The sequence below is a fragment of the Chiloscyllium punctatum genome, chromosome 22, assembly GCF_047496795.1.
Source record: "Chiloscyllium punctatum isolate Juve2018m chromosome 22, sChiPun1.3, whole genome shotgun sequence".
NCBI lineage: Eukaryota > Metazoa > Chordata > Chondrichthyes > Orectolobiformes > Hemiscylliidae > Chiloscyllium > Chiloscyllium punctatum.
This window is the reverse complement of record NC_092760.1, coordinates 59,609,374-59,753,552: the sequence shown is the minus strand read 5'-3', so window position 1 is coordinate 59,753,552 and position 144,179 is coordinate 59,609,374. Positions and strand designations below refer to the sequence as shown.

At 42.6% G+C, this 144,179-nt stretch overlaps 2 protein-coding genes across 3 annotated transcripts; one reads left to right on the top strand and one right to left on the bottom strand.

Moving 5' to 3' along the window:
• The first annotated feature begins 28,888 nt into the window (after nucleotides 1-28,888).
• Nucleotides 28,889-71,655, top strand: LOC140493692 (D(4) dopamine receptor-like). 2 transcript variants are annotated; one of them, XM_072592427.1, is made up of 4 exons: nucleotides 28,889-29,436; nucleotides 46,321-46,433; nucleotides 49,474-50,048; nucleotides 50,885-54,331. In XM_072592427.1, the coding sequence occupies exons 1-4, from the start codon at nucleotides 29,152-29,154 to the stop codon at nucleotides 50,917-50,919; spliced, it is 1,008 nt and encodes a 335-aa protein (XP_072448528.1). In that variant the 5' UTR covers nucleotides 28,889-29,151; the 3' UTR covers nucleotides 50,920-54,331. The 2 variants fall into 2 exon arrangements, with proteins under 2 accessions (XP_072448528.1, XP_072448527.1); XM_072592426.1 differs by lacking the exon at nucleotides 50,885-54,331 and adding an exon at nucleotides 70,194-71,655 and having other exon boundaries at nucleotides 28,891-29,436.
• Nucleotides 71,656-73,742: 2,087 nt separating this feature from the next.
• On the bottom strand, nucleotides 73,743-140,728 carry LOC140493691 (deformed epidermal autoregulatory factor 1 homolog). The gene is made up of 14 exons (XM_072592425.1): nucleotides 140,212-140,728; nucleotides 135,962-136,056; nucleotides 119,494-119,623; nucleotides 108,447-108,593; nucleotides 106,397-106,536; nucleotides 103,930-103,995; nucleotides 102,133-102,259; nucleotides 100,636-100,764; nucleotides 86,306-86,458; nucleotides 85,981-86,127; nucleotides 85,465-85,718; nucleotides 83,307-83,384; nucleotides 76,935-77,024; nucleotides 73,743-75,603 (listed from the first exon to the last, which is right to left on the bottom strand). The coding sequence occupies exons 1-14, from the start codon at nucleotides 140,327-140,329 to the stop codon at nucleotides 75,499-75,501; spliced, it is 1,779 nt and encodes a 592-aa protein (XP_072448526.1). The 5' UTR covers nucleotides 140,330-140,728; the 3' UTR covers nucleotides 73,743-75,498.
• Nucleotides 140,729-144,179: the final 3,451 nt, after the last annotated feature.

Below are 144,179 nucleotides of genomic sequence, written 5' to 3'. Positions count from 1 at the left end.
TCTTCTTGTTTCAGATCTCCAGCATTGCAGCTCTTTTTTTAGGTTCTAAAACAAAGGTTTGTTTGGCTCCCTGTTCAAGCAGATGTGGATAACACTGCATGAAAATAAAAGCAATGCAGATGTACGCAGTGGAAAATCAAACCCCAAAACATACAGTCTCTGTTTCTCAATGAATGTTGGACTGTCACTTGATTACAACAGTCATAGAACATACAGTCAGTGCAAGATGCTGACACACTTTAAGCAGCTTTACTTGAATGACTGCAAACCTGAAGGACACATGGACAGTGAGCAGCTGTGCTTTCTCTTCAGTTGCTCATGTCTAACAAAGCTACAGCTCAATTTACTAATCTCCTATTCTCAGACAGTGACATATGGAATGACATTTCCACTGATAATCACACAAATGCTGAGGTGGAGCCCTCAGTAAGACAGTAAATGAAAAAAAAACAAAAGTTATCCATTTTTGTAATGACTTTCACAACCTCTGGCTATCCCAAAAATAGCCAATAAGCTACTATTGAAGTATATACTGTCAAAGTGCAGGAAATACAACACCCAATTGTATGTTTGCACAGCAAGCTCCCACAAACAGCAATGTGGTAATTGCCAGAACACTTGTTTTACTGATAATAGCTAAAGCATAAATTTTGGCAAGTACACAAAGATGGACGATCTTACTCTTTTTCAAAATAAGGCCATAGAATCTTTAGCAACCACCTGAGAGGCAGAAGGACATTTAATGTTTCATCCTATTGGTGGTACCTCTGATATTGAGGCTCTCTCTTAGCATTCACTACCTGACAGCACAATGCTCCCTCAGTAAGGTCCCTCTACTGGTACAATACAATATAATACTCCTTCAGTACTGCCCCTGAATGTACAATACTTCCTCAGTACTGCCCCTCTGACAGTACAGTACTGCCTCAGTACTTCCCCTCTGACAGTACAATATTCCCTCAATACTGCCCCTCTGACAGTACAGTATTCACTTTAACTGCCCCTCTGACAGTACAGTATTCACTCAGTACTGCCCCTCTGACAGTACAATACTCCCCCAGTACTTCCCCTCTAACAGTACAGTACTCCCTCTGTACTGCCCCTCCGGCAGTACAGAATTCCTGATGAAGGGCTTTTGCCCAAAACGTCAATTTTTCTGCTCCCTAGCTGCTGCCTGACCTGCTGTGCTTTTCCAGCACCACTCTACTCTAGACTCTGATCTCCAGCATCTGCAGTCCCCATTTTTGCCCAGTACTATCTCTGTACTACCCCTCTGAAAGTACAACACTCCCTCAGTACTGCCCCTCTGACACTACAGTATTACTCAGTACTGCCCCTCTTACAGTATAGTACTCCCTCAGTATCGTCCATCTGACAGTACAATACTCCCTCAGTACTCCCTCAGTACCGCCCCTCTGACAGTACAATACTCCCTCAGTACTGTCCCCTGACAGTACAGTATTACTCAGTATTGCCCCCTAACAGTATAGTACTCCCTCAGTCCTGCCCCTCTGACAGTACAATACCCCCACAGTACTGCCCCTTGACAGTACAGTATTTACTCAGTACTGCCCTCTGACAGTACAGTACTGCCTCTTACTGCCCCTCTGACAGTATAGTGTTCACTCAGTACTGCCCCCTGACAGTACAGTACTCTCTCAGTACCACCCCTCTGACAGTACAATACCTCTCAGTACTGCCCTCTGACAGTACAATACTCCCTCAGTAGTGCCCCTCTGACAGTACAATACTCCCTCAGTGCAGTCCCCTGACAGTTCAGTATTCACTCAGTACTGCCCTCTGACAGTTCAGTACTCCCTCTGTACTGCCCCTCTGACAGTACAGTACTCTCTCAGTACCACCCCTTTAACAGTACAATACTCCTTTAGTACTGCCCCCTAACAGTGCAATACTCCCTCAGAACTACCCCCTGACAGTACAATACTCCGTGAGAACTGCCTCCTGATTGTACAGTATTCTCACAGTCCTGCCCCTGACAGTACAGTACTCCCTCTGACAGTACAATACTCCCTCAGTGCAGCCCCCTGACAGTATAGTATTCACTCAGTCCTGCCCCTTGACAGTACAGTACTCCCTCAGTACTGTCCCTCTAACAGTACAGTACTCTTTCAGTACCACCCCTCTGACAGTACTATACCCCCTTAGTACTGCGTTCTGATTGTACAGTACTCTCTCAATACTGCCTCCTGACAGTACAGTATTCTCTCAGTCCTGCCCCTGATAGTTCAGTACTCCCTCTCTACTGCCCCTCTGACAGTACAATACTCCCTCAGTACTGCGCCTCTGACAGTACAGTACTCCCTCTGTACTGCCCCTCTGACAGTATAGTATTCACTCAGACCCCCTGACAGTACAGTACTCTCTCACTACCACCCCTCCGACAGTACAATACCCCCTCAGTACTGCCCTCTGACAGTACAATACTCCCTCAGAATTACTTCCTGACAGTACAATACTCCCTCAGTAGTGCCCCTCTGACAGTGCAATACTCCCTCAGTGCAGCCCCCTGACAGTTCAGTATTCATTCAGTACTGCCCTCTGACAGTTCAGTACTCCCTCTGTACTGCCCCTCTGACAGTACAATACTCCATCAGTACTGCCCCTCTGACAGTACAATACTCCCTCAGTACTGCCCCTCTGTCAGTACAATACTCCCTCAATACTGCCTCCTGACAATACAATACTCCCTCAGTACTGCCTCCTGACAGTACAATACTCCCTCAGCACTGCCCATCTGACAGTTCAATACTCCCTCAGTACTGCCCCCTGACCATACAGTATTCTCTCAGTCCTGCCCCTCTGACAGTACAGTTTCCCTCACTACTGCCCCCCAACAATACAATACTCCTTCAGTGCTGCCCATTTCAAAGAACAAGAGTTCTCCAATACTGCCCCTTTGTGAGTTCAGACATCCTTAGTCAGGGATTGGTTAGCTCAGTTGGTTGGTTGGCAGAGTGATGCCAGCATGGATTCAGTTTCTGCACTTGTTGAGGTTACCATGAAGGATGCTCTCTCTGAATCTCTCAACTCACCTGAGATGTGGTGACCCCCAGGTTAGACCGCCATCAGTCATCTCTCTCCAATGAATGAGGAGTTCTATCTTTTGCTTCTTCAGTATTGTCTCTCTGACAAACAACACTTTCTCAGTTCTGATAGTGTAATACTCCCTCAGTACTGTCCCTCGGACAGTGCAATACTCCCTCAGTACTGTCCAAGTGACAGCACAATACTCCCTCAGTACTGTCCCCGTGACAGCACAATACTCCCTCAGTACTATCCCTCTAACAGGATAATATTCCCTCAGTACTGTCCCTGGGAAAGTGCAATACTCCTTCAGTACTGTCCAAGTGACAGCGCAATACTCCCTCAGTACTGTCCTCTGACTATGCAATACTTCCTCAGTACTTACCAATGGTGAAGCAATTGCAATTGAGAATGCCCAAGTGTGAGAATTAGAATGCACAGTTTGGTATTGGATGTAGGTTTGCTCACTGAGCTGAAAGGTTCATTTCCAGACATTTCGTCACCTTACTAGGTAACACCTTCAGTGGACCTCATGCAATGCAATGCTGAAAATTCCTGCTTTCTATTTAAGTGTTTAGTTTTCTTTGGGTTGGTGATGTCATTTCCTGTGGTAATGTTATTTCCTGTGGTGAATTCACTTCCTGTTCCTTTTCTCAGGGGGTGGTAGATGGGGTCTTACTTGATGTGTTGGTATCTTGGAGGAAATGGGCAGAGTTTTGCAAATTATGACGTTTATAGAAGGATGGAGTTGAGAGGTTGGCCAGAATAACATTGGAGTGGCAGAGTAGATGTTAAAAAGGAATGGAAGGGAAGAGGATCTGTAAGGGACGTACGTGATAGGGTGGGAGATGCTGTTGCATGAAGTGAAGCCAGAATGTGGAAGTCAACAGGGTAATCACCAAGCAGCTATAGATTGTGTGTGTGTACAGATCTAGGATTAGTCTAATAACCTGGTTTACATATCAGAAATGGACACCATTAGCAAGTGAAATTTCAAATCATCAGTTCTGAGGAAAAGTCATTGAACTTGAAATGTTAACTCTGATTTCTTTTCACATCAGTTGCATGTTTCCAACAATTTCTGCTTTTGGCTCAAATCATTTGAATTTGATTTGCCTGGGATATAAGATATGGTGAAGGTGGTTATGTCATGAGTTTTTAATAGCTCCGAGAAACATGCGCAGAATCTACAGCTAACCATAATCTCCACCTGAAGCTCTTTTAATCTCTTCCAATGAAGATTAATGATTGCATTGTAAGCACATTTAAACTAAAAGGAAACTTGCTTTTAATGCTAATGGGATCTAACAGCTAAAATCGTAGTTAATATGTCTTCACAGTTAATATATCTTCTCAGTTAAAGATACCACCTTTGCCTTACATTTACCTTCACACAAGGATGTGAAGCAGTTTCCTGATTTAATAAAGTTCATAGGAACTCTCACTCAACATTATTTATTTTTATCATTCTATAAAAACATATACCAGATTAAATTAATCCAACATTACTTTGGTCACAATTTTAAAGACATATATCCCAGCTATCCAGACCTCTGAGTTTGGAAAGGTGGGGAAACCTTTTAAATTACTGTCAATCAAATAATGTTGGAAACATGATAACCATTTTGTAGACAGCAAGACCTAACAGACAGCAATGCATGTTGACCAGATAATCTGTTTTCAGATTTTGGTTGAGAGATAAGTATAGGTCCAGCAGAAAACAGCATGTTCTTCTTCAAACATAGAGCATGAGATCTAGTTATGTCCAGTTGAGAAAGAACCTCAGTTCAGTGTTTCATCAGTGCAGAAAGAAGGTGATAATAATCAAGGAACGTAGTCCCAATACAGAATCCAACTATCCCTGGAAATATTCCTAAACAAAAATATCAAACTGCATTATGAATGAATCGAATCTGTTTACCTTCACACCTGCAGATTATTCCAGGGACAGTTTGCAAGCCCATTTCTACAGATTGAACTCGACAAAGAACAAAGAATAACACAGCCCTTTGGCCCACCAAGCCTGTGTTACCACATTTCCATGCTAAAACTGTCTTCAATTACAGGACCCATATCCCTATAATCCTTCCCTATTCCTGTATTCATCCATGTGCATCTTGACTGCTGCTATTCTGTCTGCTCCCACCACCTCCTCTGGCAGGACGTCCAGGCACTCACCATCCTTTGTGTGAACAACTTGCCTCGTACATCTCTTTTAAACATCCACCCCCCCATACTGCATCTTGAACCCGTGTCCCCTTGTAACATGACTCCTCCTCCCTGAGGAAAAAGCCTCATACTTCCCACTCTATCCACACCATTCATAATCTTATAAACTTCTCTCAGGTCACCCTTCAACCTGTTGCATTCCGGTGTAAAATATCTGACCCTTCTTCACAGCTAAAATCCCCCATACCAGGCAACACCCCGGTAAACCTTTTCGGTCCCTTCTCCAAAGCATTCACATCCTTCTGGTAGTGAGGTGACTAGAATTGTACACAATATTCCATGTGTAGCCTAACTAAAGTTTTATAAATCGACAGCATATCTTGTCTTTAAGCAAATGCTAAAAATAGATGTTCTGAATCAAATGCCCCTAATCAGTCAGTTAGCCAGCCCCAGTCAACATTCGCCCATTTGAATATTGTTGAGAACAACTTTTAAAACAGCTTTGATTTTCAGATTTACTGCATGCTAATTGATGCAATGAAACTAACACAATGAACAGATTGAAATAGAACCTTTCACTCAAACATGGATGCTCTGATGACCAACATGGTGAGAGGCTCTGCTAACTACAATTCCTGTATTCCTTGAAGCAATTCCCAGAAGCCTGATAATTACTTCCCACCACATTGCCTCATTCAGAACTTTAATTCTAAAAGTAACTCAGCGAGTTAAAATAAAATCTATTTTTCTGATTAATCCACTTACGAAGTTTCACACCTGTTGGCTAAAGAATAATCAATCCTATGGATTACTGAATCTCTCTGAGTAACTGATTTTCATTCAAAACTACCAAGAGATCTGTGAGCTCCTTTAAACAGCGATAAGATGGTTGCACCATGAGTAAGTGAACAATTCAGGCCTCCTCTGTACAGTAATTCTATACTGTCTCTCCATTCTCTACACACCACTTAGCGGAGTGTAGATTGGGATGAACCTGTTCTCATTGTAGTATTGGTCTCAGGCTCTACGAGTCATGTTATATTCCAGAGAAAATGAAACTCAACCTTCCAGTAGCTTGGCATAAATGTAAATCCCATCATGGCAGCATGGAGGACGAGCAGGGGGTTCTCCCCACTCTATTAGCCAATATCAAATCCTTATTGAACATCACAAAACAAGACAGGTTATCTGGTTAGTATCACATTCATTATGTAAGAGACGGTGCAAAATACAGTCTGTGATACTGATGCAGCCAAAGGAGACATAGATGAAAATAAGTAATTTAAATTTGGTTAGTCAAATGAATCTGGGATTAAAAAGCTAGTCTCAGAAATAACAATCATGAAACTGATGTAAAACCTATCTGATTCACTCAATGTCCTTTGGATAAGGAAACCTGGCAATGTTACCACACTTAAAAGCTCTGCGGGCCTATACAAAGAAATGATTGAACATATTAGATAGAGTCAGAAGTCACATGACACCAGGTTATTATGTCACCGGACTTCACCTGACAAAGGGGCAGTGCTCAAAAAGCTTGTGACTTCAAGTTAACCTTTTGGACTATAACTTGGTATTGTGTGACTTCTGGCTTTGTCCACCTCAATCCAACACTGGCACCTCCATATTTCACTAGATAGGGATAATGGGCTGTCAAGACCATATCTTCTTATTTTCTCTGTATTTTTGTTTGTGGACTGACATGAGAAAAGCTCTGTTTTAAAGGATTGGAGGAAAGGAAAGGATTGGAAATGAAGTGGAAAGGATTGCTGTACGTATTAAAGCAAGTTACCTGTTACTCAATGTAATTGCTGCTTAGACAGCTGCTTTTCAAGCAGTGAGGAAGTCTAGTTGTAGATAAGCTGGAACCAGGCGATGTGCATGAATGGAACTTCAGCTGTCAACAAGAGCAGCAACCAGGGAGCAGGAAAATCGACATTTCGGGCAAAAGCCCTTCATCAGGAAGAGCTGATTCCTGATGAAGGGCTTTTGCCCAAAACGTCAATTTTCCTGCTCCTCGGATGCTGCCTGACCTGCTGTGCTTTTCCAGAACCACTCTAATCTTGACTCTAATCTCCAGCATCTAAAGTACCCATTTTCACCAAGTAGCTGATTGGTCTGTGGAAAGGTGACTAGTTGTCAATGACGATGGCCTTCTGCCACTGATAAAGATGTGATTGGCTCCCAGGCCTTGAAAAGCTTGTGGGTGGTGAATGCTTGGTCAGAAGCCATTGGATTTCCAGAAAGGAAGGAGCTGTCTTTCTCTATGCGGTATTAAAACACCTCAGACTTGGAAAACAAAAGCCAGTTTATTTGACCTCACTAGTTGCTGTAAGCCTTGGCTCTTTACGAATATGTCAGAGACTTTACAAGTGTTACCCAGGCACTCTGTAGGTCATGCAAAGAATTGGAAGTACCTAGAGAAGGTAGATTGAGAAGCTCAAGTCCTGAGAAGCTGAAAGCATCATCTCAGCAAACCCTGTTGATGGCCTTCCCAATCTATCTCTCTATCCAGGGTTTTGTGTCTGTCTGTATGTGTGCAGGAGGAGTTATTTAAAAGGGTTAAATATAAACTAATAGACTTATACGTCCAGTGTTCATAATTGCCTACCTATAGCTAGAAATTATTTATTTGTAATAAGTGTAATTTTTCTTAAGTACAGAAATTTGGTCTGTGCATTCGTCAACCTAGGTCTAAAAAAGCAGATAAATTGGTACATTTTGCATTCTTTTATGAAATTTTTAATTTTGTGATGGTCCCAGGAATAGTAGGGCTGGACTTTAGCACATAACCCCAGTGAGGAAGGCCGCAAGTGAAAACATCAGCCTGAACACTTGTGCTCCAGAACCCCAAGCCAAGAAGCTCAAGCACATGTACAACTTTGGCATCAATTTGGCAATGTGAAAGTTTGCCCAGAAATGACCTAACCACCGAAAGCAGGACAAATCTAATTTTCTTAATCATCAGCAAGATGCTGGGAGGTGTTGTTGACAATGCCATCAAACAGCATTTACTCAGCAATAACCTGCTCAATGGTGCTCAAACTTATGTTCTGCCATTTGGCTCCTGACCTCATTCTCGCCTTGGTCCAAACATGGTCAAAAGATCTAAATTTCAGATTTACATCAAGGCAGTGTTTCAAACTGGATACCAAAGAGCCTTGCCAAAATTGAAGTTCAATGGGAATTGGAAGGAAGGTTTTTAAAAGTCAGAGCCAAACCTGACATAAAGAAAGATGGCTGTGGTTATTGAACTTCAATTATCTCAGCCCCAGGACATCACTGCAGGAGCTCCTTAGTGTCCTACAATCAACCATCTTCATCCACTTCATCAGGTGCCCTTCTCTACATTATGAGATTACATATAAGGATGTCATTTCTAATTGATCAACATAGGCACGGTGGCACAGTGGTTAGCACTGCTGCCTCACAGCGCCAGAGACCCGGGTTCAATTCCCGCCTCAGGCGACTGACTGTGTGGAGTTTGCACATTCTCCCCGTGCCTGCGTGGGTTTCCTCCGGGTGCTCCGGTTTCCTCCCACAGTCCAAAGATGTGCAGGTCAGGTGAATTGGCCGTGCTAAATTGCCCGTAGTGTTAGGTAAGGGGTAGATGTAGATGTAGATGTAGGGGTATGGGTGGGTTACGCTTCGGCGGGGCGGTGTGGACTTGTTGGGCCGAAGGGCCTGTTTCCACACTGTAAGTAATCTAATCAAAGGTAAAGTTACCATGCTCTCGCCCAACCATAAGGCTGCTCTCTCATTGGACAAAAACAACTGTGGAACTTTAACCTGAGGGTCACCACACCACAGGAGAGTCCACCATGGTTACTTCAACCAGTGCAGGAATTGAACCCACACTATTGCTGTCCCTCATCCACTGTAAACCAGCCATCCAGCTAATTAATCTAACTAACCCCTGACTAACTGCTATGCCCCAGCCACACACCTACACCCAGTGAGTCAGAAAATTTAACATTCAAGCCTTGGGCTTTAGACTTATTAATCATATGAGGCATTGTGGCTCAGTGGTTAACACTGCTGCCTCACAGTGCCAGGGACCTCAATTCTACCCTCAAGTGGACTGTCTGTGTGGAGTTTGCACATTCTTTCTGTGTCTGCTAGCTGCTCCAGTTTCCTCCCACAGTCCAAAGGTGTGCAAGTTAGGTAGATTAGGCTGTAGTGTTCAGGGATGTGCAACCCAGGTGGATTAGATTAGATTCCCTACAGTGCAGAAACAGGCCCTTCAGCCCAACAAGTTCACACAGACCCTCCGAAGAGTAAACCACCCAGTCCCATTTCCCTCTGACTAATGCACCTAACACTATGGGCAATTTAGCATGGTCAATTCACCTAACCTACACACCTTTGGACTGTGGGAGGAAACCGGAGCACCCGGAGGAATCCCACCCAGACACGGGGAGAATGTGCAAACTCCACACAGACAGTCACCCGAGGCTAGAATTGAACCTGGGACCCTGGTGCTGTGAGGCAGCAGTGCTAACCACTGAGCCACTGTGCTACCGGCTGTGAGAAATGCAGGATTTCGAGGAGGAGGGTCGTCTGAATGGGATGCTCTAAGGGGGAGTTCTGTGTGAATGGGCCAAATGGCCTTATTCCACACTGTAGGGATTCTATATGATTCAAGAGTTAAACTGTAATCAAATGTCAATTACAGAGCAAACCACATTTCTTCATTTATTAAACAATTTCTGAAATGAATCAATGAAACTTGAACAGACATTATTGATTTCCCAGAAGCAAATATCTCAGAGGCTGGTTAATTTTATTCATTGACACTTTCCTTCATGTACTTGTTAAAGATTAACAAAAGGCACAAGAGGAAGCTGTGACAGTAGCACGTCTATAATTAGTCCCATGGTGAAGAAACAATGCTCAGATTGGAACTAGCCTCTCTGACAAGAAGAATGCTGACCAGGTATCCCGAATACTCCATTCTCCTATGTACCTTCCCCTATACCACACACTTACCTGCACTTTTCCTTTCCTATCTACCTGCTCCTATTCCCTATACCTGCCCTATGGTATAAGAGATCTCCTATTCAAAAGTGAGACAATGAGGCAATTTATTTTCTCTTAGAGGTCACTAGTCTGTGGAACTCTCTTCCCCAGAGAGCCATGGAGACAGGTCTATTGAATATTTGAAAGAGTGAGTTAGGTAGGTTCTTGATATCAAAGCTGCAAAAAGGGGTCAGTGTATACAGGTAGCATGATGGCTCAGTGGTTAGCACTGCTGCCTCACCTCATTCGGGATTTGTAGACTGGATCCCTAGTCAGCATTCTTCTTGTCCAAAGAGGTTAGTTCCAATCTGGACATTGTTTCTTTACCAAGCACATAAAGGAACCCAGGCATCTGGGTTTGATTCCACCCTCAGGCGACTCCATGTAGAGTTTGCATGTTCTCCCCATGTCTGTGTGGAACCCACTGGGTGCCCCGGTTTCCTCCCATGGTCCAAAGATGTGCATGTTAGGCTGATTGGCAATGCTAAATTGCCCAGTGTTCATGGATATACAGGTTAGCCATGGGAAATGCAGGATTACAGGGATAGGGGAATGGGTCTGGGTGAGATGATCTTTGAAGTGTCTTTGAAAACTAGGGATTCTCTGAACAGGAAATAGATTTGAGACTACAATCAGATCAACTGTGATCTTACCAAAAGGAGGAGGAGGCTCAAAGGGCTGAATGGCCTATTGTTGCTCCTCATTATATGCTTAAATATATATACTTCTCTCTCATTTAGCTGTCCCATGAACCTGCCCTATATGTTTCCAACATGAAGCTTTCCTCTGACTATGTCTTAGCCTCAAGTCTCACCATAGAATTCCCCTTGAACTCAAAGAACCGTGCTGTCCCTTGCCCTGCCTGTAGCCAACCTCTTACACTGGCTCTGAGGCTACTGTACCAGTAAAGGTGCAATACTGAGGGATGGCTGTCAGAGTAGGCATCTTTTAGATGTAGTAATTAGCCATGGTCTTTGTTTAAAAATCGCATGATACCAAGTTACAGAAGAACCTGGAGAGTTACCCAAATGTCATTGGTCTTTCCTCAACATAGAGCTGCAAAAGCAAATTTTTGTGGGATCTTGCTGTGGCTGAATGGCTGCCAGATATCTGCTCATATTAACAGAGTCTGCACTGAGAGGGCCAATATAAAGGATATTATTCAGAGAATCCCTTTCACCTTCTCAAAACTGTTTTGCCATTCAATTAGATCATAGCCAACCTAAACTCTGTTTACCAAATAGTTTAATGCTTCTGACTGTTGCTAATCTTTAAGCATCCCTTCTTCTGTTCACTTGTTACATCTCATTTGCCCATCCAGTGGCTACTTTCTTCTTCCTTTTGGTCTGAGAGTTTGGACAAATCTAGAGCAAGCCCTTTTTCTTTCTTAATCCATCCATGCTGCAATACAATAAGTCTCCTCTTAACTAAGAAGATTAGATACTGCAGCAATAGCCATGCAGACAGAGAAAGACACATAGAAATAATGAGGGAATAAAACAAAGTAAGAGCTGAAACTATTTAAAATCATGAAGAGGTGACCTAATTGAGACCTTTAAGCTTATTTGTAACCAGGTGAGGAGAGGTGAATCAGTTCTCTTCTTTCCAACATCATTGCCACAACAATGATTTATGTTCATTGTAGTACACAGTACAAATAAGGTAACAGGATCCATTGTAGCAGTAAAAAACAATTACAAGTTGTGAAACAAAAAGCAATTTTATTACTTGACATCAAACACATAGAACCGTACAGTACAGAAGAGACCCTTTGGTCCATTGAACCAAACAAAAATATTCTACATCTACATGAGTCACACTTTCCAGGACTTAGCCCATAGCCTTAACTCATGCGACATTTCAAATGCTCATTCAAATACTGTTTAAAAGTGTGACGTTTTCCCTCCTAGGCAGAGCATTCCAGATTCCCATACTTTGGGTGAAAGACCTTTTCCTCAAATCCACTCTAATGCTTTGACCTTAAAATTATGCCCCTTGGGAGACCCACAATTACATACAAAGTTAAAAATCGATAAAGTCATGAATGTGGTGCTGGAAAAGCATAGAAAGTCAAGCAGCATCCAAGGAGCAAGAAAATTGACGTTTCAGGCAAAAGCTTTTCATCAGGAATGAAGGGCTTTTGCCTGAAATGTCAATTCTCCTGCTCCTTGGATGTTGCCTGGCCTGCTTTGCTTTTCCAGCGCCACACTCTCGAGTCTAATTTCCAGCATCTGCAGTGCTCACTTTCATATAAAAATCGATAGAGTCCAGTACCAAAGGAAACTTATAGGAACATAGGGTTAAAGTCCTTTGGATGACCTTGAGGGGGTAAGGCTTTAGAACCTCAACCTCTTGAGGGGTCGTGATTTCGACACGGTTGTTTAGTTGTTGTCTTGGTTCATCAGCCGTAGTGAATGTTTCAGTTATTTTTTGAGTACTTAGAGCTCTAATGTTTCTTTTCCTTCTGTATTATCAGCAGGTACTTTTTCTTGAGAGACAATGGAACACTTTTTCCAGCTGGTTTCAGTTCTGCAGTCTTTGTTTCATCTCTGTCTCCCCGACAAAAACAGCTTCTTCAAAGACATACATGCTTGTGTATTTCTGTGTCTGACTCCACTGTCTCTAAGCTTGATAATTGCAGGTGTTGTTTTCATTTCCACCCTGCAAACCTTCTGATTAAGGTATCAAACGCAAATAGAAGGTGGGAGTCTTTTCAGATCTCCCATGGGTGGGAGAATGGTGGGGTTGGATTAGGGGTTAACTAACTTCCTTGCCATTTCCATAAAAGGAAGCCAGATAAACATGAGAGAGAGAAAAGTTGAGAAAATTAATATGATTGGGTGAGATGAAGGAGGGTGGGAGGAGGTTCATATGAGGAATAAGCAATGCCATGGCCCAGTTGGGCTTAATAGTCTGGTTGGAAATGCGGCATAATTCTATGTAAATCTCATTGCCCCATCTATATTCTGAGCTTGTTAGTTCATTAATTTATGTGGAATTTCAAGGCATTGACAGGACTTTTCTTTCAATCTTCTTTCACACAAACGGAAAAAATCAAGATCTAAGCAACAATTTGGCACCTCCCTTTAGGGTCAATGCAATGCAATTAAAACAAGTTTTTTAATAGTTTGGAAATGAAAAATTGATTGAAGGAATAATCCAACATCAGTCAGCCGACTAAATACCTGAACTGAGGAAGAGATGAACTGCGAAAGACTCAAACCTAAAGATTCTGCCTCTTGTTCGAGACTGTTAGGTGGATTAGCCGTGGTAAATGCAGGTTACAGGGTTAGATTAGATTTCCTACAATGTGGAAACAGACCGTTCAGTCCAACAAGTCCACACTGACTCTCCAAAGAGTAGCCCACTCAGAGTCATTTCCCTACATTTACTCCTGACTAATGAACCTAACACGATAGGCAATTTAGCATGATCAATTCACATCCTTTGGAACGTGGGAGGAAACCCACTCAGACATGGGGAGAATGTGCAAACTCCATACAGTCACCCTAGGCTGGAATCGAACCCAGGTCCCTGGTGCTGTGAGGCAGCGAAGCACTGAGTCACCGTGCCATCCCCAATAGCATGAGGGATTGGGTCTGGATAGGATGCTCTTTGGAGGGGCAGTGCAGACTCGATGGGTCAAATGGCCTCCTTCCACCCCGAAGGGTTTCTTTGATTCTATGATTTTAGATGTGAATATAATATTAGAGATTGGTCTCAGAGGAATAACCGGGTCAATCTGTAATATTCCAGATGTGTATAGCACTCAAGATGTGAATGAAATATACCAGATGGGGTCTCGCTAATGTTTTGCAAAATGAAGAAAAACAGCATCAGCAACGACAGTAGATGTTAGCAATGATGCAGCATTCTCCATTACCTGGAGGGCTCTGTGCTAGTCTGTATGTTCTGACTTTCATTCAATGAATGAGGGTAAGACTCAATAATCCAAATGCCCTGTTCTTTCAGTTACTAGTGACTGGAATTCAATGATACAGATTAACGTGTGAACTGTATTCAGTTATTTTATTCCAATATGCTTTGTTGTCCAGTCAAAAATGACAAAGAAAAATTAGAAGATTATTAAGAAGAGAAATATCAAAGTATGAGAGAAAGTTAGCTAAGAATGTAAAGACAAATAGTATGATTTTACAAAGATATCTCAAAACTAAAAGTTTATTTTCAATAACGTGTCTTTTGGTCCTATAGAAAATGAGTCTGGGGAATTGCTAATGGAAAATAAGGAGATTGCATTGAATTGGATTGAATTGAATTTAATTTATTGTCATGTGTACCAAGGCACAGTGAAAAGCTTTGTACTGCGAGCAATACAAGCAGATCACAGAGTTAAGTAGCACAGATAAATAATAATAGGTAAACAGTGGCAAAAACAGAAATACAGGGACAGGCAAATGTTAAGAGTTTGCGAGTCCATTCAGTATTCTCTCAACAGTAGGGTAGAAACTGTTTCAAAACTGGCTGGTGCATGTGTTCAGGCTTCTGTAACTTCTCCCTGATGGTCAAGGTTGTAGAAAAACATTGCCAGGGTGGGATGGATCTTTGAGAATGCTAGTGGCCTTTCCTGGACAGTGGGGCTGGCAGATGGATTCTATAGATGGGAGGTTGGCCTTTGTGATTGTCCGGGCCGATGTCAGATAAGTGCTTTCCATCCGTCTTCACTATAGAGGATACAGGTCAAATCTCAGAAATAGCTGAAATTGGGAAGTGGAAAGGAAAGAGGAAATCAAGAAAATTTCAGTGATTGGGGAAGTAGTATTGAACAAATTGTAGGCTGAGAAGTCTGTGGCTCCTGATGAACTTCATTTTAGGATCTCAAAAAAGTGGCTAGTGAAGTAGTTGATGCATTGGCTTGAATTTTTTTGCTTAGCTTTGAGAAATATGCTGTTTAGTTGGAAAATAGTAAGTGTAACTTTTTTATTCAACAAGAGACAGAGGCAGAAAGAAGCAGCTACAATTCAGTTAGTTCAATTCCTGTCAGAGTTAGTTTAATATCTATCAGAGTTTGTTTAATATATGTCAGTGTTAGTTTAATACCTGTCAGAGTTAGTTTAATATCTATCAGAGTTAGTTTAATATATGTCAGTGTTAGTTTAATACCTGTCAGAGTTAGTTAATATCTGTCACAGTTAATTTAATAACTATCAGAGTTAGTTCAATACCTGTCAGAGTTAGTTTAATATTAGTCAGAGTTAGTTAATATCTGTCAGAGTAAGTTTCATACCTATCAAAGCTTGTTTAATACCTGTCAGAGTTAGTTTATTGTCTGTCAGAATTGGTTTAATACCTGTCAGAATTAGTTTAATACCTGTCAGAGTTAATTTAATATCTATCAGAGTTAGTTTAATACCTGTCAGAGTTAGTTTAATATTAGTCAGAGTTAGTTAATATCTGTCAGAGATAGTTTAATATATGTCAGTGTTAGTTTAATACTTGTCAGAGTTAGTTTAATACTTGTCAGAGGTAGCTTAATATCTGTCAGAGTGAGTTTAATATCGTCAGAGGTAATTTCATATCTGTCAGAATTAGTTTAATATCTGTCAGAGTTAGTTTAATACCTAACAGAGCTAGTTTAATACCTGTCAGAGTTAGTTTGATACCTGTCAGAGGTAGTTTAATATCTGTCAGAATTAGTTTAATACCTGTCAGTGTTAGTTTAATACTTGTCAGAGTTAGTTTAATATCTGTTAGAGTTAGTTTAGTACCTGTCAGAGTTGGTTTAATATCTGTCAGAGTTAGTTTAATATCTATTAAAGTTAGTATAAAATCATCAGAGTTAGTTTAATATCTATCAGAGTTAATTTAATATCTGTCAGAGTTAATGTAATATCTGTCAAAGTTAGTTTAATACCTCACTCCCAGCTCCACACCCACATCAGATCCTAGCTCCCAGCCCTGCTGAGTTTTCACCATCCCCTCAGACCTCTCCCTCACAGAGGATGAATGATCAGTCCTCAGCGAAGGCCTTACTTTCATCCTCCTCTGTCCACGCATCAATGAATTCAATACACGTCGTGACATTGAACACTTCTTCCGCCTCCGCCTCGGAGCTTACTTTTTCAATCAGGACTCCTGGCCTATTACCCGCCCTCGATCTCTTTCCAACTGCTGCCGAGACATTAACCACCTCAACCTGTCTACCTCCCCTTCCCACTCCATCCTGTCACCCTCACAACGCGCAGCCTTCACTCCCTCTGCTCCAAACACAACCTCACCATCAAACCAGTGGATAAAGGGGATGCAGTGGTAGTTTGGTGCACTGACCTCTACACCACCGAAGCCAGACGCTAACTCGAAGACACCTCCTCCTACCATCCCCTCGACCATGACCCCAACCCCCATCACCAAACCATCATCTCCCAAGCCATACACAACGTCACCACCTCAGGAGATCTCCCACCCACAGCTTCCAACCTCAGTCCGGGAACCCCACACCACCCAATTCTACCTCCTTTCCAAGATCCACAAGCCTGACCTCCCTGGCTGACCCATTGTCTCAGCCTGCACCTGGCCTACAGAATTCATTTCCACCTACCTCAATACTGTCCTATTCCCCCGGTCCAGGAACTCCCCACATATGTTCGAGACACCACCCACGCCCTTCACCTCCTCCAATACTTCTGTTTTCCCGGCCCCCAATGCCTCATCTTCACCATGGACATTCAATCCCTCTACACCTCCATCCAACTCCACACTGACATTTTTTTACAAATCCACCGACTCTCACAGCCACTTGGATTACACCTCTTCCCATCCTACCTCCTGCAAAAATGCTATCCCATATTCCCAATTCCTCCGCCTCCGCCGTATCTGCTCCCAGGAGGACCAGTTCCACCACAGAACACACCAGATGGCCTCCTTCTTTAAAGACCATAATTTTCCCTTCCACATAGTTGAAGTTGCCCTTCAACGCATCTCACCCATGTCCTGCACCTCCACCCTCAAACCCCACCCCTCCAACTGCAACAAGGACAGAAACCCCCAGGTCCTCACTTCCACCCCACCAACCTCTGCATAAACCGCATCATCCGCCACCTACAAATGAACCCGACCACTAGGGATATATTTCCCTCCCCATCCCTATCCGCTTTCCGCAATGACCATTCTCTCTATGATTACCTGGTCAGGTCCATGCCCCCCCCCAACAACCCACCCTCTCCTCCTGGCACCTTTCCCTGCCATCGCAGGAATTGCAAAACCTGTACCCACACCTTCCCCCTCACCTCCATCCAAGGCCCCAAAGGAGCCTTCCACACCCATCAAAGTTTCACCTGTACATCCACAAATGGCATTTATTGTATCCGTTGCTCCCGATGTGGGCTCCTTTACATTGGGGAGACTGGACACCTTCTCGCAGATTGCTTTATGGAACATCTCCGGGACACCTGAACCAATCAACCCCACCACTCCGTGGCCGAACATTTCAACTCCCCCTCCCACCTGGCCAAGGACATGCATGTCCTGGGCCTCCTCCACTGCCACTCCCTCACCACCCAACACCTATAGGAGGAATGCCTCACCTTCTGCCTCAGAACACTTCAACCCCAGGATGTGGATTTCACCAATTTCCACATTTCCCCTCCCCCCACCTTACCCCAGTTCCAACCTGCCAGCTCAGCACCATCCTCATGACCTGTCCTATCTGCCAATCTTCCTTCCCACCTATCCGCTCCAGCCTCCTCTCTGACCTATCACCTTCATCCCACCCCCATCCACCTATAGCACTCTTAGCTATCTTCTCCCCACCCCCACCCCTCTCCCATTTATCTCTCCACCCCGGAGGCTCCCTGCATTATTCCTGATGAAGGGCTTCTGACTGAAACGTCGATTTTCCTGCTCCTCGGATGCTGCCTGACCTGCTGTGCTTTTCCAGCGCCACTCTAATCTTGACTCTGCTCTCTACCATCTGCAGTCCTCACTTTCACTTGGTTTAATACCCATCAGAGTCAGTTTAATATCCATCAGAGCTAGTTTAATATCTGTCAGAGTTAGTTTAATATCTGTCAGAGTTAGTTTAATATCATCAGAGTTAGTTTAATACCTTTCAGAGTTAGTTTAACACCTGTCAGAGTTAGTTTAATATCTATCAGAGCTAGTTTAATATCATCAGAGTTAGTTTAGTACCTGTCAGAGTTAGTTTAATGTCTATCAGAGTTAGTTTAATACCTGTCAGAGTTAGTTTAATATTTATCAGAGCTAGTTTAATATCATCAGAGTTAGTTTAGTACCTGTCAGAGTTGGTTTAATACCTGTCAGAGCTAGTTTAATATCTGTCAGAGGAAAAATGTCAGAAACTGTTATTGATGATATTATAGCAATTAACTTATAATCAAACAGAATTGACTCAGTTTTGTGAAAGAGAAATCATGTTTAACCAATGTATTAGAGTTATTTGAAGACCTAACAGGTCCTGTGGAAAAAGGTTTACTTAGGAAATGGAAGTCGTTTACTTAGGTTTCCTAAATGCATTTTATAAACTGTTGCATCAAAATAAGAAAATAAAAGTACATTGAATAGTGGTAACATGCTAGAAAGAAAAGATCTATTAAATAACAGGAAAAGAGATAAGGCATAAATGAGTCATTCCCTGATTGGCAAGATGTAATAAGTGAGTTGCCACTTAACTTCTGAGACTTCAATATTTTACAGTTTCTATAAATGACTTGGACAAAGTAACTGAAGGTATGATAGCTAAATTTGCTGATGACACAAAGATAGATAGAAATATAAGCTGTGAAGAGGACATCAGGAGGCTGAAAAAAGATATAGATATATTGAGTGAGGTAAAAACAATGACTGCAGATGCTGAAAACCAGATTCTGGATTAGTGGTGCTGGAAGAGCACAGCAGTTCAGGCAGCATCCAAGTAGCTTCGAAATCGACGTTTCGGGCAAAAGCATGTTACCACTATTCAATGTACTTTTATTTTCTTATTTTGATGCAACAGTTTATAAAATGCATTTAGGAAACCTAGTATTCCTGATGAAGGGCTTTTGCCCGAAACGTCGATTTCGAAGCTACTTGGATGCTGCCGGAACTGCTGTGCTCTTCCAGCACCACTAATCCAGAATATCGAGTGAGGTGTCAAAGATCCAGAAAATGGAATATAATGTGGAAAAATGAAATTTTCCATTTTGACAATAAGAATAACAAGGAAGCATAACATCACAATGGTGATGGATTACAAAGCTGTGAAATGCAGGACAATCTAGAATCTCAGCTTTTTTTTTGAGAGTTCAGTGAGAAAAATCAGTAAGTTAGTCTGTGACTGTGTGTCTCAGGGAGAGACAGTAACAGACAGAACCACATTTGGTGAATGTGCAGAAAGTTCCTAAAAGGAAATGTTTACCCTTTGTCAACTGAGTAAGAAATTATAAAGTGAAGATATGAGTGATACTTCACTCGGGTTGAGTATTTTCAAAGGATATTGCTGGGAGAGATATGGAATCTTTTGTTTTATTGTTTGAAGTAAGAGCTTTCAAAATTGTCTTAGTATTTCTTTTCATTTGGTGTTAAAAACTTGTTTTCTTTTGTTAAAGGTACATTGGCAGCCTCTTGTAATTATATTTAGTGACTGGCCACCATTGTAACCAAATTTCAAAAATAAAATTAATGGGTTATCAGGATAGCTTTCTATCTCAGATATGACCTTAACAATTGTCTACATGATATCATAAAATATCATAAATCTGTTTCTTAACTTATTAGTGGAAATGGAACATTGTAAAGTCCTTCATGTGTAGAATCATCACAGATGCCTGGTTTGTGATGTAGAATGGTGTCAACAACATGGGTTCAATTCCCACATTAGTTTAGATTACTGTGAAGGACTCTCCTTCTAAATCTCTCCCCTCACCTGAGGAGTGGTCATCCTCAGGTTAAACTACCACCAGTCATCTCTCTCTAATGAGAGAGCAAGCCTATTGTTCATTAGGACGATGCCACTTTACCTTTATATGGAATAAGGTCACAAATCACATTGAATGGTGGAAGAGCCTTGAGGAGCCAAATGGCCTCCTACTATTCCAGTGTAATGGTCCCTTCTTGATGAATAAATAACACATCAAAATAACCAAGTCTCAGGTAGATAGGGTAGTGAAGAAGGCATTTGGTATGCATTTCTTTATCGGTCAGAGCATTGAGTATAGGAGTTGGGAGGCCATGTTGTGGTTGTATAGGACATTGGTTAGGTCACTTTTAGAATATTGTGTGCAAATCTGGTCTCCTTCCTATCGGAAGGACGTTATGAATCTTGAACAGGTTCAGAAAAGTGGTGGAGATTGGTACAATTACAACATTTAAAAGGTATCTGGATGGGTATATGAATAGAAAGGGTTTAGATGGATATAGGCCAAGTACTGGCAAATGGGATTAGGTTAGGTTAGGATATCTGGTCGGCATGGACAAGTTGGACTGAAAGGTCTGTTTCTATGCTATACATCTCTATGACTCTAAGATCTGTAAGAATTAGCAGCTTATGATCAGTGAGTGTTAATAACTACAATTTGGAACAGCCACATGAAATCTGCACACTGCACTACCAAGCCTAGAAACATTTGTATATCTTCTTCTTGGTCAGCCTTACTTTGATAGTTCATTGATCCATTCCAGTAACACTGGACAAAGAACCATTGTCAATTGATAACCCATCTTGTGGTGTGTGAGACAGTATATTAATTCACTATTGCTCTTTCAAACTAATGTTGGAATATTATTTCATCACTATTCATTCCAAATCTTTCTTATTGATCGGACAGTCTAGATCTGCTCATCTAGCAGTTGTGTTATATTCATTATGAAATTCTTCAGTAGGAGTACTATATTTCTGAGGACCAGGTTCCAGTGGAAAATGCACACAGATCACCTGAAGTTACTGGTGAACTGCTTTCCTCGTTTTCAAAAAACGCAAATGCTGGATATATAAAATTAAAATTAAAAACATTTGAGATACTTATCACAGAGGAGGCTTCCAGTTTGATTTTCTTAGATCAGCATGTCCATCATCAGTATTAACATATTCATTTGCATTGTACTATATTTCCCTTTCCACAGATGCTGAATATTTCCACTATTTTGTATTTTTAATTCATATTTATAGCACCCACTATGTTGTCCTTTAATTTTGGTATTTCTCACAAGTTTATCACAACTTCCTTGCTTTTGAACTCTGTGCTGCTATTTATAGAGTCCAAGGTCCTGCAAGCTGCTTTTTGGACTTGCTGCCTCCAATGTTTTCTCTAGATATACAGCTCGGATTTTCCATCGTTGCTCTTTTTAGAATTATTCCTTTCTACACTCTGTTCTTCCTACCGAAGGGAATCAGTTCATGCGTTCTGATGAAGAGTCATATTTGACTTGAAATGTTAACTTTGTTTTTTTCTCTCTGTAGTGGCCCCTAAATCTGATTTGTTCCTCTAGCACTTTCTGTTTTTATTTTGAATCACTTCATTTTTCCTTGCAGTAAATTCCATCTGGTCACTTGTTTGCCCATTTCTTTTGATGTTTACTCTCCATGTTACAGTTCTCAATATTTTCAATTATGGAGTTAGCCACAACTTTTGATTTGGTGCCCTGCGATCTAATACATATCAGAGAAAACACAGGTAACATCAAAACCTTGGCAAAGACTACAATAAACATGCCACCAGTCCAAAAAAGAACCATTCACCATCGTTTAGATCATTTTTCACCAGTGTTTTCATCACTGTCCCTTTTATTCCGTGAACACTAACTCGACTCACAAGATTGCCGTGTAGCATTTTATCATATGTCTTTTGCGAGCCCATGTACATTACATAAGCATTATTGGCCTCATCCCGTTACCTCGTCAGAAGCTCAAGCAAGTTGATTAAATATAGTTTGTTTGTATTAAATCATTCTGACTTTCATTAATTAACTCTTGCTTGCCTGGTTGACTGTCGTCCCTGATTATAATTTATAAAGGCTTCCCCACCACAAAGGTGGTCACTATTTGCGGCTTGTCCTTATTTCTGTTTTGAACAAGTGTAACATTGTAATTCTAGAAATCTCTGGCACCACCCCAGAATCGAAGGAACATTGGACAATTGTGGCCAGGGACTCTGCAATTTTTTTGCCATATTTCCCTCAGTATTCTTAGATACGTCTTACCTGGTTCTCATGACTTATCTTCATGGTGGCTCAGTGATTAGCATTCCTGCCTCACAGCACCAGGGACCCAAGTTTGATTCTAGCCTTGGGCGACTGTTTGTGTGGAGTTTGCACATTCTCCCTGTGTCTCTCTCTGTGGGTTTCCTCCCACAGTCCAAAGATATACAGGTTAGGTGAATTGGCCATGCTAAATTGCTCATAGTGTTAGGTGCATTAGTCAGGGGTAAATGCAGGGTAGGGGAGTGGATCTGGGCAGATTACTCTTCGGAAGGTCGGTGTGGGCTTGTTGGGCCAAAAGGCCTGTTTCCACACTGTAGAAAATCTAATCTTCATTTAGTACATCCATCCTAACTATTACTCTTTCTTTCAACGTTTATTCCAACAAGTGTCTCAATTAATTATAAAGAGGTCATTGACCTGAAACAATAATGTTGTTTCTCTCCACACATCTGATGAGTTTTTCGAGTGTCCTTAATTCAGATTCCAATAACCACAGTACTTTCCGCTTGCTACCTCCTGTTTCACTATGACTGGGGCAGCTTCTTCTCTGGTAAAGACAGGTGCAAAATATTTTATGCCTTACTTCAGCCAAGTCCCTGCCAATTTGCACAGAGCTCCTTTTAGGTTCCTATTAGCTCCATCCCTTCTTTTGTTATTATTTTACCGTTTATAAGTATACAATAGATGCTCAAATTCCCTTTTACGGCAGTTGTTTGTCTGTTCTAATGCTTTTTGTGCTTCTCTTGTTTGTTTTATGAATTTCCTTCTGAACCTTCTTTATTGATCCTGATTCCCAATTGTATTATTCACCTGTATCTGTCAGGTGCACCCATTTTCTGCTTCAACTTGCTCTTTAACCTCTTTATCATCCACAATTCCATGGTAGTACCAAAGTGTCTCCTCTTTAAAGGTAGCCCAGTACTCACTTACAGTTTTCCTACCAATCTTCATTTCCCTTTATGGGCTGCCACATCTTTCTCACTGCCATTCTCCACTTAAATAATTTTGGATTGTGCTTCATATTTTCCACAACCAACCTAAGTCTTCAGAAACGATGATTAACAATGCCTCTACTGACACTCGATCTATGTTACTCTCAAGGATGAGGGCCAGCATTGCTTCCTTTCTCATAACATAATGACTTTTTGAAAATTCCTTTGAACATTCGAGGACTTTGTTGTCTCTGCCATTTACATTGTTGCCAACCTCTTCTTTATCATTCTTTTACATCTCTGTAATTACCCTGCATACTTGTTCCTCTTCAACTTTCTCTCCAGTCGGTGGCCTATAAAATATGCTCAGTAATGCAGTGATTCCTTTATGGTTTCTGAGGGCCAGCCAAATAGATTATGTTCTTGACTCCTCTGTCTCTCTCTAACATCTGCAATATTCTCTTTTATTGATACTGCCACCTCCCCACATTTCCTATTTACCCTGAATATTGAATACCCCTTTTTGAGCCAGCTGTCTAGTATTATTGCAACATTAAGTTCACCTTTGGCTATTTGTGCCTGCAGCTCACCAACCTTATTTACCACACTTCACATATTTGCATTCTTGCACAGTAAATCTCATTCATGAATTAAAACAGAAAGTGCTGGAAAAATCAGCATCCGTCAAGACAGAAACAAATGACTCTATGAACGATGGTAGATTACTTTTAAAAGTATTCAGGAGGAAGAAGAACAAAAAGGGGGTTACGGTAAAAGTGTTGGATACATTAAATGACAAAGCTGACTTGGAACAAAAATCAAAAGAGAGTGGTGATGGTTCCAGTGAAAAGCAAACAGTTTTCCAGCTAAAGAACAGAGAGTGCTGGAGAAACTCATTGAGTCTGTGGAATCCAGGGAAAATAAAACAGAGATTCTTCAAGTCCAGCATGACATGCCTTTCAGATTTATAGCATCTGCAATATTTTGCTTTTATTTGAGCATTTGTCCAGAATAAGTGCAAATGGCAGAGTGATAAGCAGCACTAGCCATAGACACATAGATTCATACAGCCTGGAAACAAACTTTTCAGTCCAACTCATCTGTGCCAATCAAGTTTCCCCAACTGAACTGGTCCCATTTGCCTGCATTTGCCAAAAGCAAGAGAAACAAGATTAAGACTGGTGCATTCCAAAAAATAAATGAGGTCAGGATCCATGGTTGAAATTGTTCAACTAAGTGTTGAATCCAGAAGGCTGTAAAGTAACGAATTTAGGCTTTGTCCTCGAATCTGACCCTGCCTATTACCAATTTCCTACTCTGGCGTTACATGCATTTCAAGATTCCCTTTTTCCTGATTTTTCAACCAATCAGTTTCCACATTCAAAGGAGAACCTTCTGCGATTTTCACCAGCCCCAGCAGGAAGCATCATCCTTTCCACCACTTTCAGCATTCCGCAAGACCATTCCCTCCGGGATACCCTTGGGTCCACTTCTCCATCATTCCTAATGCTTCCATACCTGTATGGCACTGACAGTGCAATCACTAAAGGTTTAACATTTGTCCATTCACCTCTTCTCATCTTCACTGTTGAAGGCCCAAAACACTCTTGCCGGGTGAAGAATTGTTTTAGTTATGCTTCTTTCAATCTAGTCTACCTCATTTGCTGCTCACAACGCTCCTTTGCTTTGGTGAGACTGCATAGGCAGACTGGGTGACCACTTTGCAGAGCAGTTCTGCTTTGTCAGTAGGAATTACCCCTGACCTTCTAGTTGCTTAGCGCCTTACTCCCTTGCAAACATTTCTGTTGTGCAACAGTTTTCCAATGAAATGCAACTCCATTTGGAAAAAAGAACAACTCATTTTCTATTTAAAAACTGAAAGAACTGCAGGTGCTGTAAATCAGAAACAAAAACAGAAATTGCTGGAAAAGCTCCACTGGTCTGGCAGTGTCTGTGAAGAGAAATCAGAATTAATGTTTTGGGTCAAGTAACCCTTCTTTAGCACTAACATTTTATATTTAGGTGTTTACAGCATCTAAATCTTAATATTGAATTCCTCAACATCAGAGCATGACACCCCTGCCCACTGCACCCTAACCACCCACTCCCCTCCCCACCCTGAAGTCCACAATGATATTTTTTTGTATCTGTTGACTTTGATCTCTGTAGTATCTTCTTTTCACGCCTCCATTTACATCTCTCTCTCTCTCCTTCACTACCATTAGCGATGCTTTTATTTTTTGCTCTGCTCACCTTCTAATCCAGTCACTCCTCCTCTTCCTCTATCAATAGCACACAAACCACATTTTCCAACCCCTTTCAGTTCTGAAGATGAGTTAAATTGGACTTGAAACATTAACTCTATCTTTCTCTACAGGAATTGCCAGACCTGCTGAGTTTCTCCAGCAGGTTTTCCATAAACATAAAACAATTCAGCACAGGAAAGGGCCTTTCGGCCCATGATGTTGTGCTGAACATGACGCCAAATTGAACTAATCCCTTCTGCCTGCCCTTGATCCATTTCCCTCCATTCATTGGATGTTCATGACCTTACCTAAAAGTGTCCTAAACATCTCTATCGTATCTGCCTCCACTACCACCCTGGCAGTGTAGTCCACACACTCCTACTACTCACTGGGTTAAAAACCTGCCCCTCATATCTCCTTTTAACTTTCCCCTCTCACCTTAAATGCACGCCCTCTAGTATTAGACATTTTAACTCTGAGAAAAAGATGCTGACCGTCAATCCCATCTAGGCATCTCATTATTTTATCAACTTCCATCCAGTCTCCCCTCAGCCTCAGTGAAAACAACCCAAGTTTTTCTCGCCTCTCCTCATATCTTATACTCTCTAATCTAGGCAGCATCCTGGTAAACCTCCTCTGCGGTCTCTCCAAAGCCTCCACATCCTTCCTGTAATGTGGTGACCAGAATTGATGGCAATACTCTAAGTGTGGCCTAACCAAAGTCTTATAAAGCTACAACCTGACATTTTGACTCTTGTACTCAGTTCTCTGACCAATAAAGACAAGCATGCCATATGCCTTCTTAACCACCCTAACTACTCACATGGCCACTTTCAGGGAGCTATGGATTGAATCCCAAGATCCCTCTGTACATCAATGCTGTTCAGGTTCCTGCCATTAACTGTCGTGTGTGCATTGTGGTGCCATTGTCTTACCAGACCATAGGGGCTGCTCTCTTATTAGAGAGAAGTGACTGGCAGTGATTTAACCTGAGGGCCACCAGACCTCAGGCCAGGGAAGAGGTTGAGAAGGAGAGTCCTTCATTATAATCTCAATACTTTACATTAACATTTGATTTCCCAAATGCAGCACCTCACACTCTCCCAGATTAAACTTCATCGCCATTTCGCTACCCATGTCTGTGATTGATCTGCATCCTTTGAAAACCTTCTACACTATCCACAACTTTACTGATCTTTCCAGCTTTATTTCAGATTTCCAGCGTCCACAGCTGCCTACTTCCCCTTATATGAATCCCACAATGGTTTGTGCACCTGGGTTGTCTTTTATAATATTACCGGTACCTTCTGGTTCCCAATACTGGGCTAATTCATTTTAACCCTCCTCCCCAGTGCCACTAATACATTGCTGCTCTGTCCAGGTACAATCTGTCCAGCTTGCAATGGGTCCCAACTCTTAATCATTAAATCATACAGATGTACAGCATGGAAACAGATCCTTCAGTCCAACCTGTCCATGCCAATCAGATATCCCAACCCAATCTAGTCCCACCTGCCAGCACCTGACCCATATCCCTCCAAACCCTGCCTATTCATATACCCATCCAAATGCCTTTTAAATGTTGTAATTGTACCAACCTCCACCACTTCCTCTGGCAGCTCATTCCATACACATACCACTCTGCGTGATTTTGCAGAATTTATTGTACAAAGGAGGCCATTCAGCCTATTGTGCCCTGCTAGCTCTTTGATCATGCAACTTTGTTTAGTCTCGTAACCTTGGCTTTACGTTGGATTTACACAAGTCCCTCATCAGCAAGATCACAGCATTCTCAATATTGCTAGTCATTGCTCTAATGAATGCCAAACCACTGTAGACCCAGTACCTCAGCTATCCATCATGTACTGCAGGTGAACAGTCTCACGAACATCTGCAGTTGGATACCCCCTCATAAACCTTTAAGACTATCTCTACCTTAAGAAGAACAACTTGCATTTTTCTGTGGGGATTCCCCAACTGCTGACTGCCTTAAAGTCAGTTAAATAGATTATAATGCAAGAAACACCAATCAATTTTCAAAGTTAAAAATCACACACCAGGTTATAGTTCAACAGGTTTATTTGGAAGCACGAGCTTTCAGAGCGCTGCTCCTTCATCCATAATCACCGGATGAAGGGCTTTTGTCGGAAACGTCGATTCTCCTGCTCCTCCGATGCTGCCTGACATGCTGTGCTTTTCCAGCACCACTCTCTAATCTGCAGTCCTCACTTTCGCCTGATTTTTAACTTTGTCCACCCCAGTTCAACACCGGCCCCACCTCCAAGTCAATCAATTTTCACGCAGCAAGATGCCATTAGCAGAAATGTGATAAAAGTCAGATGTTGATCGGGGAATAAATATTGTCCAAAAAAAAGCTTTTCTTCCAAGTAGTAACTCTGGGCCGTTCCCGCTCCCTGAGAGGATATTGCACATAGGCACACCTGGAGATTATCGGTATATTTACAGAGTGAGCTGCTTGAGTGTGTTTCTGTTCAGGTTTTGTCTGCTGGAAGCCGGAGCAGGATTTCGAGCACTCTCTCCAGTCTCGAAGCATTAACGGAGTCAGACGGAGCGCTGTGACCCATCAGTCAGTATTACCCAGCCCGAGGAAAGGAACCGAACCGATACCGACAGCGAGCAGAACGGCTTCCCGTTCCTAGCTCCCGGAAAACTTCTCCCAGCGACCAGCCAGCTCCTGGTACCGGGCAGAGGATTGCGATGGAGATGCTTCTAAACCTCGGGGAAGGTTTTGAGTCTCTGCTCTCGGGGTCGGAGTTGTAGTTCGGAGAGAGGGCTGTCTCTGGGGTTTGGGGGGTATATTTGGAGTCATTTGGGGGTCACTGGGCTGAGACCGTGTCCTCTTCCTCAGTTGCGGAGGTCCCAGTCTCTGCACTGGTTTTGGAAAGTCTCTGGTGTATGGAGATTTATTTAGTGTCTTTTTCTGGATTTGGGGGTGAAATGGGGTAATTTGGGGTTAAACCGGGTCGAGTTTGTTTTGTGGCCCTCTGCCCAGGTTTAGTGTCTCAGTGACGTGTTTGCGGGGTCTGTGCCTTAAGGGACAAGGTTTGAGTTTCTAGGGTTCGCTTTGGGCGCCCCTCCGTTTAAGGAGTAGGTTTAGGGAGGGGGGGGGGGGTCTCTGGGCAGGACTTTGGTGGGGGGGTTGTCCCTGAGCTGTGTTTGGGGGGGAGGGGGGTTGTCCGGGCTGCGTTTTGGGGGTTCCCGGGCTTTATTTGGGGAGGGGGAGTTCCTGAGCTGTGTTTGGGAGGGGGGGATGTCTCCGGGCAGTGTTTAGGGAGGGGGTTGTCCCTGAGCTGTTTGGGAGGGGGGGTGTGTCTCCGGGCAGTGTTTAGGGAGGGGGTTGTCCCTGAGCTGTTTGGGGGGGGGAGAGTTCTCCGGCCTGTGTTTTGGGGGTCCCTGGGCTATATTTGGGGAGGGGGAGTTCCTGAGTTGTGTTTGGGGAGGGGCTGTCTCTGGGCAGGATTTGGGGATCCCTGCGCTAGGTTTTGTGTCTCAGGGTCGGAACGGGTCTCTGGTGTCCGGGAGGCGGTGAGATGTGAGGGGGTTTTGGGAGGGGACCCCGGGCCAGGGAGATGCCGGCACTGCCCTCACTCTCTGGGATCCCGGGAGTTGCAGAGATGAACAATGTGAGTAGCAATGAGACCGAGCCGGGCTCGCAGTCTCAGGGACATGATTTAGCCGCACTGATCCTCGGCACTTTCCTGATCCTCCTGATCACCGCCGGGAACTTACTGGTCTGTCTCAGCGTTTGGACCGAGAAGCCGCTCCGAACAACCACCAACTTCTTCATCGTCAGCCTGGCGGTGTCTGACCTCCTGCTCGCTGTGCTCGTCCTCCCGCTCTATGTGTACTCACAGGTAACAGGGAGAGGGGGCAGAGTCCCACAGCAACCCCCTACAGCTCACACACTCACAGCAACCCCCCCCCCCAACACACACACTCACCCCCCACATACACCCCCCCAACACACACACTCACAGCAGCCCCCCCCCACCACCACCAACACACCTTCTCACACACACACACACACACCCCACATACACCCCCCCAACACGCACACACTCACCCCCCACATACACCCCCCCAACACACACACACACACACTCACCCACACACACACCACATACACCCCCCCAACACACACACTCACCCACACACACACACACACACACACACACACTCCACATACACCCCCCCAACACACACACTCACCCACACACACACACACCACATACACCCCCCCAACACACACTCACCCACACACACACACACCACATACACCCCCCCAACACACACACTTACCCACACGCACACCACATACACCCCCCCAACACACACACACACCCACACACACACCACATACACCCCCCCAACACACACACACTCACCCACACACACACACACACACACACACACTCCACATACACCCCCCCAACACACACACTCACCCACACACACACACCCCACATACACCCCCCCAACACACACACACTCACCCACACACACACCACATACACCCCCCCAACACACACACTCACCCACACACCACCACCCCCACATACATCCCGCCGCCCCCACACACACACTCACCCACATGCATCGTCACACCCCACATACACCCCCCAACACACACACTCACCCACATACCACCACCCCACACATACATCCCGCCCCCCACACACACACACACTCACCCACGTGCATCATCACACCCCACATACACCCTGCCCCCCCACACACACCCCCCACATACACCCCCCCCCACACACTCACCCACACACACCATCACCCCCCACATACACACACCCCAACACACACTCATCCACGCACACCCTCACCCCCCACATAAACCCCCCGTCAAACACACCCACACACACACCCTCACCCCTCACATACACCCACCCACACAGACACACACTCACCCCCCACATACACCCCCTCACACACACTCACACATACCCTCACCCCGCACATACACATCCCCCCCACACACTCACCCACACACCCCCTCACCCCCCACTTACAAGCTCACCAACACACACACTCACCCCCCACATACACACCCCCACACACACACCTACATACACGCCCTCATCTCCCACATACACCCCCCCACACACCCTCAACCCCCACATACACCCCCCCACACACACACAGACACACACACACCCACGCACACCATTAACCCCGCATACACACCCACACACACACCCACACACACCCTCAACCCCCACATATACCCCCCCACACACATCCTCAACCCCACATACACACCCCCACACACAGCCTCAACCCCCACACACACTCATACACACCCACACACACCCTCACCCCCCCCACATACAGCCCCCCACACACAAACCCACACCCACCCTCACCCCCCACCTACACACCACCCCACACACACCCCCACACACCCTCAACATCCACGTACATACCCCACACACACACTCACACGCGCACACCGTCACCCCCCACATATACCTCCCCACACGCAAACCCACACACACCCTCACCCCCCCACATACACACACCCCCACCCTCACCCTTCCACACATACCTTCACCTCCTACATTCCCACACCCCCACATTCCCACACCCCCACATTCCCACACCCCCACATTCACCCCCACAGACACACCCACACACTCCCCACACCCACACACACTGCCCCACACACACACTGCCCCACACAGACACCCTAAACCCCATATACATAGCCCCTCGCGCACACCACACCCCCACACACACCCTCTCCCCCCACACCCACACACTCCCCCACACACTTCCCCTCTCACACCCTCACCCCCCACATACACAATCCCCCACATACATACCCACACACTTCCCCCACACATACTGTCCCCCGTCCCACACACACCCTCACTCCCCACATACACACACCCCCCACACACACCCTCATCCCCACATACACTCCCCCCCCACACACACCCACATACCCCGACACTCCCACACCCCCCCACACACACACACCTTCACCCCCACATACACACACCCCCACACACCCTCTTCCCCCCCACATACACACTCCCCCCACACACCCCCTCTTTTCCCACATACACAACCCCCACACACACCCCACACACATCCTCACCCCCCCACATACACCCCCCCGCACACACACCCACACACCCCCTCACCCCCACATACACAACGCCCCCTACATACACACCCTCACCCCCCACATACACACACCCCCACACACACATTCCCCCCCACACGCACACCACCCATACACCACCCCACACGCACTCCCCACACACACACCCCACGCCCCAACAGACACCCCCCCGACACACAACCCCCCCAAACGCACCCCCCTACGCACCCCCCCACACGAACCCCCCACACACTCCCCAATCACACTCCCCACACCCACACCCCTGCACACACACACACACACCCAGAGCCACCCACAACCCCCCACACCTGCACCCCCCACACCCCACACGTTCCCCCCACACCGCCACACACCCTCACACCACCCCACCCCACACCCCCCACCCTCCCCTCCTCACCCCCCACACAGCCCCCCCCCACACACATACACCCACACACCCCCCCCACCCCCCACACACACCCCCGACACACTCCCCGCACCCACACACTGCCTCACACACACACTCCCCCGCACACCCACACCCACACACCCCCACACCGCCCACACACACACCTATACACACCCTAACCCTCCACATACACCTCCCCACATACACACCCACACACCCCCCATGCACACCCCTCACACACCCCACATGCACCACCCCACATGCACCACCCCACATGCACCACCCCACATGCACCTCCCCCCCAAACACTCCCCCACACCCCCCCCACACACCACACCCCCCATCCCCCACACCCCCATCCCCCACACCCCCCCCCACACCCCCCCCCCACACCCCCCCCCCCACACCCCCCCCACACCCCCCCCCCACACCCCCCCCCCCCCACACCCCCCCCCCACACCCCCCCCCCACACCCCCCCGACACACACACCCCAACCCTCCCCCACCCCCCCCACACTCACCCCCCCCCCGCACACCCCCCCCGCATACCCCCCCCGCATACCCCCCCCCCACACCCCCCCCCCACACCCCCCCCCCACACCCCCCCCCCACACCCCCCCCCACCCCCCCCCACACACCCCCCCCCACACACCCCCCCCCCCACACACCCCCCCCCACACACCCCCCCCCACACACCCCCCCCCACACACCCCCCCCCCACACACCCCCCCCCACACACCCCCCCCCCCCACACACCCCCCCCACACACCCCCCCCACACACCCCCCCACACACCCCCCCCCACACACCCCCCCCACACACCCCCCCCCCCACACACCCCCCCCACACACCCCCCCCCACACACCCCCCCCCACACACCCCCCCCCACACCCCCCCCCACACACCCCCCCCCACACACCCCCCCCCACACACCCCCCCCCCACACACCCCCCCCCACACACCCCCCCCCACACACCCCCCCCCACACACCCCCCCCCACACACCCCCCCCCCCCACACACCCCCCCCACACACCCCCCCCACACACCCCCCCCACACACCCCCCCCCCACACACCCCCCCACACACCCCCCCCCCACACACCCCCCCCCACACACCCCCCCCCACACACCCCCCCCCACACACCCCCCCCCCACACACCCCCCCCCACACACCCCCCCCCCACACACCCCCCCCCCACACACCCCCCCCCCCACACACCCCCCCCCCACACCCCCCCCCCCCACACCCCCCCCCCCCACACCCCCCCCCCACACCCCCCCCCCACACCCCCCCCCCACACCCCCCCCCCACACCCCCCCCCCACACACCCCCCCCCACACACCCCCCCCCCACACACCCCCCCCCACACACCCCCCCCCACACACCCCCCCCACACACCCCCCCCCACACACCCCCCCCCACACACCCCCCCCACACACCCCCCCCCCACACACCCCCCCCCACACACCCCCCCCCACACACCCCCCCCCACACACCCCCCCCCACACACCCCCCCCCCACACACCCCCCCCCCACACACCCCCCCCCACACACCCCCCCCCACACACCCCCCCCACACACCCCCCCCCACACCCCCCCCCACACCCCCCCCCCACACACCCCCCCCCCACACACCCCCCCCCACACACCCCCCCCACACACCCCCCCCCACACACCCCCCCCACACACCCCCCCCCCACACACCCCCCCCCACACACCCCCCCCCACACACCCCCCCCCCACACACCCCCCCCCACACACCCCCCCCCACACACCCCCCCCCACACACCCCCCCCCACACACCCCCCCCCCCACACACCCCCCCCCACACACACCCCCCCCCACACACACCCCCCCCCACACACACCCCCCCCACACACACCCCCCCCACACACACCCGCCCCCACACACACCCCCCCCACACCCCCCAACCCCTCACTCACACATCCCTCACCCACGCACACACTCACCCACGCACACCTTCACCCCCACACACCTTCACCCCCACATCCATCCCCAACACACACGCACACTCCCCACCCACACATACACACACCCTCATTTCCCCCACACACACACCCTCACCCCAAGACACACCCTCACTCCCTGCCTCCCCACACAATCCCTTAACCCCCCCCACTCCCACCCTCAATGTCCCCCACACACACCACCCTCACCCCCTCACCCCCCATACATACATCACCCCCTCACCCCCCCATATACACATCAGCCTCTTATCCCCCTCCACACATAACCCCCTCACCCCCCACACGCCTTAGCCCCACACACCTCACCCCCATCATCCCCCACACACCCACCCCAAACCCCACACGCTCCCCTCCCACACGCTCCCCTCCCACACGCTCCCCTCCCACACGCTCCCCACCCACAGACACCCCCCCACGCACCCCCACCACGCACCTCTCACGCACCCCCACCACGCACCACCCCCCACGCACCACCCCCACGCGCCCAACACACCTCCCACACATAAACCACGCGCACCCCCCCCACGCGCACCCCCCCCACGCGCACCCCCCCCACCCCTCACTCACACACCCCTTCACCCCCACATACACCCCCAACACACACACACACTCCCCACCCACACATACACACACCCTCACTTCTCCCCACACACACCCACACACCCTCACCCCAACACACACACACCCTCACTCCCTGCCCCCCACACAATCCCTCACCCCCCACATCCACCCTCAACCTCACCCCCCATTCACACATCACTCCCTCACCCTCCATACACACATCACCCCCTCACCCCCCACACGCCTCAACCCCACACATCTCACCCCCCCACCCCCATTACCCCCAACCACCTCATACACATCACCCCCAGCTCTTCCACACAACACCCCAAATCCCCACAACATCTCCCACCCTCCACAACCCCTATCCATATACTACACCCCCCACATAATACCCACCCATACACAATGCACTCCACTCCCCCCACACAACACCCACACCCCCAACAACACCCTCACCCCCATAGAATACTCCCCCACCTCCTCCCACACAACACCTCCCACTCCCCCACAAAACATCTCTCCCACACAACACTGCCCACACACAACACAACCCCACACAACTCACCCGGAACAACACCCCAACACAACCACCCCCAACCCACCCAAGGAGGACACCATCCCACAGCACCCCACATCCCCACAACACACAACCACATAACCCCCATTCCCCCTACAACACATCAACCACCCTGGGGCATGGAGGGATTCTCTATACCAAAGCGAGTCCCAACCCCCCCCCCCCAGGGGTGATTGTCCCAGAACGTGGGGGTAGGGGCAGGGTAGAAGGGGCACAAACCCCAGGGTGTTGAGGGTGAGGGACACTGATCCCTCAGGTGGAGGGAACCGGGTTCTGGGATGTAGAAAGCACGAGGAAGAAGTGGAAAGTAATGGAGCTCCTTTAAGAGCCCAGACCACTGACAGGTTTCAACACTTTATTTTTTAATTGTCTCAACCGTGTTTATACAACCTTTAGGTGGAAGCCTGAGCTGATAGAGATATTATTGTCGCATTAGCTAATCCTGAGGTAAATTAGCTTATATTACACTTTTTTAAAGGACACAAGAGGGTTATGGTGGAGGGTTGTTTTTCAGACCAGAGGCCTGTGACCAGCGCTGCACCACAGGGATTGGGGCTGCATCCACTTTTGTATTTATATAAATGATTTGGATGAGAATATAGAAGGCATGGTTAGTAAATTTGCAGAAGACACCTAATTTGGCAGGATAACTGACAATGAGAAGGATATCTAAAATTACAAAGAAATCTTGATTAATAGGCTGAAGAGTGGCATTGGAATTAATTCGAATAAATGTGAGGTATCACATGTTGATAAAACAAACAGGGGCAGGACTTCTACAATTAATTGTCAGGCTTTGGGTAGGGTTGTAGAACTGAAAGACCTAGGGGTTCAGGTACATAGATCTTTGTGTTACAGGTAGACGGGCTGGTTAAGAAGGCATTTGCCTTCATTGCTCAATCCTTTGAGTATAGAAGTTGAGATGTCAGGTTGATGCTGTACAGGGAATTGGTGAATTCTCTTCTGGAGTACTGTGTCCTGTTCTGGTTGCTCTGTTATAGGAGACGGTTCAGAAGAGGTTTACCAGCATGTTGCTGGAAATGAAAGGTTTGAGTAATAAGGATAGGCCAGGACATTTTTCACTGAACATAGGATCAAGGGCTCTGACTCCCTCGGTTATAGGATCGGGGGCTCTGACTCCCTCGGTTATAGGATCGGGGGATCTGGTACCCTCTCGGTTATAGGATCGGGGGATCTGGTACCCTCTCGGTTATAGGATCGGGGGATCTGTGACCCCTTCAGTCCCAAGAGTGTAGTGCTAAAAAGCACAGCAGGTCAGGCAGCATCGGAGGAGCAGGAGAATCTAGGTTTCGGGCATAAGCCCTTCACCAGGAATGAGGCTTGTGAGTTGGGTCTGAGAGATAAATGGGAGGGGGTGGGATTGTGGGGAAGTAACTGGGAAAGCAAAAGGTGGATGAAGGTAAGGGAGAAGTTGTTAGGTCAGGGGGGCAGTGATGGACAGGTCTGCAGGGCGGTACCGAATTGCAGACTTGGGACTGTGGTAATATGGAGGCAGGGGAAATGAGGTAGCTGTTAAATTCCACATTTATCCTGTGTGGTTGCAGGGTCCAAGGTGGAATATGAGGGGTTTCTCCTCTGGAATCGGGTGGTAATGGTTTGGCAGTGGGCTGGTGTGTGTAGACCTGATGAGGGAGTAGCGGAGGGAATAGTCTTTTTGGAAAGCTGTTAGGGGTGGGGAGGGAAATATATCTCTGGTGGTGGGGTCCATTTGGAGATGGCGGAAGTGACGGAGGGTGATATGTTGTATGCGGAGGTTGGTGGGGTGAAAGGTGAGGACCGGAGGTGTTCTATCCTTGTTGCATTGGGAGGAGTGGGATTCAAGGGTGGTCATGCATGAAGTGGAGGAGATATGCTGGAGGGCATTGTCAACCACGTGGGAAGGGAAGTTGCAACCGTGGAACAAGGAGGCCATGATCCAGCGCATCTCCTCCACTTCCCACACCACTGCCCTTGAACCCCGCTCCTCCCAACCCAACAAGGACAGAACTTCTCACCTTCTATCCCATCAGCCTCCGCATACAATGCATCATCCTCTGCCACCATCAGAGATATATTTCCCTCCCTCAGTGTTCCGAAAGGACCATTCCGTCCGCAACGCTCTCATCAGGTCCAAACCCCCCACCAGCCCACACCTCACTCCTGGCACCTTTCCCTGCCACCACAGGAAGTGCAAAACCTGTGCCCACACCAGTTCCCTCACCTCCATCCAAGGCCCCAAAAGATTCTTCCACATCCATCAGAAATTTACCTGTACCTACCAATGTCATCTACTGCATCCATTGCACCCTGTGTGGTCTCCTCTACATTGGGGAGACAGGACGTCTTCTTGTGGATTGTTTTAGCGAATATCTCTGGGACACCCACACCCACCAACCCCAATGCGCCATGGCTGAACACTTCAACTCCCCCTCCCACTCCATCAAGGACATGTAGGTCCTGGGCCTCCTCCACCGCCAAACCGTTACTACCTGATGCCTGGAGGAGGAACGCCTCATATTCCATGTTGGGACCTTGCAACCATACGCGATAAATGTGGATTTCAACAGCTTCCTCATTTTCCCTCCCACCACATTACCCCAGTCCCAAGCCTCCGACTCGACACTGCCCTCCGGTCCATTACTCCTCCTCTGACCCATCTCCTCCTCCCTCACCTTCATCCACCTATCGCTTTCTCAACAACCTTCCCTCCAAACCCATCCCCCCTCCCATTTATCTCTCAGCCCCGACCCTCAAGCCTCATTCCTGATAAAGGGCTTATGCTCAAAACATCGATTCTCCTGCTCCTCAGATGCTGCATGACCTGCTGTGCTTTTCCAGCACCACACTCTCGACTCTGAGCTCCAGCATCTGCAATCCTCACTTTCTCCTTCTGACTCCCTCAGTTATAGGATCTCAGGTCTGAGTTCCTCACTTGTAGGAACTGGGATCTAACACACTCAGTGACAGGACAATATGACCCACACAGCTGCTATTCTCATCTTCCTTGGTGGGGTATGTCATGGGTTTGGATAATAACTTTGAAGGAGCCTTCTTGAGTCAGTGCTGTGCATCTTATAGATGGTCCACTACTGGCATTGCGTTGGAGAGTGTGAATGTTGAAGGTGGTAGATGGGGATCTAGCAAACTATGATGGTGTCAAATTTCTTGAGTATTGTTGAAACTGGACCATCCAGTCAAGTGGACAGTATTCAATCATACTCTTGACTTGTGCCTTTGAGATAATGAATAGGCACTGAGGAGGCAGGAGGTCAGTTACCAATGACTTATCAGTCTCTGCCTTAGTAACCAACTTATTTGTGCATTACATAAAAATATTTCTCTCCCTTTTTTGTTTCTTTTGCCTTTTAGCATAAATCTAAACCATTGGTTTATTGACCCTCTGCCAATGGAAAGTGTTTCTTCCTATTTACTCAGTGAAAAAGCTTTATGATTTTTGAATGCCTCTGCTAAATCTCCTCTTCGCCTTCTCTGCTGGAAAGAGCTTTCCATTCTTTCCATGTAATTGAAGTCCCGTATTACTGGGACAACTGTGTTAAATCTCCTCTGTATCTTCTGTAAGATGTTGATGTTATTCCTGAGGTGTGTCTGGAATTGAATAACATATTCCAGCTAATACGATCTCCAACAAAGGACCATCCTCAGTCATTTCTAACACCTTCAATATGATATCACAACCCAAATATATCTTCCCTCCCCTCTCAGCATTCCCTAAGGGCAATTCCTTATGTGATGTCCAGATCCAATGCTCCATCACCCCCAGCACTTCATTCCCACTCTTGCCACGTTCTCACAAAATCATTTAATGTGTAACATGTGCCTGTTTACCTTCTTCATCCTTCAGGTGGAGCAGTGATTGGTTTGTACTTCTTTCAGTCTAGTCTACTATATTCATCACTCAAAATACGGTTCTCCGCCCGCGCCCCACCCCACCCCCCACCCCCCATTGCTCCGCTCAATCCATAAGCATGATGACAACCTTACGATTGCTCTGGTTGTGCTCTTGTGCTCACATTTCTGTCCTCGGTCTGCTGCTGTGTTCCAGCGAAGCCCAATAGAAGTCCAGTGAGGAACAGCTCCTCAATTTCTGTTGAGGCACTTTATAGCCTTCTAAATTTAACACTGAATTCAACAACTCTGAACTCCATTTGATATTCCACCAACACTGTCCCACCTCAATACCATTTGAGGTTGTCTTGCATTATTTTGCTTTCAGTCAGAGCATGTCTTGTTCCATCCTTATTGCCTGCTGTGTATCTGTACCTTGTCTTCTGTACAGCCATTATCACTTTCTTTGTCTTTTGTTTCATGACAGAGTCATGCAGCACAGAAACAGACCCTTTGGTCCAACTAATCTATGCTAAATAACTGAACTAGTCCCATTGCCTGTGTTTGGCCAATATCCTTCTAAACCTTTCCTGTTCATGTACTTATCCATATGTTGTAACTGCATTTGCATCTACCACTTCCTCTGCCAGTTCATTGCACATAAAAATCACCCTTGTATGAAAACTTTGCCCCTCAGGACCCTTTCAAATCTTTCTCGTTTCATCTTAAACATATACCTCCTAGTTTTGAACTCCCTTACCCTAAGGGAAGGACCGTAGCTGTTCACCAGAGTCTAGAGCTAAGGGGCACAGTTTTTAAAAGTAAGGGATCTCCCACTGAGACAGACAGGATGAGAGAAGTTTTCATTCTCAAAGCATCATAAGGCCTTGGAATTCTCTTCTTCAGAGCGTGCTGGAGAGTGAATCTTTGAATACTTTTCAGATTGAGATAGTTAGATAGATTCTTGGTTAAAAAGGAACTCAAAAGGTATAGGAGGTAGTTAGGAAAGTAGGTATTAGGCTATAATCAAAATGCCCATGATCCTATTAGATACAACGAACTGCAGATGCTAGAAACTTGAAGTAAAAACAGAAATTGCTGGAGAAAATCTACAGGCCAGGCAACATCTATGGACAGAAATTAGAGTTACTGTCTCAAATCCAGTGGAGACAATCCTGAAGGACAGGAAAGGCAAGGTCTGATTGGGGATAGTCAACATGGCTTTGTGCGTGGGAAATCATGTCTCACAAACTTGATTGAGTTTTTTGATGAAGTAACAAAGAGGATTGATGAGGGCAGAGTGGTGGATGTGATCTATGTGGACTTCAGTTAGGCGTTTGACAAGGTTCCTCATGATAGACTGGTTAGCAAGGTTAGATCTCATGGAATACAGGGAGAACTAGCCAATTAGATACAGAACTCGTGGTGGAAGATTGCTTTTCGGACTGGAGGCCTATGACCAGTGGTGTGCCACAAGGATTGGTGCTGGGTCCACTGCTTTTCATCATTTATATTAATGATTTGGATGTCAACATAGGAGGTATAGTTAAGAAGTTTGCAGATAACACCAAAATTGGAGGTGTAGTGGATAGCGAAGAAGGCTACATCAGTGTACAACAGGTATTTGATCAGATGGGCCAATGAGCTGAGGAGTGACACATGGAGTTCAATTTAGATAAATGTGAGGAGGTACATTTTGGAAAAGCAAGTCAGAGAAGGACTTATATACTTAATGGTAAGGTCCTAGGGAGTGCAGGTTCACAGTTCCTTGCAAGTGGAGTCACAAGTGGATAGGATAGCGAAGAAGGCATTTAGTATGCTTTCCTTTATTGGACAGAGCATTGAGTATAGGAATTAGGAGGTCATGTTGCGGCTGTACAGGACATTGGTTAGGCCGCTTTTAGAATATTGTGTGCAATTCTGGTCTCCCTCCTATTGAAAGGGTGTTGTGAAACTTGAAAGGGTTCAGAAAAGATTGACAAGGATGTTGCCAGGGATGGAGAGCTTGAGCAAGAAGAAGAGGCTGAATAGGCTGGGGCTGTTTTCCCTGGAGCTTCGGAGGCTGAGGGGTGACCTTATAGAGGTTTATAAAATCATGAGGGATACGCGTAGGATAAATAAACAAGGTCTTTTCCCTGGGGTGGGGAGTCCAGAAGTAGAGGGCATAGATTTAGGGTGAGAGGGAAAGATATAAAAGGGATCTAAGGGACCTATCACACGCACAACCCTTTTTCATGCAGAGGGTGGTACGTGTATGGAATGAGCTGCAAGAGGAAGTGGTGGAGGCTGGTACAATTACAACATTTAAAAGGTATCTGGATGTGTACATAAATAGGATGGATTTAGAGATATAAGGGCCAAGTGCTGGCAAATGGGACTAGGTTAGGTTGGGATATCTGGTTGGCATGGACAAGTTGGACCAAAGGGTATGTTTCTATGCTGTACATCTCTATGACTCTTCATCAGAACTGGTCTTATAAAATGGTGGAGCAGACTTGTAGGGCAGAATGGTGTCCTCCTGCTCCTATTTCATATGTTTGTATGGACCAAGCTTTTATCCTGTAAAGATCTTTGATTTCCAGTCTCCCTGTTCTTCTACGCTATGTGCCCTCCCCCCACCCGCCCACCCCTCCTTCTTCCTTGCATCAATTCCATCACAATTACATCGCTTCAAGTCTGACGAAGAGTCATATTGAACTCTGCTTTCTCTCCACAGGTGGTGCCTGACCTGCTGAGTTTCTCCAGCACTCACTGTTTATATTTTAAATATCTAACATCCTTACTCTTGAAACTAATTGCTCTATTTAACTTTTGAACTTAATTTCTCAATTAATAAAGCTGTCTTTTTAAAAAATTTCCGAACTAGTTCTGTCACCTTCAAAGGTTTGTGCAATACAACGAAATGTTCTTGCACCCTCCTTTACATTTCTACCATGTACTTTATGCTGTCACTCCTCATCTTCCGACTGAAATGAATCACTTCACACTTCTCTGTTTTAAATTTCATCTGCCATCTGTGTCCCATTTCTCCTGTCTGTCTATATTCCCCTGAAGTCTGTTACTATCTAAATCATTAATATACATCAAGAAAAACAGTGGTCCCAATAGAAGCTCCCCGCCAACTTCTGGTGGACATCTTAGTACATTTCCTTCCAGTCTGAAAAAAATGATCATTCATGACTTCTGCTTGTTTCTGTTCCACAGCCAATTTTTGTATTCATGCTGCCACCAAACCTTTTTTAATCCCGTGACTGTTAATTGGTCTCTGTGACAGTGCCCATCCCTCCAGATGGCATCACTTACATTTTTGTTGATGCCTGGATCCCAGAGACTAATCCAAGACATGCATCATATCACAAGCAAGCCTTAATGTACTGTTCCCGTGACACAGTACGCAACACATCCCCTGACTTAAATCAAATATTCAAGTGAATGTAAGCTCCAAAATTAACCCTAAGTTGATTGATTAAAAGCTGAGAATGTGGAAACTGCTGACAACAAATGCTAAGCTGATATATTAACTGATGACTTTTCTCACAAGTCTTGTGGAATGTCAAAAAACTTTAGAGATTTTCCCATTTTTGACCTGCCCAAGATTATTCCCTTTACTTAGTTAAAGTGCCTATGGATTTGGAAACTCCTCTGTTTGAAACTAATGTCTTAAACTTAAAGGCAATGACAAAGGCATGAAGACAGCCTTGGCCAAAGTAATCTTGGAAAATAGATAAAAAAGTAAGGCAGAGAATGTGACGAACATTGAAGGAAATGGTTCATAATTCTCAGCAAAGATATCTTTTGTTGAGAAAGAAGTAGTTGACAAGAAGGAATGAATCATCCATGGCTAACAAAGGAAGTTTCCAATGGGATCAATATTTATTGCCCTCCACTGATAGGTTTGAAAGGAGAGGAATGTAAAATAAAGCCTGCCCCCTGTCTGCTGACTTACTCTTGATCTGTGTCCCATCTACGGGATGGGTGGAAGTGTAGCAGACAAGGCAATAAGCGCAGATATGGTAGAATAAGCATAGAGTCAGAGTCCTACAGCTTGGAACCAGACCCTTTGATCCAACTCACCCATGCCGACCAAATTTCCCAAACTAAACTAATCCCACTTGCCTGTATTTGGCCCATATTCCTCTAAACCTTTCCTATTCATGTACCGATCCAAAAGTCTTTTTAAATGTTGTCACTGTATCTTCCACTTCCTCTGGCAGTTCATTCCACATACGAACCACCCTTTGTGTGAAAAGGTTGCTCCTCAGGTCACTTTTAAATCTTTTTCCCCCTCACTTTAAAAGTATGCCCGTTAGTTTTGAACTCCTCTATCCTAGGGAAAAGACCTTTGCTATTCACCTTATCCATGTCCCTCATGATTCTATAAACCTCTGTAAGATCACTTCTCAACCTCCTTCACTCCAGTGGAAAAAGTCCCAGCCTTTCCAATGTTTCCTTATAACTCAAACCCTCCAGTCCTGGCAACATCCTGGTAAATATTTTCTAAACCCTCTCCCATTTAATAATATCCATCCTGTAGAAGGGTGACCACAAACTGTACACAGTACTAAAAGTGACATAACCAACATTCTGTACATCCTTAGCATGATGTCTCAACTCCTATATCATTGGTCTGAACAATGAAGGCAAGTGTTCTAAACGCCTTGTCTACCTGGGATGCAAATTTCAAAAAAACTAGTTCTCTGTTTGACAACACAACCCTGGGCCCTACTATTAACTGTATAAGTCCTGCTTTTACTCATTTTACCAAAATGCAATACCTCGCATTTATCCAGATTAAACACCATCTGCCATACCTCAGTCCATTGGCCCAAATGATTACGATTCCTTTGTAATTGTAGATAATCTTCTTCACTGTCAACGATAACCATCATCCACAATCTTACCAATCATGCCTCCTAAATTCTCATCCAAATCATTTATATACACGACAAACAACAGTGGACCCAGCACCGATCCCTGTGGAACACCACTTGTCACAGACATCCAGTCCAAAAAACAGCCCCCCTCCACCCTCCTCTGTCTCCTACTGTCAAACCAATTTTGTATCCAATTGGCAAACTCTCCCTGGATCCCATGTGGTCTAACTTCACTAATCAGTCCACCATGCGGAACTGCATCAAAGGCTTCTTCTGGAGGGTCCCCTGAGCTCACAAGGAGGGGGGCATTCCTCACCTTTGGAATGTTATCTCCTTGCCTTGGATTGGGTGTAACTCATGTCCGGATGATATTTTTAGTTCTGCAGATGTAGTTCTAGCAGTGGCCACTACTTCCTTTTAGCCAGACGTAGCTCCCTAGGGCAGGATTCTCTGACTCTGAGGGGCCAGCGTCTCACTAATGGAGACCACCGCTGGTATATTATTGCTGCAGGAAAACCTGATTTCATGTTGGGGAGATGCCATCTAGTTTTTAGGTCATGAGGGTGGGTACTTCATCAGCCCATAAAATCCAGCCCATCTGTACTGAATTGAAAATGAGGGTGTTCAATGCTGTGAGGAATAGCGCTTGGCTAAAAGATTGTGAAAATCTCAGAGGATAACTAAATTAAAACAAAGGAGAATAAATTTGAATTTAAAAATTACCAACCTGTTGCAAAAAATACAAAAACAGATCGGAAGAGCGTGAAAAAGGATTCAAGCATACTTCCCATTGACAGAAGTTAGACTAACCTTTCTCCATGCTTCCCTCCTTCTCTTGATTACCAGCCGTTATAATTTTGGTACTTTCCGAACATTTGGGACCTTTCCAGAACCAGGAAAATTTTGGAAGATTATAACTGATGAAATCAGTTATCACTGCAGCCACTTTGATCTTTGCAAGAAAGACAACAGTTTCATGGGATTTAATTTAGTCCCACGCAGACAACAATAATTATCAGAGAAGCCCATGTATTAACCTACAGCAAATCTTATTCTCTTATCACCCCTTAGTAAGTTACAATGGCTCCTGGTTAGGTATATTAACATTAGAATTCTCATTCAAATTCCTTGGTATCTTTGCCCCTCACTATTTCTGGCTTATCTTCCAGATCTCAATCCTCAAAGATAGAAACATAGAAATGAAGAATAGGAGTAGGCCACTCTGCCTTTTGAGCCTTCTCTGCCATTCAATACAATCATGTCTGATCCTCTGCCTCAGTACCATCCCCTGCTTTCTCTCCATACACTTGATTACTTTAATGTCTAAGAAGTATCTCCCTTTTTTTTTCTTGAATATATTGAATGACTTGGCCTCCACAGCTTTCGGTGGTAAAGAATTCCACAGTTTCATTACTTTTTGAGTGAATACACATCTTCATCTCCGTCTTAAATGGCCTACTCTGTATCCTGAAACTGTGACCCTTGTTCCCAACCTGGGGAAAACATCCTCCCTGCATCTGTCGAGCTCTGTTTGAATTTTTATACATTCCAATCAGATTTCCCCCCATTCTTCTAATCTCTGGCCAGTACATGCTCAGTCAAACTAACTGCTCCTCAATGTCAGTCCTACCTTCTCTGATATCAGCCTCTGATGCACTTCCTTTATGGCAAGTGTAACCTTTCTTAGGTTGGAAGACCAAAACTGCATGCAGTGCTCCAGGTGTACTCTCACCAAGGTCCTGTATAACTGAAGTAAGTCATCTTTACTTCTGAACTCAAATCCTCTTGCAATGCTGGGCCACATAACATTTACCTTCTAACTGCTTGCTGCACCTGCCTGTCTATTTTCATTATCCTAATCTATCTCCATTTAAATAATACTCTGCCTTTCTGTTTGTCACACTGAAGTGTATAACCTCACATTTAACCATGTTCTACTGCATCTGCCATGTATTGCCCATTCACTCTTCTTGTCTAAATCACTATGAAGGCCCCTTGCATACTCCCATTGGTCTCGGTGCTCCTTTAATTCAGACCACTTGTGCACTCCTAATTCGAATTGCTCCGTGATTGTGACCATGTCTTTAGTAGTCTGAGGCTCAGGCTCTAAAATTCTCTCCCTGCGCCTCTCCATTTCTCTACTTTGCTTCCCTCCTTTAAAACACTAGCAAAATCTCATAAGCAGTTGCTCGTCATACCTACTATCTTCTTGTCTGTCGCAGTGTCATGTCTGTTCCTGTGAAATACTTGGGACATTGCATATTGTTAAATGTGCTGTATAAAGTATAGCTCATTAATGTTATTTACATTGGTTGAATATGATTGTATCAATGGTACAGTTGTGAGGAAGTTTTGTTTTCAGTTTCAGGGTGGAGTCTGGACACTTGGCCCAGGTCTTTGTGATTATCTAATGACTGTGGATGTGATGCTGTGCACAGCCTCCATTTTCAATCTGTGTTCCATCAGTGTGGACAGGTAAGTACTTTCCAAATTTTAAATCATTGTATCCTAAGATGGACTTTGAACTAGAAAAAAGCAATGGCTTGCCTCACAAAAATATTCAGATCTGACAGAGATCAGACGAGATATTGACAGAAGAATCACACTGAAGGATAAATAACTTCTTGGAGGTTCCAAAGTTGTCACCTCTCCAGGAGTGCCCTGATGTCTCGGAATCAAAGATTTAGCTTCAGGACAATGTTGTTGTCAAATCTCAGGAGGACAAAATACTTATTCAGAATTAAAAGAAAAATTATTTCATTTCATGCTCTTTAAAATATATTCACTATAAAAATATTGGAGATTGGCCAGTAACCTGTTAGACCAGGTTAGATGGTTAAAAATGGGAAGCTAAGTGCTGAAACGTCCAGCAATATGTCCAGTCAAAGTTGGCAACTAACCTGCCGAACATAACAATTTGTCAGGGATGGGCTCACACCACTCTTCTGCCCTTAGGTCATTAGTGCTGAATTGTAAATCATAGAGTCCTACAGGATGGAAACAGGCCATTTGGCCCAACAAGTCCACACAGACCCTCCAAAGAGTAACCCACCCAGACCCATTCCCCGACCCTACTACTCTACATTTCCCCTAATGAATGCACCTAGCCTACACATCTCTGAACACTGTGGGCAATTTAGCATGGCTGATTCACCTAACCTGCACATCTTTGGACTGTGGGAAGAAACTGGAGCACCCGGAGGAAATCCTCGCAGACACAGGGAGAATGAATGTGCAAACTCCACACAGACAGTTGCCTGAGGCTAGAATCAACCCTGGGTCCCTGCCACTGTGAGGCAGCAGTGCGAACCACTGAGCCACTGTGAAATGTCTGGCTCTGACACGATTGAAATTAAAAATATTCAGAAGCATTTCGCACTCTTCAGATACTAAAGCAGTCCATGCAATAGTATCTGGGCAACACTCAGGCTGTGGAGTAAAGAATCAAGTGAACCTTTACACTAATATTAGCACTGAGTATAGAATCATAGAATCCCTATCATGCAGATGGAGGCCATTCAGCCCATTGAGTCTGCACCAACCTTCCAAAGAGCATTCCCTCCATCCCCACCCTTCCCCACATTACCATTGCTATCCCACCTAGCTTGCACAACACGGGCAATTTAGCATGGCCAATCCACCCAACCTGCACATCTTTGGATTTTGGGGAACCCTAAGCACAAAAAAACCCCCAAGCAGACATAGGGAGAATACGCAAACACCACACAGTCACCCAAGGCTGGAATCAAATCTGGCTCCCAGGTGCCGTGAGGCAGCTGAGTCACCACCACATAATGAGTAATGCCATAACATCAGATAACATGGGTCTGCAACTTGGGTGTATAGGGTTCTAGTGATATCCTCTCCTACCATTCTTTTGTATACACTGTAGATACTTAAAAGGTTGCTGATGTTCACTAACATGGGTGTGGCCCACCTTCAATCAATAACCCAGCCATGATGGTGAGTGTTCATCAGATCTAGAGAAACAGTGGCCAGCATCAAGGGAACAGCTGATGAGAAGCCCAGTAGCAGTGAAGTGCCACAGATGAAGGATGAGGCTAACCTACCAATCTGACTGCAGAAGATGCAGAAAGCTGGAAGGGAGTCCCATCCACAAGAGGGAGCAGTGGGTGAAGAACTTTGAGACCAATCCTGTCACTGGACTTCAGCATGGACACCTCTAGTAATACTGAAGAATCACAGAAAAGCCCACAGCTGAGAATACAGCATGCTGAAAAGTCTATTGGCTGAATTGTATTATAGTCTTCGGTGGACGAGAAGACTGTATAGAGTTAGGAAACGAAAAGAGATATAGAAAGTCCACCATCAGGAGGAACAGAGCATAACTCCATAAGTTACAAGAATAGAAGTAGGCCATTCTGTATGCTCCATCATTTAATGAGATCATTGCTAATCTGATAAGCCTCAATTCCCCATTCCTGCCTTTTCCCAAAGCCCTTGATTCCCTTATTAAATAGAAATCGGTCTATCTCAGCCTTGAATATACTCAATGACCCAGCCTCTATAACACTGTCTGATAAAGAGTTCCACAGATTCACTACCCTCTGAGAGAACAAATTCCTCCTTATCTCTGTTGTTTTTGAGATGATACTCTCTTTCTCCAGTTATGGTTGTATTTATTTCCTATACCCTTTTTGCCCAGTGATTATTCAATAATTTTGGAATGCTATTCATGTTTTTACTTTGAAAATTGATCCAAAGTATTTATTCAATACCTCTTCCATTTCCTGGTTCCCTAATATTATTTCCCTAGCCACATTCTGTGAGATGCCTATGTTTATTTGACCTTTCTTTTTCCTTTATATGTATTCAAAGAAATTATCAGTCTTGATGTTACTTGCAAGTTTATCCTCAAAGTTTGCTTGTTCTCTCTTTTTTTTCTTTTGGTCATCTTTTGTTAGTTTTTCCCTAGCTATCTTACCACTAATCTTTGCCCATTGTATACATTTTTCTTTCACTTCATTGATTAGTTATGGTTGGCTTATCCCCTTCCTAGAATCTTTCTCTTCACTGAAATGCATTTTTGCTGTGAACAATGAACTATTTCGTTGACTACCTGCTGTTGTTCCTCGACAGACTTTGCTGGTAAACTCCTTGCCCTGTCCATTCCAGAAAACTCTGACCTCATTCCTTTGTAATTATCATGACAAAGCCCAAGTTATTCTCTCTCAATTTGAGTGCTAAATTCTACCATCTTTCCTGGGGGATCTTTTACTCTGAGATTATTTATTAAACCTGCCTCATAACACATTACCAGACCTAAACTGTTTGGATACAGTTTGAGGAAATTGTCCCATATACAATCCATAAATTCTTCTTTATAGTTTCCTCTGGCAATCTGACGTTTGCAATCTAAATGAAGATTGAAGTCAGCTGTGATTAATGTACTGCCTTTTTCTCATGTCCTCATTATCTCATGCTGTATTTATGCGGACCCTGTTTAGCGCCAGCTTTACTAAACAGGACTATTTCTGTTTCTCCTCTCTCTCAGGTTTATTGCTGTGTTGATCCCACTGAATTACAACAGGAAACATGTGGATCTCCGGCAGATCATCTTGATCTCCATGACCTGGATCTTGGCATTTGCCGTTGCCTCACCAATTGTCTTTGGCCTGAACAATGTTCCTGACCGAGATCAGACCGTCTGTCAATTGGAGGATAATAATTATATAATTTACTCTTCTGTCTGCTCCTTCTTTCTCCCCTGCCCAATTATGCTGCTTTTGTATTGTGGTATGTTCCGGGGCCTCAGGCGGTGGGAGGAAGCACGGAAACGCAAGCTAAGGCATAGCTTGCATGGTTTCAGGAAAATTAATGGAGACCCCACTGAGCCGCAGAGTCCTCCTCCGCTCATAGACCGAAGTCCGACACATGTCAAACGTGAAGAATTGCATCTCTTTCCAAAGTCAGACTGTGACTTATCAAGACAGTTTGTGGACCGGTCCATTCAGACTGTAACATTTTCAGAAGTCAAGTACGTTCGCTCGCGCCCAGTGAACAGGAGGAAGCGTGCAAAGATTAATGGAAGAGAGCGCAAAGCAATGAAAGTGTTACCCATTGTTGTAGGTGAGTGTCAGGCACTGTGTACGTTGTATCTGGTTCTGTCACCAATTCATGAATGTAAGTTTGCTTGCTGAGCTGAAAGGTTCATTTTCAGTTATTTTGTCACCATACTAGATAACTAGGAATGGGAAATGATATCACAAACACAGGAAATGACATCACCAACCCAAGGAAACCTAAACACATAAATAGAAAGCGCGACATAACACCAGTGCTTCACCAGAGGATCACTGATGGTGTTACCTCGGATGGTGATATGGTGATGAAACATCTGAAAACAAGCCTTCTAGCTCAGCAAGCAAACTTACATCCAGAACCTCAACCTGAGCTACAAACCTTCTCGACTCGCTGTCACCAATTCATGTTTTGTTCCATTGATTCTGTTTAAATTCAGCCCTGCTTCAAAACAAATGGAAGTTCCAGTCGGTTCCAATGAAGCTTTAAATTAAGAATCTCACCTGCATAGAAGCAGACCATTCAACCCATCATACCCATGCTGACTCTTCGGTGAAGTTATCCAGTCAGTCCAACTTGCAACCCCTCCAATTCTACCTCCATAACCCTGCAGAATTTACCCTTGATTATTTCTTCAAGTTCCTTTTGGAAGTTAATGTGGAACCAACCTTTCAGGCAATGCAATCTAGATCACAAGAAGCTACTGCCTGAATAATATTCCCTTTATTTCCCCTTGGTTCTTTTGACTATAATTTTAAATGTGTACCCTTAAGTTACTGACCCTCCTGCCTTTGGTCTCAGTTTATCCTTATTTAATCTATCAAAGCCCTGCATGATTTTGAACAGCTTTGTTAATTTTCTCTTTCACTCCCTCTGCTTTGAAGAGAACAACACCGTCTTCTCGCGTCGTTCAGAATAACTGAAGTCCCTCATCCACAGAAGCATTTCAGTAAATCTCCTCTACAGCCTTTCAAAGGCCACTTCATGTGTAAAGTGTTGTGCCCAGAGCTGGACATAATACTTCTGCTACAATTTAGCCATTAATTTATTAAACCTATTGTAATAGTTCTAGTATATCAATATTTGTATCATTTGAATTTAATATTGCCATCTGATTTCTCTCATTTAGGAAGCTGCTGAAAGTTAGAATCTCATTGGCAGATTTTTCATGTACAGTAACATTTATGTTTAACTGAACTGAAGGTGATAACTGGACATGTTACTTGGTCACTCAGTTTCCTGATAAACCCTACTTATACATTATGTATGTACATATCAATTAGGAGCCAGAGTAGGCCACTCTGTCTTCCAGCCATGTTCTCATCAACCCCTGAACACCTTCTGTTCTTGCTTATTCAAGAATCTATCTACCTTTACTCTGAAAGAATCAAAGTTTCTACCACCTTTTGAGGCACACAGTTCCAAAGATTCATGCCTCTCAGTGAGATAAAAAAACATTGTCCTTCTTTCTGTCTTCTGTGAACTTGAAGGAAGTAAGTGCTTTAACATATTAATTCCTGCTTCAGTGTTTAGTTAATATTTTACCAATATAGCAACTTAACTTGGTGTAGACAAACCGGTCCGTCCCTCAGTGAGGGGTGAGCTTAATATTTTATTTCTATTACTGAATAGCTTAAGGCGATGAGGTGACATGTCAGGTTTAATCCGGAGTGAACAGAGTCCACACGTCGTAGATAGTCAGTGACGTGAGTGTTTGAGCATCCAGACTAATCTTGTATCTGATGCAATAATCCCAGCAGACACAATACATGCTTATTCAGCAGCAGCATGTTGAGGGCATTAGGACTAGCCGTTAGCAGTTTTGGATGTAAGTCCAGAGAAACCAGTCTTCGTACTGAGTGCTGATTACAATGAGACATATTTTCTCAGGACCGTCAATCCAAACCCTATGAGGTAGTTTATGACTGTTGTGCCCATATGTTGGTCAGGCAGGTTGCGAAGCTTTAACTCACAAGTTTATGTCCTATGACAGCGCTGCATAATGGGCATGCATTTCCCTCCCCCTCCCAGCTGGAATTTTGGGAGAATCCTGCCCACCATCCCAATGGCTGCAATGTTGCACTGGGAGCAGCATAGATTGCTTCAAGGCGAGACTTGTGCGCCAACTTAGTAGCAGTCCTACCTCAAAGCACCGGGCCAATCAGATGGCCAGCACTCTGTAGTTCCACAGTGCCACCAGGAGGGCTGGTCACAAGTGGGACCACAGATAGTCCCCAGTGCTTGGGAGCCCAGATTTACCTGGAATCAGATGTCTCAGTGAGGAAACGCTGAGGGGCTAGATTCAAGAAGCCAAAGAGGGAGATTAAAAAAGGATGACTCCAATGGGCTTAGCGGCTCCACAAAGGAGGTTGGTATGTCCTGTCTGACGTCAGCATGCGTAGCAAAAACTGTCAGGCTTCTCGCAAGGTGTGGGCCATTCCCCCACTGCCAATAAAATATTGGCAGTGGCGTTTAACGTATTAGACACTTAATGATTTGAATCAGCCCAAGGTTGTCTGACACGTCTCCTGTAAATCCTCACCCCACAGCCCAACGTAGAGTTTTGTAGCGGTCATGGATGGGAAAGTAGGCAACAGGATGTTCACCCAATGGATTTTACATTCAAACAGCAGAGTAAAATTCACCCATCAAATCCACTGTGAAAATGTAGTATTGAGGGAGCATAACAAGAAGGTGCGAGGGAAACTAATAAGGCTGAAATTTGCTGGGGATGCATCCTAAGATATTTAGGAGATAGTGGATACACTGCAGTTTTTTAAAAAAATTTAGATTAGTTTACTTACAGTGTGGAAACAGGCCCTTCGGCCCAACAAGTCCACACCGACCCGCCGAAGCATAACCCACCCATTCCCCTACATTTACCACTTTATCTAACACTATGGGCAATTTAGCATGGCTAATTCACCTAACCTGCACATCTTTGGATTGTGGGAGGAAACCCACGCAGACACGGGGAGAATGTGCAAACTCCACACAGGCAGACACCTGAGTCGGGAATTGAACCCGGGTCTCTGGTGCTGTGAGGCAGCAGTGCAAACCACTGTGCCACCGTGACGCCCATAAATCTTGCAAGAATCCTTAGATTCTGCAAAAGTGTCAAGTGCCAACATAATATCTTTACTTAAAAAGGGACAGAGACAAAAATAGGTAATTGCAGACCAGTTGGCTTAACATTACTAATAGCAGAGTATTTACAAATACCAGAAGAGCTTTTGCCCGAGGCATCGATTTTCCTGCTCCTCGGATGCTGCTGTGCTTTTCCAGTACCACACTCTCACCTGATATGATCAAGTTGAGTTAGCATCGCTTCATTAAAGGGAAATCATGCCTGACAAATTTACTAGAATTCTTTGAGATAACAAGCAGGTGAGATAAAGGGACAGCATTGAATGCAATATATTTGGATTTTCAGAAGGTGTTTGAGAAGGTACCATACATAAGTCAATTAATAAGAGAAGAGTCTATGTGTTAGAGGTTGTATATTAGCTTGGATAGAGGATTTGCTATTGAACAGAAGGCAGAGATTTGGGATGAAGGGCATTTTGAGAATGGCAACCAGTAACTAGTGGAGTGCACATGTACTAGTGCAGGGACCACAATTATTTACAATATGTATGAGTGACTTGGATGAGGAAAGTAAATGTATTATAGCCAAGTTTGCAAATGATGCAAAAATAGGTGGAAAGTTAAGTGGTGAGGATGAGACAAAGAGTCTGCAGAGGGCCATAGACAGTTAAGCAAGTAGACAAAAACTTGGCTGTTGGAATATAATGTGAGTATTTGTTTTGTCAGAAAGAATAAAGGAGCTAGAATATTATTTAAATGGAGAAAGACTGCAGAAAGCTATAGAACAAAGGAATCAGAAATAAAAGCTGTTGGTGAATCCTCAGCAGATCTGGAAGTTCTCCTTTTGTTTCAGATTTCCAGAATCTGCAGTCCTTTGTTTTGTTTTATTTTATAGAACAGAGAGATTTGGAAGCCCTCAACCAAGAATCACAAAAAGCTGGCATCCAAGTTCAATGGGCAATAGGGAAAGCAAATGGAATATTGGCCTTTCTTTCAAAGAAATTGGAGAATATAAATCAGGAGATTCTGCTTAGTTAGACCACTCCACTCCGAGATCACAACTGGAAAACTGTGAACAGTTTTGGGCTCTAATATAAAGAAATATACACTGGCATTGGAAGCAGGTCCATAGAATGTTCACTAGGCTAATACCGGGTGTCAAGGGACTGTCTATGAGGAGAATTTAAATAAGTTTGGCCTGTACTCATTAGAATTTAGAAAAATGAGGGGCAACCTTATTGAAACATGCAAGATTCTTAGGTTAAAACTCACACAACACCAGGTTATAGTCCAACAGGTTTATTTGGAAGCACCAGCTTTCAAAGCGCTGCTCCTTCAGCCCTTAAGGTCGAATGATCTCATACTCCACAACCACCTGATGAAGGAGCAGCGCTCTGAAAGCTGGTGTTTCCAAATAAACCTGTTGGACTATAACCTGGTGTTGTGTGAGTTTTAACTTTGTACACCCCCAGGCCAAGACTAGCTCCTCCAATCAAAATTGTTAGGGGACTTGACAGGGTAGATTCAAGGAGGTTGTTTCCCCTTGTCGAAGAGTCTCGGACCAGAGAGTAAAATCTCAGAGTAAGTGGCTGAACGTGTAAAATAGAGATGAAGATGAATTTATTCAGAGGTAGATAATCTATGGAATTCTTTACTGCAGAGGAAGGTTCATTCAGTATCAGTACATAGAAGAACCAACTGGAGAATAGGCCACTCTAGCCTGGGTGTTGCATGATCAGAAAGGTATAATTGATGATTTAGTTGTGCAAGGCCCATTGGGGATGAGCGACCATAATATTCCAGAATCTTGAATCAAGTTGGAGAGTCACATAGTTGATTTGGAGACTAGGGTCCTGAAACTAAATAGAGCAAACTATGATAGTATGAGAAACAAGTTGGCTATGATAGATTAAGAAACATTGCTTAAAGGGATGGCAGTGAAAAGATAAGGGCAAACATTCAAAGAGCACATTGGTAAACTGCAACAATTGTTTAATTCCTGTCTAGTGTAAAAGTAAAACCAGAAGGTAGCCAAACTACGTCTTATAAGGGAAATTATAGATAGCATTAAATTCAAGAAAGAGGCATGCAAATCAGTCAGAAAAAAACCCTGATCTGAGGACTGGAAGCAGTTTAGAATTCAGCATAGGAGGACAAAGAGATTGACGAAGAACAGGAGAACATGAGTAAGCTTGTGGGAAACATAAAAACTGATTGCAAAAATTTCTGTTGGTATGTGAAGAGAAAAGGATTGGTGAAGATAAATGTAGGTCCCTTGCAATCAGAAATGGGGGAATTTATAACAGAGGTCAAAGAAGTGGTTGACCAACTAAATACACAGTTTGGTTCTGAGTTCACAAAGGAGAATACAAATAACAGACCAGAAATGTTAGGAAACGCAGAGTTTAATGTGACAGAGGAACTGAAAGAAATTAACATTGTTCAGGAAATGGTGTGGGAAAATCGATGGAATTGAAAGCTAATAAATCTCCACGTCCTGGTAATTTATTTTCCACAGTATGTAAGGAAGTGTCCCTAGAAACGTGGTTACACTGGTGAGCATCTTCCTAGATTCTATAGGAGCAGTCACAGTCATAGAGTCACAGAGATGTACAGCATGGAAACAGACCCTTCGGTCCAACCCGTCAATGCCGACCAGATATCCCAACCCAATCTAGTCCCACCTGCCAGCACCCGGCCCATATCCCTCCAAACCCTTCCTATTCATATATCCATCCAAATGCCTCTTAAATGTTGCAATTGTACCAGCCTCCACCACATCCTCTGGCAGCTCATTCCATACACGTACCACCCTCTGTGTGAAAGAGTTGCCCCTTAGGTCTCTTTTATATCTTTCCGCTCTCACCCTAAACCTATGCCCTCTAGTTCTGGACTCCCCGACCCCAGGGAAAAGACTTTGTCTATTTATCCTATCCATGCCCCTCACAATTTTGTAAACATCTATAAAGTCATCCCTCAGCCTCCGACGCTCCAGGGAAAACAGCCCCAGCCTGGTCAGCTTCTCCCTGTAGCTCAGATCCTCCAATCCTGGCAACGTCCTTGTAAGTCTTTTCTGAACCCTTTCAGGTTTCACAACATCTTTCTGATAGGAAGGAAACCAGAATTGCACGCAATATTCCAACAGTTCTTATAGACTGGTGGGTAGCTAATGTAATCCTTCTATTTAAAAGGGGAGATGGAGAGAAAGCTGAGAATTATAGACCAGTCATCCTGATACCACTAGTGAGAAAAATGCTAGAGTCCATTTTAAAAGATTTAATAACACTTAGAAACAGTGGCAAAGTCAGACAGGGTCGTCATGGATTTATAAAAGAGAAATCATGCTTGGCAAACCTGCTGGAATTCTTCAAGAATGTAATTAGTAGAGTTGAGGAGGGGGAGTAAGTGGATGTGGTTTACTTGGACTTCCAGGAGGCTTTCAACAAAATCCCTTATAAGAGATAAGTATGTAAAATGAAATCACCTGGGATTGAGATGGATGGAAAACTGGTTGACAGGCAGGAAACAAAAGTGGTAGCCAAAACAGAAATGCAGATGATTATTTGAATGGCTATAATTGGAGAGAAGGGTATGTACAATGAGATCTAGGTGTCTTTGTACACCAGTCACTGAAGGTAAGCATGCAGGTGCAGCAGACAGCAAATGTTATGTGGGTCTTCATTGCAAGAGGATTCAAGTACAGGAACACAGATGTCATGCTCAAATTTTACAGGCCTTTGTTGAGACCATCTGGAATACTGTGTGCAGCTTTGGTGTCCTCATCTGAGGAAGAATGTTCCTGCTATGGAGGGTATGCGGTGAGTGTTTACCAGGCTGTTTCCTGGGTTGGCAGGACTGTGGTGTGAGGAGAGTTTGAATCATTTGGAATTATATTTGCTGGAGCTTAGAAGAATGTAGGGGTGGGGATCTCATAGATACCTATAAAACTCCAACATAATGAAACAGGGGGTAGATGCAGGAAGGATGTTACTGATGTTGGGGCAGTCTACAAACAGGGGTCACAGTCTAAACCATTTAGGACTGAGATGAGAATTTTCTTCACCCAGAGAGCGGTGAGCCTGTGGGCTTTGCTACCCCAGAAAGCAATCAAGGCCAAAACATTGTATAATTTCAAGAAGGATTGAATATAACACTTGGGCTAAAGGGATCAAAGGATATGGGGGAAAAGCAAGAACAGGCTATTGAGTTGGATTATCAGCCATCATCATAATGAATGCTGAGCAATCTTAAAAGGCTTTACAGAATATTGAGAGGTCTACAGACAGTGGACATGGGGAAGGTGTTGCAACTAATAAGAGAGATGAGGTCACAGCTCCAGAGTAAAGAGAACTGAGGTTGGGAGGAATTTCTTCAGCCAAAGGTAGGTAATCTGGGGAATGTATTGCTGCAGAAGGCTGTGGAGGCCAAGTCATTGAGTATATTTAAGACAGAGATATGTTGGTTCTTGATTAGTAAGGGAATCCAGGGTTACGGGGAGAAGGCAGAAGAATGAGGTTGAGAAACATATCAGACCCGAGCTGAATGGCTGAATTCAGCTCCTAAATCTTACAGTCTTATGGAAAGAACCACTTCTGCTCCTGTTTTTCTATGTTTCTATGTTATCTATGAGTGCTGCAGTGTTAGAACATCATTGCCCATGAAGCATTGAATGGTATTTGCTTCCCTGGACTGCACTTACTCCCAACCCTGCTGACCAGGTGAAATTCCCAATTGTGAACATGCTGGAGGAGGAACTCCAAAGGATATAGCTGACAGCCAGCGTCAGATTCCCCATCCTGTAGAAAAATAGCAAGAACAGATCACACCAACCACTGGCATTGTCATAGTGCCTTTAATACACTAAACCATTTCTCGGAATTTTGCCCGAGTGTCATCGACAAAAATTATCACCAAGGAAGGAGATATTAGTGAAAAACTTCATCAAATCAAGAAGAGTCTTAAAGAAGGACAGAGTGACAGAGAGAGAGTAGGAATTCCGGAACTTAGAATCCAGGCAGCTGGAGGCAAGTCTGCAAATGATAGAGCTAATAAAATTGGGAATGGGCATGAGGCAACCCGGAAAAGGACACAGGTGCTGGGCCTAGGAAGATTACAGAGATAGGGAGGTGTGAGACTGTGGAAGGATTAAAAACATGCATGAAAATTTTGAAATTAAGATGTTGTCAATGTAGTTCAGTAAGCAGGTAATGGGTAAATGAAGGTCGGTGTGAATTCGAGCACAGAGCTTTGGATGACTGAGAGTTAGGTGAACTAAGAGTTTCAGCAACAAATTTGCTGAGTCAGGTGGTTTCAGAGGTGGAATTAGGCAGTCTTCGTTACAAACAGGAAAGTGATTTGAAAATCATTGGGGAGGGTCACATTTGTATATTAAAAATCGAAAGAACTATGGATGCTGTCAATCAGCGACAAAAATAGAGATTGCTGGAAAAGCGCAGTAGGTCTGGCAGCATCTGTGGCAAGAAATGAAAGTTAACTCTGGATTTATCCTCACAGATGCTGCCAGACCTGTTGAGCTTTTCCAGCAATCTCTTTTTGTTTGTTTTACATTTGGATATTGTTATTTCTATACTTAGCTCCTTGATAAGAAAGTTGAAACAAACCATTCCACCCAGCCAATAAATTCGCCCATTCCTCCCACAGAACATGTTGAACCAACAAACATTGATGCATTCTGGCTGTGATTGAGGTTGCTGGTTTCATCTGTAGCTCAGGTATTAGCAGATATTGCAGAACAACTGGGGAATGGTTCTTTATAGCAAACTGGGGAAATCTGCTTCATTGTCATGGAACAAGCTGGCTGAGTCCAGCAGCGTAATGGAATGAGAAGATAAGGACTGACCCCCTGGTGTGCTGTTCAAATTAAATCAATGAGACCAGGAGTTTACCAAAAATAAATCACATGACTGTTTGTCACTCTGTCACGAGGTGATCTTTCTCAAGATACCAGGCAGCATTAGCTTGAGCTGGGTTAATCTCATTAACCAGTTTTCTAAACACAAAACTACAGGGTATTAATGATTGAAAGTTGTAAAACAGAATGTTAGCTTGTTTGTCATTCTGGAGGGCATTTAAATTTGTAACATAAACGAATGGTTCTGTGATAAAGTATAGCATTTTATGTGGCTCATGAGTGTAGAATTCCTGAACATCACACATTATTCCATATTTAGCTTCCAAAGGACAATGCAGCAGCTTATCTCCGCCATCATAATGCTAAATTAAGATCAAATCCTTGCTAACCCCCTTTAACAATTCAGTTTTTGTAATGGTATGAACTATGAACAATTACATTATTTATTACATGTTTGTCGCACTGAGTCTGTCAGAGACCGATCTCCAGAGACCAACTGTGAAAAGGCAAGTAGGTGTAAGAGCAGTTTGGATTCTTGTCTGTGCATGAGTGGCACAGTGACTCAGTGGTTAGCACTGCTGCCTCACAAAGCCAGGGACCTGGATTCAGTTCCACTTTTAGGCGACTGTCTGTGCGGAGTTTGCATATTCTCCCCATTCGGGTTTCCTCCAGGTGCTCTGGTTTCCTCCAACTGTCCAAAGATGTGCAGACTAGGTGGATTAGCCAAAGGAAATACAAGGTTACAGGGGTGGTGTGGGTCTGGTGGGATGCTCTTTGAAAACCTGGTGTGGACTTGATCAGCTGAATGGCCTGCTTCTATGATTCATGGCAAATTGTCAGGTAGAAGTAAAATGTTGATTAGATTTGGGTTGTGACACCAAATGCACAATTAGGGTGAATTGTCTCAAGGGCGCTCTCACTTTGACATGTAGATTAAATTCTCTACAGTGTGGAACAGGCCCTTCAGCCCAACAAATTCACACCGATCCTCCGAAGAGTAACCCACCCAGACCCTTTTCTCACTGACTAATGCACCTAACACTATAGGTAATTTAGCCTGGCTAATTCACCTGATCTGCATATCTTTGGACTATGGGACGAAACTGGAGCAAACCCAGACAGATACGGGAAGAATGTGCAAACTCCACACAGACAGTCGCCTGAGGCTGGAATCAAACCTAAGTCCCTAGTGCTGTGAGGCAGCAGTGCTAACCACTGAGCCACTGTGCTGCCCTGTAAACAGCTTTCTGAAAAGATTACAATAAGATCTAGCAGTGGAACAGCGGTCGTATCAAGGAAATGCACAGAGTAAGATGTTCAATTAAAACAACACTTTTTTAACAATTGTTTTTTTGGATGAGATGTCAACCAGATCACTGTCTAGGTATCAGTGATAGAAATCTACCTCTGAGAGTTTAATAAGCTATCAAAACTACTGGTATATAGTGAGTATCATATTACTGACTCTAATTTCCACTCCAGATTGCACACCATCCTAATTTGGAACAATATCGTCGCTCCTTCACGATTGTTGGACCTCCCTTCCTAGTCACGTACCTAAATGTCATGGGTGCAATAGTTCAAAAAGGCAGCTCACCACCGCTATAGGAGAAGTGAGTCTTGAGAAAATTTGTAGCTCAGGCTGAAGTTCTGGATGTAGGTTTTCTCGCTGAGCTGGAAAGTTCATATTCAGACATTTCGTCACCATACGAGGTAACATCTTCAGTGAGCCTCTGGGTGAAGCGCTGGTGATGTAGCCCACTTTCTATTTATATGTTGGGTTTCCTTGGGCTGGTTATGTCATTTCCTATGGTGACATCATTTCCTCTGGTGATTTCCTGTTCTTTTTCTCAGGGGGTGATAAATGGGATCCTAGTTGATGTTCATGTAGTTTCTGCCTGTTTGTCCAATGTAGTATTTGCAAGGTATTTTGTAAATTACATTAGTTTTGCTGTTGTCTGTATGCTTTTGCTTGTTGTTAACTAGCCACAAAAAAAGACCCACTCTCACTAGTATCCTTACATACGGATGAGGAAGGACACTACTTCGACTGGGACAACACATCCATCCTCGGACAAGCCAAACAGAGACACGCACGAGAATTCCTAGAAGCATGGCATTCTAACCGGAACTCTATCAACAAACACATTGACTTGGATCCTATTTACCCCCCCCTCCCCCGAGAAAAAGAACAGGAAATGACATCACCATAGGAAATGATGTCACAATGGGAAATGACATCACCAATCAAAGGAAACCCAACATATCAATAGAAAGCAGGATCTAACACTAGGGCTTCATCTGGAGGCTCACTGAAGATGTTACCTAGTATGGTGACAAAACATCTGAAAATCAACTTTCTGGCTCAGCGAGCAAACCTACATCCAGAAATTTAGGAGAAATTAGGAGAATGCCTTAAATACTGGTCCAGCCAGCAATGCCCACATCACAGAGAGAAGTTATGAAGGAGAAAAATGGCACGTTAACAAAAATTGCATCCACGTTGTCACTCTCTGATTGTTACACGGGAGCATAATCAGGTCCAGGTCCAAGTAGGCAGGTAAGATCCCCCCTTTCCCCCCAAGCATTTACAGACTATGGGTATCAGTAAAACCAGAAATTATTGTTCATTTGTATTTACTCTTGGAGAGGTGATGGTGAGCCACCTTTCTGAATACAACTGAGTGGTTTCCTAGACCAGATCAAACTACAATTAAGTGTCAACCGCATTGTTGAGTATCTGGAGTCACGTGTAGGCCAGACCAGGTTAAGGTTGACATAATTCCTTCTGTAAAGAACTCTCATGAACCAGTCGAGTTTTTTTTAATAAAATGCAATATTTCCACAGTCACCATCACTGATACTAGCTTTTTATTGAAATGACTTATTTTAATTTCCCTAGTTACCTGTTTCAGGACACAGTTGAAGGTACGATGATATTGTTCCAGTAACTTTATTTTCTGAGGGAATGTTAAAAAGGGTTTCATTGTAGGTTGTTATTAGAAAGAGAAATTCACTGAAGAGGGACAGGGGTGACAGGGAACTTAATTAATCAACAATGTGGGCTATTAAATGCTAGAGGACATGGGAATGTAGTAAGAGACTGGATGGGATGTTAAAGGACTTGGAAATTAGGAGGAGAGTGGGATTAGATTGAATAGGCTATCAAAGGGAGCGAGGATATCTTTTTGCTTATAAATTGTATTTCAGACATGGTTAGTTTGTTCAGATACTACACTTGAACTCTATTGATCTCCCCTTTTAACATTAGTATATTTGTCTGAAAATATTTTGTACTGTTTTATCTCCTTTCATTGCTTTGCTGTTCCCACAGAGTTGGCTGTTTTCCCTAATCCATTAGCTTGGTCATTGTATTATCTGTAATTCTGAATCATTAACTCAAACTGTGTTATATTGTGATCACGTCTCCCACATTCACTTCTCAGCTTTGTTTTGGTTCACTTACCTGTGAAATTCTGCAGCAACATGAATTGTTTTAGAAATTAGGTATTTAGTCAGTCGATCAATCCAGCAACACTGGAAAAGGAGAAGGCTGTTCAATTTTCCAGGATTGTCCTTACATTTTTATAAAATTGGATTTGATTGATTATTGTCAAGTACCAAGATACAGTGAAAAGTATTGTTTTGTGTGTTATCCAGACAAATCTTACATATGTATATCAGGGTAATGGAACAGAATGCAGAATATAGCGTTACAGCTGCAGAGAAAGATCAATTTTAATAAATGAGAGGGCCACTCAAAAGTCTGATGACAGCAGAGAAGAAGCTGTTCTTGAATCTGTTAGTATGCATTTTCAAACTTTTATATCTTCTGCCCAATGGAAGAAGGTGGAAGAGAGTGTGTAACCGGGGTGGGACGGATCTTTGATTATGTTGGCAGCTTCCCCAAAGCAGCAAGAAGTACAGATGGAGTCGATGGAAGGAAGGCTGGCTTTCATGATGGACTGGGCTGCGTTCATAACTCTCTATAATTTTCTTGCATTCTTGGGCACAGCAGTTGCAATATCAAGTTGTAACACATCCAGATAGGATGCTTTCTACGGTGCAAATATAAAAATTAGTCATAGTCATTGTAAACATGCCCAATTGTCTCAGCCTTCCGAGGAAGTAGAGGAGTTGATGTGCTTTTTGACTGTATCATCAACGTGACTGGACCAGGACAGATTGTTGGTGATATTTACTCCTAGGAACATGAAGCTCTTGATTATCTCTACATCAGCACCACTGATACAGACAGCGGTGTGTCCTCCACACAGCTTCCTGCAATCGATGACCAGTTCCTTCATTCTGCTGACATTGAGGGAGAGATTGTTGTCTCTACATCATACCATTAAGTTGTGAATCTCTTTCCTGAACTCTATCTCGTCTTTGTTTAAGATTCGATCCACTACAGTGGTGTCATCAGCAAATTTGTAAGTGGAGTTCGAGTAGAATTTGGTCACACAGTCGTGAGTGTATAAAGTGTATAGTAAGAGGCTGAGTAATTAGAAACACCAATGTTGAGGAGGAGGTGTTGTCACCGGTCCTTACTGATTGCAGTCTGTGAGTCAGGAAGTTGAGGATCCAGTTGTAGAGGGGGGGAGAGTGGAGTCCTAGGTCTTGGAGTTGGAATTATGCTGTTGAAGGCAGAGCTAAAGTCAATAAGTAGGAACCTGATGTAGGTGTCCTTGTTATTTAGATGTTCCAGGGATCCTGTTGCGATAGGAGATGAATAGTAATGGACGAAGGCAATCTGGAAGGCTGGAGCTGATGTGTGTTATTACTAACATCCGGGAAGGATCTGAGTGCATGGTCAGGGACTCCCTTCAAGCCAGTCTCTCTCCGTGGGTTCACTCACAAAAAAGCCGATCTGACGTCTGCAGCAGTGACAGTGGGTCCAGGTAGACTCAAGGGTTTCAGGGCAGGTAATATAATTTCACTGACTTTCTGTCCAAAATGAGCATAAACTGCAATAAGCTCACAGGGGAGGGATGCATTGCTGTCAGCAAATCTACTCTGCTTCACTTTATAGACCATTACGTTGTGTAAACCTTGCCTGAGTCAACGTGTGTTTGTGTGCTTCATCTGGGACTCCAGTCTGAGATCAGTCTGTACCTGATCTGCAACCTAAATCTCAAAATCCACATTTGCCTCAATATCTTTTAATACCTTTTGAATCGCAAAAATCAATCAATCTTAGTATTAAATTTAACATTGAACTAGCATCATGTGTCGTTCACGTAAGAGTCCCAAACTTCAACCACTGTGTCTGCAGAATTGTTTCTAATTTTAGATGATTTTTAGGCGATGTTTCTGAAACTTGCTGCCCACAGAATTGTTGGAGGCAATCAACAATTTCCAATGAAAATTGTATAGATACCTGAGAGAAATAAATTAGCAGGCTTCAGGGATAGCATGGAATGGGGCTCAAGTAGTGCAGTGGTACTGTCCCTATCTCTAGACCAGGAGGCTTGGGTTCACGTCCCATTTGCTCCAGTCATGTAATAACATCTTTGAACTCATTGATTAGATAATATTTAGGAATAGACTGGGGCATTGGATTGTGCTCACATGTTCTCAGTGGACCAAATAGCCTTCTCTGTAGCATAGTGAGTCCATAACTCCACGTTTATAGTCTTTGACACTCCAATCAGTGGAAACAGTCCCTTGATTTATCTATTGTATCAGAGCCCCTCAATATCTTGAAAATAATGAAAACCTTGATTACATCAGCCATTAAATTTCTAAAATCTGGGGAATATTTACCTATTTGTATAATCTCTTCTCAATTTATTTATTGGAGTGCAGCTGGTGCTCTGATAAATCTACATTGCATTCCATCCAAGGTTAATGTAGTCCTGAGTGTGATGCCCAGAATTGTTCACAGTAATCCAAATGGATTCTAACCAGGGCTTTGTATAACTGTAGTATAACCCGTATTCCTGATTTTCTTGTCCTCTAGATATAAAGGCCAGCATTTTGATATAATGTACCTGGACTCCAGAGTCTCTTCGGAACTACTCTGTTTCTAGCTTTTCACTATTTAGCAAGTAGCCTGCTTTGTCCTTCTTGAAATCTAAGGTGAATGAACTCACATTTGCCTATATTAAAATCCATTTCTCCATTCACTTTATCAATATCTCTTTGGAATTTTACACTTCCATCTCCATTGCTTGCATATGTGGCTCTCTATTCCATTATCTAGATGAATATTTAAATCACCAGCACAGATCTTTGCAGAACACCCACAGTCACATCCTGCCAATTGGACTACCTGCTCTCTGCCTTGTGTCACACAGTCAAGTTTCTTAACCAAGCCAATAATTCGCCTTCACTTCCTCGAGCAACAAACTTAACTAACTCAGTTTTAGGAGGAATATTATCAAATACATTCTGGAAGTTGATATAAATAATATACATAGATATTTCCCTGTCTGTTAGTTTTGTAATCTCTTCAAAAATTCAATCAGGTTCTTCTCCTTCTCTTTACAAATCTGAGCTGAGCTACTGGAAGTCAAAGGAATAATATTGTCTTTCCCACACTCAGTGGCTGACACTGGGATTCCAACACAGAAAATGTTGGAGCTAGAAATGTACTCCATGATACTTTGTATATTTAATATTTAGTAGGAATTTTTTTTATATAAATAGAGGCTAGAGTGACTTAATATCCCTTACATTGCATTAAGTTTTCTATTTGTACCATTTAGTTTATAAATGGCATTTAAAACCTCTCATGTAGTATTATTTGTTCAGTAATCCCTACAATTTTGTATCAATCCCTCTTCATACATTGTAATAGCTTCTAATCTATGGACATCAAACTTAAAATAAATCATTCCATTAATATTGGTTTACAAAAATGCCATGACATTTTGGTAAATCCCAACATTTGCAAAGATGACGATCGCCAATATTAGGTAAAATCTTAGGATAGATTTGTTCCTCATTCATTTTATCACGATTAGAATAAGTCTGCATCACCACTCAAGAAGATTTTGGCTGATTTTCCCTAACTTTGCTTCCCCATCCTCTCATTTATGAGTTAATCTAGTACTCCAGATTCATGTTGACAATGGTAGGAAGAGCAGGGTTATTTTAGAATATTATGTTCCCTATTGAAGTACTGATTAGGAGTTAAAGATTACAGGATTAATAGATGATAGTCAGTAATGAAAAGTCATGCCTGATTGACTTGATTGAACCTTTTGATAACATAAAGGGACAGTACATGAGGATAGTGTAGTTGGGTTCTGAAGGATGGTCACTGGATCCAAATGTCAACTTTGCTTTCTCTCCACAGATGCTGTTAGACTTGCTGAGTTTTGCAAGCAATTTTTATTTTTGTTTCAGATTTCTAGTATCCACACTTCTTTGAGTTTTTTTGTTTAGTGTGTGTAATGTTCTGCATATGGATTTTCAAAAGGTGTTTGACAAAATACAATATAATAGATGTGTTAACAAAGTTAAGATCTTTGGGATTGAAGAGACACTGGTAATGTGGATACAAAATTGTCTGAGACAGAAAGAAGAAAATAGTGGTGAACAATCGTAGTTCAGACTTAAAGGAAATATACAGTGGCATTTGACAGGGATTAGTATTTGAACACTATTGTTTGATTATAGAATGATAACCTGAACTTGGGTAAACAGACCATAAGTTCAAAGTTTGAACTCAGAAGCCAGAAATGTCCAAAACAGAGGAAGATATTTAGAGGCTTCAGTGGGTTAGGTCGATTGGTGAAACTGTTAGATATATCTCAGGTGAAATAGAGATGTTTGAAGTGACACCTTTTGGAAAGAAGGATGAGGAGGTGGAATATAAATTAATGGCAACATGTTAAAGTGGGCGGAGGAACAGAGAAGCTTGGGGTGAATGTACATACTTTTATAAAAAGCTGTTGAACTTGTTGACTTTCTAAGCCTACGCATTGAGTACAAAAGTAAGGAAGCCTCAGTTGGAGTATTGTGTTCAATTCTAACGTTACACTTTAGGAAGGATATCAATGGCTTTGGAATGGATCTTGGAAGGGTGGACTTGATTTATGCGGAGAATTTAGGATTGTTTTCTTGATAACAGGAAAGATTAATGGGAGATTTAAAGGACGTCTTCAAAATAAGGAAGGACTTTGATAAAATAAAGAAGGAAAAATTGTTCCCAGTAGCAGGAGGATCAATAACTAGAATATATAAATACAAAATGATTGACAAAGTATCTGGAGGAACATAAAGAAACATTTTCACATAACAATTTGTTACAATCTGAAATGTGCTGCCTGAAAGAGCAATAGAGGAAAAATTAACATGAACTTGTTGGACTGTGGGGTAAAGTACATGCAAGCAGGGCTCAATGAATAGCTCCTACAAAGAGTCAATACAGGCACAGTAGACCAAATAGCGTCCTTGCTGTGCTATGCAATTTCAAATTTGTAATTCAGAGATGTCGTATTGAAACATTCTGATTTTAGAATTGAACCCAATATTATCCCCTGAAAAATGAATTGTAAAATTAGTTTATATTTAATAAATCTAGATTGATTGGAAATAATTTTACTCCCTCAAAAAGGGTCATTTGGATCCTGTGGGACCTTAATTTCAGTTTAATTACAAGTAGAAGGGGGAAGGAATAGACAACAAACCTATGCAGGAGGTAGATTGTTCTTATAAATATGTTAACGAGGCTTCATGTTCAATGTTCGTATTTCATCTCTGTTTTAAACTGAATCTGAGGGAGTTGGTTTTTCCAGGTCTCAGGAACCCTAGCAGCTGAAAGGAGATGAGAGATTTCCAATCCCATTTCCCTTCACTCCACTTTCCTTCTTGCCTATGACCACCATACAAACTGAATGAGTGGTAATGGGGCAAGACAAGAAACGAAGAATGCGTGATGCTTGTATGGAGGTATGACAGGCCAGATAGTCACTGATTGAATACAAAGTAAGGAGATTAAGAAGTAGAATAAAGTGAACCATCAAAAGAACACAAAATTAAATTATGGTCTAAAATTGTTGAATTCAGTATTCAGTCCAATAGGCCAGAAGGTGCTCCCTCAAAAGATACTCTACCTTGATATTAATGTCTTCTTTTCACTTTCTCAGCTCTAATTGATGTGATTCTCACTATATCTCTTTAAAACCTTTTCGTTTAAAGGATGAGAAGCAGAAACTGGACCAGAGTTTCCCCTGAATCTGCTATTTGTTCATTTCATCAACTGTATCAGGATTGATCCCTATTCAATGACAAATAAAACCAGCCTGGATTTGGTAAACTGAATTTACCGATGGAAATGTACTGAGCAGACATACTGTTGCAACCTGTCTGAAATTGAGAAGGTGCGAATGTCTGACAGTTTGATCATGAATCACACGTTCTCCAAATGTTAGCAACTAACACTTGGTAGGTGATGAGGAAAGTTTTCCTGTTGTGATCCTGAATGCTACTGCATAGAAGGATGCTGAAGATTCAATATAACTTTCAAAAAGGAATAGGACAAATTCTTGCAAGGGAAACATCCTGGTTTACAGGGAAAGAACTGTAGTTTAATGCAATTAACTGGATATCTGTGAGATATTCGGCACAACCACAATGGACTGAATAGCTTCTTTCTGCAATTCAAGGTTCTATGTTTGTGCGTGTTGAGGTCATGTCAATACACTCTGTCAATTTTTCAGAATGAAAAATTAAAATTATGAATTTTTGGAGTGTCCTCAGAAAACATTTTGATATTAAATGTGTTTTCCTGCAAATTCGTTTGATTACACAAGGTCACAAATCTTGGAATATCAAACACCTAAAAATAGCAGGGAACTGCTCAAGATCCCTGGCTGCAGGATTTTCACACAGCTGTGGTGCTTGATAATTGGAGCATGTTGCTTTAAAAGGGGAGAGTAATGATAGAGGTATGATTAGAGACCAATCAGCCTAACCCCATTGTCAGGCAAATTAGTTGAAAAAATTCTGAGTGTATAAATTGTCATTTAGAGGGTTTGGGTTAATCCAGAATAATCAGTGTAGATTTGTTATGGTAACTTTGAATCTAACTGTCACTGAATTTTTTTTTTGAGGAATTAACTTTTCAAGGAATGTTGAGGGCAATGATATTTGATGCAGTCAACACAGATTTTAAGCTGAGTTTTTGGTAATAAGGTTCGATGTGACAGATTAATCAGAAAGTTCAAAATTGATGTAATCCAAGAACCAATGGTGGACTACAGCAGTTCAAGGCAGCAGCTCACCACCATCTTCTCAAGGGCAACTAGGGACAGGCAAGAAATATTGGCCAGCCAGTGACACCCACATTCCACAAATGACTTTTTAAAAAAAACGTTAAATTGGATCCAAAACTCTTGTGACAGCAAGGAAAGTAGAATGATTTAGGGGTGATTTTGTGATTTTGTTAGCATGTTCTACAGGGCTCAATTGTTTCTCTTCCCTTTCTTGATATGTATTTATACTTAGATGTAGAAAACATAATTCTGTGAATGTTGCAGAATTACACAACTCTGAACTTGAACCCAGGACTCAAGAGCCCAGAGGTAGGGACATGACCATTATTCCATTAGGGCCCTCTACTCTACTGCATAATCGTCCAGATTTATTTTCTTGAGGTGCCTATCCAATTTACTTATGAAATCATTAATCTTCTCCACTTGCATCATACTCACAGATAGCGAATTCCAATAAAATCACCCACTGATTCAAACAAGATTGACAAGTCTGTGAAATGTGAGGATCAGAATGGAGTTCCACAAATTCCTTTAGAGACTTCACCCTTAACCTGAGTTGTTCTAACTTTCAACCTATTCATGAATATAACAGGAAACATTTACAATTTAGTATAATAACAGAGACAATACGCAGCACAAACATCTATTGATTGATCCCTAATCCAGTGTTTCCCAAACTTTTTCCCACTACAATCACATTGTGAGGCCCAAATTGTTGTGACCCCTCAGTGTGTGGTGAGAGCAGAAGGAAAAGACCTGTGAGCATGATACGGGAACAGTCATTCCTACCTCAGAATTCACAAACCCCAAATATTAGCTTGCAACCTCAACTGCGGTCCCAACACCTACATTGGGAAGACTTATCCTAATCAGATATTGCTGTCTTTGCAAATCATATGCTTAATTTACTGTTAGCAATGACAAGGGCGATTTTCCCACACTCCAAAAAGACAATTCCAACAGACACGTTTCTTTCCTTGTCTTCAGTGATTCTCCTTCTCATTTCAGGTGCTTTTCTCTTTTGTTGGACTCCGTTTTTTGTGGTCCATATAACAAGAGCAACTTGTGAGACCTGCCACATTTCACCTCATCTTCTCAACTTCGTAACGTGGCTCGGATATGTCAACAGTGCTGTTAATCCAATCATTTACACTATCTTCAACATGGAATTCAGGAACTTCTTCAGAAAGGTTCTGCACCCCTGTTGCTGACATGAAATTCTACTATTGAAGTGATTTATATATAAAATAGTGTTGGTAGCTTGTTTTATATAGATGATTAAAATTGTTTCCTGCTGTGACATTCAATCTTCTACTAACCATAACTGTCAGGAATCTCCACATTTGGAGATTAACAGAAGGAAAACAAATCAGTCCCAACAGGCACAATGACCAACACTTGCATGCAATCCATGCAGGAAACTAAGTGGAATTCAAGGTCTTTTTAAAATGTGCTAATTTGCAAGAAGTTGTATTTATGTAGCACCTTTTATAATCTCAGGATGCCCGAAAGCTGTTCATAACCAAGTGCTTTTGAAAAGTCTTCGCTGTTCAAATGTAGGACATGTGGCATTCTCTGAGCACACAGCAAGCGCCTACAAACAGTACTGTTATTATCACAAGATAATCTGTTTTGAAGCTGGTAGTTGTGGAAGAAGTATTGACTCTTCAACAGTAGCCATGGGATCTTTTGCGTCCACCTGAAAGCACTGACAGAAACTCAGTTTGTTGTCTCACCTGAAAGACAGCACCGCTGGCAGGGCAGTACTCCATAGTACTGCCATCTCTGAAATACAACCCTCCCTCAACACTGTCTCCAACAGTGTAGCACTCCTCAGTACAACCTTGGGAGTTCCTGGATTATGGGACCCAAGTCTTTGGACTGACTTGAAACCACAACCTTCTGAATGAGAGGCAAGATGCCCATTCACGGAGATACAGCTCACCTAAAAGGTTTGATGGTTTTCATAGTATTCAGACAAAAGGATGAACAAGTGTTTATAATACTCACCCAATGAAATCAAGGTGTTGCTGCCAGTGTTTGGGTTTTAGTTCAGCCGGATTTTCTAGGCCATTTGGAACTTAACAGATGTTGCAAAAAAACTTTTCACATAATGGGTTTGCCACTGCATTACTGTATGACATGATAGGTCATCCTTACTGTATTTGACATGAGTGATCATCCTTCACTACAGTGTAATATGACCTATTGTCCCTCAGAATAGTGTGATATGATTGATTGTCCCTCATGATAATGTGATATGTATCACAATCCATCACATCAAAAATATATGACTGACTATCCCTCACTACAATGTGATATGACTGATGGGCCTGACAAGTGTTGTTGACACAGATGGTCACGTTAACATTACACACTCCAATTGAAATATTAGAGTTCAATTTTGCTTTGTTAACCACATGTAAAGTAATTCACTTTGTAAATTTAAATAAACGCCGTATAAAATACAGTGAAAGCTATGAAATGGCTATGTTGATTGACAGTCTCAAATTTGACTTTTAATTTTTGGACGGACTCTAAGTTTCTTGATAATCATCAAGCATCTGTGATCACTGACAGCTCCTACACAATCTGTGTTTCATTTGTCCAGAGCTACTATCAAGTTGTAAATGAAATCTTTTGCTGTAGCTACAATGAGGATTGAAGGTTGTGTTGCTGCCCAGGTAGGCAAGGAAGATTAGACATGTAGTGTGTCAGGCCTGGTGAGGTTATTGAACTTTATCTGGCAGTACTATGCAATACAGGAGTAAGGCAGTCGGACTTCCATTCAGGTACCACAATTTACATTTATTGGTGCTTTGAGCAGCACACACATGCAAGGATCTATACGCCTTACCTTCAATCTCCAAGAAGGATTAGCAATCTAAATCATGGTGTGGAGGTGCCAGTGTTGGACTGGGGTGGACAAAATTAAAAATCACACAACACCAGGTTATAGTCCAACAGGTTTATTTGGAGTCACTAGTTTTCGGAATACTGATTCTTTATCAGGTGGTTGTGAGGTTCTACATTGCAGGGCGTAAAGTCCTGCTGCCCTCTGAGTGCAGATAATGTATGATTAATAATAATAATTCTGTAAAGGTTGTGTCAATAAACATTTCTGTACTGTGTGTAGTGGAATTATTGAAAAATGAAACGATGCTGAGTCAGCTATGCAGACAGCAAGTTCATCTCTCTGCATTTCTGAGCAATTCAGATACTTACACCAAATTTACCTGTTTTAAACCAATAAAAACTGAGCAGACCCAGGAAAACTTGGTGGATCTCCCTAAATAAGAGATAGTTGTCTTTTTTCAAAATAAAATATACAATAGACTTAACTCATTTTGAAGAAATTTGATAACATGATGTTGACCTGGTATTTTTAGTTCCGCCACAGGTAACTTGGTCCAAATGGCCCATCCCAATATTTATGCTCTTCATAAGGTGATAAGAAGAAAGATGGGATGGGACTTATCAGCATAACCTTCTGTTCCTTTCTTCATGTGTTTATCCAGCTTCCCTTAAATGCATCTTGGGTATTCATCCAAACTACTCCCTGCAATACTGAATTCCACGTTCTCTAGGGAAAGACGTTTCTCCTGATTTCCCCACTAGATTTACAAGTGACCACGTTATATTTAAGACCCTTAATTTTGGTTTTGCCAACAAATGGAAAAAATCCACTCCATCAAATCTCTTCATAATTTTAGAGAATTTGATCAAAGATTTCACACGTGGAAACTGGAAGAAACCTTTTAATTCAGTCCACAGTCCAAATATGTGCAGGTTAGGTGATTCGGCCATGCCAAATTGCCCATAGTGTTAGGTGATGGGGTAAATGTAGGGGAATTGGTCTGGGTGGGTTGCTCTTCGGAGGGTCAGTGTGGACTTGTTGGGCTGAAGGGCCTGCTTCCACACTGTAAATAATCTAATCCAATCCTGTCAGATTTGTATTTCAACTCCATCCCCTGACCTTGGTTCAGTAAGCCTTAATGCACATCCAACAAAAATCTATCAGTCTGAGCTTTGAAATTTTCAACTGACCCCACAAACTAAGTTTATCAAGAAGAGAATTGCAGAGTTTTACCATCCATTGTGGGAAAGAATGCTGCCTAATATCATGCAAATAACCTGTCTCTAGTTTTAAGGTTTTGCCCTGTTCAGAACTCCAGCCAGAGAAAGCAGTTTCTTTGTTTTACCCAATTAGTATCTCAAATGCCTCAGTTAGATCACTCTTTAATTTTGCATACACTGGGGACTCTTAACCCTGGTCAAATCATTGTGTGATCATTATTTTAGTGTTTTATGCTCTTGGTTTTAATTTTAATTATCCTATGTTAGTGAGACAGGGCCCAGGCTTCCAGAACAAGTTATTTGGGATTGTTCTGTGACCTGGAATTCATAGGGAAAGTACTTTGGGTACAAAATTCATGAATTCTAATTCAGTAAGCATAGTTATTTCACACAATTCACCGCCTCCTCTCCAGACACAGCACCAGACACCAGAAGCAACTCCTAGATAATCAGGGAAGAAAATATTTGTCACTAAGGAAGTTTCTATAAAATACTATCATTGTTTATTGAACACGTATACAAGCATGCTTTGTCAAAATTAAAAATACACAAAACTTACAAAATACAAGAATAACTTGATAATGGCAATGCTGGAAATTGCATAAAGTACATCAAATATGCCCCTTTTATCAAAATTAACACTTGGTGGGAAGGGCATCATTACAATCACCCCCATTTTTCCCCAGATGTGCAAACCCCTCACAGCAATTTACACCTTTATTTACAAGTATTCATTTCCAATGGCAAAAAAGGTTCACTCTCCCAGAAAGGAGAAATTCTGCTTTAATCTCTTGGAGACATTCCATTCATTACGAATTTTGCCGCTCCTCACAAGAAGCAATCCAGAAACACAGTTTCCAAGTTTAAGAAAAACGATAATGCAGTTAATGCCTGGACTACCAAGAATAATCCACACATGTAAACAAGCATTTTTGTAAGTGTTCCAAGTGCAACATTGTAGATACAGCAATCATTTAATCAACAATGATTAAGCTTCCAAGAAAACTGCTCCTGATTTCATTAAACCTTCTCAGAACTCCCATCTGATCATAGTTTGTGCCTAGTTATGATACAATTTTGTGTCGCTAACTTACAATATTTCTTTATTACTTGATTTACTCTGCCATTATTAGCAATACTGGATTAATAATATAGCTTACTGCAAAATTCAAATTGTTCTATTAACACAAAAGTAATATCGAAATGTTGCTATATTGTATTTGACATACAATCTGTCATCTCTCCAATCCAAGATCACAGTGATGGTGTAAACCCATTAACAACTAGGCTATTACAAAACCATGGTCCACCTGGTTACACATACTGATGATTTCCATTCATTTAAGTTGTCTGAATACTGCCTCATGTACAAGGAGACACTGCTTGCTCAAAGCCAGAAGTTCTTCATCAATCACTGCATCAAGGACATGCCTTTTCCCTGCCATGAAACCTTCTAGAAGCAATCTATCAGATTGGGATACATATAGTCAATCTTTAGGTTAAAGGTCAGAAAGTGACAACAGGAGGATGCAGCCCTCATTGGTTGAGACAACAGTATGAACTAGAGTTCATCAGGTATATCCTTGATAGCAACTTTCCTCAGCAGTGAAATTAATTTTTAAAAAAATGCGGAACCAGAGGCCTACCCCTCCTCTCAATCCCAAAATCAGCCTTCATCTGAATAAGGTTGCTCCCCTTCTCCTGGCTACTTCACTTCAACCAGATGACAGCGTGTGGGAGGGTATTAAGAACTGGGAAGGCATGAGGATGCCTAAGAAGGTGTGCAAGGGAATAAGTGTGTGAAGGAAGGGTTTCTGAGAGCATAAGTGAATGAAGATGTGTGCCTCTGTCTGTGTGTCTGATAGACATATATAAAAAGACCAGTACCTCAGACTCCGTGTAAGGCTAAACAGAGAAAACAAATCAAGGACAGGCAACGATGGCTGAGTAACAAGTCAAAGACCTAATTGTGGCACATTTTGCAATATTTCCACAGGGCTTTTACTGCAGTTTGATGAAAAGTGGGTCTGTGTAATATTTAAGTAACCCTTAACCTGCCTCTCAAGGTACTCGTCCCTAGCTCATGAGCAGGTATCAACCCTTTCTTGGAATGCAATGTACTCAAACAATAAAAAGTCAGGCCTCCAAAATAAGAACATTATGTTCTTGAAGCCTGGATCTATGTTTTCACTATCTCAGTCACTCGAGTCAATATGCTGAATTCTTTTTAGGACTCTCAAACTTTGACTTTCTCCACATCGACCTCTGTCACCTGTACCTCCTCTGCCTGTACAGTGAGTGCTGTTGGTTGCCCACACACATGCTGATGGTCCTTCCAGTCCTAGAAAAACAAGATGGCAAAAAAAGTCATTTTTATGCACAGATGAATGGGCACAATCAGTAGTCTGACAGATCTGACCTGAAGCTCATATTACTTATTTATTGCTTTTCCTGCACTGAATTATGCAAAGCCACATAGTCCATTATTAGAAAAATTATAAGTGCTGGAATCTGATTACTTGGGTCAGACACTGATCATTCACCTCCTCCATCCTCCGAAGCCAAAATTATACAACTGAGAATTTCAGCACAGTTTCTACCAGCCTACAATGCAGATCTCTCTTCAGTTCAGAACTAATTGTCAATCATCAGTTGTCAAACAGAGCAGAGCTGTCATAACAAATAGGAAAATGGTCATCCTAGATAGAAGTTGGTCTCCTGAGTTAGGTCCGCGGTACATTAACAGGACAGTATAGAAGGGAGCTTTATTCTATACCCAAGCCTAAACTGTAACTTGTGTAGGAGCGTTTGATGGGGCAGACTCTCAATGTAGCCCAACACTGTGTTGAGTAATTAATGCTGATATTGAGTAATTAATGCTGATATTGTTCCAACGGGTATTAGACTAAACAAAAAAAGCTATATAACAAAGTAACTATCAGAGCTCAATGCATATCATTCTCCCCTGCATCAGAACAACACTATTCAAGTCTCACTCCAAAGACCTGAACACATAATCCAGGATAAAGCCTACAATTAAATACTGAAGGAGCACCGAACTGCAATAGGGCAAAACTGAAGAACAATACTGAGAGTGCGCTGGACCATCAGAGGGGCAGTCCTGAGGGAGTGCTACACTGTAGGATGGCAGTACTGACCAAATGCTAAACAGTTCGAGGCTCAGTATTTAAAGAGTGATGCACTGCTGGTGTGTCAATATTATTGGAGAGCTGGTGCCGAGGGAGTGCTGCATTATCAGATGATCAGTGCCGAGGAGATACTATACTGATGGAAGGGCACTACGGAAGGAATGCAACACTAGCAGAAGACACTGCTGCATGATCTGAGGTGTTGTCTTTTAGATAAGATATTAAACTAAGCCTCTGCCTGCCATCTTAAATAGATTTATAGGACACCATAGCACGATTGAAAAAAGACTAATTGAATTGTCTTCACTTTTGAGGCAAGTATTTATCCCTCAATCAATATCACTAAAAGTCGATTATTCACTCATTAGCATTTGTGGGAGCCTGCTGTGTGTTGTTTAGCCTCTGACATTCCTACATTACAACATTGACTCCAATTCAAAAGTATTTAATTGGAAACAAAATACATTGGGACCTCCTGAAAATGTAAAATGTGCTTTAGAAATACAAGTTCTTTATTTCTCACCTTTCGCTGACAAAATGTTGAACAGTAATGAATCTTGTGACATCCAGTGCATTCATTCATTGCCTCCCGCCCACAGTTCACACAGGTTTGCTATAAAGAATTATGGTTAGGAAAAAGGTGAGTAACGGTTGTTCCTTGGAATCTTTGTATTCCATGCTTGGCTCCAAACCATTATTTGAGTTTTGATAAACTTTAAAATATAAAAAAAGGGAACAGTAATTCAATATTCAAGAGATACAAACTATGAATATCAAGCCAGCATCTTCAGAAAATTATCCGTAAACATCATCTGTTATTTATACACCAGCAAATGTTTGCGAGTGAACAGAACAGTATGAAGCATCAGTCAGAACAAGCCCACAGATTCATTCACTGAACTCTCAAAAGTTGCTTTGATTTGAATTCTTGGGATGACAAATTTGCAGAAGCCTATTTTGCTAAAACCTCCACAACAACAAAGTGGATTTCACACAGCATCACACAGAATTTACAGCACAGGAACAGAATGTCTGAGTCAAGTGAGCCAGTGTTTATGTTCCAGGAGAGCCTAAAAAAAACTTCCACTCCCTTGAACCATAAACTTACCCTTCTATTTCTTCTTCTCAGAGACATGACCCTAGCTTCCTCTTACGGTTTGAACACTGAATGAAACATTGAAAGAGTGATTTAAAGATGACTGTAAGGGCTGTAGATATTTGAACAAGTTAGGATAAAGCTAATATCCTGTGAACCATTTACACTGCAAGAGTAATTCGACACTGGCTGACGCCTACTTTTGGATTTGTTTCTTCTCAGTTCTCAGTCCTCTTCTGCTGACAGTATGGACAAACTCAGAACAACAATTGCTGCCCCTAAGGGAAGAGCACTGAAGGACTGCAAGACTGTTGGAATTGGTATATTTTGGACAAGAGCTTAAACCCAGTCTCTATTTTCTCCAGCACACAGGAAAGATCCTTCAAAAGACCAAGATGTCCCCAGTGTACTATCCCTCATTCAAAATCACGAAGAAAAATTGTTTTATCATCAATTTCATTTTTGCTACATTTCATACATTACCAGAGTGACTAAACCCCCCTCCTCACACCCGAGGTTGTGAAAGGAGTTATAGATATGCAAATTTGTATGGCAAACATTGACCAGAAATTAAAGGCAGCTCTCTGCAACCCAATTCCTGAAACTAATTAACGTACATTTCCAACTGACAATACTGGAAGCCCAGGCTTACTAGCTGCAGATAATGGAGTGATATATTTTCCTAACAGGGAATGCTGTCTGTGGCATCATAAGGTTCAGGTTAGCCATGGAAAAGGACAAAGAGCAATCTAAAACAAAGAAAATGTAATACTGAAATGTAATCGAACAATGGGTTGCCTTTAAAGAAAAGATACTTTGGTAGAAGCAAGATATATTTCAACAAAGGAGAAAAGCTGGGTTTAACAAAGCCAAGGTTCCTTAGATGACAAAAGAGACAGAGAGCAGGATGAAGCAGCAAAACAGTGTCTTCAACAGAAGTGAGGTTGATGACAAGACAGAACCTGGCTAAATTGAGGAAGTTGTCACAAAGCCAGTCCTTTTTCTAAAAGCTGTTCCTTTTCTCAAGGATAAAGTGTCCTTGATTTTTTTCAGAGGGGTCGTACTCAGGCCGGGCCTTGAATCAGCTGGGTTGATACACAGATGAAAAGGGTATAGGGTGGCCTTTTTGTTTATATGTAAACAGATGAGACTTTAGATCACAGCTTTCATGTTTTAGAAGTAGCATGCATAATGAAAGGGGAGTGGTCAGTCCTGAAAGCTGAAGTCTTGTTTGAGTCAGTGCAGCAGTGGGCTGTGTGGAAACTGACTGCTAGACACTCTCTCCATCAGCCCTTCTAACATTCCACCTGTAAGCCTTTGTTTCATTTTTGCTCTGTGTTTAAAGGGGTTTGTTCATTGGGACTGTTGCGTATTGTCAGAACAGCATAATTAAGTCTGGTTTGGAAAGACTGAGCTCTGTGAGCACTCTATTTTTTTTGTGTTACATTCCATAATATTGTGAAGAAATTTTTGACTGTTTTAAAACCTGGTATTCAATCTAGCTAATTTACTCTGGGCAATCCTCACTGTATACTTACTGAAACAAATAGCAAAGTTATGGCCTGGGCTGCCTGCTTAAGAATGTTTTGAGTGGTCTGGCCGAGTCCATAACAAAGTTCAGAGGGGTAGAGAAAAAAGAAATAAGAGAAACAAAGACAGAGTATAGAAATATCCTGTCAGCCAGTGGATATACAATTAGATAAAGCAAGAAACTGTGGATGCTGGTGATCTGAAATAAAAACAGAAACTGCTGAGTTTCTCCAGCAATTTCTGTTTTTGTTGTAGTGGATACACAGGATTGGAGAAGGAAAAGAAGTGAAGCTTATGGTACATACCAAAAACTCAAAACACCTAACACCCTAGAGACATACAGAAAGTTTAGGCAGTCACTTAAAAAGAAATTAGGAAAGCAAAGAGGTGGCATGACAAAATACTGGCGGATAAATAAAAGAAAATCAAAAGTCATTTAACATAGGATTAAGTAATATGGAATCAAAGTGGCAAACTGTGTGTGAAGCCAGAAGATTTAAGTGAGGACTTGAATCAGTATTTTGCATTTATATTCACTGTACAGAAAGACAATATATGTACAGAAATCAAAAAGGAGCACGGTGATAAATAAACAAATTACAATTGAGGGGAAGGAGTTTTGGGTGATCTTAAAATTGGATAAGTCCTCAGGTCCTGATGAAATGAATCCCAGGCTGCTGTGGGAGGCAAGGGAGGACATTGCAGGGGCCTGACATTAATTTTCAAATCCTCTCTGGTCACAGGAGAGGTGCCAGAGGGTAGGAAGACAGCTAATGTGCTACCATCATTCCAGAAGAATGGTAAGGATAAATTAGGGAACTACAGGCCAGTGAGTCAATTGCTTTATTACATTTCTGTAGTACGTGTTTTTTTTAAAACCATAGACTGTTCATTGCCTTTTTCTACACTACCATAAGGTTCAGTTTAGCTCATTCATTCACTGGTGGTCCCTCACAGACAAGATGACTCTCTTCTGCTCTCAGGGTGAATCCGTAGGTGGCTGTACAGACTGATGCTGCTACCGCAGGCTCTGATACACTTGGGACAGAAGATGGTTTCAGGAAAGGCTGGGTGGGGCCTTGGTGAGGCAGCATGCTCCTTTCGCTGTTTACATCCGGACTCCACTTTTACCCGATGGCAAATCTCAAGGTGCTTGACCCCTTCCCGAATACTCCCTCACATTGGATGGCCTTGGGCCAGTGATTCCCAGGTGTCAGTGGGAATGCCACACTTTGCCAGTCAGGCCTTGAGGGTGTCACTAAAGGCGTGCTTGCCATTTCGAAGCTGAGAGTAGAGCATCTGCTTGGAGAATCTAGTGTCGGTCATGCAAGTGATGTGCCCAGTCCATATTAGCCGATCAAGGTTAGTCAGTGCCTCTATGCCGGGGATGTTGGTGTGGTCAAGGACACTGGTGTTGATAGAACATAGAACATAGAAAAATACAGTGCAGTACAGGCCCTTTGGCCCTCGATGTTGCGCCGATCCAAGCCCACCTAACCTACACTAGCTCACTATCCTCCATATGCCTATCCAACGCCCGCTTAAAAGCCCATAAAGAGAGAGAGTCCACCACTGCTACTGGCAGGGCATTCCATGAGCTCACGACTCACTGAGTAAAGAATCTACCCCTAACATCTGTCCTATACCTACCACCCCTTAATTTAAAGCTATGCCCCCTCGTAATAGCTGACTCCATACGTGGAAAAAGGTTCTCATGGTCAACCCTATCTAAATCCCTAAGCATCTTGTACACCTCTATCAAGTCACCCCTAAACCTTTTTTTCTCCAATGAAAACAGCTCCAAGTGCCTCAGCCTTTCCTCATACGATCTTCCTACCATACCAGGCAACATCCTGGTAAACCTCCTCTGCACCCGTTCCAGTGCCTCCACATCCTTCCTATAGTATGGGGACCAAAACTGCACACAATACTCCAGATGAGGCCGCACCAGAGTCTTATACAACTGCAACATGACCTCAGGACTCCGGAACTCAATTCCTCTACCAATAAAAGCCAGTACGCCATATGCCTTCTTCACCACACTATTTACCTGGGTGGCAACTTTCAGAGATCTGTGTACATGGACACCAAGATCCTTCTGATCATCCACACTACCAAGTATCTGGCCATTAGCCCAGTACCCCATCTTGGTGGATGTGTCTTTCTTCCCAGCAGATTCACAGGATCTTGCACAGATAGCATTAGTGATACTGCTCAATCATCTTGAGGTGTCTGCTGTATACAGTCCATGTCGTGGAGCCATATAAGAAGGTGGGAACCTGTATAGCACCATCTTGGTGTCCAATCTGAAGTTGTTGTCCTCAAATACCCTTTTCCTCAGGCAGCCGAGGGCTGCAATAGCACACTGGAGCTGATGCTGGATCTCTTCATCTGCTCCTTTAGTTGACAGGACACACCTGAGGTGTTGGAAATGGCCACCATTCTCTAAGGCCTCCCTGTGGACCTTGATGATCAGGATGTCACTTCACAATGCCAGGCCAGATTGGTAGAGGACTTTCAGGTTAGCTATACCATGGACCCACGGGTCAGTGAGTCTAACATTAGTGGTAGGGAAATCTTTGGAAAAAGAATCCGAGGGCCAGGATTGATCTCTATTTGGAGAGACAAAAAAGTTTATTGAGCTTAGTCAGCATGACTTTTTCCAGGGAAAGATCAAATCTCACAAATTTGAGTTTCTCAATGAGTTGACATGGTATATAGATGAAGATATTACAGTTGATTTGGTCCATATGGGCTTCATACTGCTTTTAACAAGGTCTCACAAGGGAGACTTATTAAGAATGTAAGAGCCCTGGTATCCAGGACAATTTGGCAATCTGGATCCAAAATTCATTGGTGTTAGGAGGCAGACAGTGATGGTGAAACGTTGCTCACTGGAAGCTATCATCCAGTGACATACTGCAGAGTTTGATGCTAGTCCCTTGCTGCTTGTAGTGTACCTTAATTATCTAGACACGAATGTAGGAGGTTTGACAAATATGCTTGTAGAAGACACAAAAACAGGTGGCGTAGTAAATAGCGATGGCGATAGCCTTGGACTATAGGACAATACAGATGAGCAGAACGGTGGCAACTGAATTTTAATCTGGAAAGTTATGAGGTGATGTATTTTTGTAGGACTGACATGACAAGGTAATAGGCAATGAATGCTGGGAACCTAAGAAGTACAGAAAATCAAATGGACCTTGGTATGCATGCCCACAGGTCCTTGGAGGCAACAGGCTTTGTGAATAAGTTGGTTAGAAGGTATATGGGATCCTTGCCTTTATTAGTCAAAGCAGGGGTGTTATGATGGAGCTGTATAAGATACTAGTTAGGACACAGCTGGAGTACTGCGTGCAGTTCTGGTTGCCACATTATAGGATAGATGAGATTGCTGTAGAGAGGATGTAGAGTACACTGGTGCTTGATGACTAGTATGGAGATGATTAGAAAATTGGCCTCTTTCCACATTGTAAAACCCTATGACTCTGAAAAGTGGTGCAAAAATGGAATACAGAAATCCTCTATGGTGCAGGTAAAAGGAACAGTACCAAACATATTCTGTGAAGATCTACATGTGTAACCATTGGCTAAGGTATTTAGATTTGGTGTACTTGGATTTTCAAAAGGCTTTTAATAAGGTCCCTCATAAGAGATTAGTGGGCAAAATTAAACCATATGGGATGGGGGTAATATGTTAGCATGGATTGAGAATTATTTGAAAGAGAGGGAACAGAAAGTGGGAATATATGGGTCATTTCTAAGTGGCAGAAAGTGACTAATGGAGGATCATAAGGGTCCATGCTTGGGCCCCAGCTATTCATGATATATGTAAATGACCAAAGTTTTACTGACTATGCTTTGGATTATCGCGTTTGCAAGCCTTTATATCTGATATCTACGATGATGTAAAATGTTTGACAATATGGAGCTAATTTAGGCAGTAGCTCTGGAAAAGCAGATGTAGATGATTATCATCATCATTACAATAAAACAACAATTTAAAATGTTGTTAAATTATGTAAAACAACAACTTCACCAGGTCCTTTCACAACCACAGGGTGTCACTCAACACTTGATAGCTAATATTGTGCTATTTTTGAATTGTAGTCAAACACTTTTATGACAAGATGTGATCCCAGTAGCAACAGCGTGACTACACATCTGAGTTTCTGTAACAGCTAATAGCAGACATCACATGAGATCCAACCCACTGTTTTTGTCAGGCAGCAGTAAATCAGGAAAATGGGATAATTCACCTCTCACCTTAATGATGATCTCAGTTTTACCATCCACATCCTCAGCCGAATGAAATGGCACCTGGCTCTGGTACTGGTTTAGGTTCTACGTTTAATAGAAAACAAACTATTTGTCAGTGAAATGCACCTTAACCTCATTTAAAATTTCCAATTTTTAATCAATACTTAAAATCAATTTCAGCCTCGTCTTCAAAATGATTTTAAATATCGCTCTTCAAACAAAACCCACATTAATTCACACACTTTGTGAGCATCACCTGCTCAGCCTCATGATCATGGGGACGAGAAGGTTAAAGTCCTCTCTCAATAATTTTTATGCAAAAGTTTGGAAAATGAAACTTGAATTTGCGTATAATTTTTTTTCCACTAAAATTTCTGATGGGAAGAAATTTTCTCTATTATTTAGCTTGTCAGACAGGAAGAGGAGGCCAGAGAGGTGCAGCTGTCAAAGATTACCAAGGCAAGAGTTGGTAGGAAGGAAGAGAGATATGTTGTGAAGATGGAGTGAATTGAGAAATCAAGGTCAATGAAGTTAAAGCTTTGTCATTGAAGACAGCATAGAGTAGGAGATTCACAGGAGGCTTGGGTAGGAGACAAAGGAGGATTTTATATTTGAACATTGAATATCATCAGCAAGTTAATGGGCCTTGGCAGGCAATCAGTTCTGGACAGTATGGAAATTATGGTGCACAGCATATAGGAGGCTAGTGGAAGTAAGTCACAACAATTTATATTTCAACTGTATCTTTAACGTAATGAAATCTTCCAAAGTGCTTAACACAAGTATTTTAAAACAAAGTATGACACTGAGCTGCAAAAGGAGATATTATGTCAGATGATTAAAAGCCCGGTCAAAGAAGTAGGTTTTGAGGAGTGTCTTAACATAGGAAAGCCAGATGGTGAAGTGGAGTGGAATTCCAGAAGTAGCACTCAAGGACCTGAAGTGACAGCTCTCAATGGTGGGTTGATTAAAATTAGGATTACACAGGAAGCCAGAATTAGAGGAACAGAGGTACATCTTGGGGCTGGACAGGACTACAGAGACATTATAGAGGGATTTGAAACCTCGGCAGTGAATTTAAAAATCAGGAGCCCAAAGTGAGTTAGTAAACACAGGAGTGTCAGGTAATAGGACACTGTGTGAGTTAAGACACAGTCAACTTGAGACAATGTCAAGTTTATGGAGGATAGAATGTTTCAGATCAACCAGGAATGTACTGAAATAATTGGGTCTAGAATTAACAGAAATGAATGAGGGTCTCAGCAGCAAAGGAGCTGAGGAAAAAGGTGAATAAAGGCATGTTACAGAATTAGAAGTGTATAGTTTTAATAATGATAAGAACGAATGAGAGGCCAGCGGCTCAAATCGGGATCAGATGGAACAGTAAGAATGCAAAAAGACTAGCTGAATTGGAGACTGTTGTCAAGAAGAGGGACGGATTCGGTAACAAGAATTTGGAATGGGAATTGAAAACAATAACTTCAATCTTCACAAAGTTTAATTTAAGGAAATGATTGCTTAAATGTGAAAATTAATGTTGTACTTTTGTATAATGTTGCCAAGGGGCAGCATGGAGATGAGAATATGAGGGAGCAATGGATAGATCCTTGGGGACACGAGAGGTAACAATGCAGGAGCAAGAAGAGAAGCCATTACAAGGTCATGTCTCAAAGGAATGACAACAGGGTGAAGAGTTTTAGCAGTACTGGAGGCGTAGCAGAGTAGAGATAATGCTGAAAAGATGAAAGTCAGCAGTCTTACTGGTGAATCAAACATGGGCTCAGAGTTGAACAAACTCTGAGGTGCTTATTCCCTAAGCAAGTAACTAGTGAGTGAAATGGAGTCATGCAGAAGGGAGGAGGGAGGAGCTGGCTAAGTGGGGATCAAGGAAAGGGAGGAAACAACAAACTGTCTCCAAACATCAGCTCCCAGTCAGTTTGGGACAGGAACGGAAATCGGATCATGGAATTTGTTCCCAAATCATGAACTGGTGTCCTTGGTTGAGACCAGGTTGTGAATAAGATCTAGGCCTCTATATCCTTGCATTGTCCGGCCACTTGATGCAATCCCATGGTCTGACTGATATCAACGTTGATGTTTTTACAGAGAGTATTCCAGCTGCTGTACCATATATCTCATTTGGCATGAGATTAATGCCACTTACCCCTTTCCTTTCACGATCTGCTTGCAGTTTGGCTTGTGCAATCGCGCCATCTTTTGAAGCGATGCTGGCTTGCTTTGCTTGCTCTATCAGTGTCTTTAGCTGCTGAGCTGTGGCCATCAATGAGGTGACCATCTCTTCTAGGTACAGCCAGCTGCGCTGCTCAGCTACCTCTAATCCATTCAAGGCTGTAGATGAGATGGTTTTGGTTGGGGTGGAAGGAGTTGGCACTGCAAGGGCAGGGAGCGAGCTTAACACTATAGAAAGCAAAGAAAGAAGATGGCGATGGCTACACTGAAACTCTTGGAATCATTATTCAAAGACGTGAAGTCATTACATGGTCTCAAAACTGAGCACAACAGTCTGACTGTCCTGGTCTGAATGACCTGTAGCCACAACTGCTCAGTGTGGATAAATTTGCAATCATTCAACAGATCTAAATCCATCCTAAACCCTTGCATAACAATGCTCTGCCCTTCTTCATCCATCACCTCTGTTCCTTCCTTATCCATGACTTACCTTGTGTTCCCTCCTCAAATTCACTAATACTCTTTGATGTGTGCGTGTCTGGGCTGGCAGCTGCTCCCAGTGATGTCGGTGATACCGACTGTGGAGATGAGCGTGAGGGTACTGTTGTATTGGTTTCCACCTGGGTTTGTGGTCTCCCTGTGCAAAGAGATAGCGATCCATGAGCTCTCAGAATAGATTTTCACCTCACAATGCCAGTAAAAACACCCTATGTACATTATCTGTACAATGTAAGAACTTAGGCATTCTGTGGTGAACTCAGCAAAAGCGTAAGTCACCATCACTTTGAACTTACATTACCAGTCGCTCTTCCTACCTTGAGCTCCATTGTCTCCACAGACTTCAGGAACCCCCAGCCCTGTACGGCCTCCCTGACGGTGAGCCTCATGCGCTTGTAATGGGTAAGGGGTTTTATTTGCTGCATCCCACCACCAGTCTCGGCAGGGCTGTGTCTGGTGAATGCCATCCTCTGAAGATAAAGAACAGAATGCATTGATTGTGAAAGATGAACATTCTGCAAATCAGCCTTTCATTTCATGTATGGGAGAACAAAGCACCAAATACTTTAAGAAGCTGACAATGAAGAGATGGAGTGAAAGTACTTCTGATTGACATGCTGTGTCCAGTTAGCCAGCAATTACAACCTGCTAATATTTAGCAGCAATGCCTTCTCTGTAACAAACCATATATAATATTTGCTGAGAATCTGAAATAGAAACAGAACATGGTGGAAGTACTCAATAGGTCAAGAAGCAAACATGGAGACAGAAACACAGTTAATGTTTCAAGTCGATGGCTTCAAGAATTTAGAAACTTAAAACAAACACAGGAGGAAGAATAGGATGGGCAGATACAGATGAAAAGAAAATGTCTCTAATGGAGAGGTGTCACAAGTGAATTACACGTTTTCTGTAGCTGCCTGCCTTCACTAGTGTCATAATAATTGGCATTCCTTGCGGGTGCAAGATAATCAGAGATCACTACCAGCTTATAGCCATATTAAAACACGTCTTCTGGTGGTGTGGCTCCAGGTAAGGCTAGCTATGCTGGAAGCAGCTTTAGTGTGGCTGGCATCAATGATTTAGATTCTTAAAAACTGTAAGCTTATTAAGAAAAATCACACAATAAGTAAAATTAAAGACATTAAACAAACAACTATCTTCCAAAGCTAAAACAGAGAACACTGTAAATATACAGGGCTTTTAGTGTTTGATTAGATTAGATTAGATTCGATTTGATTCGTACAGTGTGGAAACAGGCCCTTCGGCCCAACAAGTCCACACCAACCCTCCAAGGAGTAACCCACCAGACCCATTTCCCTCTGACTAATGCACCTAACACCATGTGCAATTTAGTTTGGCCAATTCACCTGGCTGCACATCTTTGGAGGAAACCAGAGAACCTGGAGGAAACCCACGCTGACATGGGGAGAATGTGAAACTCCACACAGACAGTCACCAGAGGCCGGAATTGAACCTGGGACCCTGGTGCTGTGAGGCACAGTGATTATCACTGAGCCACCGTGGCTGCCATTGTAAGGAGACAAGTCAGTAATTCAGCTGTGGAGTTCATTGTACAGAATCACACAATGATACAACACAGAACAAAACTATTTGGTATGTTGTGCTTATTGAAAAAGCTGTTCAGTTATTCCAACTCACAGGCACATTTCCCCTTAACCATGGAAATATTCCAAGTTATTTTTATAAATTTGCTGAAGGGATATGGGCATCGCTGGCTAGACCAGCACTTGTTGCCTATCCCTAGTTGCCATGGAGCAGGTGATACTGAGCTGTCTTTTTGAACCACTGCAATTCTCAGGATACAGGGAAACCCACAGAATATTGTTAGGAAGGGAGTTTGAGGATTTTTTACCCAGCGATATTGTTTGAATGGAAAGTATTCGATCAAACTCATGACTTGTGTCTTGCAGGTGAGGACAAGCAGATGAGGGCAGAGTAGAGTTACCCACTGAAGAATTCCTACCATCTGACCTATTCTTGGAGCCAGAGCATTCATATAACTGGTTCAGTTCAGTTTCTGGTCAATGATAATTTCAGGATGTTGATAGTGGGGGATTCAGCAATAGCAATGTAATTATGGTTAGATTTTCTCTTGTATAAGATGATCACTGACAGTCACTTGTGGCGTGAATATTACTTGCAACATTTCAGTTCAAGCCTGGATGTTGTTCTGATCTGACTGCATATGGACTACTGACTGCTTCAGTATTTGAAGAATTCAAATGGTGCTGAACAATGTTCAGTCATTTCCAAACATCTCCATTTGTAACCTCATGGATAAGGGAACTGATGACGTAGCTGAAGCCACCTGGGCCTCAGGCACAAATTCTTGTGTTAGGTATGACTGCAAATAACAAAGAACTTTCAATTACTAACAACCCCACTATGACCACCACCCACAATACTCCCCTGTCTCCACCCCTTGATTCCTATTGAATCCAACTTTGATAGGGCTCCTTGATGCCAAAGTCAGTCAAAGTCCTGCTTTGATGTTAAGATGTTAATTTGTTTTCCTTCTGCATGAACATTCAAGGTCTGTATGAGGCAGCAATTTTTTGAACTGGAAGTTAATGCTATATCTGCGTCGGCATGTATGAAACACTGAAGTGTGTATGTGAACGCAGAGCTGAGAAGAATATTGCTCTGGAGTTCAACTGTTTTACACATTTGGACCAAGGCAGTAATGAGATAAGGAGCTAAGTTGCTCTGGCAGAACTCAAGCCAAGCACTACTGAGCAGACTATTACTTTGCAAGAACTGCTTGATAGCACTATCAATGTCATCTTCCATCACTTTGTCAAGAGTAGACCAACAGGGCAGTAACTGGTTTCACTGAATTTATCCTGCTTTTTGAGCACTGGACAAACTTGAATAATTTTCCAAATTGTTGTATAGATGCTGGTACTGTGGTTATACTAGAACAGCTTAGCTAAAGGCCCGGCAAGTTCTGAAGCACAAGTCTTCAGTACTTTTGCCAGAATGTTTTCAGGGCCCATACCCTTTGTACTCCAGGGCCTTCAACCAATTCTTGATATCACTTGGAGTGAATTCACGAGCCCAGTGTCTGTAATGGCAGGACCTCAGAAGGAAGCCAAAATGGATCATTCACTCGGCACTTTTGGCCGAAGATAGATGAGAATACTTCAGAATTGTCTTTTGCACTGATGTGCTAGGCTCCTCCATTATTGAGATGGAGAAATATTTATGGAGTCTTTTTCTTCTGTCAGTTGCTTTAACTGCTCATCACCATGCACAACTTAATGCAGCAGTCCTGCAGAGCTTCAATCTGAGCCATTGCTTGTGCTATCATTTAGCTCTGACTATTGAATGCTGCATCTACTGCTTGGCAGGCTCCAGATATGTCTGGAGTTGCTGCTAACATGCCCTCCTGCATTCTCCATTGAATCAGGATTGATATTCTGGTTTGATTGTAATGTTAGAGTTGGGTTAGAGGTTGAGGTTGAATACAATTTTACTGCTAATGGCCCTCAATGTCTCGTATATGCCCAAGTTTTGAGTTGCTAGATCTTTTCCAAGTATATCCAATTTAGATGGTGATGGTGGCACACAACATAACAGACTTTATCCTCAATGTGAGCATGAATCTTTGTCTCCAAGAGGAATGTGTGGTAGTTGCTCCTATTAGTACTGTCATGGATAAACCTAAATGTGACTGGTGCATTGTTGAGGACAAGATGACGCAAGCTTTTCCCTTGTGTTTGTTGCCTTTGCTGCCTCAACAGGCCCAGTTTAAGGGTGATGTCAGCAGTTGTGCTTCCAAGGCAATCTGGGTGATAAACATTGAAATCCTCCATACCACCCTCAGCACTTCCTCCAAATCGTGTTTAACATTGAGGCATATTGTTTCATCATTAGCCTGGAGGTGGGGAGTAGAACATACACAGGGGTGGTGGGGATTGTGATGGATCATTGTAAGTTAAGATTGCCAAAGTATGAATATGGCAGGCTATTGCTTGACAATTTTGTGCTACAAGTCCCCAGATGTTAGGAAGGAGGACTTGGCAGTGTCAACAGGGTTGGATTTGCCATTATTGTTTCCCAGTGCTTGAGTCGATACTTGTTACTCCACCTAGTTTCACTTCTTTCTGTAGGCTTTGTAGCAGTTTTGATATGACTGAATGGCTTACTAGGTCATTTTACAGGTAGTTAAGGGTCAGTCACATTGCTGTGAGTCTGCAGTTACATGCAGTCCAGAAAAGGTAAGAACAACAGGTTGCCTTCCATTTGTGGACCAAACAAAGGCTTCTTTTTTAAAAAAAAAATCAACCTCAACTCTCTGGCATGAATATTTACTTGCTTCACTCTTGAAAGGAGGCGAATATCTTTGCTTTTTATTCTGACTCTCTGCTTGTGCATTTGTGCAGTGCAAAAATCTGGGACTTCGTAGATGAGAAATGCTCTAGATTTATCAGCAAAGCATGTCAGAGCTCTGACTGTCAGAGACAGCGCAGCCTTACCAACAATACAACCATATTAACAACTCCTTGACATTATGACAAAACATTATAAATAATTATATTTAATGCTAAATTATACCAAGATATTTTGAGTTGTGCTAATTGTTCAACTAGTATAATTTCTATCACTAAGCAACAGTACACTTGAAGTACATTAATGTTCTTATTGCTGTGAAGGTCAGAGGTGACATCTTCAGAAGTATGTGAAATCTTACCCCAGTAACAACACGAAGCACAGGTAAATGTACATAATGTGGTCATTGTAAAGAAAAAAACTCTTTAAAATATTCTCATAATACCAAATTCGTTTATTCGTCAGTTAATCTCTATTGCCCTCCTTCCAATTACAAATATTCCCCTTTGTTCTTGATCTCATTTCCTTTTCTATGGTTATGCACTAACCTAAAATCGGTTCATTTTTAACATTCGTCGGTACCGATGAAAGGTCACTGGCCTGAAATTTTCATTGTCTTTCACCCTCCATGGAGATTACTTGGCTAGTGGAGTATTTTCAGCATTTTGCTTTTATTTAAAGATTTCCAGCATCTTGTTCATTGTTCAAAATTTGCAGATGATACAAAAGTTGGAAGCATTGTAAACTGTGAGGAGAGTGGTGTAGAATTTCAAAAGAACAGAGACAAATTGGTGGAACGGGCATTCAGGTCACAGTTGAAGGTCGAAAAGTGTGCCGCTGGAAAAGCACAACAGGTCAGGCAGCATGAGCCACATTCCTGATGAAGGGCTTATGCCTGAAATGTCAATTCTCCTGCCCCTTGATGCTGCCTGACCTGCTGTGCTTTTCCAGTGCCACACTTTTTGACTCTGACCTTCAGCATCTGCAGTCCTCACTTTCTCCAAGTCACAGATGAAGTTCAATTTGGAAAAATGTGCAATGATTAATTTTGGTAGGAAGAAAATATGGAACAAAGAGTACAATCTAAAATGAGTACAGATCAGGGGAACCTGGACATATATATGAACAAGTGTTGATCCAGAGCTACCCACAAGAATAATCTACTTCTTGATGTGCTGAAATCAGTATACTCAAGATAACCCTCCAGTACTCTGGGGTGAAAGCTGCAGAATTCAGGCTAATGACAAAATATCTGCCAGGCTTTTAGATTTAGGTAAAGCTGACTTCAATGCTGTTCATAGCAAATCTGGTAATGAGTAAAACAAAAGATTAAAGTTGGCAGAAGTGCTTCACCTGATAAAGGAAGAAGCTTGGAAAGCTTATGATTTCAAATAAACCCGTTGAACTATAACTTGGTATCATGTGACTTCTGACCCTGCAGTTATTCAAAATCCTGGTTAGACAACACAGAGTACTGAGAGCAGATCTGGGCACCAAACCTGAAGATGGATACAATGGCCTTGGATGGAGTACAATATATGTTTACAAGAATTATACCTGGACTCTAGGAGTTGTTAGAGAGATTGTACTAATTAGACCTGTTTTCTCTAGAATTTAGAAGATTAAGAGGTGATCTTATTGAAATCTTGAAAGATAAACTATTTCCAGTGTTGGTGATTTGAGAACTATAGTGCATAATCTAAACATTAGGGCCAGGATGTTCAGGAGCAATGTTAGGAAGCACCCCAAAGGGCAGTAGAGGTTTGTAACACTTCCATAACTAGCAATTGCTGCTTGATAAGTTGTTCATTTTAAATTTGAGATTGAATTTTTTTTTCTTAAACAAAGGTATTAAGGGATATGGGCCAATGACAGCTGGATAGAATTAGAACACAGATCAACCATGATCTCATTAAAGGGGCAGAAAGGCTTACCCCTATTCCTATGTACAGAGTGAAGGGGGTGACAAAAAAAGAGCTGGGAGCAGGGAGATAGTGGTTTGAGAGTGTGCAAGGAGAGAAGCAAAGACAGCAAGGCAGAGAGGAAAGAGAGATGGGAAAGAAGAATGAGAAAAGTGACAGGTGGGGGAAGAAAGAGAGACAGGAAGGAGAGATAGAGGGAAGGCAGTGTGGAAAAAAGTAGAGTAGAAAAGGAGAGTGGGGAAAGAGGGAACAGGGAAAAAGTTTGAGGTGATAAGAGTAAGTGCAAGTAAGGATAGTAAAGGGCAGGGAAAATTAGTGAGGATGAGGAAAGAAGTGGATATTAAAGTGAATGAGGTGCTTGTGTGTGTGTGTGTGTGTGTGTGTGTGTGTGTGTGTGTGTGTGTGTGTGTGTGTGTGAGAGAGAGAGATAGATACAGACAGACAGAGGGACGACAGCAAAACACAAAGGGCTGAGCTTCTTCCCCTCTCACGGGCTGGGTGGTTGCACCTATGGTTTTCCAGTCTGGAATTATCTAACTAGGCAAAGCAGGCATTCTGAGGCTATGATCTTGTATAACTTAAAATCACATGGCACTTACTCTATTCAGCAGAAATTGAAATGCATCACTGAGCACACAAATCATTTGGCAGCAAGGGGAAGGGAATGTACAATTTATAGCAAACCTATCGAGAGTCACTTATTCTAACCCCCATAGATTGCAATTTGCTCTATAAAATCTTGAATGCGCATATGGTTTCTTTCATCCATGATAATTAGAAAACATTTACAATTACTAACTTTAGACTGAAAATTAACAGAAGATGAGGAGCAATTATCACTGCAAATGGTGCCAGTAAACGATTTAGATGACTTCACTTGCTTCCTTGAGGCTGTGAACTCTGAGTTTGTGGAAAAAAAAACTGCTGTTTATTGGTAAAGTGGGGATTAACTGCAATCTCACACCCACTTCAGACGTAGCCCAAGATAGATAAATTCTTGAAAGGCCTGCTGATCTGTTCACTGCCTGCCACTCTCTCCAGCCTAATGGAAATTATATTGAGGCTGATCAAACTTACTGAAGCAGTTAGTCACATGGGCAAAGAAGGCAAAGCTCTTATATAAATTCACTGCAGTGATTAAAATATTTTTATATAAATTTTTAGACACTTCAATCAACCTGTTTGGATATTTTTATGTCTCAGCTCCAATGTCGGTGGGACTCAAAACATTTTGGCCCAGGGTAAGGACATTACCAGTGCCCCACAAGACCCCTTAGATATGTAATTATCAGTTCAGGAAATAGGGAATGGGATGAGCTCATGGGGTTAGCAGCACTATCCAATTGAGGTTAAACAAAGACTGTTGAGCCAAATGGCTGATTTACTTCATTTATTTATTCATTCACAGAATGTGGGTCTCACTGGCTAGACCAGCATTTACTGCCCATCCCTAATTACCCAGGGGGCAGGTAAGTGTCAACCACATTGCTGTGGGTCTACAGTCACATATCAGACCAGATAAGGATGGCAGTTTCCTTCCCTAAAGGACATTAATGAACCACATGGGTTTTTCTGATAATCAGCAATGGTTTGATGGTTATTGTTAGTCTCTTAATTCCAGATTTTTATTGATTTAGTGTTTAAATTCTGCCATTTCTGGTGGGTCCCCTGGATTAACAGTCCAGTGATAATACCACTAGGCCATTGCCTTCCTTGTTCCACGCTTTAAATTCTATGTAACCTCTTTAAAAATACTAATTTAATACAACTGTGACTTTTATTCTGCATTCAAAAGTTCTACAAAAAATTCCTCACATAAATCTATTTGCATACAACAGAGAAAAATAGATGAAGCAGAAATATTATTATTTGTATAATCTGTTGTTCATATTTTAGTTTCTTATCTTGCCTGCTGTAATGACACAATATTTCTTGCTTTCTAATGCATTACCACCTATAGGAAAGGGAACTGGAATTTGTTTGAATGATCATAAACCGGAGTAACTCTAGGCAATCTCCACGGAGCAATGATTTATTTGACTCTGTAGTAGAGGTCATGACAATCCAGTTGGTCAGAGGTTGGGATTCTGTAGGGAGTAACCCACCTCCTGTCTTCCCCAAAAACTGTCGACTATCTACAAGGCACAAGTCAGAAATGTGATTAAATATTCTCCACTTACCTGAACAACACATGAACCCAAACACCATCCAGGTCAAAACAATCAGCTAGCTTCAAAATTCACTCCTTCCACCACTGTCATCCATGTACTGTGCTGTAATGTTCTATGTACTATCACTGCTGAAAATGTGTTGCTGAAAAAGCGCAGCAGGTAAGGCAGCATCCAAGGAGCAGGAGAATCGACGTTTCAGGAATGCCCGAAACGTCGATTCTCATGCTCCTTGGATGCTGCCTGACCTGCTGTGCTTTTCCAGCAACACATTTTCAGCTCTGATCTCCAGCATCTGCAGTCCTCACTTTCTCCTATGTACTATCACTGTTTATATCATCACCGATTACAGCATTGCTAATTATCAAATTACTGTGCAAGAACAAACTCAATACTTGTTTGCATCTCTCTCTATTTTCATATGTAACATGAGTTTTGTACAACTCTCTGGAATTTTTAATATTGAATATTTAGTTCAAACTATACGATCACATATTTCAAATTCCGTCAGAGAGCTTACACTTGAGGGAAATGGCAGGTTTAAAGCTGTTAGCAGACAGATGACAACTTCTACAGTCCCGAGGATCAGATAATAGAGTCATAGAGATGTACAGCATGGAAACAGACACTTCGGTCCAACCTGTCCATGCCAACCAGATATCCAAACCCAATCTAGTCCCACCTGCCAGCACCCAGCCCATATCCCTCTAAACCCTTCCTGTTCAGATACGCATCCAAATGCCTCTTAAATATTGCAATTGTACCAGCCTCCACCACTTCCTCTGGCAGCTCATTCCATATACATACCACCCTCTGCGTGAAAAAGTTGCCCCTTGGGTCTCTTTTATATCTTCCCCCTCTCACCCTAAACCTATGCCCTCTAGTTCTGGACTCCCCGACCCCAGGGAAAAGACTTTGCCTATTTATTCTATCCATGCCCCTCATAATTTTGTAAACCTCTATAAGGTCACCCCTCAGCCTCCGACGATCCAGGGAAAACAGCCCCAGCCTGTTCAGCCTCTCCCTGTAGCTCAGATCCTCCAACCCTGGCAACATCCTTGTAAGTCTTTTCTGAACCCTTTCAAGTTTCACAACATCTTTCCGATAGGAAGGAGACCAGAATTGCATGCAATATTCCAACAGTGGTCTAACCAATGTCCTGTACAGCTGCAACATGACCTCCCAACTCCTGTACTCAATACTCTGACCAATAAAGGAAAGCATACCGAACGCCTTCTTCCCTATCCTATCTACCGGCGACTCCACTTTCAAGGAGCTATGAACCTGCACTCGAAGGTCTCTTTGTTCAGCAACACTCCCTGGGCCTTACCATTAAGTGTATAAGTCCTGTTCTGATTTGCTTTCCCAAAATGCAGCACCTTGCATTTAAGTGAATTAAACTCCATCTGCCACTTCTCAGCCCATTGGCCCATCTGGTCCAGATCCTGTTGTAATCTGAGGTAACCCTCTTCGCTGTCCACTACACCTCCAATTTTGGTGTCATCTGCAAACTTACTACCTGTACCTCTTATGCTCGCATCCAAATCATTTATGTAAATGACAAAAAGTACATAAATGATTTGGACTTTAAATTTATTTAAATCTATTTAAATTGGAGGTAACTATATAACTGCCACAGGTTATATCCTCCACAGGGATTGGAATGAACCAGCCTGTGAATTGAAAAATGCTTTTGAGAGTTCTGAATTGTATTCATTTCCCTCTCATTTGTCCTGTAGTATATTGGAAGACTGCTGGCATTAAAAAAAAGAGCTTCCTGCATCACTTAAAACAGTCACAGGTGAGGACCACCTGGGTGGTTGATTGTGGGGAGATCCTACAATCCTCGCACTGTTTCACCAAAAGATTTTGTGGCGTCTACCTGCACTACAATTGAATTTCTTGCCATCAATCTTAAATTTGTCGTTCATAAATGTGAACTCATACTTTACACTGATAATTTAACTTTAAATAATACTTTAAGCTTATATTTTCCATTTCCTCAGTGATCTCACAATCATCACAGATATGAGAAAGGAACAGTGAACAAAATAGAGAGACGTAACTACAAAGGAGGATGTAAAAAAAGACTGCCCAAATCATCAGGTCCACCCCAATCAGCTCAACTTCACTGAACAATCGACCCATCCACCTCTATCAATCTACCTCTTCTCACGTATCCAACCCATCTACAACACGTTCAAACCTTCAGCCTCAGCCAATCCAGTTTTAAGGAAATACAATAATTACTTCTCAACCTGTTATTTTCTACTCATCAGCAGCTTCCTCGAAAGCATTTTGCCAAAGGTATCTCCAGCAAAGTCCTAGCTGCAATTGTTTCACTGGAGAAGCTTCAGGATACATATTCAAATGTACCACTTTTGTTGTGCACCATCTCTTTAATTACCATTTATGGTGGATTACTAACTACTCTACTTTCTGCATTTGTCTTAAAACGGTGCCCTGAAATAGTCAGTCACCAGAATGTAATTGTATCCTTGGATATGGAAAACATCAGTTGCACTCTTAACTCAGAACTTAGAAGGAATTACACATGGAACTGATGATCTTAGTTCGCATCTGGATTTGGAAAGTCACGAAGAGAATTAGGAATCTGAGAGACAAGTTTGACTTTATTTCAAAACATATCCTTGCATCTTCACAGATTGTTGTTTTTGAAATGCACTCATTGCATCATTTCCAACGGTTTACATTGGTACGAACAATGAAATGCTTGCCAAACAAGTAGGGGTGGAACTTTTGTATTTCAAAAATTAAAGTGAGTTTCCCTGAGTTGGCATAAGGGCTTTAAGACCAAATGCTTGTCTTGGCTAGGCTTGTCATCCTATAGCTTGGAGGGATCACAATATTGAAGAATATATTTGTTGAATGAAGAAGTGTTCTTGAGAGATTGGATGATGTATTGGTAATCTTCCTGCCTATGCATGTTGCATATTTCCAGAGGAAACCTCAAAGAATAAATGGAGATAAAATGTTGATAAAACTAAGACCACTTTGTCTAGTGATATGGGTATCTTTTGGATATCTTCTATTTTGGTAGGATCAGGTCTATGCTATTTGAAGATGATTTTGATCCAAAGTAGTTAATTTGGTTCATATTAATATTTTGTATTGAAAACAAGAGCATGCTGCTTCCAGGAATTGATGAAGGTGTGTCACGCTTATGCTGTTTTCCCAAGTATTGTAATGTTATCTATGGTACAGATAACCTGATAAGATTTTCTAAGATACAATCCATAAATTCTTGGAATATATCCTGGCTAATGGGTAATCTGAGAAAAAGAGATGCACTGAAAGGTATTCTATAAATTGTCAGTTCCTGCAACTCTTTGTAAAAATTCTTGGCATCAAACTTGGAAAATGTTCAGAGCTTGACAACTTGAGATTAAGTTCTTTTGTGGAGGAATCTTGTCTGGACACAGCTGCACCAACAAACAGTGTGATTCTGAGCTTTGTCAATGATGGAAATAACCAAATATTAGACACAGATAAGGCCTTTTTAATGTTCAGAATTTTTTTAATCTTTTATTTGTATTTTGCTGAATATTGTTCTTGGGTTCATTGCATTTGGTTGAAGTTGACCTTTTCAAAAATCCTATTTTAAAAACTGCTTCTTGCCTCAGTACAGCTATATCTTTTAAATTTAGTTGTTTAAATGTAGCTTCAGCTCTGAGCTCAGACAGATGAAGAACATTCGGAAAATACATTTTGTAACTGCCACTTCAATACAAACTTGCCATCACTAGCTTTGAGTATCACTTTGCAAACATGACTGCAACGATGATGTTATTACCTGTTTCATGGTTTTCTATATGTTAGCCACAAAAAAAAACAGGTTCATATTGAGCCACACATCTGGAGGTTTAATTTACTTACTTTATACATTTAGCTGATGTAGGCTTTGCTGGCTGAGCCCACATTTATTGCCTGTCCTAAGTGTCCTCGAAGTGGTGTTGGTGGTGGTGAACTGCCTTCTTGAACTGCTGCAGTCCTTTTAGGGTTGGTAGACTGATAATACTGCTTATAGGGTAGTGTTCCAGGATTTTGACCCAGCAATAGTGAAGCAACGACCATACGTTTCTAAGTCAGAATGATGAATATCTTGCTGACAAGCTTGCAGCTAGAGATGCCCTTGACTTCCTAGATTGTTGTTGTTGAGTTTAAAAGGTGTTGTCGAAGGAGCCTTGGTGAGTTTCTGCAATACATCTTGTAAATGGTACATACTGCAGCTGAGCATCACTGGTGAAGGTAGTGAATGCTTGTGGATGTGATGCCAACCAAGTTGGTTGTGTTGTCCCAGACAATATCAGGTTTCTTTATTGTTGCTGGAGCTGCACACATCTAGGTAACACTCCTGTCATGTGCTTTATAGATGGTGTACAAGCTTTGGGGAGTTGGGAAATGGGTTACCTCCGCATGATTCCCCACCTCTGATCTGTTGTTGTAGCCACAGTATTTATTTGGCTGGACCAGTTCACACTATAAATAGTAACCCTTAGGATTTTGGCAGTGGGGGATTCAGCAATGGTACTGCCATTGAATGTAAAGTCAAATGGTTAGATTCTCTCTTATTGGAGATGGTCATTGCCTCACACTTGTGTGGTATGAATGCTACTTGCTACTCATCAGTCCAAGCTTGGATATTGTCAACTAACTGAACAAGTAACCATGCTAATACAAGTCTCAGACAGGGATATGTATATTTTCTAATCAACCTGTTCAGAGTTGTTACTACACACCTCTGGAACAGGCAGGACTTAAACCCAGACTTTCTGGCTCAGAGGTAGGGACACTACCACAACCCCCAGAGTCTGGATTATATGCTTACTTAGATTACTGTTATATTATATATATAATTGACTGACAGACTGACTAGCTAGCTATTTGCTAACAGACTACCTGCCAACAACCAGTGTGTAAAGATCAAACGAATGAAGTATGCAGAGAAAAAGATAGAGGCATCGTACATCAGACCATCACATCTAGCTGCCTTAAAAGGTATACAGCCTTTCTCAGATCTGTGTTATAATACAACACACTCTAAGCACAGGAGAAAACTGCACAGAGCAGTAAGTCTCCAAAGTCCACTGCTGGATTGCTCAGAATTCCTCAACCCTTCCAGATGTGGCACGTGTGCCCCGATATACCAAGGATTTAAGAAAAAAATCAATCAGCTTTCCTGTTGATAGTTAGCCAGTAACTACTGCTTGGAAGTTCTTCTATGGACACTAGATAATACCTTAGTCATGATATCTTCCAAGGTCAAATGGTCAGCTCACCCTCATTACTGATGTCACATGACAAACAGCAAGCTTTGGAAGTGTCATGTGAAGTCTGAGTTCAGGGCTAATCACTGCTTTCAGGGCATGGTGACAGGAATGAGGAATTAATAGGGAGGTAGTCGGACAACATACAGTGGCTTTTGCACCAAAGCAGCTTGAGACAGGGTTAAGAAAAACCTTAAGAAAAAGTCAGATTTAGGAAAGGGTTAAGGGTAAATGAACAATCCAGAATATGACTTGAATCTCAGTCAGCTTGTGTGTAACGAGGACATTGTGTAAATAATTGAATTTTAAATTTATATAAAGTTGTGGACAAGAACGACATTTGCTCAAAGGCTATTAATGTTTTTACTGAAACAGCAGAACCAATTTTTTTTTAGGTGCACCATATCCTAGCATCTACTGTTCCAAACAAGCTATCCTGAGACCATAACTTCAAACCTCAGTAAAGCACTTGATGGATCAGGAATCCAAGGACTATAAATGCTATTGCTACTCCAAAGAACAAGCTATAGCTGGAACCTGATCTGGAAATACTGGCCAGTGGACAAGTTAAACTGGAAACCAAGGAGAAAGTGAGGACTGCAGATGCTGGAGATCAGAGCTGAAAATGTGTTGCTGGAAAAGCGCAGCAGGTCAGGCAGCATCCAAGGAGCAGGAGAATCGGCGTTTCGGGCATGAGCCCTTCAGGAATATATTCCTGAAGAAGGGCTTATGCCCGAAACGTTGATTCTCCTACTCCTTGGATGCTGCCTGACCTGCTGCGCTTTTCCAGCAACACATTTTCAAACTGGAAACCAAGCTGAGCAGGAAGAACGTTTGGTTTGAACAACCAGCATTTTGGGTTGTGCAGCCTTCTCGCAAATTATTAAGTGACATTACTGGTGACTGTACTTACCTGCTGTATTTGTGAAGACATCGCCCTGTGCCGCGCTGTCTGAAATAATGGCAGTGGCATCTGCTGTAGATGTTCGTTCAAACGCCAGAGTCCCAGAAGGAGTGATTTGCCCAGCGGGTGTCACTGTAACTGGAAAACAAACCGTTTTTTTCCCCCAAAGTATAGAACTTTCATCAATCTCAATAAATTGTAAGAATTCAACCTCCAACTCCCTCAGTTGTTAAGTGTGTTAATAATAATTCAATACAGGCTGACATAGATCTGATAATTTCCATGTGTCCTATCCCAACAATAACAATAAGCAAAGATAGGCTTCGATAATTACAGATAACCTTCATTATCTCTCCCACAAGGCTATACTCAAGCAGGACACACACAGTGAGTTCCAACAACCTGTTTTACCATGTTATGATTCACATGGAGTTGAAGTTTGCCATTGCTGAGTTAGACAGTTCCAACTGGGATGAAAATGGAAATTCCAATAAATTGCACTTAATCTATTGACTGAAAAGTGAAATTCTCATCTTGATCTGCACACAATAATACAATCTAAATTTATAGCACCTTTTAATGTAGAATGTAAAATGTGACAAGTGTCTCACCAAAGAAAATTTGAACAAAATTTAGGACTCTGTCTCATAAGAAAATATTCAGGCTGATGAGAGAAAGCTCATTCAAAATGGTAGGTTTTAAGGAGAGTCTTAAAGGGAAGAGGGAGTGGTACACAGATGGAGAGGTTTAAGGAGAAAATTCCAAAGCTTAGGGCTCAGGCAGATTAAGGCATGGCAATCAACAATGGAGGGATGAAAATTTGAGATGCTCAAGAGACCGGAATTGATGGAGCACAGAAATTTCAGAGGTTTTTACAGCCGCAGGAAATCACAAAGGCAGATCCAGGTAAGGCCTTGGAGACATTTGAAAATGAGAATGGCAATTTCAAAAATGAGCTATCAGTGGACCAAGAGCAAAGTAAGAACCACCCAAGAACACAATAAGACTTCTCATTGTGCCTCCCTCTGATCAATATGCACTACCTAGGGTCAGATGGGAGGTAGTCACAAAAAGAATCTGCACTACATCATGAGTTCTCACCTTTAAACAGCAAGGCAATGAAAGGAAAGGAAAGGAAACAGACAGTAAAGCAAAATAACTTTTAACAAATATTGAAATCCACAACGTAGCATCATTCTGTACAGAGTATTCCATTATGCATTTCTCTGGAGCTCTAGATAATCTGAAGTTGCACTCCTCTGATCAAAGTGGAAAACTGCTGGACAGCCAATGAATGCTGTAGTTATCAGCCTCTATTCATCCTGACTGGGCTATAGTTAGATAAAAGTTGACAATCCAACTGCCTCTCCCATACTGTGCTCTCCACTGAAAATTATTTTACAGTCTAGAAGAACTCCATCGCCCCGCCAATTCATTTCCCATCCACAAACCCCAATCTCTGAATTTAAGATGGCAGTCATATATGCATGAAATCTTATGACATACAGGTTGTTCCAGTTGTTGCTGGCAGTAAAGTAATGTTCTTGGGAGATTCCTTCTTGACTGGGGTCGTACTTTGTTCACTTTCCTTTTTGCGTCTTTTGTAAGGGACAAACAATCTGACTGGACCAGTCTATGTGTAAAAAGTAAAGGAAATTGATTATAGTTTGCACCCACTTTCCATTTTAGCCATCATTGAGCTCTAAATGTGAACTCAAAGTACATGTGCGCCCTTCTGGGCGCATCTATTACAAAGGTTTCATTAAGACTTAAGGCAGAGAATATTTAAGTAACTCCACAGAGGCTGGTATCTTGTCATCAAGTCATCCTTTATTTACACATGGAGAGTCCTTGACACTGATCCAGTTTCCTCAGAGCCAGCTCTGAGTGACCAGGATGTCTGACAGTCATGTTCTTATCTGTCAGCCAGAGCTTCCTGTTTGGACCAGATTAACAGCCTCAATCAGAGAACTCATATTCTATGAGGTCCACCTAACTGACCTTGATACAATCACTACAGACTTGGTGGATGCAATCTGAGAAAGAAGGTGCATTCAATGTGGCATGTGATATGCCTTCATATTGAGGGTGCTGCACAATCACCAGCAGTATGAATGGTTGTAGCACAGTGCAGGAACCTTCAGTAAGAAATAAATGGTTGCTATTGCAGAGAGTACTGCATGAGTAGATTCATGGATCTTTAAGAAATGACTGCAGCTCATGCCTTCTGCATTGTGACACTTAAGAATTATTGCCAGAAAATGACTAAAAGGTCTCGCTTGTTTGTAGCTTCAACTGTCCGCTGTCAAGCAATCTCCAAAGACTGTTCAATGTCAGGAAATTTGTCTTCTATGAGCATGGCTGTTAATTAAGGCTTTACTTGCCTTACTTGCTTTCTGTTCCACTTTAAAGAATAGTGTGTTTAATTCTGGTCTCCCTCCTATAAGAAGGATGTTGTGAAACTTGAAAGGCTCAGAAAAAAATTACAAGGATATTGCCAGGGTTGGAGGGTTTGAGCTATAGGGAGAGGCTGAATAGACTGGGGCTATTTTCTCTGGAGTATCGGAGGCTGAGGGGGTGACCTTATAGAGGTTTATAAAATCATGTGGGGCATGGATAGGATAAATAGACAAGGTTTTCCCTGGGGGTGGGGTAGTCCAGAACTAGAGGGCATAGGTTTAGGGTGAGAGGGGTAAAATTTAAAAGGGACTTAAGGGGCAACGTTTTCACACAGGAGATGGTGCATGTGTGGAATGAGCTGCCACAGGAAGTAGTGGAGGCTGGTACAATTGCAACATTTAAAAGGCATCTAGATGTGTATATGAGTAGGAAGGGTTTACAGGCATATGGGCTAAGTGCTGGCAAATGGGACTAGATTAATTTAGGATACTGATCGGCGGCATTGACGATTTGAATCGAAGGGTCTGTTTTCATGCTGTACCTCTCTATGACTCTATAACTAAACCTCCACAGGGGGCAGCTGATTCCATTCACTACCAATGCTCACGAAATTAATCCAGAGGTGGGAACACTTCAGGGACTAATGGGATGCCCTGTTTATTAAAACATTTCCAAGCTTATTAACCAGCTTTAAAGGGCTAGAAAAATTCCAGTTTTTGTCTTTGATTTGCATTTTGTCATGGTTTTATAACTGGAAACATAAAATTAACACATATTCTTCCTCAGCAGTTCAGAGATTTGGAACCATGGAGGCTGTGATCATACAATCGTGAAATTGAATTGCCAATAACTCTAAATGTGAACAGCACCTTCACAATCATTAATTCCTGCCTAGTAACTTACCAAAGACATGTCATCACAACAAGCAGCACAGGTGCATGACGCTGCATGAGGATTTAGGATGCCATCCTAGAAAACAGAATTACAACAATATCAATACAGATGGTAACAGAAACAATCCTGGCCTGCGAAGAGGTTAGGGTCCAGCTATGATTCTACACATGTCAAATGCTGCACCGATCAGAACTTCTACTCTTCTAGATTAAATGAGCCTATGCTTATAACTATTACAGGCTGAATTCAGTGGAATATCTTCCCTTCCCCAACCTCTCCATTCCATAGTCTCTTTGCTCCTTTAAGGAATTCCTTATATCCACTCCCTTTAACTGAGTTTCTGTTCATACATTCTAATATCTCACGTTTGACTCAGTGTTAAACATGGTTTGAAAATGCCCCTGATTTTTGTTTTATGTTAAATACAAATTTCAGTTAGTTTAACTATGTCCAAGCTTATAAGACCTACACAATGAAATCTTATTCGCAATTACTGTCCTCTGAAAGTGTGAAGTCAGAGTAAGTGAATCCAAGGCTTCCACAAACTTCGCAAAGAACAATCAATATTGACAATGTCATGGATGAAACTAGATTTGTCAGCATACACTCTGATATACACTAGTATACAGAAGATATACTAAAAGTTTCTAAAATCAAGAATAGCTTTGATAGAATGAAGAGTGGAAGATGAACAGGGTCATGTCAGTATAGTAGCTTGAAAATAGAGAGTGTAGTCCAAGAATAGTTTGAGAGAGACTGAACAGAGAAAGGACAAGTTACATCCATATGTGTAAACATGCATCTTGAATGGTAATGGTAAACATGCTAAGGTAGAGGAAATAACGGAGCAGCTGCCAGGGTTCTTGGAGGGGGAGAGGTGACAGCCAGAAATGGTACAGAAAATCATGTTGAAGTTCCTCCCTGCCTGTGACAGGCACCTCAAACAGCTATGAAATACACACTGTTAAAGTTGTAAAGAAGACAATGGGCTGCCAATTGTACCAAATTGGTTTGAATCTCTCTTACAGATGTTCAGCACAGGCAGGAAGGGATAATTTTAAAGTTACAGGAAGTGGAAGCCTCACAGCAAAATCCGATCCTGACCTCACCAGATGACTGTCCACTTGTCTACACAATTATTAACAAGAGGTAACAAATATTGGTTGAATCTCCCCTAACTTAGGAACACTAAAACTGTCAACATTGGCTCTTCTGCAGCTGAGATGAAATTAGTGGATTACAGAATCGTAGCCATAGCCTGAAGCATTCCTTTCCTGTTGAGCTCATTTGTACACTGCACAATTCTCCAGTCAGCTGAATTATCAAGCAGCTTCCCAAAGGCTTTTAAGGTAGAACTGCATAAAAATATTTGGTCTCCAACCTGTATTTAATTAAGTAATTGAACTCTAGTCACAGTAATCACACTCAGACTAATGTTATTCTCTCTGAATAAAATTTAAACCAAAGCCATTGCCAAACTCCCAGCCAGTTAAAGGTGTCCTGCCTTTAGTTTGATTTAAGGTTTGAATTTGATGAGATGGCACCATATTGTAGCTGCAGTTTTCTCTCCTCCTTGTGGTTGCTGATGACAAATTATGGGGCCAATTTGTTTAAAATATTACTTAAAAATTTCTCACAATGTTTTCTTTGACCACTGGGAATTTGACGCCAACTCCCAGTCATTCCAAAGATCAGATAAGCAAAGGTGAAAAGACCAAAGAATAGATATTTACTCAGACTTTGTGGAGAATAAGTAACATCAATCATGAGGAGGGATTGAAAAATTAGGAGTTATCTCCTTCAAAGAAAGAAGGAGAAGAGCTTTTCAAGATGATGAAAGTGCTTGAGAGTTGATAGAGAAAAGCTATTGCTTGTGGTGAGTTGGTTATTGACCATAGCTCATGGATTTAATATCATTGAAAAAACATTTAAAAAGGAAGATGGGATAGTTTTTTTTCCCCATTTAAGAGTTGTCAGATCTGGAACATTCCACCTGAAACTATTTTAAAAACTGATTCAATGAGTTATTTTCAAAGGTCATGGGATAGGTACTTTAGTATAAAGCTCTCACAGGGTTGCAAACAAAATGGAGTGGTTGAGACAAAGCATGATAGCTCTGTTAAACAGTCAGCATGGACACAAAGGTTCAAAAGCCTCCATCTGTTCCTCAAGTATCCTTAATTCTTTGAAAGCATGCAGATTGTAAAAGCATTTGTCAGTTTTAAGCTACATGTCATTAGCAGCCAGCATTACAAAGCTGTTTCTCTTATCTCTCATCTTTTCTGTTGTCTGTTTTGCAATGCCTTGTTTTTCAATATTTTGCAAATTGAGCACAACAGGAATAATACTGAGCTCTATCCTCTTGATAGCTTCTGACTGAGATAAACAGAACATTAAACATACAGAATTGTTTAAAGCAGCAACGATTACCAAAAACCATTACTATTGATATTTGCAATTAATAAAAGATCCTTACTTGTATCAGACACTGGAGGGGTCGTCCAGCGTACCGTATGCTCCTTTTCCAATCTTTGCTACTGGCTCGCCCAGCCATTCCTTCAAACTCCGTGGGAGTGAACCAATTCTCTCCATGTTTAATACAACGACCCCGTCCTCCTGGAAGTAAAACCACAGGTCATTCTCACTATCTTCCCTAGCTACTAGAGGTAAAGGCTGAAGGAGAAGTATCTCAATACGGACACTTATAGAATCAGAATACCTACAGCATGGAAGAAAGCCATTTGGCTCACCCTTCAGAAGAGAATTCCACAAGACCCACCCTCATCCTACCTCTGCAACACTGCACTTTCTGTGGCCAATCTGGTTTCCAACAAACAAATTTGATTACGATTTCTAACATACAAGATACAGTTAGGATAACAAAACGTCCTGTGAATCACACAAAGCTGGGCATCAGAGGTAAGCAGGAAAGATTATGTAAAAATAGAGATTTTCAGAAAGGCAATGATTTGCTTGCATATGACATTTCAGGTTCTACCTTACAAAAGCAAGCTATTTAAATTAAAGCCTTCTAAAACAAGAGTTAAACCCAGCAGTTCTGGGCACTACATTTTAGGATGGATGTAGAGGTGATTTAACCAGATATACTAGCCAATGAGGGAGTGCAGTTACATGGAAAGACTACAGAAGCTGGAATTAAATCCTCAGAGCCGAAAGGTTGAGGGGAATTTTGTTAGTGGTACTTAAAAGTATGAGTTTTGTTTTGGTAGGGTAAATAAGGAGAAGCTTTCCAGTGGCTGGAGAATTGGTAACCAAAGGGCACAAAAAAAGATAATTAGCCAAATAGCTAGACAAAGATAAAAATGTAGTTAAACAGTGAGTTGTGACAAATGAATCCACCACCTGAGAGCATGATGAAAGCCAATTCAGAAACAATTTTCAAATTGAAATTAAGCAAGTGTATGAAGGGAAAAATTGCAAGGGTCTGGGAAACGGAACCAGCTCTTTTAACGAACTAGAGATGGGACAATGAGCCAGATGGCCTCCTTTTTGTTTTTTGTTTCTGTTAATATGGTCCATAATTCCCTGGAAGAGACATAGATAGTGACAAAGGAATTCAAACGCAGTTTTTCACTGTTCCAACTTCTGGAGTCATAGACTATCCTTGATGCTCACTGATATCCACAGATCCACCAACAGCCATTACAGTGGACAAGGGCCTCTAAAATGTCAGAATCTACTCACCAACCCAATGCTCCTTCTTAGTGGCCTGATATCATCACTTAGCAGTCAGGTCCCCAAACTGACCACCTCCACCAAAGCTCTCTTCTAGAGCTGATTTTCCCATCCAAGCTACTTCCTCCCACCTAAACCAACTCCACCAATACAAGTCTCTCTATCTTCAGACCACACTAGTTCACATGGTATCATGCTTAGATCACAGAACTGCTGATGAACTGATCCAAATATAAAACATCAAGGTTACGTTGCAGAAATAGCTCACTGTGAAAAATATCATAAATTTGGCTTTCCTTTGCTGAGACATTGTCATCAGGAGTTCTGGACTGGAACCTAGGCACATGTAAACTGCTCAACAACAAACCACCTTCTTATAATGCGAAAAAAAAACTTTTTCACACACCGAGTAGTTAAGGTATAGAATGCACAACTTGGAAGTCTGCCTGCACCAGCTCTTGGAATGAGCATCATTATCATCTGTCAATTCTCTGCTTTCTCCCAATGTTTTTTGCACATTATTTATATTCCAATAAGTGTCCAATACCCTTTAAATGCCTCAACTGGATAATTATTTAAATACAAATAATGTGCAAGAGTATGAGGGAAATAAACAGGAAATTGTCAGGAGGCAATGAGGCTCACTTGAAGAGCTGGTGCAGACACAATGAGTCCAATGGCCTCTTTCTGTTCTATGTTTTGCTGTGATTCTGTTCTGCCGGTAGCTCCAGAAATCATTAGCTAAGCACAGCCATCTGTGATTATCCATTAGTTTACAAAAGGTCTTTACACGAGCTGAAGAACATCTTAGGAAATTTGGATTTTCTTACCCGAACCTAATTTGTTTTTGAACAAAATTCCACTGGTGTTTCGACATCTGACTGGAAGTTCATTTTCATACACAGAAGGGTCCCAATTATACTTTGTTCCCTCTTTGTCCGGGCCTGATGTCAGAGGAGTTGAAGCTATCTGTGGACCTGGTAAAGAAAAGTACCAGAAATAATATTAAACGTAAGGATCCTTGTTCTTTGATTATTAAAATATTGTCTATTCAAGTAAAAATTAGAATGCTATCTCAGAAAATAACAAGTTTCAGAGAACATTTCAACGACTGCCAGTTTCATAATGAAATAAACTCTAAAGGAAGCAATCAGCTCTTGTATGGAATTCCTAAGAATAAGTTAATTTCTGTATATCATACAATCCTGGAAAGTACGGCATGGGAGGCCTTTAATCTGTCATGGTGTGTCTTTTCTCACTCCATATCATAGCCAGCTACTCTAAAATCTGGTCAGCATTATAACAGTTTATATAATTCCTTCTTAAATGTCACAATTGACTCAAGAATGAAAGAATTCACTCAGATCATTGGATGTAGCAGCTTGAATTTTCACAATGAAAGACAGCCTCTCTGTGAAAATAGAAAATAGGCCAAAAATCAGATGTCTCACCTTTTAATATGGCACCTACCATTTTCACAAATGTTGGAATGTGAATAGATTGTTTTTTTACAAGCAATTTTGCGAAGCCATCTGCCCATATCAATCAGCAACTACTCATGTCATGTCTGGTTTTGGTAACCAGGGGGTGGAATCACTTGTCATGGTATGAACTTTGTATATTTGCTGAGATAGCTAAACTACCAGGGCAAAAAATATGTCCACCCAAAACCAAAGGGCTCCCCTTGAGGACTACCTTTTTGTTTTAGGGGACTACCTTTTTATTCTCACTAACTCTTATGTTAGGTAGTACAGTCACATAATATATAATGTATGAGCAATGACAATCAGGGTATTTGGACTACAAAGAAGCAGAATCAGAAGAATTCATCAATGTCTTCAATGAGCATAAATCCCATTAAATGTAAAACACAAGGAATGCATTGATTTAATAGATACCACAGTATTTAAACTGGCAAAGATAGCAGGAGATTTTTTCAAAATAACTGGCACATACTTAGAGTCATAGAGATGTGCAGCATGGAAACAGACCCTTTGGTCCAACTCGTCCATGCCGACCAGATATCCAAACCCAATCTCGTCCCACCTGCCAGCACCCAGCCCGTATCCCTCCAAACCCTTCCTATTCATGTACAATCAGATGTCTTTTAAATGTTGCAATTGTACTAGCCTCCACCTCTTCCTCTGACAGCCCATGACAGACAGACAGACAGACAGACACACACAGACACACACTCCTCTGAGTGAAAACATTGTCCTTTAGCTCTCTTTCATATCTTCCCCCTCTCACACTAAACCTAAGCCCCAGGGAAAAGACTTTGGGCACAGGCAGATTGAGTTGAGCAGAAAACCTCTATAAACCTCTATAAGGTCACCCCTCAGCCTCCGACGCTCCAGGAAAACAGCCCCAGCCTATTCAACCTCCCCCTATAGCTTAAATCATCCAACCCTGGCAACATCTTTGTAAATCTTTTCTGAACCCTTTCAAGTTTCACAACATTCTTCAGATAGGAAGAAGACCAGAATTGTATGCAATATTCCAAAAGTGGCCTAACCAATGTCCTATACAGTCACAACATGATCCCCCAACTCCTGTACTCAGTACTCTGATTTCTACACAAAATGCCACAATGTCATGAATCCAGCTGATTGTATTACTGGACAAGTCAGATTGCAGAGGTACACCATAGGTCTTGTTGCTGCAAAACTGCACATTTTGTCAAAGATTTTCCCCCTTGCACCAACAGGTGCAATTTACAATAAGGAATACCAATGTAAGGGAAACATCCCATTTTATACTGTATGACAGGAAAATGTTTATTGGTTGGTAAGTGACAGAGGCAATACCATGGAGAATAAACCAGTTTATTATGATCAACAGTTAACTGACAAGCTTTGTTTAAATAGTAAAACAGGCAGGTTGACACTGAGTAGTCAATGCATTGCCCAGAGAGATGCCCAGTGAATGCCTGTCACAAATGTTGCTGAGTTGAAACAGGAGCATAATTATACTGACAGTAAACTTAGGATTTTCAGTCAAATTCACATTTGGGTATATTTGCATGCACAGAAAGCTACATATATTAATACATGGGACACTGTTCATTGTAGACAGAAAGAACATGTACATATATTGTGCACTTTACAGCCTGGTTTAAAATTTAAACAAAGCCTGCATGTCAACTGTCAATCATCATTAACTGGTGTATTTTCCATGGCAATGCATTTGCCAACCAATCAGCACACTCCATTCTTACAATATAAATGTTGATTTTCCCTTTACATTGGTATTCTTCCAAATTATCCTGATGAATGCAATCTTTGCTTTTTGTAATTTTGTTACCGTGATGGTTAGTTGCTTAATACATTCACACGAGGCTATAAATTACTTGTAACAAAAAGACAAGCTTACTTTGAAAAGAAAATATGTCAGTTTAGAAATATCTTATCATAAATAGTAAAAAGAAGATTCAACCTCTTTTTCCTGACAACACCTTTTACAGACAATAAACCCCATTGAGATATCATTCCCATCATTATGTAAAAATTTCTTACTGAACTGAAAATATCATAGGGGCTTTGTTTTGGCAAATTTCTACATTTTCACCAAAAATTATGTTTGTTACTATCTTTCTCTGAGAGTTACAGGTAGACTAACTCAATAGCTTTTATCTGTATTGGACTACTCTGAGACAACTAAAACAGCTGAAGACTTCTTCCAAGTCTGATGGTCTGAAGACTCCTGCAAACTAAAAACTGTCCTTCTGCTCAAATGAGTGTTTTCTTCTCAACTCAATCTGCCTGTGGCCCTTGGTTATCTGTCTTTTTCTGTGGGTCACAAACACTCAAGTCAACAATTATTTCACCGGGCGTTTATTGAGTCATTTAGATAAAGTGACATAATTTCTTAGGAAACCGGTCTTTAACTCACTGTTCCAAACAAGTTTCTGATCTGTCCTTGAAGCAAAACGGATTAGAGTTTCACAATACTGAAAACCAAAGCCAATTTATGTCTACTTCAGAATCCAAAACTGCAAAAATAATAACAGTATATTGTAAATTTCCATCAAAAAACATTCTGCAGACTAGTGAGGTCACAGCTAATGTATTTCCCTCACAAATGAAAAAAAACTCAAATATTCTAAACAGACAGTTACTATCCTTTTCACTGCACGTCAGATTTAAAATTAACAATTGATGCAGTAGTTATCAATAGTATCCATTGCAATTTTTTCCCAGAGAAGGTCCTGAATATATGCAGTTTTAAGACAGAAATTCAATGGCAAGTGATTCATTGCCTCTTTGATTTCAATTTTCCTAACTCCTAATCAGCCGATTCTTCCATTGTTGACAGATTTGAAACAGTTCTCTATGTGCAACCTCTCTCTTCCCCTACATCCCTTGAGGCCTCCCTTTCTCTCCCTTCCAGCCTCATTGAAGCACCTCCCAATTCCCTAAAGCCCACTCCCATTAGCCCCAGCCCCGTGTCCTCCCTCCCCATGTCCCTGGTTTGCCCTCCAACTCCACAGAACCCCCTTGTGACTTCCATGTCTTCCAATTCTCCTTGCAATTCTCCAATCTCCTCAAGACTCAATGCAGCAATCTATTCCTCCAACCACACTCCCAATCCCTGGAGGGCAATAAGGCAGCTCTTCACCCCCTTCCATTCACTCAGAAGCCTATCAGCAGCAAGAAGTGGTCCACAATTGGAAGACCAGTTCCTCAACCTTGCTTTCTATTCAACTTGAAGCAGTGACTAATTGGTCATGCCTGTAAGTGTTTTTTTTCTCATGATTTCAGGACTTTAAGTGATGAGTTCGACCTCTGCTTCATATATTTGAGTGTTGCAAGATACCCCTTCAAGAAAATAGGGCATAGGTTTTGATAAAATTCCTGGACACCTTTGGGAGTGGTAAACTTCCTTTTGGCATCAATAAAAGTAAACATGAACATGCACAAAAAGTTCATAAATTGTCAAGCTCACTAGAACCATCAACAGACCTGTCAAAAGTTGAGACATTTAAAACTACTATCCTTAGATTTTTTTGTAAATAAAAGTTTGGTATATTAAGAAAAAAAAGCTTGATTTTTTTTCACTCTGTCTCCTGACATAAACCTGAGGGCTACCATTACTGAGTTACTGTTTTAAAATGTTCTAGCTTTTATCCTTTCTTGTTTTTATACTCGATGCTATTACTATAAAGCCCAGGAACCCATATGGCATTTTAGTATGGATGAATCAACCCTATCTCCTCTTTACCCCACCCAGCATCTCAACAATCACTTCCACCACAACTGTGGCAGTTTGGCAAAGACAGGTGAAAGCAATTTAGTATCTCAACCATGCCCCTGAATTCAATGAGTGAAACTTTGTTTCCATGTTATAGCCAGAGGAAACAATCCCCCAGCTTCTGTCCATCAAGCCCCTTCAGAACCTGACAAGTTTAATGAGATCACTGTTATGTTTAAACTTCAAAGAAAATAGGTGCTGCACCACCTCACAAGATACATATATGCTTCCCTAGATTTGGAGACCAAAACTGTGCACAGTATTCCAGGTGTAATCCCACCAAACCCTCTACCATTACAACAAGAGTGCTTTATCCTTACACTCCAAAACTCTTCTAATAAAGAACAACGGAACATATATATCCTAATGCTTGCTGTACCTGCCTGTTAACTTCCTGTGTTCTTTATACAAGCACAACCAGGTTTTTTTTAAAAATTCACTCATGGGATGTGGGCACTGTTAACTAGGCCAGTCTTTCTGCAACAAAGATTTTAAACAAGGATATGTCAGAGGATATGGCTGAAAGGACATGAAAGGGATAATGGAAGTTTGTTTATGTTAGGTTTTGTTCTGACAGGAGAGGGAAAACACTTAAGCCATTAGCTGTCATAGAAGTTTTTGTGTTCAGTTCAAAGCTCACCTGACTAGGGTCAGAAACAACTTTAGTTTCTCCCAGAAAAGCAGATTATTCAGAGTAGTTAAAGGGATAAATTACCTCTGTCTAAAAGTCTATTGTGAAACTTCTAGATCATGAGTGATTGGTAACCTGCATTGGTTATTCAAAGCTGAGAAAGTATGTGTATTCATGAAATATGCTTCACAGCTTGGGACAGGAACTGGAAATAAGCAGTTAAGTCAAAGCTGCAGATTTAGTTTGGAAGGAAAATTTCTCTGGACTTTGATTAATAGCTCTAAAGTGATTATGTTGGGATAGTATTTCATTTTGCTGAGTGTTTTGAAAATTTTCAAACAGTATTATACTTATATAGCACAATTTGTTTTTTGTTTTACTCTTTCTTTCTTTATGTGTAATAAAGTTCTGTCTTGTTGATCAATCAAGACAGATTTCAGCCATAACATCAGTTGGGATCCTAGCAGCTCACGAAGTAGTGTCTCTCACCATAAACATTTAAAAGTTTCATATCTTTTAAAGAAGGTCTGCTTTTCCATTCTTACTAAGAAGGCTAATAACCTCACAATTCCCCTTTTATATTTCATCTGCTGCCTTGTTGCCTGCTCAGTCAAGTTGTCTATATCTCCAAAGTCTCTGTGTCCTCATCACAATGTACATTCAACCTAGTTTTGCACTGTCAGCAAACATGGATCCATAACTTCCTCTAAATTATTGATACAGAGTGTAAATTGTTGAAGCTCTGTTATTTTTCCTTACAGGACACCACCACTTATAGTCTGCCAACTGACTACTGACTAACTTAAAACTAATTAACATCTATTCATACTCTCCACTTCCTAATAACCAATCTTGTATCCATGCTAATATATAAATTTCTAACTCCATTATTCCTTATTTTGTATAGCACTTGACTCAGTGCCATTTGGAAAAGCTGGCTCTTTTCTCCACCTACTTCGGAGCAGCGAGAGTCAGGAGGAGGTGACATTGGTGTGAGGTGTTTGTCGTAAAGGCCGGTAAGTATATTTAAACTTCTTACCTTCAGGCCAGTGAGGGAGGGGCGAGCAAAGGACTTCTGGGAAGGGTAAGTAGAACAGGTTATATTTGTGTGGTTGTGTTACCCGAGACACTACTCAGGTAGTGTCTCCCACCCATCCTCCTCCTCTAACCTAAAAAAAGATTGTGGGAGCCAGATTGACAAGATAAGGTAAATAGTTTATTTCCTTTTTTTTAGTAGTCACTTCGGGAGTTAGTGGGAATGGTCCTCCTGCAGAATGTGGGAAGGGTCACCACTAGTGTCCCTGCTGACTACATCTGTGGGAAGTGCACCCAACACCATCTCCTCGAAAACCACAATAGGGAACTGGAGCTGGAGTTGGATGAACTTCAGATCATTTGGGAGGCAGAGGGGGTTATTGACAGGACTTAGAGAGGTAGTCACTCCACAGATAAAAGAAAAAGACAGATGGGTGACAGTTATGGGACAGAAAGGGAACCGGCAGGTAGTGCAGGGATCTCCTGTGGCCATTCCCCTCAACAATAAGTATACTGCTTTGGATACTGTTGAGGGGATGACTTACCAGGGGAAAGCAGTGGGGCACCTGCTGCTCAGAAGGGAAGGGGGAAGAGGAGCAGAGCAGTAGTCATTGGGGACTCGATAGTTAGGGGGACTTATAGGAGGTTCTGTAGGGACGAGAGAGACTCACGGTTAGTGTGTTGCCTCTCAGGTGCCAGGGTCTGTGATGTCTCTGATCGTGTTTTTGGGATCCTTCGGGGGGGGGGGGAAGAGAGAGCAGCCCCAAGTCGTGGTCAATAGCTAAAACTATTAAAGGTGGATTTAAACTAATACAGGGGGATGGGGACCAAAATTGTAGGATATGCACAAAAGAGGATGAGAGTACAGAGGTCCCAAATCAAGTATCTGACGCTGGCAAGCGAGAACCTGGTTTGAAGTGTATGTACTTCAACGTGAGGAGCATCCGAAATAAAGTGGGTGAACTGGCAGCGTGGGTTGGTACCTGGGACTTCGCTGTTGTGGCCATTATGGAGACATGGATAGAGCAGGGACAGGAATGGCTGTTGCAGGTTCCGGGATTCAGATGTTTCAGTAAGAACAGAGAAGATGGTAAAAGAGGGAGAGGTGTGGCATCGTTGATCAGGGACAATATTACAGTTGTAGAAAGGATGTTTGATGACTCGTTAACTGAGGTAATATGGGCTGAGGTTATAAACAGGAAAGAAGTCACCATGCTGGGAGCTTTCTATAGGCCTCCGAATAGTCCCAGAGATGTAGAGGAAAGGATAGCAAAGATGATTCTTGATTGGAGTGAGGGGGCAGGGTAGTTGTCATGGGGGACTTCAACTATCGAAGTATTGACTGGGATCACTACAGTACAAGTACTATAGATGGGTCAGTTTTTGTCCAGTGTTTGCAGGAGGGCTTCCTGACACAGTATATAGACAGGCCAACAAGGGGCGAAGCCACTTTAGATTTAATACTGGGTAACGAGCCTGGCCAGGTGTTAGATTTGGAAGTAGGTGAGCACTTTGGAGACAGTGATCATAATTCTGTCAGGTTTACTTTAGTGATGGAAAGGGATAGGTGTACTCCACTGAGCAGGAGTTACAGCTGGGGGAAGGGAAATTACGATGCAATTAGGAAAGATTTAGGAAGTGTAAAATGGGGAAGGAAACTGCAGGGGATGAGCACGTTAAAAATGTGGAGCTTATTCAAGGAAAAGTTCTAGATAAGTATGTACCTGTCAGGCAGCGAGGAAGATATAGAACACGTGAGCTGTGGTTTACTAAGGAAGTGGAATCCCTGGTCAAGAAGAAGAAGGTGGCTTATGTTAGGACAAAATGTGAAAACTCAGTTAGGGCGCTTGAGGGTTACAAGGAAGTCAGGAAAGACCAAAAAGAGAGCTCAGAAGGGGACATGAGAAGTTGTTGGCGGACAGGATCAGGGTTAACCCTAAGGCTTTCCATAGGTATGTCAGGAATAAAAGAGAATTAAATTAGGGCCAATCAAGGATAATAGTGGGAAGTTACGTGTGGAGTCAGAGGAGATAGGGCAAGCACTAAATAAATATTTTGCGACAATGTTCACTATAGAAAATGAAAATGTTGGCGAGGAAGATACAGAGATACTTGCATCTAGACTAGAAGAGATTGAAGTTCACAAGGAAGAGGTATAAGAAATACTGCAGAGTGTGAAAATAGACAAGTCTCCTGGGCCAGATGGGATCTATCCTAGGATCCTCTGGGAAGCAAGGGAAGAGATTGCAGAGCCTTTGGCATTGATCTTCAAATCATTATTGTCTACAGGAATAGTGCCTGAGGATTGGAGGATAGCAAATGTGGTTCCCTTGTTCAGAAAGGGTAATAGAGACAACCCTGGTAATTACAGACCAGTGAGTCTCACTTCAGTTGTTGGTAAAGTGTTGGAAAAGGTTATAAGAGATAGGATTTATAACCATCTAGAAAATAATAATCTGATCAGGGACAGTCAGCACAGTTTTGTGAAGGGTAGGTCGTGCCTAACGAATCTTATTGACGTTTTTGACAAACTGACCAAACAGGTAGATGAGAGTAAACCGGTTGATGTGGTGTATATGGATTTCAGCAAGGAGTTCGATAAGGTTCCCCACAGCAGGCTATTATACAAAATGCGGAGGAATGGAATTGTGGGATTTTGAATCAGTAATTGGCTTGATGAAAGAAAATAGAGGGTTGTAGTTGATAGAACATGTTCATTTTGGTGTCCAGTTACTAGCGGCGTACCGCAAGGATTGGTGTTGGGTCCACTGCTGTTCATCATTTTTATAAATGGCCTGGATGAAGGCTTAGAAGGGTGGGTTAGTAAATTTGCGAATTACACTAAGGTTGGTGGAGTTGTGGATAGTGACGAAGGAGGTAGTAGGTTGCAGGGAGACATAGATAGGATGCAGAGCTGGGCTGAGAGGTGGCAAATGGAGGTTAATGTGGATAAGTGTGAGGTGATACACTTTGGCCGGAGTAATCGGAATGCAAAGTACTGGGCTAATCTCTGTAGGATTCTTGGGAGTGCAGATGAGCAGAGAGATCTTGGTTTAAAAATGTGATGCTGGAAAAGCGCAGCAGGTCAGGCAGCATCCAAGGAGAAGGAGAATCAACATTTCGGGCATAAGCCCTTCTTCAGGAAGGGCTTATGCCCGAAACGTCGATTCTCTTTCTCCTTGGATGCTGCCTGACCTGCTGCACTTTTCCAGCAACACATTTTTAAGCTCTGATCTCGAGCATCTGCAGTCCTCACTTTCTCTTAGAGAGATCTTGGTGTCCATGTACACTGATCCCTGAAAGTTGCCACCCAGATTGACAGGGTTGTAAAGAAGGCATACAGTGTTTTGGCCTTTATTAATAGAGGGATTGAATTCAAGAACCAGGAGGTTATGCTGCAGCTGTACAAAGCTCTGGTACGGCCACACTTGGAGTATTGTGTACAGTTCTGGTCACCGCATTATAAAAAGAATGTGGAAGCTTTGGAAAGGGTGCAGAGGAGATTTACTAGGATGTTGCCTGGTATGGAGGGAATGTCTTACGAGGAAAGGCTGAGGGCCTTGAGGCTGTTCTTATTAGAGAGGAGAAGGTTGAGAGGTGACTTAATAGAGACATACAAGATAATCAGAGGGTTAGATAGGGTGGACAGAGAGAGCCTTTTTCCAAGTATGGGGATGGCAAACACGAGGGGACACAACTTTAAAGTGAGGGGAGATAAGGATAAGACAGATGTCAGAGGTAGTTTCTTTACTCAGAAAGTAGTAAGGGTATGGAATGCTTTGCCTGCAATGGTAGTAGATTCGCCAAGTTTAAGCGCATTTAAGTTGTAATTGGACAGGCATATGGATGTACGTGGAATAGTATAGGTGGGATGGGCTTCAGATTAGTATGACAGGGCGGCGCAACATCGAGGGCCGAAGGGCCTGTTCTGCGCTGTCATGTTCTATGTTCTATGTTCTAAATGTACATCCTCAAAAATAGCTCATAAATTTGTCAAACAAAATTCCCTTTAATAAAAAAAGTTTCCAAGCTCATCATAAATGCAGTATTCTAATTGTAGCCTAAATAATGTTTTGTACCTTTTATTATTATATCCTTAGACACAGGAATGTGATAAAGCTTCATTTTAAAACTGTGAGGAAGAACAGGTGGCAAGCTTACAATCAGGAAGAAAGTTAAAAAGTGCTGTAAACAAATACGTAAAAATTGGTGGATCCAAAACTTAATTTATGGTACTTTATGGTGTAACTACTCCATATCTTACCTTTACCAGCCCTATGATCCTCAGAGATACTTGGCCATTTGCACACAGTTGATTTGAATCAGGCCACTATTTGCTAAGGCCCTAATGTCCGGAATTCCACCCTCTAAACTCTCCAATATTAAAACCACTTCTTAAAAGCCACCTATTTGATCAAGTTTTGCACACTCTTAATATCATTTGTGTGTGTTTGGTAATAATGTTTTGTTCAATAATGTTCTTGTGAAGCACCTCTGGATGTATTGATGTAGAAATGCAAGTGGTTATTAAGTTTATAATGAAGGGGGCATGGGTTGCAGAGTCAGAGATCTTGAAGACATAAAATCTGAGTTGTTTAAAAAAAGACAGGTACTGCCCATGAATAGAAAATCAATCACATTTAATCTTAAACCATAATCTCCAAGGAGTGCTCCTTTCCATACATGACTTGGTATTTTTCAAGGTATTTTTCAAATGTATAATTTCAGTTACATCACACTGTAAACTTTTGCTATAAATTGTGTCTTACAATTGTGAAATCCACAACTACCTGATGAAGTAATAGCACTCCAAAAGCTAGTGCTTCCAATTAAACTTGTTGGACTATAACCTGGTGTTGTGTGATTTTTAATCTTTCCATGCAGTTCTCATGGAAACTCAATCCCACAGCAAGCACTCCTTCTACTGGTTGTACTGAGAAGTGAGCAGCATAGGACATTACCTGGAGTTATCGGTGCACTGGGTGTTTTCAGTCCAGTAGTTTCCACAATGCTTCCATCCGTGTGAACTACTATTAGGGTTGCTTTGTCGGTGGGGAGTCCTTCTCCAATCTGAAGTGTAGTTCTTCCCGACTGAGAAAAATCAAAATAAACAACATTTGAGCAGGGAATTTCAAACTGTGAGGTTACTGAATTCTGTTCCTTGCATTGCAGTAACTGGATAAAATATAATTAAACTACATATGTTAAAATTGAAAATCACTTAAAATGTCAGCTACTGAAAGTAACAGACTCTCAGCATGTGAGTGCTGAAAGTAAAGGGATGTTGTGTTACTGAAACTGTAACCTTTTTGATTGCTGTTTTATAAATTTTGATGAATTTGACGTATCAAAATTTGACTCATCAAAAGCATCTGTCACCTTTGGTTTTAGATTTATTATCTTGCTTTCCCCTTTCTTTGTTTTTGGGCAAATCTGTGCATCAACAAAGAACAAAAGAACAAAAGAACAAAGAAAATTACAGCACAGGAACAGGCCCTTCGGCCCTCCAAGCCTGCGCCAATCCAGATCCTCTATCGAAACCTGCCACCTATTTTCTAAGCATCTGTATCGCTTTGCTCCCTGCTTATTCATGTATCTGTCTAGATACATCTTAAATTATGCTATTGTTCCCACCCCTACCACTTCTGCTGACAATACGTTCCAGGCACCCACCACCCTCTGCGTGAAGAACTTTTCATATCTCCCCTAAACTTTTCCCCTCTCATTCTGAACTTGTGACCCCTAGTAATCGAGTACCCTACACTGGGAAAAAGCTTCTTGCTCTCCATCTAGTCTAGACCTCTTATGATTTAGTAGACCTCAATCAGGTCCCCCCTCAACCTCCGTCTTTCTAATGAAAATAATTCTAATCTAGTCAATTTCCCTTTATAGCTAGCACCCTCCCTCCAGGCAACATCCTAGTGAACCTCTTCTGTACCCTCTCCAAAGCATCCACATCTTTTTGGTAATGTGGCAACCAGAACTGTATACAGCATTCTAAATATGGCCAAACCAAAGTCTTATACAACTGTAACATGACCTGCAAACTCTTGTACTCAATACCCCATCCGATGAAGGAAAGCATGCCATATGCCTTCTTGACCACTCTAGTGACCTGCATTGCCACCTTCAGGGAACAATGGACCTGAACACCCAGATCTCTCTGTACATCAATTTTCCCCAGGAAGTTTCCATTTACTGTATAGTTCACTGTTGAATTGGATCTTCCAAAATGCATCACCTCGCATTTGCCCAGATTGAACTCCATCTGCCATTTCTCTGCCCAACTCTTCAATCTATCTATATTCTGCTGTATTCTCTGACAGTCCCCTTCACTATCTGCTACTCCACCAATCTTAGTGTCATCTGCAAACTTGCTAATCAGGCAACCTACACCTTCCTCCAAATCATTTATGTTTATATATCACAAGCAACAGTCATCCCAGCACAGATGCCTGTGGAACACCACTGGTCACAGGTCTCCATTTTGAGAAACTCCCTTCCACGACTACTCTCTATCTCCTGTTGCTCAGCCAGTTCTCTATCCACCTAGCTAGAACACCCCATGCAACTTCACCTTCTCCATCAGCCTATCATGGGGAACCTTATCAAACGCCTGACTAAAGTCCATGTATATGACATCCACATCATTTCCCACAATCAACTTTGTCATCTCCTCAAAGAATTCTATTAGATTTGTAAGACATGACCTTCCCTGCACAAAACCATGTTGCCTATCACTGATAAGCCCATTTATTTCCAGATAGGAATATATCCTATCCCTCAGTAGCTTCTCCAGCAGCTTCCCTACCACTGACAGCAAGCTCAAAGGTCTGTAATTACCTTGATTATCCCTGCTACCCTTCTTAAACAAGGGGACAAGATTAGCAATTCTCCAGTCCTCTAGGATCTGACCTGTGTCAAAGGATGCTGCAAAGATATCTGTTAAAGCCCCAGCTATTTCCTCTCTCACTTCCCTCAGTAACCTGGGATAGATCCCATCCGGACCTGGGGACTTGTACACCTTAATGCCTTTTAGAATACTCAACACTTCCTCCTTCCTTATGCTGACTTGACCTAGAGTAATTAAGCATCTATCCCTGACCTCAACATCCGCCATGTCCCTCTCCTCAGTGAATACAAATGCAAAGTACTCATTAAGAATCTCACCCATTTTCTCTGACTCCACTTTGTCCTTGAGTGGGCTAGCCCATTCTCTAGTTACCCTCTTGCTCCTTATATATGAATAAAAGGCTTTGGGATTTTCCTTAACCCTGTTTGCTAAGGATATCTCATGATCCCTTTTAGCCCTCTTAATTTCTCATTTCACATTGGTCCTACAATCCCAATATTCTTCCAAAGCTTCATCTGTCTTCAGTCGCCTAGACCTTATGTATGCCTCCTTTATCCTTTTAGCTAGTCTCACAATTTCACCTGTGATCCATGGTTCCTAACCTTTCCATTTCTATCCCTCATTTTCACAGGAACATATCTCTCCTGAACTCTAATCAACCTCTCTTGAAAAGCCTCCCACATATCAAATGTGGATTTACCTTCAAACAGCTGCTCCCAATCTACGTTCCCAAGCTCCTGCCTAATTTTGGTATAGTTGACCTTCCCCCAGTTTAGCACTCTTCCTTTAGAACCACTCTTGTCTTTGTCCATGAGTATTCTGAGTGTTATGGAATTTTGATCACGATTCTCAAGGTAACCCCCCACTGAAACTTCAACCACCTGGCCGGGCTCATTTCCCAACACCAGGTCCAGTTTGGCCCCCTCCCAAGTTGGACTATTTACATTGAGTCATAGAGATGTAACAGCATGGAAATAGACCCTTCGGTCCAACCCGTCCATGCCGACCAGATATCCCAACCCAATCTAGTCCCACCTGCCAGCACCCGGCCCATATCCCTCCAAAACCTTCCTATTCAGATACCCATCCAAATGCCTCTTAAATGTTGCAATTGTACCAGCCTCCCCCACATCCTCAGGCAGCTCATTCCATCCACATATCATCCTCTGCGTGAAAAAGTTGCCCCTTAGGTCTCTTTTATATCTTTCAAATTTTTGGGACATTGGGGCTGGTTCTGGGCGAGATGGGACTATTACAAATTGGATGGTCTACACCTGGAACAGATAGGAATCAGCGTCCTTGGGGGTGCTTCTGTTATCGCTGTTGGGGAAGGTTTAAGCTAATGTCACAGGGGGATGGGAACCAAATGAGGAGGTTAGTGGACAGGAAAGAGGGAGTAACTAAAGCTCATAAGGAAGTAGATAATGAAGTCAGCGTGACAAAGGGGAAGAGTAGGCAGGGAGCAGATGATGAACGCAAAGGGACTGGTGGACATACTATGGACATACTGCTCAAGAAAACCCTCTTGGATGCTCCTTCCAAATTCTGCTCCATCCAGACCTCTAACACTAAGTGAATCCCATTCAATGTTGGGAAAATTAAAATCTCCTATCACCACCACTCTATTGCTCCTACATCTTTCCATGATCTGTTTACATATTTGTACCTCTATCTCACGTTTGCTGTTGGGACACCTGTAGTACAGCCCGAACATTGTTAACACACCCTTCCTATTTCTGAGCTCTGCCCATATTGCCTCACTGCTCAAGTCTTCTATTGTGCCTTCCTTCAGCACAGCTGTGATATCTTCTTTGACCAGTAGTGCAACTCCTACACCCCTTTCACCTTCCCCTCTATCCTGCCTGAAGCATCGATATCCTGGGATAATTAGCTGCCAATTATGCCCTTCCCTCACCTAAGTCTCAGTAATAGCAATAACATCATAATCCCAGGTACTAATCCAAGCCCTGAGTTAATCTGCCTTACTTACCATACTTCTTGCATTAAAACAAATGCACCTCAGACCACCAGTCCCTTTGCGTTCATCATCTGCTCCCTGCCTACTCTTCCCCTTTGTCACGCTGACTTCATTATCTATTTCCTTATGAGCTTTAGTTACTCCCTCTTTCCTGTCCACTAACCTCCTCATTTGGTTCCCATCCCCCTGTGAAATTAGCTTAAACCTTCCCCAACAACGTTAACAGAAGCACCCCCAAGGACACTGATTCCTGTCTGTTCCAGGTGGAGACCGTCCAATTTGTAATAGTCCCATCTCGCCCAGAACCAGCCCCAATGTCCCAAAAATTTGAACCACTCCCTCCTGCACCAGCTCTCAAGCCACTCATTCATTCAGCTTATTCCATCATTTCTACCCTGACTAGCACATGGCACAGGTAGCAATCCTGAGATTACTACCTCTGAGGTCCTACTTTTTAACTTGGTTCCTAACTCCCTAAATTCTGCTTGCAGAACCTCATCCCATTTTTTTAACCTATATCATTGGTGCCTATATGCACCACGATAACTGGCTGTTCACTATCCCACTTGAAAATTTTCTGCAGCTGACCCTGCACCTGGGAGGCAACATACCATTTGGGAGTCTCGTTTTCAACCACAGAACCGCCTATCTACACCCCTTACAATTGAATCCTCTATGAGTATAGCCCTTCCACACTCTTTTTTCCCACCCTTCTGAACAGCAGAGCCAGCCAGTGCCATGAACCTGGTTACTGCTGCCTTCCCCTGGTGAGCCATTTCCCCGAACAGTATCCAAAATGGTATACTTATTTTGGAGGGACATGACTGCAGGGGACACCTGAATTGCCTTCCTGCTCTTTCTCTGCCATTTGGTCACCCATGATTCAGTCATTCACATCTTCTCCAACACACTCCTTTTGTTTCTTTACTTGTCCCATTACCACACTCTCTAGTCTTGCACCCAGAAGCCTCTTGGCATTTCATTTCTCCTGCCCTCCATCCTATGTCAGAACTTAATTTTGTTTCTTCTTCCCCATCCCCTATTCATTTGCTTAAAACCTACCAGTCCCAACTAATGGGAAGGTAGTGTCATAATACTAATGCACTGGACTAGTACTGCACAGGCCATAGTCAATGGGACCGTGGTTTGAACACTACCAGCTGAAATATAAAAATCAATTAATAAATCTGAAATTATAAAATATTGTTGTAAATGTAGAAACACTGCCAATTGTTATTAAAAACATCGGTTTAAAAATCTGCTTCAGGGAAAGAAATCTGCCATCCTTACCCAGTCTGACTCATACATGAACACAGTCCCACAACAACATGCTTGCCTTTTAACTTGCCTCTGAAATGGCACAGCATGTCACTCAGTTGTGACAGACACTAAAATGGCAAAAATGAATAAAACTGGATAGGCTACTCGGCACTATCTACGCATCAGAAATCACAGCAACAAACATATCCTTGTCTAATCCTGCAAAGCCCTGCTTACTTCTGGATGCCTATGCGAAGTTTGAGAGGAAATCTCACAGACTAGTCAAATAACAGCCTGATGTGGTCATGCTCATGGAATCATACCTAAAAGACACCAACATCACTATCACCATCCCTGGGTGAGTGTGCTAATCTAACAGAAGGACAGACCTAACAGAACAGGGCAAAGTGGACATACAGTCAGGAGGGAGTTGCTGTTGGGACTCCTAAATATTGACACCAGGCCTTGAAGTTTCATACATTACAGCAAGTATGGAGAAACAATCTTATTGCTGTTTACCACCTACCACACCACCCTTTCAGTTGACCAATCAATATTCTTAAAATTTTCCTCCACCAAGTGGAAGAACCACAAAAATACCAGGGACACAGAGTGTACTCTGGGTGGGTAACTTAAATGTGCATCACCAAGATTAGCTCGAAAGAGATCTTAATACATTGGCTTGAGTTCGCAAGGACGTAAATATTAAATAGCTCTGTAGCAGGTGCTGAGGGAAGTTACAAAAGGGAAAATCCAATAACATCACTCTTGCCAATTTACCTACCCATGACAGCATCAGAAGCAGTGGCTACTGCAGAGTCATTATTGAGGAAATAAGTATTTTCTTCACTCAAGGATTTGAGTACAGGACCAAGGATATCTTACTGCAAGTTTACAGGGCCTTGATCAGATTACACCAGTGTGCAGTTTTGGTCTCCTTATATAAGGAACAATGATCTTACTATAGGGGAAGTGCAGCAAAGGTTTACCAGCCTGATGTCTGGGAGGTCAGGACTGACATGTAAGGAGAGGTTGAATTGGTTAGGATTATATGCGCGGGAGTGCAGAAGATTTAGGCAGAGAATATTATAGAAACCAATAAAATTTTAACAGGACTAGAGAGGGTAGATGCAGGAACAATGCTCCCAATAGCGAGTGAGTCCAGAACCAGGGTCACTGTCTAAGGACATGAGGTAAACCATTTAGGACTGAGATAAGGAGAACTTTTATCACCCAGACAGTAATGAGCCTGTAAAATCTGCGACCATAGAAAGTAGTATGGCCAAAATATTTTATGATTTCAAGAAGGAGTTGGACATAGCACCTGGGGCTAAAAGGATCAAAGCACATGGAAGAAAAACAAGACTACTATTGAATTGGATAATCAACAATGATCATATTCAAATATCACAGCAATCCCGAAGGGCAGAATGGCCAATTAATGCTCCTTTATTCTATGTTTCACACAGAGAACACCCTCCATTCAGTTGTATGGCATTATCAAAGTGCTAAGTAGGATAGACTTTAAACAAAATATTAAACCTGAACATCCACATGGGAACTGAGAGCCATCGGCAGAACCAAAATTGTATTCAAACACGATCTGTAACCTCATGGCCTTGTATTACCATTATCATCCCATCATAAATAACCCTAGTTCAATGAATGGTACAGGAGGGAATTCCAGCAAAAGGTATTCCTAAACGTGAACAGTTAATCTGCTGAACCATGTCAAGCAATGCAAGTATCAGTGGAATGCCTTGATGTCACAAGAAACAGATCACATCCAAGCTCTGACATCCTCCCACATTTAGCAGTGAATGGCGGTGGACTATTAAACCAAATATACATATTCTCAACAATGGGGAACCCAGCAAACGAATACAAAAAACAAAGCTGAAATGTGCACTTCCACAGAATAGAGTGGAATGAGTCAATTCAAATCCACAATTAGCTCAGTGGCAGAAAACAGAGGCAAATGGTCAGTGGATGTTTTTCAAATGGTGCTCCACAATGCTAAGGTTAGGTCCCTTGCTGACTGTGCTATATATTTATGCTGAGACTTAGATGTGGGAGGCATGCTTGGGAAATTTACAGACAACACAGAAATTTGCCTTGATATTGAAAAATGACTGTTTACTACAGAGAGATATTAATGAGTTTTGAAAAGATTTGTAGCTCAGGTTGAGGTTCTGGATGTAAGTTTGCTCGCTGAGTTGGAAGATTTGTTTTCAGATGTTTCGTCACCATACTAGGTAATATCTTCAGTGAGTTTCTGGGGAAGCACTGGTGGTATGGCCTGCTTTTTATTTGTGTGTTTAGGTTTCCTTGGGTTGGTGATGTCATTTCCTGTGGTGAACAAACAGCTCTGCTAACCATCCAACCCAAACTTTGGGAACGCTGCATGGGTGACACCTTTGTCATCACTAAACAAACAAATTAGAGGAAACCTTCAAGACCATCAATAATACTCTTACTGGCATAAAATTCACTAAAGAGGAGGAAAACAACAATAGACTGCCATTCCTAGATGTCGCAGTAAAACAAACTGCCAATAGGGAACTTCAAACAGGAAAATAACACATATGGACCAAATACTGAACTACAGAAGCAATCATCCCAACATCCGCAATCGAAGCTGCATTAGAACATTATTTCAATGAGCCACCACATACTGCAGCACAGAAGAACTACGAAGAGCAGAGGAAAATCACCTATACAGTGTATTAAAAAAGAACAGGTACCCAATTAACACAGTCCGCCGATTTCTCAGCAACAAACCTAAACAGCAGACAAAACACGTCCAGAAACCCTAGCCACCCTCCCCTACATCAAAGACATTTTGGAAATGACTGCCAGACTACTCAGACCTCTTGGCATCATGGTAGCCCACAAACTCACCAACAGACTAAAACAGCAGCTAAAGAACTTGAAAGACCCCACACAGACAACGAGCTAAACTAATGCAATTTACAAAATACCTTGCAAGAATTATAACAAACACTACACTGGATAAACAGGTGGAAAACTAGCCACCAGGATACAGGAACATCAACTAGACACAAAATGACATGGCCCACTCTCACTAGTATCCTTACATTCGGATAATGAAGATCACCACTTCAACTGGGACAACACATCCATCCTAGGACAAGCCAAACAGAGACACGCATGAGAATTCCTAGAAGCATGGCATTACAACCAGAAGTCTATCAAGAAACATGTTGACTTGCATCCCATTTACCACCCCCTGAGAAAAAGAATAGGAAGTGACATCACCACAGGAAATGATATCACCAACCCAAGAAAGCCTAAACACACAAATAAAAAGCAGACCATTCCACCAGTGCTTCCCTGGAGGCTCACTGATGATGTTACCTAGTATGGTGATGAAACGTTGGAAAACAAACCTTCCAGCTCAGCGAGCAAACCTGCATTCAGATATCAATAGTTTGGTTGAACGTTTAGAAAACTGACAATGGAATTGAATCTGGATAAGTGAAATGTTACACATTTAGCGAGGGCAAACAAAGCAAAAGGGAGGATTTTGAGAAGAGTACAGGAAGTGACACAATTTGGGCTGCATTACACAAGTCCTTGAAGATGGCCGCACAGAGGTAGCTAGGCTGTGAAGGCTACATATGGGATGCTTTCCTTCATTAGATGAGGTACTAAATACAAGAGCAGGGATTTAAAGTTGAAACTATCCAAGGAACTGGTCAGACCACAACTGGGCTGATCAGTACATTGTACAAAGGATATAATTACTCTAGACAGACTACACAAGAGATCTACAAGAAAGCAGCCAGGGTTTGAAAATTGCAGTCAAAAAGCATGCCGCTAGAAAAGCACAGTCGGTCAGGCAGCATCTGAGAAGCAGCAGAGCTTACGTTTCGAGCATAAGCTCTTCATCAGGAATGTTGGGGGGGGGGGGTTGTCCCAAGGAGGCTGAAAGGTAAATGGGAGTAGGGTATGGCTGGAGGGAAGGTAGCTGGGAATATGATAGGTAGTTGAAGGTGGGGTGTGATGGTGATAGGTTGGAGTGGAGGGTGGAGCGAATGGGTGAGAAGTAAGATGGACAGGTGAGACAGTTCAAGAAGGCGGTGCCAAGTTGGAGGTTTGGATCTGGGATAAGTTGGGGGGAGGGGATATGAGGAAACTGGTGAAATCAATATTGATCCCCATGTGATTGAAGGGTCCAAAGGCAGAAGATGTTCTTCCTCCAGGTGTCGAGCCGCTAGGATTTGGTGGTGGAGGATGCCCAGGACATGCATGTGCTCAGTGGAGTGGGAGGGGGAGTTGAAGTGTTCAGCCACAGGACAGTGGAATTGATTGGTGCATGTGTCCCAGAGATCTCCTCTGAAACGTTCCGCAAGTTAGCGTCTTGTCTCTCCAATGTAGAGGAGACTATATTGAGAGTAATGGACACCGTAGATGAGGTATTTGGAGGTGCAAGAAAATCTCTGCTGGATGTGGAGCGATCCTTTGGGGCCTTGGGTGGAGGTGAGGGGGGAAGTGTGGGCTGAGTAAAAACTGGATAGATTTGTTTACATTAAAACACAGCAGACTGAAGGGTGACTTAATCAAGGTGTACAAAATAACAAGGGGCTTTGATAGAGAGAACAGGGAAGACCTGTTTTTCCTAGCGGTAATGTCAATTACTAAGGGACAAACATTTAAAAGGTGGTTGCTAGAAGGATTAGAGAATACACAAGAAGAAAAGATTTTCACCCAGAGGCGGTGAATGTCTGGAACTCACTGCCTGAGGTGGAAACCTCAACTCATTTCAAAGAAATCTAGATCTGTATGTGGAGCACTGTACCCTCCAATGCCTTGGATCAGTGCTAGTAAGTGAAATTAGAATGGGCAGCTGGTTTATTTAGCCAGTGCAGACACAATAGGCTGAATAACGTTTCTATGGTTCTATTGTCTTCAGCCAGAAGTGAAGAGTGGATGATTCATCTCAACCACTGCTGGAAGCCCCCACTATCACAGATGTCAAGTGTTCACCAATCTGATTCATTCCATGTGAATTAAGAATTGGTTAAAGGTAGTGGATACTGCAAAGAGCTACAAGCCCTGAGAATATTCCAATCATAATACTGAAGATCTGGGTGCCGAAACTAGCTATTTTCCTAGTCAAGATGTTCCAGTATATCTAAAATATTAGCATCTATCTGGCAATGTGAAAGTTTGCCCACGCATGTCCTGTGAAAATACTGCGATCCAAGTCTAACCTTGATCAGGATGGGAAGGAGTCACTGACACAATCAAGCAGTACTTGCTCAGCAATAACCTGCTTACTGATGCTCACTTTTGACTTGCAAAGGTTCATTCAGCTCCTGACTACATTACAGCCTTGTCTCAAGTGCAAAGAACTGAATTCCAGAGGTGAGGTGCAAGTGTCAGGCATTGACATCAAAGCCATATTTGACTGAGGGTGGCATCAAAGTGCCCGAGAAAATTGGAGGCAATAGAAATCAGGGGAAAACTCTCCACGGCCTGTAGTAATACAGAGAACAAAAAATATAACTGTGGTTGTTACAAAAGCTCCTCAGGATAGTGCCCTAGGGTAAACCATTTTCAGCTGCTTCAGTAATTACCTTCTTCCATTATCAGGTAGAAGTGGGAATGTTCACTGATTGCTCAGTGTTCAGCAATATTCAACACTCTCTGATGCTGAAAGCTAGATTTCTGCCTGTTTGTCCGATGTAGTGTTTGTTACAGTTCTTGCAAGGTATTTTGTAAATGGCATTAGTTTTGCTTCTTGTCTGTATAGGGTCTTTCTAGCCACAAAAAGACATGACACACTCTCACTAGTATCCTCTCACACATTTGAGGAAGGACACCACTTTGACTGGGACAACACATTCATCCTAGGATAAGTCAAACAAAGACACGCACAAGAATTCCTCAAAGCATGGCATTCCAACCAGAACTCTTATCAACAAACACATCGACTTGGACCCATTTACCACCCTCTGAGAAAAGGAACAGGAAATGTCATCACCAACCCAAGGAAATAGAAAGCGGGTCACTAACACCAGTGCTTCACCAGAGGCTCACTGATGATGTGACCTAGTATCGTGATGAAACATCTGAAAATGAACTTCCCAGCTCAACAAGCAAACTTACATACATTAAAAAAGATAGGGGGAAAAAAGCATCTCATTATAGGTCAGTTAGCTTGACCTAAGTAGTAGGGAAAATGCTATATCCAAATATAAAAGATTTATTAGCAAAACACTTGGAAAACAGTGACCAGGAGGTCCAGAACCAGGGGTCACAGTCAAAGGATATGGGGTAAGACACTTAAGCCCACAGAGTGGTGAATCTTTGGAGTTGTTGAGGCTGAAACAGTGAATGTTTTCAAGAACAAGTCAAATACAATTTTTAGGGTTAAATGCATCAAAGGGTATGGGGAGAAAGCAGGAACAGGGTATTGAGCTGGATGATCAGTCACGATCAAAGTGAATGGTAGGGCAGGCTTGAAGGGCTAGTGGCCTACTTCTACTCCTACCTTCTATGACAGAGTAGCAATCTGTAACTAGTGGAATGCTATAGGAATCATGCTAGGAGCACAATTATTTACAATATTTATCAATATTAATCATTTAGATGACAAAAGTAAATGTACTGTAGCCAAATTTATGGATGACACAAAAATAGGTGGGAAGGCAAGTGGGTGAGAATGTTACAAAGAGGCTGCAGAAATATATAGACAGGTAAAATAAGTAGGCAAAAACTGGGCTGATGGAATATAATGAGAGAAAATCTGAGGTTGTTCACTTTGGTGGGAAGAATAGAAATGACCCCCAAGGTTCCAGTTGTATATCACATCAACACATCACAGTGTACTTTGAGCAATATGTCTGTCACAAGTCTGCTGCAATGCTCCAGTGAGGCTTAACACAAGCTGGAAGAATAGCATCTCATCTTCCTCTTGGGACCCTGCAGTCTTCAGGTCCCAATGTCACAATAAAGAATTTTAGAGCTAGAGGACCTCCTTTACCCTCTTTCAGACTCAAGACCCTCTGATAACGTGGACTGCTTTCAGCACAGCCAACCCAATTTCAACTACTTATGGTCCCCCATTATCAGCTTTTCTTGCTCTCTGACATACTATCATTCATCTTTTTGCCGACAACCTGTCTTTCTCTCTCTTTCTGGGCTCCATCCCCAAATATCTGCTCACTCATATTCTCCCCACGCCTTCTTCAACATATACCACCTTTTCCTAGCTACTATCATTTCAGAAGGGTCACTGGACTCAAAACTTTAACCCTGCTTCTCTCCTCAAATGCTGTCAGACCTATTGAATTTCTCCAGCAATTTCTGATTTTGTTCAAGATTCTTACGGAATCTTGTCAGGGTAGATGTAGAAAGGTCGTTTCCCCTTGTGGGAGAGTCTAGGTCCAATCAGCACAATTACAGAATAAGGAGCTGCCTATATCAGACAGAGATGAGGAAAAATTCCTTCTTCAGGAGGGTAGTGATTCTGTAGAATTGCGTACCACAAAGGGCCGAAGAGGCGGATCATGAAGTATATTCAAAGTTGATATAGACAGATTTACAATCAGTAAATCAATCAAGAGTTATGGGGAAAAGGCAGGAAAATGAAGTTGAGGATTATCACAGCAGCCACAATGTCACTGAATGGCAGAGCAGACTCAATGGTTTTAATGGCCTACTTCCGCTTCCATGTCCTATGGTCCTATAGGCCTCAGCCGACATGATGTTTAGGTTTCTATGGTTTTTTTTAAGAATGCCTTTCTGTGAAGCCTCAAGGATATAATCTCTAATGCTAACATCTAACGCTCTGTCAAGTGTCAAGAAAAGCCAGAAATGTGGAAGTCCTGAGCCTGAGAGGATGCTAATGTGACTATTTATGGTTTACAGCATGTCCTCAGTCCAAAGTCTGGGTTGTTAAGACTGGACATTTAGGCTTTTAATGAAAATTGCATTGCACTGTTGTGGAATAATTGATGCCTGACAGTGAAACATTCAGCATCAGTATCAGGATCTCCCAGGCTGGAACAAGTTTCCCTGTACTCTTCCCCAGGGGCTCCTGCCTGCACCTGGGACAATTCTTCCTAGTCTCATATCAACATCCCTTTTTGCCTCTTGGCTATTTCCAAGAGATTTTCAGCCATCTGCCATAGAATTTTGCAGCAGAAAGAAAGGTCATTAATTCCTCCATTTGTACTTGATACCTTTTGAAATTTTAATTTTTCAAATATTTATCCAAATGCCTTTCAAAATATTACTTGCAACTTGCTCTTCTCCACTTCTGGCTAGACGTTCCATGTAGTAACAAACTTTTACATTTTAAAAAAGTTTCACTGTTTGCTATTTTTGGCATGAATTAGATTGTTGTCACTTATTTATTTCTTCACTAGTTCTTTATTCTCACAATATCATCATCATTGATATTTATTGCGTCTCCTTAGCGGCCCTGAATAGTAAAATCCTTTCCTTCAGCTATTTATCCAATTCCCTTCAAAACAGTATTATTGAACTTTCGTCTATTGTGTTCTCAGGCAGTACACTCTAAGTCACAATAACTCAGTGTGTATCAAAAGAAATTTGTCCTTTTGTGAATTATTTTAAATATATGACATCTGGTTAAGTGATCCTCCTATCACTGGAAACAATTTCATGTCAAACCTCTCCTACTTTGAACACTTTGTTCAAATCACCTCTCACCTTATTCGCTTCTTCTGTTTCTCAAAAGCATTTATATTACTGTATTCTGAAATCATGAAGTATGTAAAGTGTACACCAGAGCTTAATAACTCTAATTTGGTAAACACAGCCAATGTGTGTACAGCACTCTCACATTGATGAGATAAGTAATCTATTAACCTGTTTTGGTGATACTGTTCAAGGTAACTGGAAAACTGTTAGGATCCAGACTGTCAAGATTAAGATAGGAGGGATTTAAGTCACTTCACAACGATAGAACAAACAACTTTTTGTCCCAATGTTTTTCTATGTCAAAAAGAGTGGAAACGTAGTCACCTAAGCCAGATGAGAATAATGTGAAAGTTCTGTGGATGGGAAGGAGAAAATTAAATCTGGGAATCAGCCATAAAGCAGGCAGCAAGACAGGAGCAAGAACTCTGTAGTCATATCGAGGAGGAGATGGAAACCAAACCAGTATATAAAGAAATTATAAGAGAACAAGTCAATTATTTAAATAAAGAGAGAACTTCATTTTATCTAATACCTTTAACAAACTCATGTTATCCAAAACAATTTCACAGCCAATCAAGAATTGCAATGACATAGCAAACATGGTCACCTCCAGCCTCCTGCTGGTCTGTCTTGAATTCCAGCATGTGCAATTTGTTTTGTCTCTAACCAATCTGTGACTAGCAAGATTCCATAAACAGAAATGAAATAATGATCAAATAATCTGCTTTTAATGCAGTTTGTAAAGGAATAAATATTGACTGTGACATTAGGTAGACCTCCTATGCTCTCCTTCAAAAAGTGCCACAGATTATTTTTACATCCTTTGAGAGTGCAGACTATCAAAAAGACCTTGACTCAAAATGCACAGCATTCATTCAATACTGCATCATTGCAGCACTCCTTCAAATACTGCTCATGATTCCAGTGTTCCTTCAGCATTGCCTCTCCAAGTCCTGCATTCCCACAGTACTACCAGAGTCTAATGTTCCTGCAGTATTACCCTATGATACTGCAGTGCTCCCTCAGTATCGGTCCTTTGAGAGTCTTGTGTATGACCCCCCACACGCACTAAATAATTTACACGTGGGACGCAAACATCGCTTGCTGGCAACACTGAAAATTTCAGTCTGGTGTTTGGATTATGTCTCTCAAGTGAGACTTGAACCAACAGTCTCCTGAGTAACAGAAGTAACAGTGCTATCTCTGAACCATGGCTACCACTGACAGAAATCCAGCTGTCAGAAATAGACACATACTATTCCAATACACAATAGATTTAAACTGATATAAAAACATGGGATATGCAAGACACAAAAACAGAAATTTCTATATAAACTTAGCATATCTGACTGTATTTGTGGGGAGAAAACAGTGTTAACATTTTGGGTCAGGTGACTTCATCAGAACTGATAGCAACTTGGAAGAAGTAGTATTTATGCAGAAGGTGGGAGGTGAAAAACTGAATGGATAGATGGAAACAGAGAAAAAGACAGATATGAAAGTGGTAGACAGATATAATTGTTGATTGTAAGTCAAGACAGAACAGAATCTGAATAAATGATGAGAGTTAAGAGTAGGAGAAAATGGGCAGGTTGTGCTGAAAGTAACCCATGTCATCACAAGACCAGGGATCAGGGTAGGTAAAAAAACATGGTAGAACACAATCAAGCTCAAATGTTATTTGATTTAATGTTGATTTCTAAACACTGCAGTATCCCCAAGTGAAAGATGAGATGCTGAGCCTCACGGAAGCACTGCAGCGGATAGATACGTTGGCATGGGAACACAGTGGTGTGTTAAAGTGGCAGGCAACTGGAAGCCCAAGGTCATTTCTACAGACAAAACAAAGGTGTTCTGCAAAGCAGTCACCGACCCTAGAGGGCATACATTTAGGGTGAGAGGGGAAAGATATAAAAGAGACCTAACGGTCAACATTTTCACACAGAGAGTGGTACGTGTATGGAGTGAGCTGCCAGATAAAGCGATGGAGGCAGGTACAATTGCAACATTTAAAAGACATTTGGGTGGGTATATGAATAGGAAGGGTTAGGAGGGATATGGGTCGGGTGCTGGCAGGTGGGATATCTGGTCGACAAGGACAGGTTGGACCGAAGGGTCTGTTTCCATGCTGTACATCTCTAGGAATCTATGGCTCTTTTGTTCGCATATCATTCGGTAATATTGGAAATAAATTCTGTTTGTTTAAAACTAAGTGGTTGACCAGCTGCATCACTCCTGTAATATCTGCATTACACCGACTTAAAATAACCAGCAAAGTGAGGGTCTGGGCCACTTTTTTGAAGTGTTTTGAGGGGGTCGGCCTGGTCCATAACAGAGTAAATCGCTGCTTCATCTGGGACATATTGCGGAGGCCTGAGTAAGGAGGAGGTAAACAGAGAAGTGTTACATCTTCTGTGATTGCTTTTTAAGGTGCTGTGGGGTTGAGGGAAGATGTTGGGAGTGGAGGAGGCATAGACCAGGATGTCCCTGGGGAATGGTCCCTGTGGAATGCTGACAAGGAAGGAGAAGGAAATACATGGCTGATCATGACAGCTCGCTGGAGGTAACAGAAATGGTAGCTTATGATCCTCATGGCTAATGGGATATGTAAGACTACATATGAGTAAATGAAATTACTTACCAGTACATGCTCTGATATGGAGGCATTCGCAACAGACGTTGTAAAAACATTGTCCGCAGGTCCAGTCATATTGCCCACAGTCACCGTTGTCACTTCTGGAACCCAGAAACCAGGGAAAATAAACTATTAACTGTTTTCCCCACCAGTAAAAATAACGTGCATAATTCTTCCATGTGTCAGAAATCATTAGATATTCCACACTGATGGTGCACTGTGTATCCCATCTCAGAGTTTGAAATGCTAGTCTGTGTCTTGTTTCTTGCTGGACTGTCAGATCAGTTTCAACTGAAATATTGACATATTCCCAGGAGCTGCACAAACCTGCCCACTTCCGCAGAACATTGACAAAAACTGGATGCCCCAACTCGTGTATTACTGACAAACTCCAGGGACTTCCCAAACCATTCCATTCCATCAGAACATCAAACACACTGTAGAGAGAAGACCAACTCACTCCCAGGAATACTGGGAGATTTCCACAACTAGGTTCTTCGCCATTCCCCATCCCACATCTTGAACAGACTTTCTCCCCCTCTTGTGAGAATATCATGTTCCCAGGAGTCCTTGGGAATCTTAACATTGAAACATAGAATACAGAAGCAGAAGTAGGCCATATAGCCCTTCAAAACTGATTCAATAGAATCAGGCTGGTCATTTAACACAGCAACCTATTCCTACTTTCCATTCTTAACTTTTGATTTCTTTAGCCTTAAGAATAATACTTAACTTGTTCTTGCAAACATTTAGCGTTCTGGCCTCAACTGCTTCCTGTGGCAAAGAATTCCACAGTATCACCACTCCCTAGGTGAAGAAATGTCTCATCTGAGATCTAAATGGCCTATGAACCCTTGTTCTGTATTCCCCGAACATAAGAAACATCTTTCCAGCACTTAACTTGTCTAGTCCTGTTAGAATTTTATGGGTTTTATAAGTTCGCCCTATATTCTTCTCAACTCCAGTGAATATTGACCTATCTGATCTAGTCTCTGCATATGTCAGTCCTGTCGCCTCGTGGATCAGTCTGGTAAGCCTTTGGTGTACTCCCTTCATAGTCAGAACATTCTTCCTCAGAATAGGAGACCAAAACTGCACCCAGTACTCCGGGTGTAATCTCATCAAAGTTCTGCACAATTGCAGTAAGACATCCCTGCTCCTGTACTCAAATTCTCTCACTATGAAGGCCAATGTACCATTTGTCTTCTTCACTGGCTTACATTTAATGAATGGTGTAGGAGGACATTCAGGTCTGGTTGTACCGCTCCCCTTTCCTAATCTATAGTTGTATTAGCACTTAAAATTATACAAGAAACATACAGGCTATCTTCCCCACACATCAACTAAACAGAATAGCAACCTGCCCCCACATCCCAGCACTTACCTACCTCTCGGCTTAGAATTACTGAAGAGTCCCAAAAAGGTGGGTGCATTAAACAAAATGCAAATGAAATGTTCCATTCTCTGTGATATTTCCAACCACTCGTGAAATGTGAATGCCGGAGACTATTTGTGATCAAAGATGGATTCAGGATCGAGAACAGATGTAGATTGTTACCTTAGGAATCAGTGACAATGATCAGCCAGCACAATCCATTTTTTAATACATTTTTGTGATGTTGGATATCACTAATAGACACACATTTAATATGGTCTTGAACTGTATTCTTTGAACGTGTGCAGGCAATATGATGCAACTACATCCAGTGCTGTTAGGGGGTTGCAGGATTTTGACCGACTGACAAAGCATGTCAACAAAGGATAACGTGTGGTTTGAAGCCAAACTTACAGATTCTGGTGTTCCCATGCATCTGCTGCCCTATATTGCCAAATAAGTGCCACTTGATGAGAGGAACAACGTACCTTCCATTATTTTACTGATTGAGAGTAAACCAATAATAGTAATTAGTCAGGAGTGGATTTTATATAATCATGAAATCCCTGGAGTGAGGAAAGAGGCCATTTGGCCCATTGAGTTACACTGACCCTCTGAAGAGCATCCCACCCTATCCACATAACCCTATATCATGGCTAATCCACCAAGCCAGTATATTCCTTGACAATGCAGGGCAGTGTAGTGTGGCCAATACATTTAACCAGCGCATCTTTGGACTGTGGGAGAAAACTGGAGCACCTGAAGGAAACCCACTGAGACACAGGGAGTAGCGCTAACCACCATACCATCCTGCTTTTTTTAACCCAGCTACATTTGTTCTGCCTTTTTTACCCAGGTACATTCTTTCCACAATTTTCCTATTTTTGAGTAGATGTCAATGTTGTGGATGTCCTGAATAGCTTGACTTGGCACATGGTTTATCCTGGAGTCAGGACATGGTCAGGATCTATAGGCTTTGCTGTGCCTTGTGTATTCAACCATTTCTGAATCAAATTGGCTGGCATCTGTGATGATGGAAAACTAAGGAGTAGGTGGAGACAGTTCATCGTTCAGCACTTCTTGCTGAACATGGTCGCAAACACTTAAACTTTTTTTCCTGTCATGCTGGGTTCTAACATTTCTGATGGGTCAACCCTGCTGGTTTGACAGGACATACCTAGGAAAGGTGATGAAAGATACTGGAGCATTGGCTATTGACAATTCTGTGACAGTAACTAGGACAAGCTGTTACATGACTAATCCGTGGGACAGACCTCCCAACTTTGGCGTTAGTGTTGAATTGTTAGTCAGGACTATGCACAGTTGTCATCACTATGAGTTTGACACAACTAAGTGGCGAACTCAATCATCTCATTGGACAGTGAAAACCCAAGCAGGTCGCTGTGTCACATATAGGCTCAGACCAGGTAAGGATAGTAGCTAATCTTTCTCAAAGGACATTAATGACCTAAAGAAATTGAACTAAGATGAAAACAATTTGAGAGCCATAAGATTTGGGATACTTTTCTGTCATGAGGATGCATCAAACACACAATTTCTCTGGTTCAGAAAAATAGATTGATTACATAGTGGTAAAATACAGTTAAAACATTCTCGCCACTTCTAATCAACCAGTCAAGATTACGTATGAATGGTCAGTGACTCCAGTTAGTCAGTGAAGCCAGACCAGGTGCTCAAATTGCTGTTGGTCTGAACAAATTTCAGTGACTCCTTGGTCTAGTGTTTAGTGTCCTCACCAGTCAGAGAGTTCAGTGCCATTCTTAGAAGCTGAGCAGTGACAGGTCTGGCTAAATGTTGAAACACACAAAAACAGAAATTTGTACAGAAAGTCAGCAGATCTGACAGCATCTGTGGAGAGAAACAGTTAATGTTTCCAGTTCTGCGACCCTTCATCAGAATGTTTTGGGACTCAAAATGTTAACTCTGTTTTATATTTTAATTGTGTTCTTTGTTTTATTTTACCAGTTAAATGTTGTTTGGGTGGTCTCCTTGGAATGTTAAGGCAGGAAAAATTCAATCCAGCAAATTTTGCAACAATGATTCAGGGGTCACGAGTGAAGAAAACAAACCAGAAAACAAAGGAACTTCAATCTGTCGTGAGTTTTGAGAATTGTGTGAGGTAGTGAATTATAGACATCAGACAACTTCAAAGCATTTTGCTACCAATACAATCAGCCTAGTGTGTGTAGCAGTCCCTCAATAAAAAAGGATGATGACAGCACAAGGCAATAACTTGCATGAAGTCTTTTAACACAGGGGAATCTAACCACTCAACCTCAATCTCCCAGCTCAACCCAATCCACAGATTGGGTAAATCCTGATATTCCCTAAATCACACCTTCCCTAGAGACTACAACATTCAATAAGATCATGACCATTCTGTTTCAAATTTCACATTCTCATCTACCCCTGATAATCTCTCCCACAAAGCATCCCGCACCCCAACCCTTACCCCAGAATCACAGCCAGAACCCACTGCTCCCCCCCTTACTCCCTGCTCCAACCTACACAAACCTTACCCCATAACTTTACTCCCCAACCACTTTCCCCATATCTCCCATCCTGCTGCCAATGATCTATTTTCGTTCAGCCAGGTGATTCCATCACCTTTAAACTACAGACAGCCGACTAGAATAATTCCGTTTGGATCGTGTGGACAGCTGTAAGCCGAACCCCTTCGGACCTGATCGGCTCCTCTCGGATTTTAATGTCGCCTCCCGAGCCTAAACGGCCGGTTGTTGCCGCTGCAGCTTCATTTAATTTTATTTATTGTTTCATGAACTGCAGAGCCCGGCCGGCACTATTAATTTTTATTCCTATCCAGCCGCTCCTCCCCCCCCCCCTCCCTAGCCGCACTTGCCTGCGAAGCCGCCCTCGTCCGTACTCGGCAGCTGCTCGGCAATGTCGATCTGTTCTTCCCCCATCACCGAAACCGCCGTCACTTCAGGCGACTCCATGCCGATTCCCTTCGCTTCCATCGTCCTTTCGCCGAGCGGCGACCGGCCACTGCCGAACCTTCCCGTAAGCCCGAGTGAGGCCGAACCCTCCCGCCGGCCCGAGTCGCCCGAGTGAGGCCGAAGCCTCCCGCAGGCCCAAGTCGCCCGAGTGAGGCCGAACCCTCTCCCGCTGGCCACAGTCGCCCGAGTGAGGCCGAATCCTCCCGCCGGCCCGAGGAGCCCGAGTGAGGCCGAACCCTCCCGCCGGCCCGAGTCTCCCAAGTGAGGCCGAATCCTCCCACCGGCTCGAGACGCCCGAGTGAGGCCGAATCCTCCCACCGGCTCGAGACGCCCGAGTGAGGCCGAACCTTCCCGCAAGCCCGATTTCCCGAGTGAGGCCGAACCTTCCCGACGGCCCCAGTCTCCCGAGTGAGACCGAAACTTCCCAGCGGCCCGAGTAAGGCCGAACCTGACCCGAGTGATTCCGGCGATTACCAAGCCCTTCAGTGAGGGGGCGTGGCTCTCCACAACCAAAACTTTAATTTGTATTTAGCCTAAACTTTATTTTGGCAACTTTACTTGCATTCACATTTTATTCAAAATAATGCAGCAAGTAGAATTTTACAAATTGCATTAAAAATAAACATACAGAACCTGATGCCACTTTAAACAAGATAAATTACTGCAACAAAAATAGAAGTTGCTGGCAAAGTTCAGCAGGTCCAGCAGCACTTGTGAAGGGAATTAGATTAGATTATTTACAGTGTGGAAACAGGCCCTTCAGCCCAACAAGTCCATACTGACCCTCCGAAGAGCAACCCACCCAGACTCATTCCCCTGCATTTACCCCTTCACCTAACACTATGGGCAATTTATAGAGTCATAGAGATGTACAGCATGGAAACAGACCCTTCAGTCCAACCCGTCCATGCCAACCAGATATCCCAACCCAATCTAGTCCCACCTGCCAGCACCTGGCCCATAACTCTCCAAACCCTTCCTATTCATATACCCATCCAAATGCCTCTTAAATTTGCAATTGGACCAGCCTCCACCACATCCTCTGGCAGCTCATTCCATACACGTACCACCCTCTGTGTGAAAAAGTTGCCCCTTAGGTCTCTTTTATATCTTTTCCCTCTCACCTTAAACCTATGCCCTCTCGTTCTGGACTCCCCGATCCCAGAGAAAAGACTTTGTCTATTTATCCTATCCATGCCCCTTATAATTTTGTAAACCACTATAAGGTCACCCCTCAGCCTCCGACGTTCCAGGGAAAACAGCCCCAGCCTGTTCAGCCTCTCCCTGTAGCTCAGATCCTCCAACTCTGGCAACATCCTTGTAAATCTTTTCTGAACCCTTTCAAGTTTCACAACATCTTTCCAATAGGAAGGAGACCAGAATTGCACGCAATATTCCAACAATGGCCTAACCAATGTCCTGTACAGCCCAACATGACCTCCCAACTCCTGTCCAATGTGGACAATGACCTCCTGCTGGCCCCTCTCCCCTGTTAGCATGGCCAATTCACCTAACCAGTACACCTTTGGACTGTGGGAGGAAACCGGAGCACCCGGAGGAAACCCACGCCGACACGGGGAGAATGTGCACACAGACAGTTGCCCGAGGTGGGAATTGAAACCATGTCTCTGGCGCTGTGAGGCAGCAGTGCTAACCACTGTGCCGCCCACTTATTCCAAGTTAATGTTTCAGATCCAGTGACCCTTCCTCAGAACATGGCAAGTGCTAGGAGTCTGAAATAAAACAGAAAATGTTGATTGGGCAGCACCTGTGAAAAGAGAACTACAGAGTTGAACTTCTGTACAGACCAGTCGACAGCATAAATAAATTTTTACCTCGTATAAATAAATTACAAAGTACAATTGGGCATTCATTTGTTAAAATTTTATTTGAAGTGTGACAGCTATAACTCGGTTTGCAACACGTATCAGAATCACAAATTTACATGTCGGACTTGATTGTAGAACTTTTTAAAAAAGGCTATTTCTGACACCATTGAATGAGTCCTGCCCTGTTGGAGATGCTGTCTTAAGGACAGCACTAAACTGACAATCCAGTTGTTGATTGTCAAAGAACACATGGTGCTATTTTGAAGACACTAGATGTGTTACCCCTTTTGTTCTGTCAAACATATATTTCTCATAGGCATCAACATCTAGACCAAGAGGAATATTTTTTTTTAGTTGGTTGGGTAATCTGCTCTGAGTGTCAAGCAAATCATTCTGGTATCTGGCTGATAAATCACTTCAATTATGGACCTGACCAAACCCTGTCAAAACATCTCAAGGAAATAGCCTAATTTTAAAGGTGTTTTGCTCTGGATGCAATTCAATTGGTCAATCCATCAGGCTGAAAACAATGCACACTTTATTCAAACACTATAGTTAAAATAGAACAAAAGAAAGAAGAATTTGACTAACAACTCTATTGGAAAACTTAACAGAATAATAGATTATTTAACTACTAAACAGCAACTGTTCCAATATGGTAACATCCCATAAATACACCCTCGGCAAAGACTAGTTCAGTAAAATAGATTGTCTCACATGTAATTCTAGCAGAGGGAAGAGAACTCCCAGCTTTTAGCTGTATTAGAGACACCAGCAGCAACTGCTACTGAAAAACTAAAACTAAAAATCTTGGTTCTGTGGGAGTTTGACCCCACTCAATCAGGCTGCTTCTATTTGTCATCTTATCACACATTGAGGTAATTCTTCTTGAAATCTCTCAGTGCCATACCTTATTGGCCAAGACAACATATTACGATAGAAAATTACAAACCTGAGGCAGTTCCCTTTTATCCTATTACATTGGCATTTGTATAACACACTTCAGCTGCCCTGGATCAGGATGAACTTCACTGATGGACCCAAAGACGTTTCTCTGGTTGACATTGGCCGGTCATTTTGTATTATTAAATACTAGTCCTTGTCATTGCATTGTCATCAGTTGGCGAATACTGAGATAGTGCTCTGCCTTTGTCTTTTCCATTACCATAATCTCACGAACCATGCAAACACACACAGGCATGCTTTCAATAATTCCATCCATGTGCTGCTGAAATATGTCTTGGCTAACTGGTAGCCTCAATGATTAACTGCCAGACTTACAGTGTCCTAATGTTTTGCAATTCTTCTGATAAATGGATAGACCAGTATCCATGCTACACATCTAACTTGGAAAATACTCTTGCCTCTGAAAAGTTAGGATTGAATTCTTCCATCTTTAACATTTTGTGCAGATATCTTTTAAGTAAGAAATTGCAGCACCTTGGATCAAGTGGTGCAATCTCATGGTGTAATCTTTCTTTGAAACACATGTGATGGAGCTACGTCAATCTGTATAGTGGTTAACCTTCCAAATTACATCATTTTGCTCCACCCTGTTCAGTTTCATTCAAAGCATCTCCTGAGTTTGCACAATACACTTCCTTGGAGGATCAATAAATGGATTGCATCAACCTTAAAATCACCAATTGCTAAAATCGCCAATGATGCCACACAGGGGACAGAAATTTAAGATCACTGACTGATTTGATTGTGCCATGTGTGATCCTTTACACCCCAGTAGATGTGGTTTGAATCTCATGAATTATGACCACATCAAGATCTGTACTTACTGGTAGTCTTGCCACTACTGGACTGTTGGTAATTACCAAGAAAAAGGTTTTAGCAAACCGGAATGAGCTTGTGGACTGGTACTGCAGCATGATTCTGTCAATGCATGGAATTGGTGATCTGCAAGATAGTCTCTTGTCAGTTGTACCATGGAGTGCCATTTGTTGAAGTACACATCTTTGAGGTTGCATAGTTGTCATATTTTGGCACTAACTTCCATGTCAGTTTTAGTTTTTAGAAGTATTATCCTGTCT

Coding starts and splice junctions, on each gene's coding strand:
- LOC140493691 (XM_072592425.1), bottom strand. CDS start 140,329: ATGGAAGCGAAGGGAATCGGCATGGAGTCGCCTGAAGTGACGGCGGTT. Junction 106,537..108,446: donor CAAAAACAAATTAGGTTCGG/GTAAGAAAATCC, acceptor TTTTACTTCCAG/GAGGACGGGGTCGTTGTATT. Junction 85,719..85,980: donor ATTTGAGGAGGGAACACAAG/GTAAGTCATGGA, acceptor TGCTTTCTATAG/TGTTAAGCTCGCTCCCTGCC.
- LOC140493692 (XM_072592426.1), top strand. CDS start 29,152: ATGCCGGCACTGCCCTCACTCTCTGGGATCCCGGGAGTTGCAGAGATG. Junction 46,434..49,473: donor TGTTCCATCAGTGTGGACAG/GTAAGTACTTTC, acceptor CCTCTCTCTCAG/GTTTATTGCTGTGTTGATCC. Junction 50,049..70,193: donor AGTGTTACCCATTGTTGTAG/GTGAGTGTCAGG, acceptor TTCTCATTTCAG/GTGCTTTTCTCTTTTGTTGG.